At 37.6% G+C, this 129,792-nt stretch overlaps 17 protein-coding genes and 4 pseudogenes across 26 annotated transcripts in view; 8 read left to right on the forward strand and 13 right to left on the reverse strand.

The window, feature by feature from the left end:
• Positions 1–1,645, reverse strand: part of LOC121796062 (phytochrome B-like) — a 5,640-nt gene extending 3,995 nt beyond the window's left edge. Inside the window, exon 1 of the mRNA XM_042194776.1 lies at positions 1–1,645. This exon is cut by the window's left edge and continues 858 nt beyond it. Coding sequence (XP_042050710.1) covers positions 1–1,237 — 1,237 coding nt within the window. The 5' untranslated portion in view covers positions 1,238–1,645.
• Positions 1,646–2,621: 976 nt separating this feature from the next.
• LOC121796063 (ATP-citrate synthase beta chain protein 2-like) lies at positions 2,622–8,588 on the reverse strand. The gene is made up of 17 exons (XM_042194777.1): positions 8,434–8,588; positions 7,357–7,475; positions 7,158–7,260; positions 6,406–6,471; positions 6,199–6,322; positions 5,959–6,093; positions 5,656–5,716; positions 5,488–5,564; positions 5,116–5,271; positions 4,889–5,017; positions 4,665–4,797; positions 4,455–4,582; positions 4,225–4,330; positions 4,026–4,102; positions 3,829–3,899; positions 3,436–3,720; positions 2,622–2,992 (listed from the first exon to the last, which is right to left on the reverse strand). The coding sequence occupies exons 2-17, from the start codon at positions 7,454–7,456 to the stop codon at positions 2,917–2,919; spliced, it is 1,827 nt and encodes a 608-aa protein (XP_042050711.1). The 5' UTR covers positions 7,457–7,475; positions 8,434–8,588; the 3' UTR covers positions 2,622–2,916.
• Positions 8,589–21,409: 12,821 nt separating this feature from the next.
• Positions 21,410–22,951, reverse strand: LOC121796065 (F-box/kelch-repeat protein At3g23880-like). The gene has a single exon (XM_042194781.1). It carries the CDS (start codon positions 22,758–22,760, stop codon positions 21,678–21,680), a length of 1,083 nt encoding a protein of 360 aa, XP_042050715.1. The 5' UTR covers positions 22,761–22,951; the 3' UTR covers positions 21,410–21,677.
• A 521-nt stretch (positions 22,952–23,472) lies between these two features.
• Positions 23,473–24,723, forward strand: LOC121796069. Its single transcript, XM_042194783.1, has 4 exons — positions 23,473–23,526; positions 23,767–23,827; positions 23,913–24,265; positions 24,512–24,723. Exons 2-4 carry the CDS (start codon positions 23,779–23,781, stop codon positions 24,689–24,691), a joined length of 582 nt encoding a protein of 193 aa, XP_042050717.1. The 5' UTR covers positions 23,473–23,526; positions 23,767–23,778; the 3' UTR covers positions 24,692–24,723.
• Positions 24,724–25,286: 563 nt separating this feature from the next.
• Positions 25,287–26,264, forward strand: LOC121796067 (B3 domain-containing protein REM20-like). Its single transcript, XM_042194782.1, has 3 exons — positions 25,287–25,428; positions 25,516–25,780; positions 25,865–26,264. Exons 1-3 carry the CDS (start codon positions 25,363–25,365, stop codon positions 26,185–26,187), a joined length of 654 nt encoding a protein of 217 aa, XP_042050716.1. The 5' UTR covers positions 25,287–25,362; the 3' UTR covers positions 26,188–26,264.
• A 384-nt stretch (positions 26,265–26,648) lies between these two features.
• Positions 26,649–28,839, reverse strand: LOC121796064 (protein ALP1-like). Of its 3 annotated transcripts, none has more exons than XM_042194780.1 (5): positions 28,597–28,839; positions 28,441–28,499; positions 27,634–27,684; positions 27,335–27,559; positions 26,649–27,253 (listed from the first exon to the last, which is right to left on the reverse strand). In XM_042194780.1, the coding sequence occupies exons 3-5, from the start codon at positions 27,641–27,643 to the stop codon at positions 26,790–26,792; spliced, it is 699 nt and encodes a 232-aa protein (XP_042050714.1). In that variant the 5' UTR covers positions 27,644–27,684; positions 28,441–28,499; positions 28,597–28,839; the 3' UTR covers positions 26,649–26,789. The 3 variants fall into 3 exon arrangements, with proteins under 3 accessions (XP_042050714.1, XP_042050712.1, XP_042050713.1); XM_042194778.1 differs by having other exon boundaries at positions 27,335–27,560; positions 27,634–28,164; XM_042194779.1 differs by having other exon boundaries at positions 27,335–27,560; positions 27,634–28,164; positions 28,441–28,839.
• A 142-nt stretch (positions 28,840–28,981) lies between these two features.
• Positions 28,982–31,508, reverse strand: LOC121796066 (annotated as a pseudogene).
• A 7,682-nt stretch (positions 31,509–39,190) lies between these two features.
• LOC121796070 (aldehyde dehydrogenase 22A1-like) lies at positions 39,191–44,933 on the forward strand. Its single transcript, XM_042194784.1, has 14 exons — positions 39,191–39,537; positions 40,013–40,056; positions 40,493–40,585; positions 40,955–41,082; positions 41,545–41,667; positions 41,947–42,100; positions 42,627–42,730; positions 42,807–42,885; positions 43,039–43,134; positions 43,246–43,383; positions 43,510–43,725; positions 43,813–44,004; positions 44,313–44,456; positions 44,543–44,933. The coding sequence occupies exons 1-14, from the start codon at positions 39,426–39,428 to the stop codon at positions 44,693–44,695; spliced, it is 1,776 nt and encodes a 591-aa protein (XP_042050718.1). The 5' UTR covers positions 39,191–39,425; the 3' UTR covers positions 44,696–44,933.
• A 543-nt stretch (positions 44,934–45,476) lies between these two features.
• Positions 45,477–51,798, reverse strand: LOC121796071. Of its 2 annotated transcripts, none has more exons than XM_042194787.1 (14): positions 51,646–51,798; positions 50,699–50,988; positions 49,933–50,119; positions 49,675–49,747; positions 49,038–49,185; positions 48,621–48,730; positions 48,193–48,333; positions 47,949–48,078; positions 47,722–47,865; positions 47,182–47,330; positions 46,836–46,910; positions 46,609–46,747; positions 45,939–46,211; positions 45,477–45,736 (listed from the first exon to the last, which is right to left on the reverse strand). In XM_042194787.1, exons 2-14 carry the CDS (start codon positions 50,981–50,983, stop codon positions 45,617–45,619), a joined length of 1,974 nt encoding a protein of 657 aa, XP_042050721.1. In that variant the 5' UTR covers positions 50,984–50,988; positions 51,646–51,798; the 3' UTR covers positions 45,477–45,616. The 2 variants fall into 2 exon arrangements, with proteins under 2 accessions (XP_042050721.1, XP_042050719.1); XM_042194785.1 differs by having other exon boundaries at positions 45,477–45,772; positions 51,646–51,794.
• Positions 51,799–51,915: 117 nt separating this feature from the next.
• On the reverse strand, positions 51,916–55,494 carry LOC121796072 (protein high chlorophyll fluorescent 107-like). Its single transcript, XM_042194788.1, has 8 exons — positions 54,681–55,494; positions 54,318–54,461; positions 53,531–53,836; positions 53,394–53,453; positions 53,055–53,300; positions 52,857–52,967; positions 52,529–52,705; positions 51,916–52,444 (listed from the first exon to the last, which is right to left on the reverse strand). The coding sequence occupies exons 1-8, from the start codon at positions 55,230–55,232 to the stop codon at positions 52,094–52,096; spliced, it is 1,947 nt and encodes a 648-aa protein (XP_042050722.1). The 5' UTR covers positions 55,233–55,494; the 3' UTR covers positions 51,916–52,093.
• A 535-nt stretch (positions 55,495–56,029) lies between these two features.
• Positions 56,030–61,244, reverse strand: LOC121796073. Its single transcript, XM_042194789.1, has 4 exons — positions 60,645–61,244; positions 60,135–60,292; positions 57,894–59,700; positions 56,030–56,762 (listed from the first exon to the last, which is right to left on the reverse strand). Exons 1-4 carry the CDS (start codon positions 61,065–61,067, stop codon positions 56,271–56,273), a joined length of 2,880 nt encoding a protein of 959 aa, XP_042050723.1. The 5' UTR covers positions 61,068–61,244; the 3' UTR covers positions 56,030–56,270.
• Positions 61,245–69,326: 8,082 nt separating this feature from the next.
• Positions 69,327–79,120, forward strand: LOC121797033 (annotated as a pseudogene).
• LOC121797545 lies at positions 78,351–78,534 on the reverse strand (annotated as a pseudogene).
• Positions 79,121–80,673: 1,553 nt separating the features above from the next.
• Positions 80,674–81,777, forward strand: LOC121794486 (TPD1 protein homolog 1-like). Its single transcript, XM_042192665.1, has 3 exons — positions 80,674–80,851; positions 81,017–81,118; positions 81,190–81,777. Exons 1-3 carry the CDS (start codon positions 80,773–80,775, stop codon positions 81,489–81,491), a joined length of 483 nt encoding a protein of 160 aa, XP_042048599.1. The 5' UTR covers positions 80,674–80,772; the 3' UTR covers positions 81,492–81,777.
• Positions 81,778–86,102: 4,325 nt separating this feature from the next.
• On the forward strand, positions 86,103–90,260 carry LOC121796074. Of its 7 annotated transcripts, none has more exons than XM_042194792.1 (14): positions 86,103–86,257; positions 86,336–86,487; positions 86,619–86,667; positions 87,349–87,495; positions 87,607–87,710; positions 87,782–87,860; positions 87,991–88,081; positions 88,431–88,500; positions 88,599–88,692; positions 88,871–88,970; positions 89,117–89,203; positions 89,276–89,367; positions 89,469–89,606; positions 90,082–90,260. In XM_042194792.1, exons 1-12 carry the CDS (start codon positions 86,215–86,217, stop codon positions 89,277–89,279), a joined length of 1,020 nt encoding a protein of 339 aa, XP_042050726.1. In that variant the 5' UTR covers positions 86,103–86,214; the 3' UTR covers positions 89,280–89,367; positions 89,469–89,606; positions 90,082–90,260. The 7 variants fall into 7 exon arrangements, with proteins under 7 accessions (XP_042050726.1, XP_042050727.1, XP_042050731.1 ...); XM_042194793.1 differs by having other exon boundaries at positions 89,473–89,606; XM_042194797.1 differs by having other exon boundaries at positions 88,651–88,692.
• A 154-nt stretch (positions 90,261–90,414) lies between these two features.
• Positions 90,415–92,059, reverse strand: LOC121796075 (universal stress protein PHOS34-like). Its single transcript, XM_042194798.1, has 4 exons — positions 91,880–92,059; positions 91,207–91,316; positions 90,997–91,115; positions 90,415–90,820 (listed from the first exon to the last, which is right to left on the reverse strand). Exons 1-4 carry the CDS (start codon positions 92,055–92,057, stop codon positions 90,742–90,744), a joined length of 486 nt encoding a protein of 161 aa, XP_042050732.1. The 5' UTR covers positions 92,058–92,059; the 3' UTR covers positions 90,415–90,741.
• Positions 92,060–98,053: 5,994 nt separating this feature from the next.
• Positions 98,054–99,543, reverse strand: LOC121794063 (annotated as a pseudogene).
• A 1,815-nt stretch (positions 99,544–101,358) lies between these two features.
• LOC121797034 (DELLA protein RGL2-like) lies at positions 101,359–102,873 on the forward strand. The gene has a single exon (XM_042195770.1). It carries the CDS (start codon positions 101,359–101,361, stop codon positions 102,871–102,873), a length of 1,515 nt encoding a protein of 504 aa, XP_042051704.1.
• An 8,386-nt stretch (positions 102,874–111,259) lies between these two features.
• On the reverse strand, positions 111,260–112,693 carry LOC121797035 (DELLA protein 1-like). Its single transcript, XM_042195771.1, has one exon. The coding sequence runs from the start codon at positions 112,691–112,693 to the stop codon at positions 111,260–111,262; it is 1,434 nt and encodes a 477-aa protein (XP_042051705.1).
• A 680-nt stretch (positions 112,694–113,373) lies between these two features.
• Positions 113,374–116,138, reverse strand: LOC121797468 (probable sodium/metabolite cotransporter BASS5, chloroplastic). Its single transcript, XM_042196231.1, has 9 exons — positions 115,954–116,138; positions 115,837–115,875; positions 115,521–115,603; positions 115,256–115,380; positions 114,801–114,994; positions 114,476–114,728; positions 114,151–114,404; positions 113,981–114,063; positions 113,374–113,847 (listed from the first exon to the last, which is right to left on the reverse strand). Exons 1-9 carry the CDS (start codon positions 116,081–116,083, stop codon positions 113,776–113,778), a joined length of 1,233 nt encoding a protein of 410 aa, XP_042052165.1. The 5' UTR covers positions 116,084–116,138; the 3' UTR covers positions 113,374–113,775.
• Positions 116,139–122,003: 5,865 nt separating this feature from the next.
• On the forward strand, positions 122,004–124,966 carry LOC121796076 (transmembrane protein 64-like). Its single transcript, XM_042194799.1, has 5 exons — positions 122,004–122,155; positions 122,230–122,518; positions 123,298–123,534; positions 123,628–123,845; positions 124,641–124,966. Exons 2-5 carry the CDS (start codon positions 122,249–122,251, stop codon positions 124,918–124,920), a joined length of 1,005 nt encoding a protein of 334 aa, XP_042050733.1. The 5' UTR covers positions 122,004–122,155; positions 122,230–122,248; the 3' UTR covers positions 124,921–124,966.
• Positions 124,967–129,792: the final 4,826 nt, after the last annotated feature.

A 129,792-nucleotide genomic window follows, 5' to 3' on the forward strand; every position in this document is an offset into this window, starting at 1 on the left:
CCATATTCAGTTGAAGTCCGAAAGCCTGAATCAGGAACTCACAAGCGTAACGAAGAGGGAATGGGATATAGCGAGCAGAAGAGTGATGACCAACAACCAATCCCCATAGTCTCATTGTGTTTCTCCCTCCAACACCATCTTTTCCGTTTCCATTGATAACAACGGCCAAAGTTAAAGAAGCAACCGACCCCATATTCGCCATGTACTGAGCATGGCAACCATGAGGTGCCCTCAGTGTTGAACCTACCAAACACAAAGGCTGCAGCAATGCTTCGTCCTGAATAACTGTGACCGGCTTAGCTGAACAATCTACAATTAACCTAACTCTATTCTGCTTAAAAAGAAACCTTGAAGCCTGAGGAATGTCCGTTGAGGGATAATGCAATCCAAGATAAGGATCCAAATCAGCTCTCTTACACTCCGCCACAACCTCACCATGCTCATCCTCATGAAACTTATAAACCATAACCCGATCAAACCCGGTTAGCTCCCTCAAACACTCAACTACTGTGTCACACAAAAGCTTAATGTCCCCACCAGGGAGAGACTGCAAATGTGAAATGGCTCTCACAGCAAGCTTCTGAGACTGTACAGCTCCAGCTATGGAAAGAGCAGGGTCCTCCTTCCTAGCAGGCTCTAAATCTATCACTATCCCTACATCTATCCTATGCAAAATCGCATAAAAGGGCTTCCCGGAGTTCTTGGAATGAATCCAGACTGGATTCAATAAAGTGATCTCCCGCGCCCCAAACGCCCTCTCGAGCAGAACCGAGCTCGAAGGGGTGAAGAGGCTCCTGACATCAGTGCCAATTGTCAGAGTTTCGAGCTTTTCAAGACTTGGAACTGACTGAGGCGTCAAGGCCAGCATTTCGCAGGCATTTGCCGAGTAAGCAATGACACGAAAACTCCGTTCATCGACGGCTATCATACAGCCAAACGGCTGAATGTGACCTCCGCGCTGAATTTTCGAGAAATAAGCTGTGATCTGCTGTTCGGAGACGGATTGATTGCCGGTTCTAAAGCTTTGAGAGTAATCAAATGATTTCCCAGACTCACCGGATAGCTCGAAAACCGAGTGCAGCCTCGCGTCCACAGTGTACTGCGCCATAGCCTTGCTGACTGAATCGCCGCCCTTACCCTTATTCGTGGTGGAATTGCGGCGCTGCTCTCCTGCAGCTGAGGATTGAGCTGCGGGGCTCTGATTTTGGTTAATCTCCTTGCTTTCTGAGGTAGACATTTCATCAAACACCTTGTGTTCAGATATGGTCGAAGTCAGGAGAAATTGAGCTGAATTGGGCGATCAGTCCAGATCATATACACGTGACTGTGCTTGCTAGCCATTCATTTTGTCGAAATCTTTGGGATCAGCTCTTTTTCGCAGTCGAGAAATTTTGGATTGAGGATTGAAGAATAAAGGGGAAAGGAATCATGGGAGAGATCATTTTCAAGGAATTTTCTTCTGGAGTGGGTTTTGTTTGATGCAGCTTCTTGATTTTCCGTGCCGTTAACAGTCGCAGTTAGAGCATTTAAAGTTTGGGGCTTATTTTCTCTCTTTATTGTAAAGGTGTCTTCGAAAACTGAGTTTCCAACATAGATAAAATTTCATCACAGAAACTAGAAAGGCAACCAACACACAAGTTTAGCATGTTGGTGTAAGATCAATCAATTCATACCGTTGTATTAAACGGGTCGACGACAGTTGCATGCAAGTTTGGTATACATTATTTTAATTTTAAAGGACATTTATACATTTTCAAGTCAAGTGGTTAGCTAATTTTTACTCTTAACTATATTAAAAAATGCTAGTATAATTTGACACATGTTTTATAAAATTGTTGAGAGTGTGTAATGAGGGAGAGTGACATTGAAGTATTGGTTGCCCCCATGCACCCTTTTCATTAAATCCAAAATCATATAAAAACCAGGTCGAATAACTTTCTTCTTGAGAGGTATTATAAATGACAAATAGTATAGCTAACAAAAAAATATATTGTGACTAAGTATATATTGAAATAAAATATTAAATACAACAAGAAGTCTCACTCTAGCTAAAGGTAAATATTTACTTTTGTGATCTTATCCCATTCCTAGTCCTAGGTGAGGTCCAACATTTATGAAATTAAATTCTCATGGACCTACCATTTTGTCTACAAACTTTTTTGAAAAAATTATTTTGATAATTATTCGTCCAATCTTGATTCTGAAAGCTCGTGAATATAACAGTTCAAAATTGATTTCGACACTACTTTGTTTGTTAACTCGTGCATATGCTTATTAATAACCTAATGAGCTAGATTGATAAATATAAAAGTAATTAATGTGTTACTACTAGTTTAGTATAGTACAGTACTTTGTAACTAGAGTACAATGGACTCCAATGTATACACTTCATTCATTCGAGAATAACATCAATTTATTTGAAATAAATTATGAATATCTGAATTTATAAGATAAATTTATTCGAAAGAAATTATGAATGTCTGAATTTATATACTCCTATGTATCTGGAAAAGTTGGTTGAAAGACATGATTCTGAAAGTTATTTATGTCTACATGATCAGAACCCCCTAGAATTTGTAAAAATCATTACAAGACAAGATTGAATATATAGGAGAATATCATACCAACAAAGATGTTATTGTATTATTAAAAGTGACAACATAGCAAATGTGGAGAGAGAAGCATAAACTGCAGACACTCCCAAGTTAAGATACATCAAAACTAGTAGCACAACTGAGATTATGATTTCCTATTAGATTTTCTTAATGACTACAGCACAAGAACATTCTGATGTGAGGGAGTTTCTCCATGGCGAATTTTGCCCAGCACGAAAACCGAAAAAACGACACAATGAATTGACAACAGGAAAACTTTGAACAGTAATGCCCATTGCTAGGCAGGCATTGAAATGTATGATTACTTGGTGTAGAGCACATCTTCCCATGGGTGACGGTAGAGAGGCTGTTTCAGACGCTTCTGGTCAAAAGTGTGCCTGAGATTCAGAGAAAAACAGAATGATCAGATGAATATTGTTGTGTTGCAGCTTGAAGAAGATGAAATGCAGTCAAATAACTAAAGCTAAGCTCATAATCAATGGGATTTTTGTAATTTTATGGTGTTTTGTTATATTTGATCTGGATCATGACCTGAAAACAGTCTCATATCAGACTGGTCTGGCACGAAAGACCGACCTGATCTTGAGACGGACTAGGCCACATTTTTTGGTATGGCTTGGAATAGGGAAACCCCAAAACATATCATTTGGACCGAAAAAGCCCGATTTTTAGGTCGGGCTAGGCCATGCTTTTGTTAGATCCAGTGGATTTTTATCAGCCCGGTCCAGATTCTACCTTTGGCCCCACGGGCTCAGGCTGGACTGGGCTGGGTTTGATAGCTCTAGACAAGAGTTCCTAAAAATGGAGAAGTAAAACTCACCCAATGAGACCTATGGAACGAGCCAGCACGAAGAGGCCATTGAGGTAGCCAATGCCAACAATCTCATCAATTTCTTGCTTCGTGAACATGCCACTACCAGCAAGAAGGTCCAAGAATAGGGAACCAATGGCACCATCGACGTTGAGGACAAGGTTGTTCGCCTTTGAAAGGGTGTAGGTTTCAACTTCAACTGCATATTCCATGTATTTCACAGATGGAAAGTTGGTGCGTGCAAATAGTTGAAGTAACTCGACTCTCTTATCTCTGTTGTCACCCCTCTTGATTCTGTTGAAACCATGGAAACGTAATTTATATTCCAGTTCAAGATTTGGAGAAAAGTAAAACTTAGACACGAAAACAAAACTGAGAAATCGAGGATCTTGTTAATGTTACCTGTGCCCAATGCCAGGAACGCGAATGCCCTTCTTTTTCATGCTTTCGACAAACTCATAAGGAGTAAGACCCTGAGAGGAGAAACCATGTCAACATGCTTCATATCCAAGAAAGGTCGGGGAAGAGAAGGTAACAAGCTCACTTAAAACACAACACAGGAGAAGCTTATTGTTTTTGTCACTTGTGTGGAAACTCACCTTGTCATAAGCATCCTTGAAGTAACGAGCAGCATCATCAATAGCACCACCAAATCGTGGTCCAATTGTCAATAAACCTGTTTTGCAACGAAAGATTACTCATTGACCATGAGATAAAACCTCAAAAGCCTAGCTGTTTTGACAGGACTATTTTTCTTTTGTTATGTGAGCACTGAGCAAAGATAGATCTGCAACCTACCTGAGACAAGACTGGAAACGAGGTCTTTTCCAGCTCTGGCTGTAACAATGGTGTTATGAGCACCAGAGACGCAGGGACCATGGTCAGCACACAGCATGACACAAATCTGGCATGAAACCGTATATTAGTCGAGGTGTAAAGTTCAAACAACAAATGAAAAGAAAACAAAACCCCCTCTTGGGATTGATTGCAATGATTGTCAGGTCAATACAAAAGATAGTAAAGAATACCTCAATAAAGCGTGTGCAGTAACGTGGGAGGCTTCGTTTGAACCACAACAAAGAGATGACGTCACCAACACCTAATCCTTGTTCAACAATGGATGACATAGGGACACCAGCATACATTGGCTCTTCACCTGCCATTTGAAAGAGTCGAGTTTAGTCACTCAAATAGATATCAGTAATATAGCATGTACACACTAGAGAACACCCTCGTACCTCTATCATCAGAGATTGTCGAAATAATATGTGTTGGAGCTCGAACTTTTCCACTCTTAATGGCACTGCTAAGATCCTCCGGTATTTGAGGGGGTTTTACCTCCTTTACTTGGGAAATCTTTCCTGCCTCAGCCTAATATAAAGAACCAAGGATTTAAGCCATATGCCGAATAGAAAGGAGAGTAATTTCTAGCTCCAGCATTATGAAATTACCAAGTACATACCAATTTCTCGAATGCTTCCTTGATTGCACCTTCAAATGCCTCAAAAGAAGTGGGAACAACAGCTCCAGCTTCTCTGAGTGCTTCATTCTTGGCCTGTGCAGATTCCATCTCTCCACCGCTCTTTGCCCCCTGATTACAAATAATAACAGAATCTGAGATATATAGCCCACGTCGTAGAATGCTCTAAAGCATGGCTCTACAAGCAAGAACTTAAGGTTAATGCTTACCGCATGACCGAATTGTACTTCTGACTTGAAGAGTGTAGCACAAGTTCCACTGACCCATGCAACGACTGGTTTACTGATTTTCCCCTGTTTAAGGGCCTCAACAAGGGAATATTCATCACGTCCACCAAGCTCCCCGAGAACGACTATCATTTTAACCTAGTTTTATTCAATAAACCAAAATTAAACCTTAGTATAAAGATGAGACCACTTCAAATAAAGTGACTGCCATGTAAAACACATATTCTGCATCTTTCAGACCATACCAATTCCCAAAAGGAACTTAGCAAAACTGAGTTTGTTTATTAATTTTACTTCAAGAGTAACTACAAGATGATAAGAAAACAACTGCAGCAGGGTGTGGGTGTTAAATACCTGAGGAATGTTGTTGAATCGCAAGACATGATCAGAAAGTGTTGAGCCAGGAAACACATCTCCTCCAATTGCAATACCTATCGAGTCATTATCCACATGGATTTAGACTATTTTACTCAACAAACGCAACTAAATGGGATTAGAATACGGTAGAGAAAAATGTCCAACCTTCATATATCCCGTCTGTGACACGAGCAACTGTGTTGTATAATTCATTAGACATACCACCCTGTAGTTCAGATATAAAAGTTAGATGCTGCAGTGAATATCATGAAACATGCTTTCATCGTAGATACTTAAATTCAGATGAAACAGGAGAGTATGCCTAAGAGATTAAACATTCAATCAAGTAATTAGTTGATAATATTTTAGAAATTAAACTAGTTGGCTATATACACAAGATATATCTCTGTACTTGAGATGGAAAGTGTATGAATGATAGCAAAAGGAGGCTAAGCAATGGTCACCCACAGATTTTGATACGAAGCCAACAGACCCTGGCCTGTACAGTTTGCACTGTATAATATTATCAATTGTCCCAGCAGTATCACCGATCTTAAATGCACCAGCTTGAATACCTCCGACTGTTGCTGGACCAATGACAACCTAACCAAGTTCATGTTTGCAATTAATATATATTTCATACTGCTCAAATAAAGAAATGAAATAGAATTCAAATGATATGCTCCGGAAGACATCAAAATAGTTTACCTTGTTGTTTGCTTTGGCATAGGCAATCAACTGCTTGGCGTCAGACTCAGGGACACCTTCAGCTATAATGGCCACAACTTTGATTGTTGGCTGCTTGAGAGCAGCCATAGATGAAGCTGCAGCACTGCAAGATGAAAAGTACAGTTATCAGAAAGATAATATAAGCAGAAAATCTGCACTTTTTTTTTTGACATAGGCAAGACAAACCTTCTGAATGATGCAAAGTTAATGAAAACATCAGCTTTCGGATGCGCAGCACAAGCGGCTTCGATACTGCAACAGAGGAGAAAATTCAATCTCATGTCTTGCGATTTGTTGAGAGGGGGGATAACAAAAGGGAGAGCAATAATGCAGATGATCATAAATATTTTTAAATTATTCATATAATAGGAGCTCTCCTAATTTTCATTATTAAGGGAAGGCAGTTTCTGCAGATACATGTAAAAACCTTAAATAGAGCCAAGAGGGCCTTCTCTACAGCATGGATAATCTCCAATTTTATTTTGTTTTCCTTGGGTTGGGGGATTGAGGGAGCTCAATCTTACAGCAGAACAGAGTTGGAACTGTCACGAGTAAATATTTGGTACTTTTTTATATATCGATATCCAGTTAGTCATTTTCATGTATAAAAATTCCATTTACATCTAAAATGTAATCATGTGGAAGTAGGTAGAAAGAAGGTATTGCTTTGGTTTTATCTATCTAACTATCCCATCAAGAGAATGGTGCCATACTAAAATATATACATGCATTTATTTATATAAAGATGTTTAAAATGGCAATCATTAATAAATCAAAAGTAAAGCTCTATGGCTATATTCATACAAACTGAAAACATGAGCATTATATCTCTATGCCTGTTATATTGCATCAGATACAAATTCTAGGTAGGCCGCTTTAACATCTAAAACCAAGGCGGTGATGAATGCAAAAACTGCATAAAATAATGTAAAACTTACGCAGAATGGACTGGAATCGCAATTTCCTCTTGACCAAAAAATAGTTTCTGGAATCCCTCAGAACCAGGATTTATAATTCCAGCAACAGATGGTGTTTCCCTGCCTGAACTCGCGAAAAATGAGAAATTATTTGTTAATTTAAGAACCCAATCTTATCTCAAAAGCAGTTTGACATAGAATGGTTCAGTTAATTTTTTACCACAAAGGAAATCAAAATCAAGCATCCGCTGAATCGGCAGTTGCTTGTAATTATAAAACAATGCTTGAGTGGTTTTCGAGAAAAGCTGTCCGGTCGCCATGGTGTTGACAAAACACCTCCTGCATGCAACCACAACATCAGAATACAAGCTACAATTTCCAAATCAATCGCTACCAATGATGCACAGCAATTCCTCCCAAGTGACGAGAAGCAAAAATATACAACTATTCCCTAACCTTTTCTTATATAACCCCTTCTAGCGAATCTTATAAAAGAAGAAACAGCTTCGAGGTTTCAGTTTCTTTTATCTTATCATATGGTTAAACATGCCAAATTTGCAGCATGAACATGCACTTTTCATACCAGTCCTACTACTAAACAGATCAAGGTATAATAATCTACACACTACTTTCATGATCACAATCATGTATAAAACATGGGACAAAATTCCTATAAACAATTACAAATCCCCAAGCAAGCAAATCTAGAACACTATTTTGAATACCAACACTACTTTTAATACAATGATCATCACTTCCAAAAAGAGAAACATCAATTTTTACTCAGATCACTCCCTAACTACATAAGTCTTACGATCCTTATACTCTAGCACATTCTTGAACAAATTCAATGCATTCCTGATTCTCTCCACCCAAACTTTCTCAGACACAACTCAGATCATTACTCAATTCACACATTCTCGACCTTCAACGGCATAAACACTATTATGAAATCAATCAACCAATACAATTACACATACGATCCACTGGATTCACCACAAACAGCTTGAGTAAAAGCATCAGCTCAAATCACACTATAAAATATAAATACAATTCAACACAGATTTCCTCGAAAACATCAACAAAGAATACTTAAAAATCAAACAGAGATCCGATTATTCAAACTCCTCTATCCACAAAGGACACTAACAGGAATCACAAATCAGCATAGAAAATAACGCAATATAATAAAAACAGATCTGTAAGATCCGAAAATCAAACACAAACGGCATAAATCACAAAACTCCACCAAATCCAAATCCAAAACCAAAAAATGAAATCGAGAAAATGCAGCTACCTTTTCAGTCAAATCAAACTCCAACGCCTACGACGAAGATTCAGTAGTAAAATCTAATCTGTTACTGTGTAGGAGAGGAGTAGGAGGTGGCTGGATTGTAGTGACTATGCATACATATTTATATACAGGGAATGAAGAGTGGGTTGTTAGTTTGTTAATAGAAGGTGTGCTATCAACAGTTGAATAAAATAATTTTATTTAATTTGGATCTAAAATTAATACTATCCATTAACTGGCCGCCATGTGAATTTGGGAGTTAGCAAATAGCAAGCCAATTTCTTATTCACACATGGATTTATGAATCGAGTTGGTATATTTGTATTCCAAAAATTATTGAATTGTTAATTTGAGCTTAAATGTTCAATCGATGATTTAACGTTTCTTTATTTTATTAATTTTAATTACTATTAGTTTGAAATTTAAATTATTGCAAACCTCAAATTGACTTGTATCGTGTAATAAACTTCAATGCACACATGTGTTGGTGGGTAGTTGCTCAAGTGCTTAGTTGTTTAATCTTTTACTGTTATTTATTTATGGTGTTCTAATTTTCTAAAATTGAAGAATGCTTGCAAGAGTGGGAAAGTTGGAAAAGTTTGGTGGATAGTGGGCTTGACTTGCATGGGGGTTGGAAATTGAATTATAAATTCACGAGTTAAATAAGGAATCCAAATTTTAGGTAACTACTAAAATACCCTCGAGCTCATATTTCTTTTAATAAATTGGATTTATTATTTTCTATATTTTTATTATAAATTTAATCACACTAATTAAATATAATGATGCAATGTGATGGGCTGATGGCAAAGTCACTTAGTTGATAAAATATCTCTATTCTAAATTTCTAACTAATTAGTTGGGGATATGAATCATATCGGATGATGAATCGATGAGAATATGAAAATTTTAACTAAAAATTATGATGTGATTAAACTTTTTTTAAAATATTCACCGACTCACTCAATTGGATACCCTAAGGCTAATTGCAAGCACGTATATTTGCCAATTTTTTATGTCACATTTGATTTGTTTATTATACGTTGTGGACTCTTCTACACTCGGTCCTCAAAAAAATATAATGTCTTAGATAATTCCAAATGATGTTTTACTATATTTTGCTTTTTATTTGTTGAGGGTACAAAAGTCATTTTATCTTCTTGATTGGTGCACTCATGTAAGTGGTTGTACACCAAAGTTGAAGGGCATATTTGTCTTATTCAATCACTTTGGTTGGAAGGTAAGTTACAAAACCACAATGCATAAAGTAAGCCACTTAAAATTAATAATCTCACCACTATAATAATTTAATGCTAAATGTTTTAAGTTTTCCAATTTTATCCCAATATATAAGTTGATAAATTAACGAGATCGTAAATTTTCAGAAATCTATTGTGAAAATTAATTATCTCATCAACACCACAAAGTAATAATCTCCTAAACTTAAATACTATAACTAAGTAGAATATGAATAAAAAATTGCAATTCTATTTTTTCTGACGGCGCTAAAAAAGCCTAGATACATAATGTCTTGCGTATTTGCTTTGTTAGAGCATCACCAATAGAAATAGCCTTGTTATAGTCTAGCCACAAACTCCTTCTGCCACATCATCAGGACAAACAATAGCTCAGTCATAGCCTAGCCACAATAAAAAAAATTATAAAACAAATAATTAACAATCACACAAAATACGGAATTAAATTTACGACACAGATACGAGAAAATTCAATAATAATATTTAAATTAAAAAAAGTACATTAATTAAAAAAAATTACATTAATTAAAAAAAATCTAACGACGTGCAGTACTCCGCGCCCACAACTCTTCAATTAAATCCTTTTGGAGTCGAATATGAGCATCCACTTGGCGCATGTCGGCATGTGCCTTGAGGCAGTCGACTTCATCGTGAGGTACCCCCCTTCGTACGTTGGGGGCAGCCACGTCGTGGCTTGGGCCGGCTTCATTAGCATCGTCATTGACCCAACTAGTCAGTTGTACACCTTCATCTTCGACAATCATGTTGCGCAGGATAATACAGACGTACATTAAAACAAGTGGTGCGAATGAAAATGACGTGCAAATTGTTGGATATTTTAGTGTAATTGGATTAACTTGATTGATCAATATGATCATAATGAGACATCAAATAAGTTGGAAGTGCGGCGTGTACATTTATTTGAATTCGTTATGATTAGACGGAGGTTCGGGAGCAGCGCCCCCGAGTAGCGGGGTCCAAGGGGCAACGCCCCTGGCTGGGGTCGAGCTGTACAGAAAATTAATCCGGAAACGTAATTTCCGAAAGTTGAAGGACTAATTTGCAATAATTTGAAAACGAAGAGACGCGACTCTTCGTCTTCAGCCTCTTCTTATGATCGATTTCTGGTTCAAAGTTGAGATCGAAATATAGACATACAGATCGAGTATATATAGTGTTTCGAAAAATAAAAAATAAAATTTGAGATGGCCGATCGCTCGCCGATCGGGAGCCTGCAATGGCGGCCAGCCGATCGGCGAGCGCATCAGCCAACGCCCGAAAATCGGCTTGTGCTCGCCGATTTGCCGCTCGCCGCCTGCAATGGTTTGGCTAGCGGCCCGGCCAGCGCCGGGAATCGGCTAGCCGGTCCGCTAGCCGCCATTGTGGATGCTCTTACAATTGTTTTTTCGACAAATTTTAAACGGGAAGCCATTTATTTTTTGGTATGTTTTTTAAAAAATTAGTATTTCTGTTTATATAAAGCTTCATCATACTATATAAAATCACATGTAAAACCATTGACATAGTAATGTACACCCACCAATCACTATCATTAAATGTGATGTTTATAAATATGACATAAAACTAAAATCCAAAAAATAGGTGCGGACTTATAATTAGGCTGACATAATTGACCTTCAAACATATAGATTTGACATGGCCTCGTAAGGAATTGAATGCAATTGTCAATAGAAAAATATAGAGTAGTATAAAATGAACAAGAAAAACCCGAACTTAATGTAAAATTTAAGATATAATTAACTTTATTAATTAAAGGATCGATAAAAACAAACTATCCCATGATCTCATATTAATGTTTTGTAAGAGTGGCAAATTTCTAAATAATTATCGAGTACTGAAAAAATAAAGAAAATTTTTAATGGAGTTTTTTATTAAGAAATTAATGCAATTGTATGCAAATGGACTATATAGATCTCCGTATTTGACTCAAAGATAGAAAATTATTGTTATCTTCCACTTTTTCAGTATCAATATTTATAAATTTGGTCAAGAATTGTAGTTTGAAACCATACGAGAATCATAGGAAAAAAGTTGCAAGTCGGAAAAGATAACACACTTAATTCATAATTAAATACTCCATATACTATTACTAATAATACTTATAAATTTGACCAAACCATTTTATTTCATAGTGTACACATTTTACTTCTTGGTCAACTATGTACCTACTTTAATTTGGCCTATAAAGTCTACTCAGCTTTTACATTTTTCTTTTACATGACCGAGATAGGAACTAATTACTACTGTATAAATTTCAGCATTTATCAACAATGCCAGCCAAAAAAATTCAATCAAATCTCTATTATTTATGGTTACATCATTTATCTTTTTTATGCTACATTTTTCATTTATCTAGAATTTTAAATATTTATTTATATGCTAGTAATATTTATAAAGTTAAAATTAATTGTTGAAAATTTAAAAATTATATAATTAAAATTCAAAATATTATATAATAAAAACAAAAATAGTGCATAGTTAAAATTATACATACAAATAGTAGGAGTGTATAAGATCACAACAAAAAGTTTAATCCACTAATAACATAAGAAAAACCAAATATAAATTAAAAAAAGAAAAAGGAAAAAGGAAAATGATAGGGAAGGAAAAAAGTAAGCCACGCCTCAGCCTCAAACACAAAGAAGCCACATTTTAAACTGGACCAAATTAGATGGTTCAACCAACTACGGGATAACGATGAAACAACTCATAAAATTGGACAATTAGCTGAGGAACCTCGCACCATCTCGTGCACAATAGCATGTGTGATTTATTCTTCACTGACGACTCAATACAAAGTACTATATCTTTTAAAGGAAATGGGCTAAAATTAGATTAATATGGATTAAGTAATTATAGTTGGGCTATAATTATACTCCCTCCGTCCCACATAATTTGGGACACTTTGACCGGGCACGGGTTTTAATAAATGTAATGAAAAAGTGAGTTGAAAAAGTTAGTGGAATGTGGGTCCTACTTTTATATATTAGTTTTATAATTAAATGTGAGTATGAATGAGTTAGTGGAATGTGGGGTCCACTACCAAAAATGGTAAAAGTGAAATGAGTCAAATTATGTGGGATGGCCCAAAATGGAAAACTGGGTCAACTTATGTGGGACGGAAGGAGTATTAATTCATGAGCCCAACAATCATAGAACCTAAGTGACTTTTCAATTGTCTGACTCTTCATCTACTTAATAATGATTATTTATTCTTCATTGTGGAGAATAAGAAACAAGGTTAAAAGCGTGACAGTAGAGAGAACAGACGAGTGACAATACAGATAATACGCAAAGCTTTGTAGAGAGAGTTCATAGCTTTCTTCTACAGAGCAATTGTATCGGGATAGTTCCTGCGTCGGATTGGATTGCACGTGGACCTCGATAGTAGTGGATTCAACCTGCAGGATTCAATCAATCGAAGAAAACAACACAACAAATAAGATTTAGTTCTGATGTGTTTTACATGCTTAACTTACAATATGATTATGAATCTAGATCTGTTATTCTTGTATGTTATTTCTGCTGCGCTCATTAGATGATTATAAGAATTCCTAATAGTTGTGATAGTAATGGAGTACATATGTATTCCGCCAAACAAATTCAGAGACCTGTCATCTTGTGACAATGGAGTATACATGTATTCGGATTTGGATCCTCAGCTGTGCTATCAGTAATAGCAGGGGATGCTGTTAGACACACCAAATAAAATAATCAAATAAGAAAATATAAAATAAATTGAATATTTACATATTATTTTATTACTGTATTAGACCCTGCAGGAGCTGCAGTGCTATTTAGCACAGCAGAGGATCCCAGCCCATAAGTATTCTGATACGATCATATCTATCATATCTCTTAGGATCTTCTAATTATTTAGTTTTCCCTTATTTACCATATCTTTCCCATATTTGTTTAGATATTTGTTTCTTGTTCATTAAGTTAGAGTAGTAGTATTCTAGTATTATAAATAGGAGAGCTTGTTATCATTCTAATCATTCAAGGAATATATTATTTTCCACAAACATGTCTTGAGTAACAAGAATATCATATTTCGTTTCCAAATTGTTGTTCATCGGAGAACGTCCGAAAATCAGCAATTCGTGAGCTTTCCTTCGAGCACGTCGAAGGTTCGATCACCTTATCACTCCGAGAAGTTAGTTAACTGGCCTCGTTACGGAGAACGTCCGTAACAACTGGTGCTTTCATCCCGTACTCATGACGTCAACATACCATGGCCCATCTACGTCGGAACGGCCGACGAGGGAAGCGACGCCGGCACTGCATATAGGCCCGCCGTGTCGTTCCGACCAAATGGGGAAGGCTTCGGTCGACCCAATCACATTAGGGTTTGATAAATTAAATGCACGCCTCGACAGTATGGATCGACGGGTGGACAAATTGGAGTCGCGTATGAACGCGAACAACCGACGACTGGGGAAGCTTCGACCTCCACAACGGCCTGATCCGGAACCACCTTACGGTCTTCCTGATCATGGCGGCGCTGATTGGGACAAGCAGCATCGATGTTACACCCAGCCTACGTACCGGCGGCTACAACACCACCAGTCGGATAGGTACCCACCACCACCTCCGTATCAGCAGGCTAGACGCCGGCCGTACCACCTCCACCAAACTCGTTATCAAGTGTCCGAACACTATCAACCCTTCGACTATGGACCGCCACCCAAGTACAGGGGGTTCCCGCTTCATCAATTTCTACAGCTGCAGAACCAACCTTCTCGCCACCCACCCTGTTGGGACCCGCCGAGCGCTCGGGTGCCGATAGGTAACCTGGATTATGAAGAGAGCGCATCCGTATATTACCCTGATTATGATTGTGACTCTGATGGATATGATGAGGACGCTGATGTCCACCGAGACCCATCTAGAAACTCACAACTAACTGTCAGTGTTGTCCCGCCACCACCACCACAACGCTCGTCATCTTGCTTGAGCATGACAAGCCACTGCCGTTCAGCAACGTCACTGCCCGTGCCCGCTGTAGCTGTTGTCCCATCTTCGAATCTGCCCCCAACAGTCCCGTCTTGCAGCCCCGACGACGACAGCGGAGAGGAGAGCGGATTGATAGATGTACTACCTCCACCAGCTATGATCTCTCCGCCGTGCAGCCCCTATATCAGTGGAGAGGAAGAAACATTGTTAGATGGCGACGAGGAGTTTGATTCCATGGAGGAAGTGAAGAAGGTCGTCGCATCTCTCGACGCTGCTCGAATGACATCTCTCGACGCTGCTCGAATGACATCTCCCGATGTTGTTGAGAATTGTTTTAGTGAAAATGGTGGTGTTTATCTATGTGCATTAGTTGGAAATAAAGTTGCACCGTCCTTTCCAATACATTTGAAGGAGATTGCCTTTATCTATGGGGATTTGCATGTTATGGATGCTACACGTCTGAATCCTCGATCAACATCGCTCGACACCGATGCGAGGTTGATCCCTCCGCGCAATGACACGTCATGTTTGGGCATTCTTGGAAGCGTGGACAAGCTTTTCGTTTTGGCATGGAATTTTGCCGACAACATTGAGTCTCCTTTGTTGATTTTTGACAAAGGTGAAGAAGGGGGACGTTCAGCTGTTCGATATGGGTTTGATCCAGGAGGAGACGCCTCGCCAAAGTGTTTGCTTTCAACTCTCGTCGTTGCTTTATGGTTTCCACCTTGAGGACAAGGTGGATTTCAACCGTGTGGGAGTTGATACGATCATATCTATCATATCTCTTAGGATCTTCTAATTATTTAGTTTTCCCTTATTTACCATATCTTTCCCATATTTGTTTAGATATTTGTTTCTTGTTCATTAAGTTAGAGTAGTAGTATTCTAGTATTATAAATAGGAGAGCTTGTTATCATTCTAATCATTCAAGGAATATATTATTTTCCACAAACTTGTCTTGAGTAACAAGAATATCATATTTCGTTTACAAATTGTTGTTCATCGGAGAACGTCCGAAAATCAGCAATTCGTGAGCTTTCCTTCGAGCACGTCGAAGGTTCGATCACCTTATCACTCCGAGAAGTTAGTTAACTGGCCTCGTTACGGAGAACGTCCGTAACATATTCCTCCAAACGAATTCAAAGTGTCAAATCGTACTTGGTATTTCAAAGAGGAACACTTTATGGCGAATGAATTCATAGATACGTTACATATGTAATGTGTGTCATTTTCTAGTATTCTTCTTTTGTGTGTACTTTGATGTGATTCATCCGTTGATGCCTAAAATCAGCCCTTTGAGCCACTTTTTATTTATATGCCACGTACTTTTATCAATACTATAATGCCATCTTTTTAAAATTTATCTGATCAAAATTCAGTTTTAGTTTTTCTGAGAAGGCATTTTGCTTAAAGCTTCATTAGACATATTTAGCCAATTTATTGAGTTACTTTTAAAAAATAGGTCAAATTTGACCCATAGCGACTTCTGACCCGAATTTATGATAAATATACTTATCTTATTTATTTAATTTAACTTAGTAGTACAAATTTCTGTCAAACTCATGACGCTGATGTGTACCAGATTGGTAATTTAAAAATATGAATTAAAATATATTTATTCCATTTTAAGTATTAATCATATCTAAAATTAATCGATATTCAAATAATATTAAATTGTTTTACGGAATATCTAAATTTATTAATCTCAAATTAAATATAATTGGTTATTAAATTAAATTATATTAAACTAGACGGATAAATAATAGGCCCGGACAACAAGTTGCATCGCCTATTATAATTGGGCGATATTTATTTAATTTCTACATTTAGCATGTATGATTTGCTCGGTAATAAAATATGGTGTTGTACCTACAATAAGGTAGTTACATTTATTTATTTAACATCCTTAGGAAAATAATTGCACCTGCAAAGTGTGATCATTAATTGTTTTGCTAATTATATTGCTATGCTGAAATTAGGAAAGTACACTTGGAAATTATAGTACGTACCTCCCTAATAGTCATGAACTCAAGTCATATTAATTGCATCAAAATTTATCAAATAGACATTGTTTACTTCTCCATTACATTAATTGTAATTTAATCGAGTGTGTGAAGGATCCATTGATTTATGTATATTTGTAAGAAAAGTTTATTTGTATAGGGAAAGGTCCAAATGAAAACATATATTTAATATAAAAATGAATAATATAATTTTGGGCACAAATTAAAAATCATGTTTCTAAATGACCAAAAAAAGTCAAATCCTTGGGCAGTTATCCCATCCTTCGAAGTGTCTACAAATCAGCACAAGGAACAGTGACTAGATTCCCCGGTGAATACACTAAAGTCAATTTCCAAATACACTTTATTTTATCTATTTTTTCACTCACAGACATTTTCAGCAGGGATTTAAACTGAAGTGAAGGTTACAATAATATCTACATGGCTTAAAACTCCATTACACTAAAGTCGATTATCAAACCTGTAAAGTTAAAGTCGATTATCAAACCTATCACAAATTGAGAATAAGAACCTATATTGTCCACTCAAACCACTAAAAAAATAAGAATACTACTCCCCCGTCCCAAATAGATGGCACACTTGGGAATTGACACAGGATTTTAGGTGAAGTTGTTTTGTGTATTAGGTGAAAAGAGAAGATAGTATATTTATATTAGAGGGAACATCATTTTTGGTCCACGAACTTTGCCAAAGTATCATTTTAGGTCCGTGAACTTTGAGTTAGTATCATTTGAGGTACTTTTTACTATTTTCAAGTTTTTTTGGACGAAAATACCCTCAATACCTTAAAGTGTATATATTTTTAATAAATTTATCATATATTCATATTTTTTTATAAATATCTTTACAATATATTTTTGACAAATTTTCTAAATATAATTTGACCTTAAATATTATCACTTAATTTTGTGACATGCAAGTAAAATTGTATCTTCAATTTTTTATATTAATTTTTTTAAAATTGAATAAAGAACTTTCTTTAATAATAAAAAATTGAATAAAGATCTTTTTATAAATATCTTTACAATATATTTTTGACAAATTTTCTAAATATAATTTGACCTTCAATATTATCAATTAATTTTGAGACATGTAAGAAAAGATTTTTATTCAATTTTTTATTATTAAAGAAATGTTCTTTATTCAATTTAAAAAAATAATATAAAAAATTGAAGAAGCAATTTTACTTGCATGTCACAAAATTAAGTGATAATATTTAAGGTCAAATTATATTTAGAAAATTTGTCAAAAATATACTTTAAAGATATTTATAAAAAATTATGAGTATATGATAAATTTGTTAAAAATATATACACTTTAAGGTATTAAAGGTATTTTAGTCCAAAAAAACTTGGTAATAGTAAAAAGTACCTCAAATGATACTAACTCAAAGTTTACGGACTTAAAATGATATTTTCAAAGTTCACGGACCTCAAATGATACTTTGGCAAAGTTCGTGGACCAAAAATGATGTTCCCTCTTTATATTAATGTGAAATGAAGTTTTTTTCCAAAAAAGGAAATGTGACATCTTTTGTGGGATAAATTAAAAATAAAAGTGTGACATCTATTATGGGACGGAAGGAGTATATTTTTTTGAACAAGCTCTATTTAACACCCTAAAACGATTAAACTCCAAAAAAATATACTACAAATCTAAGTTGCGGTCAAATTAGTGCATCTGTAGCTTTATTATTAACTAATAGCAAGATGCATAGGATTTTCCGATTGCGTAATTAATGTACCTAAGTCAATGTGCCTCCTTTATAGAACCCAACTTATAATAAAATCAGCTCACCTACTTGGATAGGCTATAATACTTTTTTTATTAATAGTCGATTTATTTATTTAGAAATGTGTCGAAGATAGCTCGATTCTGAAGACGTCTCAAATTTATGATTTTTCAGTTACAACTCACAAGACGTCCACTACAGAAGGAGTAATTATCTACTGGTCCATATATATGGATTATGGTTTATATAATTAATTAGTAGCTCTTAATTGATTTTAATTACGAGAAAGTCAAATTGTGGTCACAAATTAAATTACAAACAAAACGTATTGGAAATTGATCATAATGTGTGTGCTAAAATAATATAATCATAATTATAATATCATTATTCATGTTAAACGTTAGTCAAAATATAGATGAGGCATTGTGTGCTTTATTTTTATTTTAATCAATATTAGATGCTGGTATCTTATGTTTATGCATTATTTTATTTTCTAATATATTTCAGGATTTATCAACGGCGTCAAACAATGTTAAAATTTATACATCGACTTAGTGAAGATCATATTTCATCTATATAAGTGTGGATAACTATTTTCTCTATGAGGCCTTTTAAGGGATTATGTGACTCATTTCTAATACTCGCGATAATAGAGCGGATCCAAGTTGATAATGGATCTCTTTGTTTATTTCACGAGTGGAGTCCGATGTTCATTCCAGCTCACATCGATGATAAATCTCTTATCTCTTGTCTTGTCTGCCTAACGTGTGGAAGTTCAATGTTATTTCGGCCCATACATGACACATGCAAGGGCGTGTTAAAATCTCTTAACTTTGTTACGCATCAATTTGATGATGATTCTGACTCATCTATATAAGTATGAACAACTGAAGCTTTTAAGGAAATGAGTGACTCATTTCTAATAAACCAAACTGAGATTATGTACTCTTGAAATTTCATGTGGCATATGTCATGGTTTTAAACTTTTAAATAATCGAAGTCGAGAATAGGGGAGTGTTAGATTTCGGAATTAGTTGTTGATTGATGTGTGAGCTTAATTTCTCTCCTTTCACAATTTTAACACTACTTTTAAAACAGTGGCGGATCCAGGTGGGGGCAGGTGGGGGCGGTCGCCCCTACCCGACCGTCCGGAGAGCCTAAATTTTTCATTGAATCAAGCCGAAAATAGCATATCCGCCCCCTCCGTAGAGTGTAGAAATATTTTTATTTTCAATAAATGTCATTTAAAATGTAGTAGTCCAATGGTTTGGTTGTTGGATTTTTAACTAAGATGTCTAGGGTTCAATCCTCAACAAAAACATATTTTTTTTTTCATTTTTTATTTTATCCATTCATATTTCTTCTTATTATCAAAATAATATCTTTAAATACTTTATGTAATCTAAACTTTTACTAAGTTGCATATATTATGTTGTTATATTTATTCTTTAGTTAAAATCATTTTTAATCTTGTGTTAAAGTCTTTTTTATCCTATAGTACTTATAATTTGATCCATGCATCTTAATTATTCTCTATGTAACAAAATAAACATTTTAAATATTTTTGAAATATAAATATTTAGTGCTCTACTTATATCACTTTTGTATATAATATTTACAGTGATTTAAAATGTACATATATTTACAATAATTTTATATTTTAAAATGAATAATACATATTTGCAAGCTAAAGCATGTTTATATTTATATATTTTTTTATTTTAAAATGAATAATACATATTTGCAAGCTGAAGCATGTTTATATTTTATTAATGAAGCTAGTGCTACTTAAATATTAATATAATATTTATTTATTTTATTATTAAAAATAATATTAAATTAAATATTTAATATTTAAATATAAGTTCCGCCCCCGCCATTTTCGGGTCCTGGATCCGCCACTGTTTTAAAATATTGCAATAAATAGACCATATTTTAGTTGGTTGTAAATTAACACCTTCAAAATGTGTCATTTAAGAGTTTTTGTATTTAAACGGGATCATAAATGGTTGATACCTAGCCAATTTGTTGCTACATAGTCCGAGTATTTACGATCAATAAAGGTAGATGTAAGATGCTTCATATGATTGAGCTATGTATATATTAATGTGAAGGCCAAATAAAATCCACTATTTTCCACTAAATAATCCCATAAGTTAAATGATCCTTTTAAGTAATAACCTACTGAGAGGTTGAAAATTTCAGATAACCTAATGACTAGCTTGAAATATTAGCTACATTTATTAAAGTGGAAGATTTTCTAATTTTCTTTTAAACTAGTAATTTGTAATCTTTAGTTTAAAAACAATGCATAACTTTGATCTTTGGTAAAGATCTCAAACCTTAGTTAGCTAAGCAAGAATAGCATGAAACATTCTTAGAATTCTTCTTCGTGTAGAAATCAGTAAATCACCCTTGTTAAGTTCTTGAACTTTAACAAGCAGCAAAATGTGTGTGATATAATATACTAGCAACAATATATTCACCACAATTGGGCAGACCAGAGAAATAGGAATCTGAATACACAAAATCAAGAAAGAAGCACATGAATGTGTAAATAACATATGGATATATATGTATAACAACATACTATTTCATAACAGAAATTAGAGCAAACCACTATATTCTACATCATACTACATATTAATAACATGCTAATCCGACATACTAAAGAAGAATGATCAGCTTCATACCAAGATTACTGGTTTGAGAGAAGGCCATTTGCTATAGCTTCCTTACAAGCCAACAAAATGAATGTGTAAATCACCCTTGTTAAGTTTGAACTTGAATGTGTAAAACGGATTTATACAGCAGCCCGCCATGATTTGGCGAGGCATTTGAATCTCGTGAGAGATTACGCGGAGAGAAAAATGAGAAGTTTGATGATGCAGAGATACGGAAGTGGAACGGTGGCATAGTCTCCATGGAAGGAGGAGAATCGTCACTCTCCATTGCAAATATCTAACTTCACTTGGGAATTCTCCTCTCAGTTGTCAGTAAATCACCATTATTGACCCTTTATTTATGCAGCAAAATGTGTAGAATATGCTAGCAAACAATATCTCCATCAATTATTGTGCATACATTACAATAATATACTCCTACACATACAGAACCAAAAGATATAAAAAAGACTTCACAGAATACTGATGAGAGAATGCCACTTTGCTACATACAGTAGTAGATTACAATCACAACAAGACGGAAATATAACGTTCCAGCAATGCAATCGCGAACCACAAACAACATCTACCACTATCATCCCACCGGTGAGACTAAACTTTCAAGATAAGCACCGACTCGAACGAGTTCACCCGAGTCCCCAACCTCCGGATACCTAAACGAGCAATCCTTTGCATCAAATATCACAAAACTCGAACCACAAAGCAACAGGACCCGACCATCCTTAAGCACATACAATGCACTCTTATAAGTATTCTTCAAGAAATCATCAGTGTAGGGAATTGTAGCCACCTTCGTCCAATCCCCTCCTCCCACGTCCATGATCCACACATCCGCGCTCTCCATATGGCTGCACAGCACGTGCAACGACCCCTCCCACGCTCCTCCCAACCCCGAGTAATAGCCACTCTTCACATAGCTCGGCATTTGCAGTATCTCATACTCCTCCGTCTCCAAATCAACGGACAAAATACCCGAACCGGATTCCAACTCATAACCTTGATTAGCAATCCAATAGAGCTTCCCATTAGCAAACGTGGCTGTACCATCCATCGACCAACGCCCCTTGAAATTCTCGATCCTCTTCCACTTATCATTCTTCAAACTATAAACTTGCACTATCACCTCAGACAAATCCCTATTGCTATTGAAAAACCCCACCACTTTATAATCATCACTCGATTTATCATAACCTAAGCCATAAGTATAATAGTTGTGACCAACGTTTATTTCCACGCCGAAATCAGGCAGTTTTTTGGAAATTCCCGTGGATGGGTTCCACAAAATCATTTTATTTTTATCTATCAACAGGCAAACTAAACCATTGCAAGAACCCACCACCCAAACTCGATATCTCTCAGATAGAAGTGAGCAACTCAAATCGAATGCTTCGGGAACAGATTGGTGTAGTATGGAATTAACTGAACATTGCTTCATAGTATTACCTCGATACTTCAAAATGAGTCTGTGGGTAGTGAGATTTGGAGCTGATTTTGTGAATTCGAGGTGGGCTGCGACGAATTGTGTGCTGGAAATTAGGGCTCGCCATGATTTGCAGACGCATTTGAATTTCAAGAGGGGTTTTACTGGTAGCCTGGTGAGAATTTCGATGATCACGTCGTTTGGGAGCTTGGGAATCACAATGGAGGGATCTTCCATGGCAAGGTTTCAATGTTTGATGAGATTGATTCTGCTCTGGATTCAATATCAGAAAATTGAGTGGTAAGTAAATAAAGTGAAAGGATCATCCAGTTTTAGTTGATTGGAGAAGACCTTGAATTCTAAGTCGACATTTCAGTAACAGACGTGCGTAGACTTGGAACCTTTTTCCATATACTTTTCTCTCATTTTGGAAAAAGATTAAAGTCTAGAGTTTCATTTGATTTTTGTTATAGATAATCACATTAGTTTAATTTACATTTTATTATATATAATCATAGTATTATTTATTTTATTTACATTTTATTTCAAGCAAATCACAAGTACTTTTCTAAGTTGTCTTCAAATAGTCATAATTAATCAAAACACGTTTACTTATTATTGTAAGGCCTCGTCTGATTGGCCACATAGAGTTGGGTGAGATAGGTTTTTTTATGTGGTTTTGCATGATATGTGTGATAGGCCTTATCTGAGTATGATGTTTGATAGCCCTGATATTGTTTTTAGGGTTTCTTTTATTGTCTTTGATTAGGCAATAGAAAATGTATGATAAGATGTTAAATAGTCTGTTTTGTCCTCATAATTTTACTCAATACCCCATTTTGTCCTTGCAGCCCTAAATAGAGTGTATTCAAGTTTCCGCCCAAATCATTCCCGCGCCTCGCCGAGAACCACGTTGGTGACGAACGACCTCGCAGATATCAGGAAAAAGGCATTCGAACTACTTAATTCCCATCGCCATTCGCCCTAATTTTCATATCGACAGGTATGCATTCCTTCGAACCACTTAATTTACAATGATTAACCAAGTTGATTGCTGTGAATGTATGAAATCTGGGTTCATTTGGCCTTCGTTGGAATTTATTGCTGTAAAACTGTATGAAATCTGGGTTCATTTGAGCGGTGTTTATACTTTCTCCAATGTTGGTGTTTGATTTTTTGGTATGTTGGTGTTTGAGCGATTGTATAGGATTTATAGTGCATTGTTGCTTCTGCCGCTTGGTAGATTTTGGGTGTTATGGCCTCTCAACACCATGAAGTTAGCGAGAACGAAGGAAGTCCAGAGGGTAATGTTGTTCTTGATTCATGTAATCGTTTACTATGGTATGTATACTCAAAAATTCGAGATTCATCAGTTGTTTCGCGCAATAGGTAGCAACGACTTCTATCCGAATAGGAACTCAAAAGCTGACAGGTCTAGACGCATATGGTCGGTCCGTGAAGAAGAGATCCTAATGGCAACTCTAAAGGAGTTGGCAGCTAATGGATGGAAATCCGACAATGGGTTTCGCTCTGGTTACCTGGTACGCGCGAGGGAGGCGATTAAGCGTGAATTTCCAAATACCAATATCCTCCCACACCCGCACATCTACTCCAAAATAACTACTTGGAAGAGGAGTTATGGATCACTAAAGATGATGCTAAACCACAGTGGCATTGGCTTCAATTCGGATGGTACATACCGAATTGAAGCCGATGATGAACAGTGGGCACTTTTTTGCAAGGTATGTATAGTTGTATTTGATATTTGGTTTGCAAAATGGTTTTTTTCCCTGCGTGCCTACTGCTTAGGATTCATAACATTGAATTGATCATTGCTTATATAAATCTTCATTTTATAGCAAGGTCCGTAATGTGCTATTTGCTTTGGAGTTTGGAAAATGTTTTTTTTTTCTCTATGCGTGCCTACTGCTGGAGTGATCAGTGCGTTTATAAATCTTGATATGTTTGCTTTGGATGTTTGTACCCAGAAAGACAGACATGCGAAGTACATGAGGAACAAATCGTGGCCTCAATACGAAGACTGGAAGGAGGTGTTTGGTCAGGACCGTGCGGATGGTGAACGTGGTATAGACGTGTCTGCTGCTGCGGGTACAATATACGGCCAACAAAATGAAGTTCCAGTCGATGAGCCATTTCCCCCCACATGACGTTTGCAGAGCTATTTCCTGGCAAGCCAATCCCCGACGGGATCCTTCCAGACATGATAGCCGACAGCCAATCTGTAACAGAGGGTGGAGTGCCTGGATCTGGTGCTGGTGTTGATGTCGGGACAGTTTCGGGGGCGGGGGTGCGTCAACCACATGCCGTGGGGGCTGCATCTGGGTCGGGGTCCGGTCCAGAACAAAAACTAACTAAGAAGGTGATGAAGAAGCGAAAGGTCGAAGACAAGATGGACGGCGTGCTAACGCTCATGGGACAGCTTCACAGCGATACTAATGATCGTTTGACCGAGATTTCGAAGAGAATAGGATACGAGTTCGATCTAAGCAACAAGCGGGCTGAGGTCTTTGACCAACTGAAAGGTCTACCCGGCTTATCTCTTAAGCTACAATTCTATGTGAGTAAGAAGCTGGTCAAAGAACCCGAGCTACTTGACCTGTTTCGGGGGTTGCCGGTCAAAGAACTCTCATATAATTCCAAATACTATGCACCATTTGTTGTATAGACACCTGACAGCATGCGTTTATGCATTGAGGCAGTGATGTGGCTTATCAAATCCATGTGTTGCAACAGTGACAATTGTGGTTGAGGGTGGTTAAATAAGCTAGTACAATATCGAGAGCACCCATCCACATTTCACCAAACATTCCCTGCGTCTATGGATTACCCTCGGTTCCCTTCGTTCATGAAGAAAATCTCGATAGAGCACTGCCTGACTGAGTTGGTTAGTTCTTCATCCTTTTTCGTATGTACTTGGTTGTTTTATATCGTATGTTGGTTGTATTGAAGTAGGTGGGTCGTTTATTTGCAGCGCATACCACCAGAATTTGTATCTCTGCATGGATCACGGCTAATGTTTGACTGTCGTCTAGTCATGTCGTGTGGAAGGAGTTGGCCCGTGAGACTCCTGAACATTGCGAGTGGTTGCCATTTCCACACTGGTTGGGCTGAATTTCGTCTCGCGAACAACATTATTCACGATGACGTCCTTACATTCACTATGGTTGATGCGGGCATATTCCATGTGAAGCGCTATAACCCGAGGACGGGATGTCCTCGACTCAGTGATTTACAAGGTCAATTCCCGTAGACCAACTTTAATCTTGTTAGATATATGGTTGCCTATGTATTTAATTCTTTGCTATGCATTAACGTCGCAGAGGAAGGTGTATACGGAGACTCGGAACACAGTTGTGCTCCGGACGTGGAAACGTCAGATGACTATGTGCCATCGGACACGGATGGGGGAGACTCATCCGATGAGGAAGAGTATGTGCCGGACCCCGGGGTTTTAGCTGATGATGGTTGCCCGACTTTCACTGTAACTTTGGACAGCTCAAACATTTCCCGTTCTCTAGAGATTCCGATGGCGTTTTGGCGTCGCCACATTCGGATGATATCACTGCAAGATCCGGTTTACTTCAACGTCAACGGAGACTCATGGTTCATTGTTCTTGACCACAGTGCCACCAAGATTTGGTGAAACGTGGATGGCGACGTTTCAAAATTGCCAACAACATTGTTGTTGGTACGCGCTGCCATTTCAAGCTCATTGATCAGATTGACGTCCAGTTTTATGTGTGGTTTGATCGGCCTTAATAAGTATTAGGAATGATGTGAAACTATTTTACGTATGGAGTATGTAATAGTGGGTGCAATATGTGTTTCGGCTTTGTCGAGGTGATTAAATTACACCAAATTTTCAGTTAGTGTTGTTATTACAGTCGATGTTAAGTTAATATGTTGCCGCCTGTGTATGTGATGTGATTAACTCGAATATCAAACTAGTTGATGTCTCCCATCTATCAAATTGTATGCATCAAATTCTAATATTGCAATATCGCAAGTACGAAACTTGAAGTAACAAATACTAATACAAAATAATGTCTCCCTTAAAACAATTAAGCACCAAGTCTTAAAAATTTGATGTCTCTCTTCTGTGGAAAAATGTCACGTTACAACAGAGTAGAAAATTGTTTAGAATTCATACAAGCAAACGAGTAATACATAGAACAATCTATCCAAACTACAAACCGATTTAAGGAAAGCATAACTCAAGAATCAATTTCAGAACAATCGGACTACCTATCCATTATTTCTTTCGGCCCACATTGCCCTTGCCAGATCATCCCTTTTTGTATTCCATATTGCTGAGGGTTCCACACTGCTGATATTATCACAAACCAACGGAGGCTCATTATCACTTTCGTCATCACAATCCTCGTTTACCAACTCAGCCTCCACAGGATCAACCACCATCTGACTTCGTATGTAATTGTGAAGTAGAAAACATGCGATTATTAGGCCGGTTTGAACGTCTATCGGGTAAAAGCTTGCTGATCGGAGGATACCCCATCTCATTTTCAGCACGGCAAACGATCGTTCGATGACGTTCCTCGCCTTAGAATGTCTGAGGTTAAAAAGCTCTGCCGCATTCTGGGGAGCTTGCCGTCCGACGCCCCATTCCTTAAGATGGTATCGAACTGCTTTATAAGGAGTCAAGAAACCTTCAGCGTTGGGGTATCCATTGTCACATAGGTAGTAGCAACCTGTAATTGGATACCATGTGTTATCAGAAAACTTGCTACGAATTCAAGTGATATTAACTGAACCAACTATATGAAACTTAACTTTGGGAACTTTGAGGCCTAATGGTCTGCTGACAGCATCTCTTAAAATCCGCGAGTCACCCGCAGAGCCCTCCCATCCGGGTAATAGATAAATGAATCTGAGCTTAGGGTCACACACGGCCAATGTGTTGGTAGTGATGTGGCCTTTACGATTACGGTACCGAGGAACATCAGCAATGAGAACACGCACATTGATATAAGTACCATCCAAAGCACCAAGACAACCTTGTATATAGATAACAAAAACAATCAAGCATTATAACGAAGATTTAAGGAAGCATTACAATCTGTATATGTACCTTGAACCATTTCCACCTACGCTCAGGGCAATCTTCATCTATGGGGGTGGGCTTCACCAAAAAAATACTATGTAGTGTGAGAATACCACGGAGTATAATGTGTATGTACTTTGACACAGTCTGAGACGACCGCATGAAATTATGCCCAACGATGCGAAATTTCTTGTGATGTGCTAGCACACAAAGGAACATGGCTACTTGTTCTTCCACACTGACTAGTCTTTGATCAATTAATCCTACCCGGTCCCGGAGAATGCGACATAGACGCCCAAAGGTGTTCCTATCCATCCGTAAATTATCTACGCATGCCCTATCTGTTACACGCACTAGTCTATCCAGCTGAAGTACATGAGCCGGAATAGAATCTAAAACCAATGACTGATTTAGACGATCCCAACGTTTACGCTTGCGGTTTTTAGGGCAAATCAATGATATCATCAAAGAGATCAGCAGCAGGTTAATTTGATAGTTGCGTATAACCTCTTCAAGCAAAATCAACACGGTCGTCATGTCATTTTGTGTATATGAAACATGATCAAGCCGTCCATAATAGACAATGCAAACTTCAATTCGAGTTTTCAGATTCCTAGTATAAACTTACACAGCGAAGGCAATCGTTTGAAACCTTATACCTACCACTTATTTCTATCACAACAACCTATACTACAAGCATCAACTAGAAGGTGCATATACCAAAAAAATTACCAATTCGTATTACGTTCAATCCATATCACAGAAAAGATGGAAACATACACATTCAGATCTATTCAAATGCGTAAACAATGGTGCGTTATGGAATTCACATACCTCACCGAAATCCCCTCCATTATCCATTGACCGCCGGTTACACTATCGAAAAAAGTTTGCTGCGCGATTCCGATGAAAATAACAAACACACCAATTCAATGTTTGCAATAAAGGGTCAATTATGCAATTAATGAACAACTGAATCGAAATTCTTACCAATTAGCCGTCTGAATTCGAGCCTCACCACAAATCAAGAGCACGCTGAACTTCAATTCGAACAACCCTTATTTTATAGCCTATAATCCCACAACACCACATACAATCGGCAATATGCGGGGTCTTTTAGACAATCCGACAATCGGGAATGACGGCATAAGGCGTATCGGAGCCGATAAGCCTGATACGCATACCCCTAAAAACTGTGTTCGTATCTTAATGCGGCCCGGGTTGGTGGTTGTATCCCGGGTCGTTGTGCAACACTGTCAGGGCAATCAAACTCTAGACAAGCCCAAGATAAGAGTGCTTATCTCACCCTATCAGGCCAATCAAGCGAGCCCTAAGGTGAAGAACTGTGTTAAGCAATCAGTACAAGACGCAACACTAGGCATCTGGAGAAAACTCATTTTAAATCAAATGAAATTGTTCAACTTCTACATATAGTTTATAGCTTTCATGTATAAATCGCTTAAACTATACAAAACACACTAAATTAAGATTGAAGCATATGTAGGTGTATATAATATATACACTCGTAGTTGAATCAGAGCTACAATTGTTCTCATTTATAAAACTAAGAACTTACGATCCCTTCCCTCCTCTTTCAGTTTATGCACCAACTATGTGCACCACGAAGAATGTCCATCATCTATTTACCTGAAATTTACGACTCATCCATGAAGACGGCCCCATGTCCATTAGCTTTCAAGAACATCTTCAACAGGAGAGATATTATAGCTATAGTAAGCCCGAAAGCAGCCAGTGTGAACAGACGGTCGTCTGCTGGTTTATGAACCCTATTTTCTGGCTTATGCAACACTTGCTCACTAGTTGTGGGCGCGGTAGGAACTGGCCTCGACGACTGAGCAACATTTGCCTCAGAAGGAGTTTCATTGGGTTCTTCAACGATTCCATTCTCTTCAGATGGGTGGGAAGGGGCTTCTGTAGTTTCCTCAACAATGTCTTGGGGAATCTGCTGAATTTCTCCGCTGTCTATTTGTTGTGCTTCAGAATTCACGTTGCTCTGAGGCAGCGACTGTGCTTTGCTCAGCATGTATTCATGAATCTGAGGTACGTAGCATTGAGTTAGAGAAGTATGATGGAACAAATATAAAAACATGGGTTAGGGCAAGCATACCTCATCAATCAGCTTTTGTCGTTGTGGAGACCCAAATCTAGGAGCTGATTCACGAGATTTAGTTGCAAGAGCTCGCCTCTCTTCCTTTGGGTAATCTAAGGATCCCAGAGCCCCATTTGGGCTGGTAGGCATAAACGCGATAAGTGCTACCAATGCAGTACGAACTGCAAGAGATTCAAACAGAAGTTCCACATATATAATCAATAGTCAATATAGACGGTGAATATCTGCAAATTGATAAATTTACCATCATGAAAGATAGTACTATCTCTTTATGCGTCAAATATATGAAGTTGTAACTCACAACAAACGTCCCAAAAAAATATCACATATTTCACAAATAGATAAATGCTCCATGAACTAAATAATTTGAATTTGACTAGTTTACACAATTGTGCATCCAAATATCCTGGTTCAAATCTGATAGCACAACATAAACTTGCTAAGCTACAATCAGAAGATGCTTTCAATAACCGGGCTTTCACTACCTAGTTACATAAATTCATGCACGAGCTGAAGTTCTGGACTACCATAAATATCTTAATCATGAACATACCACTCCAGGACGGTTGCCAGTGCTCAGGGTGATGATTGAAATGCTCAAGCATATCTTGGTCTGAGTTTCGAATCGACCATTTGGCTGGAAAAGAAATTAAAAGATGTCAGACAATATACATAAAGAAGTTGTTCCCGGAAGCAGAAGATTATTTGCTTCAAGTGGTGCTGCTTGAGAATATGATTGATCCTATACCGTCAACAACAAAAACGAAGGCGGCTTAAAAGGGTACTCGGAAGGCAACTGAATTCTTCCGTGATATATTCCTCCCTCAAACTCCGAGTCTCTTGGCCCCCTAATAGCAAATTGCCATTCAAATATATTCTCCTGGCAAAAAAAAAACATGGGGGATTACTTCAAAAGTTGGGACAATGAAATAGCCAAGCAACCAACTGAACACAGCATCATGAACTATTGATAAGAAGAAGTATTCATAATGCCATCAAAAGAGACTTATAATTTACCAAATCACGTGTTCCTGACCTAAAAGGCTAAAACAATGTATAGTTCATTTATCAAATTAAGTTATATTCGCATCGAGGAATCATCAATAGGTAAAAGGAAATTGATGAATGAATTCATATCGAAGTAATAAATATCCCTAAGCCGTAAAAACGTATTGGAAATTTCACCGATAAATTTTACTCCATAAATTATTCATTGGATAATTCTTATAGAGAATTCATCAATGCGACACATTCAGAGATCGCAATACATTGTAATTCTCAGAGAAAATTGAGCTGGAGATGACATCGGAAATTCACGAGGGAGATCATTGAATCGAATAATATTATTTTTTCGATGGATATTTTCCTAACAAAAATTAAAAGCGAACTAAATAAAACAAAATAGTCATCTCCACGAAAAGAATCTAGCTGGATACATAATGTAAATTTCAACGAATCAAATATGAAATGAACACAATAAATCCTCAATAGGGGGAATTCAATACCTCGAGTGGAAGGCTGACGAAATCTTCAGAAGGATTTGATTGCATTTCCTTCACCTCCTGCAAAATCCTCTTCACCGCGGGATTCTTCCGGTTATACTTATCTTCCGCCATCTGTCTTCAACGGCAGATCGCACCTATCACGAATGAAGAGACGAAGAATTTCTGCAAATATGTACGGGATTTGGATACTTACAACAGATGACGCATGACGTCGTTTCAGCATTTCGTACGTGTTGGATATTTATCGGCTGTTTACTGCATTTTCTACGGTGCGGTTCATTGCGGTTTGAACTGAAGTCGCTCATCATTTATATCCATATTGACTTCAACGACTCCATGGATATTGTAGAGGAGTAACGATCCGCCTTTTTACGGGTTCGGGTTCGGTATATCCGTGGTTGAACACATAAAAAAATTTAATTAAAAAATGTTATAAAAATAATTACTTATTTATCTTTTTTTTTAATAAAGGGTAAACTACTTATTTTTGTTGAAAAAAGTAAAATACTTTTTCAAATTCCTTTTCATTCCTTTTATTGCGTAGTGCATGACCTTAGATTATTGGTAATGCTAGACAAATATTGGGGTCAGAGTGCTCTAGAGGTAGGCATGCACAAGGGTCGGGAACCGCCGGTTCCGGGCCCGAACCGGCGGGTCAAGGGTCGAGAAATCCATGAACCTGAACTGGCCCGCCTAGCTCCCGGCGGTTCCGGTTCCGGTTCAAAAAACCGGCGGTTTACGCGGCGGTTCAAAACCGCCGGTTTTCGACTTGAACCGCCGGTTCCGGGCCGGTTCGACGATTTTTTTTTTTTTGCATTTTTCAACTTTTCAATTTTAATCAAATTACATTACACTTTTCAACTTTATTTTTGTATGAAATGTGAGTAAATAAAATTGAAAAAAATGCTAAAGTTGCAATTTTATTGAAATTGCATGTTTACAAATTACACGTTACAAGTTACAACAATTACAAATTGAAAACATATGGCGGTCTTGAAGTCTTAAACAAAATTTAAATACAAATGAGACTACTAGTGAAGAACTAATTACAAATGACAAGAAACGACGTTGAAGTTCTTAAACGTATAAGTGTATTATATATATACTCTTAACCGGCGAATAAGATCTTTCTACATAACTAAATTAAGGACACCTTTAGCAATTCAACTTTAAATGTTGAGTTTCGTCTAACAATCAACAATTATAGTAGAATTGTCAAAAGTTTCCCTCATTTAGCCGTATAGAGAAATATACTTCATCGACTAGAGTATATACAAATACAATTATGTAATTGTATTTGCATATTTTTAAAGTAGGAATTAATGGGGAAAAAAAAGAAATAAAAGAAAAAGGACTTGAGCTCAACTTAAATTAAAAATTTAAGTTGAGGTGCCTACGTATCCCAATTGCTCATTTGCATTAGGGAATCAAAGTCCACGTAGTTCTCTTACCTTACTTACCTATTTGGCTTGGCCGGCGGCGGTTGACGGTTGGCCTAATCTTCATCCCCGGTGAATTCATCTTGTGATCCCTCTTGACGATCATTCCAATCATTTTCTTGTTCTCGGACGTCAGCTTTGGCCCAATCATCAAGTAACATCACGGCTTCCATATTTTTTGCCGAGAGCTTACTTCTTGATTCATCCAAAACGCGCGAGCCAATACTAAAAGCGGACTCGACGGCGACGGTGGAAGCCGGAACAGAAAAAATCTCCTTGGCCATTGAAGCAAGGATGGGAAAATCTTTCTTGTGGGTTCCCCACCAATCGAGGACGTCGATTTGGGCGGGTTCGCCACGGTTTGCGTCAGAAAACCGCCGGTTTCTGACCGAAAACCGGCGGTTTATGACCGGTTTTGCAGGCCTAAACACTGACCCTACGACCTAGTCTCTGAAAAGTTGCCAGAACCGTCGGAAACCGGCTCCCGAACCGCCGGTTTACCCCTCAACCCAGCGGTTTACCCCACAAACCGCCGGTTCCAACGGCTATCCTAAACCCCTACGCGAACCCTACGAACCCCTAACCTACGAAACACTGTTCGACCCTTTGAACCGGCGGTTCGAACCGCCAAACCCCCGGTTTTGAACCGCCGATTCACGGTTCAATATATTGCCGAACCTGAACCGGCCCTTCCGACCCTTCAACCCGCCTGCTGGTTCAAACCCCCGAACCGGCGGCCAACCGCCGGGCCGGTTTGTGCATGCCTAGCTCTAGAGGCATATGGGATGTCTGATCCAGTCCCCTCGCGCTATTGAGAGAAGGAAGGGGTCTGGCAACTCTGGCCGCACCGCCCACTTCGAGAGAAGTATAGGCGCATGCAGTGGCGGATGCAGGATTTTTATAGTGAGGGGTCCAAATTGCTTTTAATAATTGTTGCATACAGTAATATTGGCAGCGCCAAAATAATTGAGAAATATATTTATTTTAAAGTAAAAAATATCACTTCAAATTATATTTGCTAGTAATATTATAATAAATATATTAATATGTATTCCCTCCGTCCCATAATAATTGTCACTCTTTTCCATTTCGATCCATCCCACAATAATTGTCATACTTTATTTTTATCATAAATAGTAAGTAGGTCTCACATTCCAGGAAATCACTCCACTCACATTTTATTATAAAACTAATATAAAAAAATGAGTCATACATCCCACTAACTTTTCCAATCAACTTTTCTTTACCTTTCTTAAAACTCGTGCCCACAATAAGAGTGACACTTATTGAGCCACGGAGGGAGTATATTGATTGAGCTAAACATTTATTTTTTTTAATTTAAATTATAAAGATTGTTACTGATCTTGTAATAATAGTACTAATATTTATACAAATGAAGAATTAAATAAAAATTATTAAATTAAAGAAATATAATAATTCTGTTAACCAAAGTTAAAATCAACTTTTCTTTACCTTTCTTAAAACCCGTGCCCACAATAAGAGTGACACTTATTGAGCCACGGAGGGAGTATATTAATTGAGCTAAACATTTATTTTTTTTAATTCAAATTGGAGGGAGTATATTAATTGAGCTAAACATTTATTTTGTTTTAATTTAAATTGTAAAGATTGTTACTGATCTTGTAATAATAGTACTAATATTTATACAAATAAAGAAGTAAATAAAAATTATTAATTTAAAGAAATATAATAATTCTGTTAACCAACGGTAAAATCACACAAAAAGCGCTGCCGAAAGAATTTGGGCTCTTGACCACCATCTTGCAAGACCAGCTGGCCAACCACCACATTTTATTTTTCCTTCTATTAGTATAGTGTATATATAGTAAAATCGTAAATTGTGCATTAAACGTTACGAACCAGCAGGGTTATTTGTGTTCGGGCCGTGGCCCGGCCTGGTGACCGTCCTGTGGCCCGGCCTGGGCGCGCGTTAAACGGCGCGGGACGTGACGCGTTGCGGCCCGGCCCAGGGTTATTTGTGTTCGGGCCGGGCCGCAACCTTTTTTTAATTCGAAATTTTGTGTCAATAAATACGAACCTTTTGTGCATCACTCTTACGTGCATTCCATTTCAATCCTCTATTATACCATTTGTTTCGGCGTCAATTGATTGGTTCAACAGCGATGAACGTTAGATGGACGAGTTCGTTAACTCACAGAATTGGTACATACCGGGGTCGCCACCATCGCAGCCGACGCCTAGTCCGGGAGTCGGTAGCAACGTCGACGTAACATCGCCGGTCAACATTGAAGAGTTCGAGCTCAGTGAGATGGAGGCCGCCCAGGAGCGGGGCAAGGGCAAGGTTGGCGAGGAGGATGGGCCGAAGAAGTACAGTCCGGAAGATACAATGTGGCTTGCGAGGAACTACGTCGACGTCGCCGAGGATCCTATCATCGGCAACCAGCAGACCGGCAAGGCTTTCTGGGAGCGGATTGCGCAAGCATTGGGGCCGGGTCCAGGCGGATATGAGCAAGTGGAATGGAATGTGGGCCAACGTAGTCCGGATGTGGCTGAGTGGGCACAGCGAGGCGGACCTCGTCGAGAAGGCGAAGGATGCGTTCTTCACTGACGGGAAGAAGGCCTTCAAGTACTTCGAGGTTTGGAAGCTCGTCGAGAAGAGCCCGAAGTACACCAGCGGTGCCGAGCCGACGACAACTGAGGCGGTGAAGAGAACCAAAGTTTCCGCCTCCGGAAACTACTCTTCGAGCGAAGGAGGTCCGGCGATCGACCTCAACGTGACGGACGACGACGGCTTCGGCTCCTCTCCTAGCATTCAGAGCCGTCCGATGGGAACAAAGGCGGCCAAGAGGAAAGCAAAGGGGAAGGCAACTGCGAGCAACTCCGCTATGGTGCCACCGCCGATCAATCCGTCTCTGGATAAGATGTCCGAATCTTTGTCGGAGATGAGTGTTACATGGCGGATGAACCAGCTGACGGAGTTGACATCGAGGGATTCTTCGACGATGTCGGAGTTCGATCTCGAGTTGCACCGTGAGATGATCGCCTACTTTCGCGCCCAAATGAAGAAGTAGTAGTCGTGGCCGCCCGGGTTTCTAGTATTTTAAATTTGCTTCGTCTAGTAATGTAATGTTAATTTCTAATGAACAATGCATTTTCCCGGTTTCAATTTTTCAACGAATTGCGTTTACGAGTTACATATGTTGAAGTTGTGAATAGTGTCATTTATTAGTTGCGGCCTGCAGGGTTAGAGCAGTTGGGGCCTGGGCCGCAACTGTAGAGGAATGATGACGTGGAGGGGAATTGGGGCCGGAACTGGGGACGTGGTTATTCATGCTCTAAGGACCCCATGTCTCCGCATAGATCCGCCCCTGGTCGCATGAGACTTAGGTTTGATATATATGCGTTCAGTCTGCGCGTTACAATGCACTCGACCGCACCAAAAATAGGATGGGATGGATTGAGTGGATGAGTGGGGTTGATTTCTTTTGTTTTTTAATTCCAAAATTATTTATACCATTCAAGATATATTAAGTCTTTAGTAAAATATTTGACATATGAAATCTTCATACTTTGATCATTCAAGATCTTTTTGTGCTTTAGAGCATCCACAACCGTGCTCTTACCAGCGGCACGGTTGTGGGCCCGGGCGGGTACTATTCATGCCTGCTCTCTGGCAAGAGCACAACACCCACAACTGTGCTCTTCCGCAAGGACGAGCACAATTAATATAAAATTCAATTACACAAAAACATTTTCATAATACTAAAATTCATTAAAAAAAACACAATAAAAATAACAAATTACAAATAAAATAAAAAGACATAATTAAAATCCTAAAAATTAAAAATTACATAATTAAAATACTAAAAATTAAAAATTACATAATTAAACTCCTAAAAATTAAAAATTACATAATTATTGGCTAATATAACCCGAGGAAGACTACGCATCCGGCGGCACCAACCCCAATTGTTTTTGGAGACCCAATATCATGGACTCGTGCGTTTGAAGTTGCGTGGGGGTCATAGTTGACCTATCGGCCATATTGAGTTGGGCCAAAAGGGCCCACAACGAGTTGTTCGGGGGTGGAGGTGGAACATAGGGTGCGGGTTCGGGAGCAGGGGCAGATGGAGTCGCGGCGCGACGTCGTTCGGCCGCCGCCTTCTTCCTACCTTGCGGTCGGCGTCGGGAACCGCTTGGTTGGGCATCGGGGCTACCCAAGTTAGCTTCGGCGAGTTGGCTAGCCACTTCTTTGCCGGCGTCGGATAGGGATGCCGACCGTGAGCGTTTGGAGGAGCCGCTAGAGGAGGATGTTATGCCTCCCTTATACTTCGGGTGCGTCCGCGTCTCCTGCCAAACGTTAAGATATTTGAACGACTTACCGTTCATGGATTGGTAGGTGCTCAGCGAGGCGGTGATGATGTCGACCTCGCTTTGGCCGCTCCCGGCATTCCGGGACTCCTGGATGAAATAGCCGTTGAACTTGCCAATTTCTTCGTTGGCTCGGCCGATGCAGTTGCGCACCATACTCTCGTTGCGCTCGATCGTTCCCGGCGGCCGGTGTGCATTGTACCGGCTAGAGACGCGCCACCAAAAGTGATCGCCGGATTGGTTCGTTCCAACCACCGCATCTTCGGAGATTTCCAAGTACGCCTTGAACAATCTTTCCATCTCCGCCGGTGAGTACGGTGTGCGGACACCGGCGCGAGATGGAGGATTCGGCATTTGGGAAGGGGCGCGAGGCCTAGGCTCCGGTGTCCACCCGTAGCGCCCATCGGAGGCACCTTGATCGTCGATTGGGTATGGCCGGTAGCCACTCGGAACGCCCGAATCTTGGGTGAGAGGAGGGGCCGAATATTCCGTTTCCGGACTATGAAACAGTTGCGAACCGAACCATTCGGGGTTCCAACCGTGAGAGCCGCTTGGGTTGTCGTCGTTACCGGACATAGTGGTGTTGTAGGGTGTGAGAGGAAGATGAAAATGGATATGAGAGATTGATGATGAGAATTGTGTAGTGAAAGTGTGAATTTTTTGGAGTGAAATTGGGGGTATTTATAGATGAAAGTGTGTATTTTTGGGGTAAAAAAATAAAAAAAAAAATTAAAAAGTGGGGAAAAACGGTTATAAATGGATATAATTTTTTGGGGAAGTGAAATTTTTTTTTTTATTTTTTATCGATTTTTTTAATAAAAATCCGATTTTTAAAAAAAAAAATAAAAAAATGTTTGAAACCAACGGCTATGCCGTTGGCGAATCAGAGACCGCCACGTGTGCGTCCGCTGGCACGGACGTGCTCGATACATCGAGCAGCGCCGTGCCAGCGGCGCGGTTGCAGCGGTGGCGGTCCTTCGCCTTGCCGCTGGCACGGACGGCGGTGGCGCCAACCGCCACCGCTGCGGATGCTCTTAGAGCCTTTTTGAAATGAGATGCAGTTGCTTTTCTACCTCTCTTTTCTATTTCACACAGCCCACAGGACCTTTTTTATGGCATTTCTATCATATACATAAATGTTTGATGTTATTTTTACAATATTAAATAACTAAAAATAGTTACAATTGTTAAAAAAGGTATAATCCAATTTAATTAGACTTTAATGGTTTTATCAACTACTATATGATTATATTTCATTAGTTTTAATTCATCAATTTTATTCTCATATTCCTCCTAATTTCTATCAATATTATCAATATATTTTACATGATTATAAATTTAAGTGTAACATTGCGTAATGGTATACTACTAGGGGTGAGCAAAAAAACCGGAAACCGAATATCCGAACCGAACCAAACCGAAATTTTGAAATTCGGTTCAGTTATTTCGGTTTTTCGGTTCGGTTCGGTTTTGAAAATACAAAAATTTCAGTTTTTCGGTTCGGTTCGGTTCGGGCGAAGAAAAAAACCGAAAAACCGAATAACCGAATTATATATATATATTCTATTAATTTAATATATTATATTATATATAATATATAGTATATTATTTTAATAAATTCTACTATATTATATATATTATATGTATTATTAATTTTATATTATATACAAATATTCTATTAGTATATATAAAATAAAATAAATTACACATATATATATATATTAATATTATATTTATTTTTTCGGGTTTTTCGGTTTTGTTCGGGTTTTTCGGTTTTTTAAGTTCGGTTTTCGGTTTTTCGGTTTCGGTTTTTCGGTTTCGGTTTTTCGGTTTTTCGGGTTCGGTTCGGTTTGGATTTTGAACTAAATTCGGTTTTTCGGTTTTGGTTCGGTTTTAACAAAAAACCGAACCGAAACCCGAATGCACACCCCTATATACTATAACTTATTTTCCAAAAAAAAATTGTACTAATACTCCATTTCATCCTTGAACAAATTAATGGCACAATCGTTTTAGTGGAGTTCTGAACATAAATTGATGTAAGTTGAAATACTTATAATTTTGTACAAATGCTAGAGTGACAAATTTTAAATGTTTGTGTATAATAGAATTGCTAAGATAGATTAGGTACAAAATGCTCATGGATAGAGAGGGTAGTGTAGTACTGCGCTCACTATAAATATGATTACTGTGCAACCTGAAGATTGAAGAGTGAGCACTAGCACATTGAGCTCAAGCAATTGTTTTGTCTCCTTTTCTCCTCTCTGCTCGATAAATGCGCTCCTTTTGAATCGAATTCCAGTTCCATCGCCGGAATTCGCATATCTCCTTTTTATCTAGGGTTTAATCCGACGCTTCTTCGATTCCGAATCAATCGGCCGAGCTGAAACGATGGCGTTTTGGTGGCCGCTGGTAGTTATCGCATTTGCCGTCGCGATCTGCAAGTTCCTGCTCATGCTCATTCCGCCAAATGTGCCTTCGATCGACGTCGATGCCTCCGACAGTGAGTGTCTCCGTTCGCTTTCGTCCTTGATTTGACCTTTGATTCGTAGCGTGTGTGTGTGGCGTGGCATAAATTTGCTTGAATCCTTTCTCATTTGTTAAATATTTAAAGATTGAGATGATGAGCTTAGATGCGGAGTACACTCAGCTCTGTTAGAGCTCATTTTGAGCTACTTATCATAAACAATTGGTGTGATCGTTATTTTCGAGTTGAGCGAGAGTTAGTGTTAATCCTTTAGGCATGGAGACGTTAGTGTGGTGTGGTGTGGTGTGGAGTTGTTCTCTACACAGAGTCACACGTGCACTGTATTGTGAAACTCAAGTCTGCAGATCCGCAGGTCTTTTAGTTCTAATGCTGCGGAAAATCTATTTTCAAACATTTGATAGGAGATGGGAAATAGTAAATGATGATGTGATTTTTGTGTTGTTGGTGGAGATAATTCATATACTCATTACGCATGATTTTGTGATGGCAGTGCTGGACGATGGGAGTCAGACCAAGGAAAACAGCTTCATATATGTAAGATTTACATGTCTCTCTCTGTGCGCACAGACTTATTTGTATTTTCCATTAATATGTCACTATGCACTTCTTCTAGTGATTAATTTTACTGTCAAGAGATTCAATGATTCTAAGGTCTTTTGTGCTAATGAAAATCAGATTATTTTCTGAGTTTCAAACCAGCAAATAATTGCAGTGAGATTATTGTTTATCGTTTCTGAAATTTCTTCTTAATCACGAATGAACAACTTATATACCCAAAGTGGACCTGTATTTACTGAATTTCCACTACGCACGATATATTGTTTTGATTCTACACTACATAAGGTTGTTCCACCAGGCATTCGTACTTTACGAAATATTCATAGCGTGTTGTTGAATTTGAGCGATTCTGACTGCTATCATGATATGCACTCAAACATCAATTCTCATCTGATCTGTCCACCTGTTGCAGATACCCTCAAGGAGACAGACAGACAAAGTCCAATGCTATGAGCCTGCAACAATGAAATATCTTGGCTATTACCCTGCATTGAAGGCTGATGAGGTTTTTTCTGGCCGGATAGTGTTGAATTCACAGCCTTTTTATTATAGACACCTCTCCTTTTTCTAGTCTCTTGCATGCTGATTAAAAAATTTGTTGAGTTTTTGGCCTTTGAACTGCTAAAAGAATTTCTGTTGATTTTATTTTGACTCGTGTCATTAACAAGCTCATGCATACACAGTTAAATTTGAATGAAGATTCGCCCTCCAACCTAGTAATTATTTCTGGGAAACTGTTGAGCTTTTGTAATATGAATATTTTCCTTTTTGGATATAATGTTTGAGATCTTTATTGGATGTATAAAAACTTGTGAGCACATTGCAACATAGTATATGGTACCCTAAAATTAACCTAGTGAAGTAATGTGCTTAGGTGAAAGAGCGTGTAGCACAAGCTAGGAAGGCTCAAAAGGCATGGGCCAAAAGTAGCTTCAAGCAGAGGCGCCAGTTTCTGAGGATACTTCTGAAATACATTATTGAACATCAGGCACTTATATGCGAGTAAGGGTGTCCCTGTTTTTTAAAACTGATAATGATGGAAGTAAGAGCTTTGCAAATTTAATAGAAACTGTTAGGACGGCTGCATATGAAATGTTGACTGGACAGTTGGAATTGTAAGGTTTTAATGTAACACGTAAGTTGAAGTTAGCAATATACTTTTAAAAAAATAAATCAGTAGTTTTAAGTGAGAATGCAAAAATTGTTTCTAATTAATGAAACTTAAACATTATTTGATTCGTCTAGGATATGATTTGGGCTGTGAATTTGTTGGTGAAGTGCATTCAATAAACTTCACTATGAAGATTAAATAGCTCTGACTGCTTAGAATATATAGTTGTTATTCCTAATTTCAGCATTATATCAGGCAAACCACAGTTATATTTTTATGATTACTCCTATTCATATTTTCCTGTTTCACTATTCTATGGACTTTGTTGCTTACTTGTGTGACACTTCAAATAGAGTTTCTTCACGTGATACTGGAAAGACCATGATCGATGCTTCTCTAGGAGAAATTATGACGACCTGTGAGAAAATCACTTGGCTTCTAGCAGAGGGTGAAAAGTGGCTAAAACCTGAATATAGGTACATTACTTTTCCTGTTTTTTCTTTCTTTCTTTAGCGAAGTTAGTGCTTGAGGTTGATCACTTGATCTTGCTTGACACTTTACTTCTATAACATTATGCTTGTATGGCTAGCATTTGTTGTTCTGACGGTCCAACTATATTTACATGTTCTCACCGTCCAACTCAGATTGAATGTTTTTCTAAAATATTCCTATTCCAGTTAAAGTTGTCATTATCTTACTGGCACTTGGGAGCTTAAGACCATGCATTTACATTCACTTTTACCTAATAAATGCAGGTCATGCGGGAGATCAATGCTTCACAAGACCGCCAAGGTGGAATTTCATCCCCTCGGTGTTATTGGGGCCATTGTTTCGTGGAACTATCCATTTCACAACATATTTAATCCAATGCTTGCTGCAGTATTCTCAGGAAACAGCATTGTGATTAAGGTATTTTCTCTTTTCATTTGCTTTTCAGAGGATGTATATTTCTTCAAATGCTCGTGCATATATTACTTCCTTGTTCATGGTTTAGAAACTTCCTTTGAAAGCACCAACTGATTTCATCTAGGATTCTACTTCTGTTTGCTAGTCGAAGTTTTTCCGTTACTTGTAGAATATATTTTCAAATAATTGGAAGACACTCCAACTTCCCAGATGTAGAAAAACTTTATCTCATAAAAGAGTTTCGCTATTAATTGTGGATTTTAGTTATCATTCCTCTGCATCATGTGTTTCTTTCTCCGTACTTTTTTGTTCATATAATTGAACTGAGTTTAATAGTATCACATAACCAATCCACCTAGGGCCTGAATGACTGATGTCAAAACTTGGATCAAGGGCTAAGGGCTTTGATACATGCCTGCACAATATTATACTCTCTCCTATAATGGGACACAACTGATTACAATACGAATACTATGAAACTTTTTTACCAAATACTTTCTCATGAGGATGAGGCTTTTTTATGCTTTAGGTTTCAGAACATGCAAGCTGGTCAGGATGTTTTTATTTGCGTATAATTCAAGCTGCCCTCGCTGCTGTTGGAGCTCCAGAAAATTTAGTTGAAGTTATCACAGGGTATGCTTCTGTAATTTCGTATCCTAGTACAAGCTTGTTCTTGGTTAATCTAATGAGGAGTCCACTTTCCTGCCAGGTTTGCAGAGACAGGAGAAGCTTTAGTTTCTTCGGTTGACAAAATGATATTTGTTGGATCGCCGGGGGTTGGTAAAATGGTCAGTATCTCGTACGAGAAAAATCCTTAGATTTGTGACAAAATTAGATCTATTGTCTTAACTAGATCTGCATAAAATTATTTATGATATTTTCCCCATCACCATCACCATCACCATCACCATCACCATCATCATCTGTGTGTGATACTGCAGATAATGAGAAGTGCTGCAGACACACTGATACCAGTTACCCTTGAGCTTGGTGGGAAAGATGCATTTATTGTATGCGAGGATGTTGACGTGCCTCATGTATGAACAAACAACTATTTTGCACTAGATTTAAGCATTTAGCTTCCACAATTATTCATCTTAAACCTGAACCTACAGTATGCAAGAATTTAATGAGCTACAACTTTTTAGGTGGTTCAAATTGCCGTAAGGGGCGCTCTGCAATCAAGTGGCCAAAACTGTGCTGGGGCTGAGAGGTTTTATGTTCACAAAGACATCTATGCAACATTTGTTGCTGAAGTTGTCAAAATTGTGAAAGCTATTACTGCTGTAAGTCCTACATCCCTGCAGTCATGATTATGTGTGATAGTAAAATATTGATGTTATCCACAAAGATAAGCGTGTTTGAATTCGTTTAATGGTTCGATGTATATCTGATTGAGAATACTTCTTTAGGGTCCTCCTCTTGTTGGAAAATATGACATGGGAGCAATATGCATGCAAGAGCATTCTGAAAAGCTTCAGAGCCTGGTGAACGATGCCCTCGACAAAGGAGCTGAGATTGTTGGTCGAGGAAGTGTTGGGAATATCGGTGAAGGGGCTGTTGATCAATACTTCCCTCCTACTGTGATTGTAAATGTCAATCACACAATGAAACTGATGCAAGAAGAGGTGCTGTAATTTCGTAATAGTTACTGATTGGACTTTTCTCAAGTAAAGGTGTGTCAATGCATTTTAAACATTATATTTTACATGCAGGCTTTTGGACCTATCATGCCGATCATGAAATTCAGTAGTGATGACGAGGTAGTCAAACTTGCTAATGACTCAAAGTACGGACTTGGTTGTGCTGTATTTTCGGGCAGCCAGCGACGAGCAAAAGCAATAGCTTCTCAAATACACTGTGGAGTTGCAGCTATTAATGATTTTGCTTCATCATACATGTGCCAGGTAATGCTACACTATCATATATAGGTGACTTGATATAGAGAGGACTATACTAATCTGAACTCTCATCATCATTTTGTGTTCTCGGATGATTATTATGGACAATGTCTTATATATACTAGTACTAACATTATAATATAGGCTAGTCCACAGATGGATTAATTTTTTTTGAGCTTCTTTAATTGTGTAATCATGATATATACTCGATCATATGTGTTGTCAATCTAACCTATACATCAAAGCAGACACCCCCTTAGATTATAAATGGGTTAATCCACCGTTGGCTTAACTCGATTTTGTTTGTGTCTCAGTCCCTTCCATTTGGTGGTGTAAAAGACAGTGGGTTCGGAAGATTTGCTGGTATAGAAGGGCTGCGTGCCTGTTGTCTTGTTAAGTCTGTAGTGGAGGACAGATGGTGGCCGCTCGTCAAAACCAAGATACCAAAGCCTATACAGGTTAAGATTCAGAAGCAGATATTTGTCAAGAAAAAATGATTTTCTGGGCTCATCTTGACTTCTTTTGTCTACCTATCTATGCACAGTACCCCCTCTCAGAGAACAGCTTTGAGTTTCAAGAATCGCTTGTGGAAGCACTGTACGGTTTGAATGTCTGGGATCGTCTACGGGCATTGGTGGACGTGCTGAAAACCCTTTCTGAACCCAACGGTCCAAAGAGCAATAAAAGAGTGGACTGAAAATGTGTGGAGCAACTCAATATTTCCAAGGTTTGTCTTAAATCTTCGCACTGAGGCAAAATTGGTCTTTCTTAAATGGACTCAGTTCTGGTGGATTTGAATGAGAGCTTTAGTCTGTATATTCTGTTCTGCCACTGATATAAAACGCTTGGCTCTTTTAATAACTTTCCTGTAGTAGAACGCATCTCATATTTCCTCTATTGCGTTTTTTAGTCATTAGTTTTTACCCTTTCTTTAACTTCTTATATTTTAGTTTAATTTTACAACTAGTACTAAATTACAGCCATCCATTCATCATTGATTAAATCTACTTTATTACACTCAGCAATTTCACCTAAAATTTCATGTCAGTCATCTTGAATAGGAGTAATATTTTAAAATTACCTTTCAGCATTTAATTTTTAGTTAATAGGCTCTAGGCTCTTATTAGGATTTTGATTATTCACCAATTGTAATATACTACTTCATTCATCCATCAAGAATATGCAACAATTGCTTTACTATATGTCCACAAAAAGAGTATGCAACAATGACTTTATTAGGTGTTTAGAAGGAATTGTGCAAATTTCCTTTTTAACATAAACTACACAATATATGATCTTAACCCATTATTTGCTCTTAATGTCACACTTTTCTCTAGTACAAAATGTCTACTTCAACATTTTGTTAAAACTCACGTCAATCCTTACTATTTGCCTACTCTTAATTTATGAAAGAGTATGATTTTATGGTTCATTTTTAGTGAAAAGGGGAATGATTATTTATTTAGTATGAAAACATATTTTGATAATAAATATTATTAAGATAATAAAATTAATAACGGAGCACAAAAATATTACAAATAATCCGAACTGTTCATAATCTAAGCGTAATATGAATGTACTATATAACATATAGAGTTTACATGAAACATTGATCGATTCACTCACAGCACTTGATTGCGCGAGTGACTTCCCAATCTGCTGTGCTTTGATCTTGCTCCATAAATCCTTCAGAGCTTCCCTTCCTTCTGCGGTTGGCGATTGCTACAACGAACTTTTCCTGCCCGAGGAACGATGGATAAATCATTTGTTCCTCCTGTATCAATTTTTCCATCCAAAAAAATTATCAGCAATGCAGATGTAATTACTATGACTGAGTATTTAGATGGCGTTTATTTTTTATTTGGTATCGAAATATTTTAAAATTCCAATCCATCAAAATAAACAAGGATGGGTCTATGTATGAAATGTAATGATGTTACCTCGTGCAAGAAAGCGAACTCATCGGGTGAAATCTGCAGCAACTCAGCAGCAGTTTGGCCTATGCAAGAAGCGAAGACCTTTCCCGTCTCATCTGCGATAGTAATTTCGAGAAGGAACGTGGACTCCACTTCGCCCTCGCAAACTCTGCCACAGAATTTGCATTCAGCCTCTACATTTGGTGATGCTTTCTCAACAAGATGACCGCAAATTGAGTGCATGAATCTCATGTCCATGTGGCAACGTTCGACCTTATCCACCCACACTCGACATACCTGAAACATTATGCAAATTCAGGCCAATGCTATTATTGTGGTGTTAACACACACAAATCAAATTTAAAATAGGTTAAATTTGAGTTCATCAAAATGAGTATTCGAATTTATAGTTTTCTAAACCGGACATATAAGAGCTCATTTCGGTTTTGATCTACGTTTAACAAGAATATGTAGCTGGCACTGATTTCGATAAGAGTATAATACAATTAACAACTATAGTACAATGAAAGACGAACTGAACTAAAATCATTGGTCAGTATATCAAAGCTTACCACACCACTACTTGCATTTAAATAGCGGCACAAAGAAGCTTACAAGTAAAATGAAGTGCTACTTAAAAAAATTGGTAGGAAGCTGTTTGATGAAGAGATGCAAAATGAAAAAGGAAACGTACTTGCGCACCCCTTGTATGGATGGATAGATCAGAAATGCACGATAATCTGTGAAGAGTGGGCGTGTTGAGGAAAGCTAGCAAGCAGCTCAAGTTGAAGAATGATGATCCACCTCTATTTTCATACCATGATACTTCAAGACTGCAATCATCAATCATATCATAAATGTTTACACAAATTGAAATTGAATAAGGTATTATTATAAAAGGTTATATGGGAGAGTGGTCACCTTTTTCGTGGATTAAGAAAAGAGCTTAAACCAGATATGTAGACGGTGTGGCCTTTCCCCAGTCTCCCGACTGACCTAAAGACAATTGATACATAATCACCATCATACCGGTTATTACTTGAAAACAATTAAGGTCAATAATCACTAAATTCACAAAATTTACTCCAGTTTTCAAACTAGACTAGTAACTTTTCTCAATTGCAGTAAGAATTTTACTTTCGATCCAAAAATTTCTGAAACTAATGGTGAATTTTAAAATGGTTGTCAATGCAGTTGGATCATGTTTCATTTCTCAACATTATCCTGGTAGGAAATGATGCAGAACTTTATATATAGCTTTGCTTACCAAGATTTTTCAAAGTGTAGGTTTGCCCATATAGCTCCAGTAGCATCTTCAATCCTCAGAGAGAAAATGCCTTTAGATGCTCTTATGTCTGTAACAATACCATATATGCTAATCCCCATCATTTTATCTCGTAGATCAACAACATATGACTGCAAAACTTCAACAATTGACAGATTAACAAATCTTTAAAATAGTAATGGAACATAGTTTATACTTATGCAGAAAAAACAATGCCTATCATATGAAAGGGTTGCAAACTAAAAGAATCTTTCGAGTACAAACTATGTTAGAACATCAATTATGCGCTAACCAATTTAATTAGTCACCCAACAAGCATTTATTTTCAAAGAACTCGGAGTTTATTGTCTTGTGCCGACAGCAATTTTTTTACGAGATGGAAACAAAATCCAAATACGATTGGTTCCAAATCAAAGACTTCAGTAAGACCTAATGAATTTTCATGAATGATGCAGTTTTCAAGGATCAGAGGGATCTAATGATTGTCAACTGATCTTCATATCAGATGGAGAGAAGCCTTACTCGAAAGGGGTAGTTGCTGAAGTCAATGGACCCCTGAGAATCGCATGGTAATGTCACTTGAGAAACTAATGGTCCCTCGCTCAGATTTGAGGCGTTCAGCAGCCTTGATCCTTGAAAATGGTTTTGTGTCAGTGCTACAGAGACCTGATAAAGCGAAAAATCCAGCCAAATATCAGTAGAAGAAAGCATTTAAAGAGAAAGTGATATGGAGATTTTTCATCTGTTACTTGTTCTTTGTGCGGAACAGTAGGCACCAAATACAGCTGAGTTGCACTGCCATATTCCAGGCAAAGTTCATGGCTTGCTTCAAGGGAACTATCAATGAATGGCTTACCCAACGCAAGCATACTTCCTATGCTGCATGAAGTAAGACAAACTAGCTTGTATTCAAATGAAGAAAAGAGCAATAAAATATCAAAGAGAGAAGAATTAGTTTTGAAGTGACTAGCAAGGGATCAATTTATGATATACCTAAACAGATTGGCAATGAGTACCTGCTCTCCCCAGAGTGAAAAATTTAATCTCACTCCATCATTATCAACAAGAGTAATCTGTTTCCTCTGTAATTTGCCGTGTTTACCCTGGACTTCCACTGGTCCTATATATTCAATTCTGTCCAAAATTTACAGAAGAGACTTATATATCAAATCAAATTAACATAATACTTTAACTTTTGCAATTTCATCAAAAACTAGGAAATGCTCGTTTAATTATGAAAAATCCAGTGTCAGTCTATCAGAACTAAGGTCCATCATTGACCATAAAACTTTATGCCGATAAATATTCAAATAATTTATTACTGCACTTTAGAAAACTTGAGACAGAAACTAATTTAGAAGTTACAAAGGATCTACAGAATACACAAAAAAACCAATTGAACTAGTTAGCTACTATATTACCTTGCATAAAATGAATGAGAGACACCTTCTTTTACTTTATCAAGAGAAATTGTAGAAAAGGAATCTTCACAAAATTGTGCTGCAAGAAGCATTGCATCATAATCTTCATCCTGCATCATGAAACTAGGTCAGACAACTGCACTACAGCCGAGCTGATTGCAATTCTTATAGAGAAGTACATGAGACTGTATGTTTTGACTACTAAATAATTGTAGGCTTGTACCAGAAGTTTTAGATTTTTCATAGCCATGGATATATAATTCCAGCATTTTTATTTGTTTCCTATATACAGTGAACTTCTTCAAGCATGAAAAACTAGAATTAAATTTGTTTTCATAACTTCAGCATACCGAACAAACATAGTAGGATTATTCGAGTTTGATTTGGAGATAGAGGAAAAGTCGAGTCAAAACCTACCTCATCTAATACCACAACAAAGTATTCAGTTGGCAAAAGCCGTGGGCATCCTGAACTCCCTGTGGAAACCCGAAGATAGCAGCCAGTCAAGAGAACTTCCCTGCCTTTCTTCAAAAGGCCATTACTGGGATCAACAATATTATAAAACCTGCCTTTGAATACAAAGTAAGATCATCCACACAGACAATATTATACGCATTAAAATAGCATGCGATTGCTTAGTTTCCGGCAGCATTCTTTCACTTTTTTTTTAAAATTCTTTTCTTAATAAAAAATCTCTGCATCGAATACTTCAAAGGGGAATCAATAAGTAAGACAACTAACCAAGAAGCCTAAGAAACAAACCAACAGAAGGAACTGAAAAATAGCTTCTTCTTTCAACATTTACATTTTATATTACAACATAATTACAGATCACAATTAAGTGTTTAGAGGATACATTATTACAAAGACACAATAAATATATATCCTACCGTAAAAAATAAATCAGACACGTCACATGCCAAAGGAATAACCAGGGCTTGTTCACTAACTAGAGCAAAGTATTTTACAGAGAACTGTTGTATAACAGTTCATTTTCTATTAAAATTGCTAGCATAATTGGGGAAAATACAGCTTAAGTCTCTTATCATTTTACCTCCTATGAAGATATAGATCTATAGTGTTGGAGCTCCATATATCACCCAAAGTCAGCATGCAAATATCCGTTCCTGCAAATTTTATCGTGGAAATGGATTATGGCAAACCAGTTTGACTCCACGCAATAGTCTACTATAACCCAGTTCATGATTCAATATATTTCGCAGGGGAATCAAGCAATGAAATCAGGCTGGATATAGGCACAAATATGTTGCTTTAGCATGCTATGTTGAACAAAACAAGACATGCAGCATACCTGGGAGAACAAAAACATCAACTATAACTGCTTCAATCACACTGCTCAATGGTAAGAATCTTTTCTCATATATCGAATCAATTGTAACGGTATTCAATAGCTTCACTCTCTTGTGCTTCTTCTTCAACTTGGCAATAAAATCAGACTGTCTTTTTGGGGCTCCACTTCTATTTTGCTCATTCCAGGCCTAGACACACTCAGCCAAATACAGGACAGATCATGTGAACAGGTATTCTGATTAATACATGAGATCCTACTCAACTCAATGAGTCATGACACATATCCAAGGATTCATAGCAGATGAATTGCCGCAGCATAATTTACTCGAGCTAGTAAAACTCCTTTAAATGAATAGCCACTTAGCCAGATTATAAACTTCAAAGAGATATGCTCAATCATTCGGCCACTCTATATAACTATGAAAGCAAAGCATCTATGCATGATTACCCTTATTGTGTTCATGATTCATGAGATGACTACATTTAACATAGCAGCATTACCATTTTCGATGAAAAATGCATAAAAGCAGAGGCAAAATCAGCATAAAAGTAAGAATAGCACAGAAATCAAATTAACATACCAATCTACAGCTCCGCGATAACTCAAATGATAGTAAAAAAGATATTCCAGCACTCAAATACAACAATAAATTCAGATTCTCTCCACTTCCTCACAAGTGAAACCTACGTTTCTAACCGAAACCTAATCAAATAATCGCGATCAAAATGCAAAGCAATTTTCACCAGAATTTCTAAAACACCTTTACCAGAGAAAGCTCGGAGAGGAGAATAGCAGGCGTCACACCGCTCGAATACGCGACACAGGTTCTGAGAATCCGATTCGCAATCCAGCTCCAGCTCGGGCACCGCGTGGGGTCATCCTCCTCTGAATAACCAGAGATCTCGTACAGAATTGATTTTGCGCTGTCGATGAATTTGAGAAACGGATCGTCTTCTTCGACAGCATCCGATCGCTCGGTATCCATCATAGTGGACTCGTCCTCCATCATGAAGTCGCCCAGCACCTCGTCATTTGGAGAGTCCATTCTCATCAGACCTAGAGAGAGAAAGAGAAAGAAGCTCGATGACCTAGTTGAAATTGAATGGCGGGTTTCTGAAATTTATAGCTTCTGTTTTGGCGCGGGAGATCTTCAATTATTTATACTATACTTCATTTCAAATCACACAAGACACCATACTTTCCCTAATAAAAATAAAAAAATTAAAAATACTATCCACATCATTTTATATTATTATACTCCATGTAATTAAATCTTCACTGCTTGATGATTTCTTTCTTTTTTTTGTTGTTTGATTTCAATTTTATAGTATGCTTTAATTTAAATTTATAGTCATCAAGTTGGGTTTTCACCTAATCAGGGTTATACAGTAAATAATTCATTATTAAGATTCAGGGTTATATAGTAAATAATTCATTATTAAGATTCATAACTCCACAATTGTAGTATATAAATTGTTTGAACTTCTATTTCTTGAAATAAAAGTTGAATATAATTCATAGTAGTATGGAGTATTATATTTTATTTTTATAAAAAATGATACTATTAGAATAAAAGATAGTAGTATGATAGTTGTGCACAGTGGTAAACAGAAAATTATAGTAGGACATTGGATCCCAAATTCCTAATTTATCACTTAATAAAGTACACATTTAGCACAGTTGTAAAATAAAATGGCATCATAAAATACTTACTAAAATATAAACTGCAGAGATGCTGACAGATTTTGATTTGGAGTACTCCCTCCTTCCCGGGCTACTCGCTCATTTCCTTTTCGGCTCGGAGATTAAGGAATGAGTGTATAGGAAAGTCAAAAATGACGGCTGTATGTGAAATTTTTTACTAAAAATGGAAAGAGTGCAAGTAACTTGGGACGCCCAAAAAGGAAATAAGTGCGAGTAGTGCGGGACGGAGGGAGTACTACTTTTCAATGAATTTTTTATGAAGATTTTGTGACTGCTACATTTCATTTTTCCCTTGGAGAGAATGATCATTTTCCAAGAAAAGCACTTCAAGAAAAAAAATATTCTGAAAATTGTGTAGTGCAAAATGCCAAAATCACACAAGTATACAACAAAATTTACAACTTATCTACGCTTTTCCCCCTCAAATTTCACCATAAGCAGAGAAGCCTGCAAGCATTCACTCCTTTGCCACTGCTGTGGCATTATTGCTCTCTGATCTTCTCACTTTCGTGGCAGACGCACTGCTCTTCGACCAAGATGATGGTGCAAATCGAACCTCGAGATTCGAAGGATCCAACGACAGTTTCTGTCGTACAAACTCATCCAGATCAAAACCACTTCCACTCTCAGATGCATTACCCTCACCGTTATCAGCAGAAACTCCTCCAAATTGCTCCTTTGCAACGCGTTCCTCAGCAGTGGCGTCGCCTTTCTCTAAGTTGAAAAGCCTCTTTATGCTGTCTACTGCCGGATCAATGATGTCCAGGAATCCCATGATCCATGAGGCGTCGTCCACAATCTCAGTACGCTGATGCAAGAATCGAACATGACTGTTTGTGTCAAGGTTGGTGAAGAGAGACAAAAAAAAGTGGTTGTAGTAAAAATGGCTTGCCTGCTGGAAGTAGAGGTTGCGGATTTCCTCTGCGCGTATGGAGTTGCCTTGATCTTCTTCTAGAGATGCCCACGTCATCCATGTGACGTAGCTTTGGGAGTTTATGTTGAGGGAAGATCTGAATAGTCTCCTTGCTGCTGATAGATTGCCAACTCTTTGTTCCAAGACACCCCAAGCCTGTGATGGAGCAAGTGTATCTTAAGAGTAGTGAAGAGTGTCTTGCTAGACATGATCTTGTTTGTGATCAAACATAGAGAGAAGTTGGGATGGAACCACGATAAAGACTTGGAAATCAAATAAAACTGTGCAGGTGAAGAGCATCGCTTACCTGTAGGCAGCGAGCAGCGCTTTCAGTGGTTGAATCTATTGATAGAGCCTTTAGGTAAAGCTCTCTAGCCTTTGCTAAGTTTCCTTCTTTCCATTCCATCCAACCCCAAGCCTACGAACACGCACACGAGAGAGAGAGAGTGTCATGGACTAGTTGATGTCTCTAATGTGTAGTTACAGAGAGAGAGGAAATACTCACAAACCACACAGGCTGATGTCTCGAATCCAGTTCTGATGCTCTCTTGAAAAGGACACGTGCTAAATTTGCAGTCGAGTATCTGTATTCTAGCAGCGCAAGCGACTGCAGAAGCACCGGATCTCTCGGATTCACAGCATGCCCTATCATCATAAGCTTCCGTGCTAAGTCTATATTTCCTAAATTACCTTCGAAGACTCCCCAAACATGCCAAGCGAACCTATTCTTGGGACTCGACTGAACAGCTTTCTACATTAATGAAAAACATCAAACAGCGTTCTCTCAGACCAAAAACAGAGTTTTTGAACAAGCAGAAAAATCAAGTGATTTTCAAGAGCAGACCTCAAAAAGGCTTCTAGCAGCGCTTATATTCTCCTGCTTTGCCTCAAGCTGAGCCCACGCCTTCACAACAAATACACAACTTTGAGTGATTAAATAGTCGACAAAACCATCAGAATCAGAGATTCCTGAAAACTTACTAGCCAACTAGCACAGCTTCTAGGATTGCACTTTGTTGCCTGCTTGAAGAGATAACGAGCTTGTTCATACCGTTTTGATCTAACTTCAAGAAGAGCCAGTGTTTGGTAAATGTACTCGTTTCCACCACAGAACTTGAGGGCTTTGCCTAGAAGATGCCTTGCTTTCTTGATATTTCCCTCCTTCATCTCCATGACTGCCCATCCGTGCCAGGCCGCGATGTGCTTCTTGTCAGCAACTGTAGCAGCATCAAAAAGTTCTCTTGCCCTCCTTATGTTTCCCATCCTACTCTCAAGAACAGCCCAACACTAGTACAGAAAGAAAAAAAACTCAAGTTTTACTTTGGATGACTGTCTATCTCTCTTTCTCTCTCCTCATCCTATGTTGGCTTCCAACACATCAACTCACTTATCTCTCTCCTCTCTCTATATGTATGATGTGAAATTAAAAGATTATAATTTCTTCCAACATGCTAGTTTATCTCCCTCCCTCTCTTCATGTATGGTTTGCAATTGAAACATTATAATTTCTTTCAATATACTTGTTTATCCATATTAACTCTTGTCATGGACTAAACAAAATCATTGGATCTCTCTCCCTTCCTCTCTATATCATGTTTCATTCATGTATGATATGCAATTAAAACATTACAATCATATCCCAGCTTGCAACTAACCTTTCATCTCTTTCTCAATGATCAAACATCCATAAACAGAACCGCACTAAAACCAATACCAAACACTGTGTTTTCTTGTAATCTAAATATCGTATGAAGAAAGCATTACCAACCTGCCAAATGTATGAATTTTCTCCTTGTGTAGCTTGGCACCCCTTTTCATATACAGCTCTGGCTTCATTCATCATTGACTGTTTGCACAAAGTCTTCCCCAATGCCACATAGGGCCTCCCATCTTCTGGCCAATAGTTTATGCACTTCAAAAAATCACACATCAATTAAGCTCTCGAAAATGTATCAAGAACTCAAATCAAAGCAAGATGCAAACTCAATGCTACGATGCAAGCTCTAATGCACTTATACTTTAACTATAATTAACTCAAAAATGATGTACCTCAACTGCAAATGAACTTCAAATATCACAAAGTTCACACACACATGCATATAAAAAGGGGTGTACTTAAACCAATACCTACCTTCCTAAGTATCTCCTCTGCCTCTTGAAACCGATAATTCCGCGCCAAAAGCTTAGCTTTGTACAAAGCCAAATCCAAATTCACCAAAAGGATCTTCTCCTCGGAGCTAGGCTCCACCAACTTAGGCTCAAAAATCGGCATCTTCTTCGCGAACCGTGATAGCCCTTGGTTGATTTTCGAAGAGGCTGCGCTCTCCTTCAGCTTAATCCCATTCCCACCATCAGCTTCACCTCTCGGTTCCTCCATAACCGGCCTCCGAACAACGAGCAATTCCTCTAGGGATTTCTTGGCCTCGATGATCTCCTCATCAAATCCATCTCCATATTCCTCCATTTCAGCTTTGGATGCAGAGTTTTGAGGGTTCTCCTGAAGAGCTGGAGGTGATGACGAGTCATGAGAGTGTATGTGGAGCAGAACTCGGTGTGGTGGGGAAGAATTGGGGGCTTTCAAGGGTGTGATGAGATGGAATTTTGAGTAGTTGGGGTTTTGGGAAGGTGAGAAGAGAGTGAATTTTGAACTTGATGAAGTAGTAGAAGAAGAGAAGATGCTCATTTCCCTTTTTGTTTCTTTTCTCTTCTTCTTCTTTGATTTAACAGATAAAACTGTAAGCTTTCTTCATGAAAATGTGTTTGGCTGTTGAATGACCTAAATGCCCTTATACTTTAGTCGAAAAATTTCAGTGGTTGAGGAACCACAGAAAAATGAAGTTTTTCACAATGAAGAAGATGATCCAATGTCCAAGAAAATGCTCAACAGCCAACAGGTTAACTTGCTTTTTCCTCTATGTAGCTTTTGGTGTGTGTGTGTGTGTGACATAGAGGAAGAGGAGAGAGTAGTATGATTATGGACAGATGGGGCATATGGGAATTTCAACAAAATAGAAGCCACTGGTTAGAAATTGGCCAGGTAGCCCAGACAATGGATGGCTCAGACAATTATCTGAGAAGTAGATTTTCTTTGCCACGTGGCAGTCTTTTGTTGGAAGATGTAAAATATCAAAAAGTGATCTTTCATCAAGTAGAAGCTTTTTTCTATAAATAATAAAGCATGGTGGTCTTTTGAAAAGCAAAAAAGTCGTACATTTCTCGTATTCTTATTTTGATTTATTTATACTGTATTTAAATTACGAAAAGTTATGCAATTATATTTTCACGAAATTTTTAAACATCTGAAAACAGAGAAGGGTCGTCATAAATGAGTTTATGTTATATGTACTAGTAGACATAAAAATATTCACAAATTAACGAACTCGTTGAAATTTCAAGTAGCGAAAAGTTTATGGGATGACAGAAACAAAACACTGCTACTTTATCATGCTAGCTAAAAACAAAACATTTACACACAGTTTATATCACAAAATTAAGACATGTGCCACTGAAGCAGAAAACTCACACCCCCAATTAATTTCCATGACAATGGAATGTGAGGTCCATTAAAAAAAAAATAATTTCCATGACAATAAAGCAAAAGCAGCAGTAACATGTGATGAGGTGTAAAGAGCCACAGATTATTACATATGAGAAGTACAATCAAATTGCAGCCAAGTTACTACATCAAAAAATTGTACTAGTACTTAGAAGTGACCCTGATCTAAGTCCCAAGCCATCTCCTTTTTCTAGCTGGTCTTTCTAGCCTAGCCTCAGCAGTTTCAACGTTCAATTCCGGCAGCGAGGAGAAAATCTTCTCACCATCCCTGCTCGTCATTATGGGCTCCTTAAAGCGCTCCCTTCGCCTCTCCATTTTCATTATAATTTCCTTAATCTTCTCATCATCCAATTTCTCAACCACTCTCTTATCATTTGAAGCATTGATATGTGATTCAACTTCATTCTGCATTTCTTCAGCAATGATCTGGCCTTCCTCGATGTCCAGAGCCTCGTTCTGATGATTTTTTGAGAACTTACTCTGTAGATTTCTGTGGCTAAGACCAGCATCTACCTCTCCTCCATCTGGTTTGAATTTGTCCATGTCTACAGAATTATTTGGTTTCTTGTTGTCAGTCAAACCCACGAGGTCACACTTACCATAGTATGTATCTTCTCCAGCTTCGGTGGTTCTTCTTATAGAGGATTGCAAGGTGCACTGCCACAAGGGGACATAACTATCAAATGTTCTACAATATATAGTCATTCAGAACAAATAATACAGATCATGCAAATTTGACTTGTAAAGTAACTATATTAAAAACAAGGCATTATGGAGGTACTAATTGGTCTTTCGAGACCATAAGGAAGAATTCTATTCATATAAACAAAACCACATTCATAATAAACGGACCAGTTTCAGAGACCGTGTGTTTAACATCAACAGTGCGAAAAACTTTATCAAGATAAGAATGAAAAAGAATCAATTGTCACCATCTAGATAAACTATGCAGGTGAAGATTATGCACATAACTAAGGTATTTACCATTTGATGAAAAATCTAGACCAAAAATCTGGTTTTCAATTATGCAAAGTAGAACACATAAAGTTATGCCTCAAAAGGAAAGTTAACATACTAGTATGGGGTTTCTAACTGTTTGCAACATAAATAACACAACAAATGTATAATAAAAACATAATCGTTTATCAATACTATTAGCAGATGAAAACATAGATTAGACACTCAATAGATCCAAATGAATAATTTAAGAAGATGCTGATTCTATTTCAAGAGTAAACTGTTAGCATGGAGAAAATTTCAAAATATATAGCATACCCTGTGTAAAGCTTATCACAGCAAGTACTAAGCCACCTAACCACATCCAACATTCTGCCAGAGAATTAACAATTTGGAACAAGTGTATATGAAAGAAGGTTCAAGAGTTTCAAAAAGAATATGGCATCAACAAGGCAACTATGTTGGGCCCAAAAGGGGTGCCACAACCTTAAGGGATTTACATGCTACAAGATCAACTAGATCCACAAATTATAGGCGCTCCCATCTAGATACTATTGATGATAGAATATTAAGGTCATTAAAGATGAAGTCAAAGAAGTACTTACATCAACACCATGTGCCTGCATTTTAGATTCCTCGACATAAATTACTGATAGTTAGAAAATTTTGCAGCACAAATATAATTGTGAGAACAAACATATGCAATGATAGAGGGGAATGCAGTAGGATTGACAACACTCAATTAAAATATGCTTTCCCTACAAATATAGGGCACTTGCTTATATTTAACAAAATGGTACATATAATTGACCTCAATTTCCTCAATTCTACCTTTCTTCCCATAACCAAATAGCGATCAACCGAATCTTGGTTACTCGGATGCATCCGAGCATGACCATTAAGTTTTGTGGATTCATGACACCCATCTAAATGATTACCACTATCTTCTTCTCCCAATATATTGGAGTTCCGCCTACCCATTTCTCTTTCACGAAGTTCCATTCTATCATCAACCTCGTCATTCTTTGAATATCGTTTAGAATTATTATGGGATGGCTCCTCAGAGGCGACGAAAATATTGCCCTGCTTCCTGGACTTACATACATTTTCCTTCGGAAGGAAGACCTCAGAGTGTTGATTGCCTCTTCTCCCAACAAAATGATCCTGATACCGATCATCTTTGATGCTTTCTCTTGTGTAATTAGTGTTTGAAGATGGTTGGTAGTCTCTTCTTTTGACATGAAAATCCTCAGGGGAACGATATCTGAGGCTTTCTCTGGGAACAAGAGTGGTGACATCAGTACCATACTGATCATATTCTATGTGCATTTCTTTCCATGAGTACCTCATGTTTCTTTGAACAACCCCAGTTTTTGGTCCAGAAGCTCCTAGAAAGTCCCCCCTACCAGAAGCATAAGGTTCCTCAGAAGAATAAAAAGGAAAAGGCAGATGTTTGATGTTCCTCCTATCATTAACCTTATTCTCAACATAGCAGAGATTTTCTGAACTATTCAGAGGACTATGACGCCTTCTATTGCCCCTTGAAGAGCTCACCGCTTCTCTTCTATCATGAGCTACATTCCAATCATTAATATGATCATGGTCTCCTCCACTACCTGGGTGAATTCTTCTATGCTTTCCTTCCACAAATCTGTCATGTAGTGGTGACAGAGAGTCTTGTCTGGTTCTTCTCCTGAGATGTCCGCCTTCTCCTTTATACATGAACTGAGTGCCTCTTTGGTCAGCTGCAGAGGAGTACTTTAGTGATAGGTTCCCTAACCCCTCGCTATATCCCTGAAAATGATGTTTCCTCTGATTATGATACCTATTATAATCCAGAAGTTCATAATCAATCTGACTACTCTTGTAAAGAAAATTTCGTCTTTCACTAGTATTGTGACCATCAGGGGGGCCTGCTTTGTATCTATTATTTGGATTGTCCCAGCAGTATTGGTCTTTCAAAAATGGCTGGCTCATATGATGATCAGGCAAACGCCCACCTGAGTAAGTCAGCGTTCTTTCTGAGTGGCTGCGGTAAGGAATGGCACTCTCAATATATTTGAGATCTATTATTGCTCTCTGTTTTCCACGGTTAACATGTCTGTTATAGAGATGCTTGGCATCAGTTGCATAAGAAGCATCCTCATCAGGCTGGTTCTTGAAATAGGGCAGATAATTAGTTTTCTTGGGTTGATCAGAATACTCCCGCATGCTGTCTTTCCATCTCTCGTGATATCCGCCATCTCTGGTACCTCGTCTGACACCACGTCTTTCAGAGTGTTTGGGAGGACGATATTTCTGATCGGTTAATTCACAGTCTAAGCTAGGCGAAGAGTACCTTGAACGCTTAGGGCTCTTCCCAATATATCTGCTACCAAGTGCAGCACACCTAGGAGAAGATGAGTAACCTTGACCATGCTCTCTCCAACTGCTTTTAACTGGTTCTGGTTCTCGTGCTGATGACACTGTATTCGATATGCACCTTGATTTTCTTCTATTTGTATCATCTGAAGCTTCAGAAATGCCATCTGAATCACATTCAGAGGCTTCTAATGGGCTATCCTCTACTGGATCGGATATCTGTACACTTCCCCACTTATCCAAATCCAAGGGCACAGGATAGCTTGCTGCTGTATGCCTGGAGATGTAATCATTATCATAGTTTAGAACATATAATCATGGCGAATGAAACACAATATGTAAGATAGATCAATAAAACAAATAAAATATTCTTCTCCTTCTGTACTAAAACATATCTGTATAAGCTACAATTTGAATATTAATATTTTAGATTCTTCCTTCCTTCGTATTCATCTCTGCATCTCACCCAACATAATCTCTGGCTAAGTGGTGACCACAAAACCAGATAAAGGATGCCTTGAGTGTATATGGTGTACAAATACTAACAAAATATAAAAACATCATATAACAACAATTGAGCAAATCTCTAATGGCAATACATATGATGCTTCTCAACATTATCCGGATGAGCATATTTAGAGCGAGTGACTGCTGATTAAAACATCAAAGTAATGCAACAACACCACTAGTGAGATTGGTTGTAGGGAAGACCTATCTGAGGCAATCTTCTGTCCTCCATAGTTATCCTCGCTACATCTACTAATGAAGCGATTTCTGTCATCATCGTCCCCTTTCCTGGATGTTCTCCGCACTTGTGCCATTTCGTGAATTCTCTTCATCTTAGAATTTGAGGAATCATACTGTAATTTCTGCAGTCGAAATCCAAGCAAATATACTGTAAGTATGACATAGAAAAAGGTGGAACTAATTTGATAACAACCAACAACTGAAGAGGAATAAAACAACACAATTGATGAATTGATGAATTGATGACTATCTAACAATCTCCAGCTCCAGTTTCAACTCTAGCCAACAAGGAGAAACAAATTAAAGATCATACACCATGTAACAACATTCGAATACAAAGCAATCAAAGACAATGGATCTTATTCTTTCTCAACCTTATTTAACGATCCTAATCCTTAATCAGTAACTAAAACCCAAATAAACAACCACAACATAACCAGACATTTAAATAGTCAACATAAATATAATCAGAACCTTTCTATGAGACTGAGAGCTGTAATCCTCAACATTCACACTCTTCTCCTTTCCAGATATTTCTTCACATCTCTTACCTTCACAGCTCTCACCAACTTTTCTCTCAACTCCACGACTAGCCAATCCGTCCTCACTCTCGCTCACACTCTCACCCTCACTCCAACTCGCGCTCCTGCTTTCACCTCTATCAACATTCTCTACAGGCAAAGTTCTCAAATCACCACCGCCGCTCTTCACCTCCGCCTCACATGAAGCATCACGATCGACAGCTGCCTTCTGTTCCCCTCGCAGAGCATAAGCAGAAGTACGGTCGCTCCGCGGGGGCAATTCTGTCGATCGATGCAAAGCGCTGATTGCCGAGCTTGCCTGCACCTCGACGTCAGCATAAAGGTCGCTGAAGTCATCGTCGTCGAATTCCACCATCGCGAAAATGGAGGCGAAGAGAATTGGGGAATGAGATGTTTTGATAAACCCTTTAACTCCAAAAAATTTGGATTCCTAAAACCCTAGCAGCACCTGACATTTTGGCATAGAGAAAAAGGGTCTGTTTTTTCTTCTTCTTTATCTTGGTTGTTTTGTGTAAAAGTGAACACTTGTTTGGTCCATGAACTTAGCCAATATATCATTTTTTATCCTGTGACATTTAAAAATATCATCTGATATTCATAAACATCAATTTTATAGTCATTAGAGCTATTTTTTCACTGTTCCAGAATGTTGGAAATGTGATTATGTTGGAAATGTTGTAAATTATACGAAAAATTGGAATTAAATTTGACGAGGACGGTTCTGACGACGAGTGTGATCATGATCACTATTATGATTGTGGACAGGATATCGATTTTAAGGGCGACGACAATCGTAATAAGGGTTTGCGAGTCGGTGATTGATCGATCGAGCGGTTGATCAATCGTAAAGGAGAAGCCTTTTGACAAGGATGGTTCCGACGACGAGTGCGATCATGATTGTGGGCGGGATATAGATGTTAAGGGCAACGACAATCGTAATGAGGCTTTGTGAGTCGGTGATTGATCTCGGTTGATTATTCTGTAAGCGGTTAGTTTGTTTTGCGAAATTGTGATTATGTTGGAAATTTTGTAAAATTTATGAAAAATTAGAATTAAATTTGAAACTTTTATCTTTTGTTTTGAAGATCTGATTGATATTGCATTAAAAAAACTTTGGCTGAAATGGAGAAGAAGAGAGAGAACGAAATGGATAAAAAGGAGAGAGAAAGATAAGGGAAAGAGAGGAAGAAAACAGAAAGATATAGAAATTAAATATTTTAATGAAGCAGAGAATAAATTGTGAATTGCCTTTCATGGCCTTGATGAGTTTTTTTGCAAAAAAAATTGAAACAGTAAAAGTGTTGTTCAAATATTATTAAATTGAAATTTGTAGAGCTCAAATAATATTTTCAAATTTTAATGACCAAAATTAATATTTTGACAAAGTTAGGATTTAAAAAAAAAAGATATTGCCTCTTTTTGAAAATGGCTGCGGATGAAAAAGGTTTAAGCATTTTCACTATTCTTTAACCACATACATATAACACATTACCGCAATACCTTACACCAAAATAGTTTAATTTCTTCAATTTTGTTCGATAAATCAAAATTAGTCACATTTTCATTTATAAAATCTTTTTTTTATTAAATATCTTTTTTCTTTTTGTATCCCATACCGATTACTACAAATTAAAATTAAATATATTCACTAATCGGGATCTCAACTAAGATGATGCATGTCATTTCAATTTTCTAAAAGTCGATTTAACTTAAGAGCTTGATATAAATTAAAGACATGAGATTGAAATAAACTTTTTCCTCGTAGTATATTGAGCGCGTCCAAGTATTTATATTGCGACTGCTCGTATTAGTAAATTCAAGTTCAATTTTATTTTAGATGAAAGATAATAGTACTACTATTATCTGAAGAAGTGAGTAGAGGAAAATGGTAGATTTTGGGCGAATAATTAGGTGGACATTTATTGATAAGTATACTAAATCTAATTAATTATCTGATTCTTCTCCCACAGTAAATTTGACCAATAGTTTACTTGAAGCATTTTTAATCTCTTTTCCTCAACTCTTTAATCTTTACTACTCCCTCTGTCACATGTTACTTGCACTGTTGTTTTTCGGCTCGTCACAAACTCCTTACACTATTTATAGTTTAAGTTAGAATTAATATATTTAATTAATATGTTAGATTAAGTTAATAGCTCTTTTATTAAGTGATATCTAATTACACTTAAAATTCTAATTTAATTACACTAAAAAATCAATCCCAAATTTACGGCCTAAAATGAAAAGTGCGAGTAACATGGGACGGAAGGAGTATTATGTTGCGGGGAATTAATTTCTGTTCGATGACAATAATATGTTACTTTTGTAGGAGTATTCCGTACATTAGTTTTATGGAGTATTAAATATTAAGTTCTTGTCTCAAAAAATTACGAAACGTAATTAATCAACAAATTTCTATAGATAAACGAGATGTGAACGTACTTACAATTTTTTCACCCTTTTTTAAATGTGAACATCATAATAAATAGCCCTATTAAATCCATATTTTGGCACATCATTTTCCATCTTGATCAAAAATACAACAGTAAGTGTCAACATCACACCTCCATAAATATCTGGACCTGCCAGAAAATTAATAGCCATAATTAATTACTCGATTTTGGTCACATTTGCACTAGCTATAGCTACTGTACTGATAAGCTAAGACCATCCACAACGGGTCTCGCCGGCGTCTCGCGTCTCGTCTCAGCGAGACGAGACCCCGGCGAGACGCGTTGCAGCCTCCATCTCGTCCCGTCTCGTCGCGCGTCTCGTCGCGCGTCTCGACTCGGCGAGCCACGAGACGAGCTGTCTCGCCACGCGCCTAGGCGACGTGGCGCAGCCCGGCGTCGTGCGTGACGCCCACTCGCCGGCCCGCGAGTGGGCGCCGTCACGTGCTGACGCAATAAATATTTTTTAAAAAAAAAATTCGAATTTAAATAAAAAAAAAATTTGTAACGGTATTATTACCGTTTTTTTGTTTTTTTTTTATATTTTTTTTGTTTTTTATTAAATTTTTTACTCTATAAATACTCCTAAACTCATCCTCATTTACACACAACTACACATCTATTCTTCCTATCATCTAAATTTTCTCTCAAATTTTCGCTGAAATTTTCATAACCCAACTCAAGATGTCCGGCGACGGCGAGGGCAACTATGGCGGCTCCGGCTCCGGCGGGTGGGATCTCAACTCATTCGACGATTGGGAGAACATGATCAACACATTGGGCGGTGGAGGTTCGTCAACGCCGGGGACCCAGGGTTCGGCGACGCCGGGGGGTACCAACCACCCAATTTTGACCTTGATGCATATGTTCGTCCCAACGTCCCGCGGTTTTCGCAGGGATTATCCCAGATCCGGGAGGATTTTCCAGTTGATCCCACGCCGGGAGTAGGCCGAGGCGGTGGAGGTGGGCGAGGCGGTGGAGGTGGCCGAGGCAGTGTACAACCCCAGACGGGCGAGGACGAGGAGGAAGAAGAGGAAGAGGATCTTGGCCGACATCCGTACAACAACCTCGAAACGATGGCGGTGTACAACGCCTGGATCACGGTCTCGTACGATCCCATCGTCGGGAATCAACAAACCCGGAAGTGTTTCTGGGAAAAGGTTGTCGAGGTCTACCACCAAATAAAGCCGAACCGCAAAATAAAGCCGCAAGGGACGAAGGCGGCGAAAGCGGCTAGAGCAAGGAAGGGCCGAGGCGAATCAAGCCAGCCGGCCTCAGGATCGGGCTCGCGAGGAGGCTCGGACACACTTATGGTGGCGTACATGACCGCCACAATGGCGGACACTTCCCGCTTCTCGCACTCCCAATACGCGGCCTGGTGGAACGGAATTGTGCATATGGCAGCACAACTTGGCCTTCCGACTCCCCCTCAACCTCGACCGCCTCCGGAGGATGATTAGCCCTTCCGATTAATTTTTTTTTATTTTGTGTGTTTTTTTATTTTGTGTGTTTTTTTTTATTTTGTGTGTTTTTTTATTTTGTTTTAATTTTAATAAAGTGTGTTTGTTTAAATTGAATTGGGTTTTAAAAAAAATTATAAATTAAATTGAATGAATAGTAATTAATAGACGGTATAGAGACGGTTAAGAGACGGAGCGTTGCAGGTTCCGTCTCTTAGTTAAGAGATGGAGGCAAAAAGGACAGTGGGGCCCTCAAATAGTGCTCAAATAGTAGTTAAGAGACGGTTTAAGAGACGGTATAGAGACAGCGTTGTGGATGGCCTAACACTCAGAGCATCCACTACACCATCCCCCTTCCCCCACCATCCCTTAAACTACTATTTGAGGGCCCCATGTACTTTATTCCTCCATCCCTTAATTAAGGGACTGAACCTGCAACCCTCTGTCCCTTAACCGTCCCTTATTCCATCCCTTAAATTACTATTCATTTAATTTAATTTTTTTTTCCAACCCAATTCAATTAAAACGAACACACTTTATTAAAAAAACACACAACATAAAAAACACACAACATAATTTAAAATACAAATTTAAAGAAAATAAAAAAACTACTCTGCCGGCTAATCATCCTCCGGAGGCGGTCGAGGTTGAGGGGGAGTCGGAAGGCCAAGTTGTGCTACCATATGAACAATTCCGTTCCACCAGGCCGCGAATTGGGCGTGCGAGAAACGGGAAGTGTCCGCCATTGTGGCGGTCATGTACGCCACCATAAGTGTGTCGGAGCCTCCCTCGAACCCGATCCCGAGGCCGCCTGGCTTGATTCGCCTCGGCCCTTCCTCGCTCTAGCCGCTTTCGCCGCCTTCGTTCCTTGAGGCCGACGGGGCCCACGGCTGGATCCTCCAGCATCGCCGACCGTACCCGCAAACTCCTGCGGTTCAGCCTCATGTGGGCTGATGCCCTCAGCGTTGTCACCACCAGACGAGTATTGGCCACTCGTCGTATGCTTCGTGCGCTTCGAGTTTGAGCCCGAGCTGGAGCGGAAACCGCCGGCCCACCGTTCCTCGTCCTTCACGGCCTGCCAAACATCAACAAACCTGAATTGTTGACGGGTGTCCTGGTAGTAGGCGCGCAAAGCGGACGTCAAAATGTCGGTTGCCGTGGCGCCGCTTCGGCCGAGTAGAGGCCGCAGAATTTTTGACCTGTCGGTCGACTCGGTCAAAGTGAGAGCGGAGCATTTTATATTTGCGCTTGCGGGAGCCTTTCGGCTTTATCTGGTGGTAGACCTCGCAGACCTTTTCCCATAAACACTTCCGGGGTTGTTGATTCCCGACGAAGGGATCGTACGAGACGGTGATCCAGGCGTTGTACACCGCCAGCGTTTCGTGGTTGCTGTACGGATGCCGGCCTAGATCCTCTTCCTCTTCCTCTTCTTCCTCCTCGTCCTCGTCCTCGCCCTACTGGGGTTGTACACTGCCTCGCCCACCTCCACCACCTCGGCCTACTCCCGGCGTTGGATCAACGGGAAAATCCTCCCGGATCTGGGATAATCCCTGCGAATACCGCGGGGCGGAGGGACGGGCATATGCATCAACGTCAAAGTTGGGTGGTTGGTACCCCCCAGCGTCGCCGAACCCTGGGTCCCCGGCGTCGACGCACTGGAACCGCCCAGTGTGTTGATCATGGTCTCCCAATCGCCGAAGGTGTTGAGATCCCACCCGCCGGAGCCGGAGCCGCCGTAGTTGCCTTCACCGGACATCTTGTGATGAGAGGAAATTTGAGAGGAAATTGAGATGATAGCAGAATAGATGTGTAGTTGTGTGTGAAATGAGGATGAATGTAGGAGTATTTATAGAGTAAAAAAATTAATTTAAAAATTAAAAAAATTAAAAAACAAAACAAAAAACGGTATTATTACCGTTAGAAAATTTTTTAAATTTTATTTTTTATTTTTTTAAAAAAATTTGAATTTTTTTATAAAATATATTTATTGCGTCAGCACGTGACGACGCCCACTCGCGGGCCGGCGAGTGGGCGTCACGCATGACGCCGGGTCGCGCTACGTCGCATAGGCGCGTGGCGAGACGGCCCGCCGCTTGTCTCGTCGACACGGGACGCGGGACAGGACGAGACGGGACGGATGCTGCAATGCGGCGCGCGACAGACCAGTCTCTCCGGGACGGGTCGCGGGACGCCGGCGCGCCGCGTAGTGGATGCTCTTAGTACCTTAATGGGAATTCAAGAACTCTCTCCGTTTCATAATAAATTTCACACTTTCCTTCATAATAGATTTCACACTTTCTTTTTTAGTTTATCTCACAAAAGATGTCATATTTTCTTTTTATGAATAAGTTCTCCCTCACATTAATATAAATATACTATTTCCTCTCTCCACCTAACACACAAAACAATATCTCATAAAATCCCGTGTCATTCCCCAAGTATGCTATCTACTTTGCGACGGAGGGAGTAATGTTTACTACTCCACTACTTATTTAGCAATAATTATACCATTGCATATGTAATATCGTTTCTAATCTATAACAGTTATAATTAATAATGTCTCATAATTTTATTTTTAATGGGTTATGTCTCGTAATTTTGGAACAAATAGTCTCAGCCTCGTGACTTACTGTACTGCATTTACAGAAGGATTTATACTACTCCCTCCGTCCCATGAAATATGATATATTTCCTTTTTCATCCGTCCAATACAAATATTTCATATCCATTTGTGGTAACAATTTTTTCCTTTCCTTTTACTTTATCATTTATGGACCCAACTATCTTTTACATAATTTTAACTACTTTTTTTTCTCTTTTACTTTACCAATTATGCATTAAAACTTGTATCGATACCAAATGATCTATTTCCGTGGAACGGAGGGAGTATTACTTACCAATTGCCACATAATTAGGTTGGGATATCTTCGGCTTCGACACTTCACCTGCAAATTTTCAATAATAAGTAGTAACTATAAATATAATGGAAGTGTTGATACTTATTCGTAACATTGCATACTTATTAGCCATGCATTTGATTTTACCATATTAATTTAAATTTTAATTAATTATAGAATAATTGGAAAAAGTATAATTTTATATTCAAATTGCGAAAAATACAGTACTTTTAAAGAATAAAAATGATGAGAGAATTTAGCAGACACGTGGCACGTGAGCGAACTATTTCGTCCATCACTGCAAAAGCAAAGTAAAATCCGATCATCACCACCGTTAGAACTTTACCCACAAAATCCCCCACTCTCCTCGCACACTTTGCACGATCCATCAACCAATTCCCACGCCAATTTAAGTTATAACAGTCCAAATCTATAGTACTCTATGCTTTAATTTTACTACTATTGCAATAGTCACATCTAAATAAGTCAACGAAGTAAGTAGAGACGAGTGATATCACGATGATAATTGATGGAAACATTTCCATGCTCAATGTAAGACTTATGCAAGGTTTGGTGACCCAAACCTAATTATTTTCAAACATTTAAATAGTAGCATGACATTCGCCCCAATAATTTTCGTCACTACTTAAAGCATCACGAGTGGGCGGACGATGGCGTCGGAACATGCATCGTCCGTGGTATCGTCCGCCCCACTGCGGGTCACGCAGACGATGCAACGCGGTTTCCTTTTTTTTAATTTTTTTTGAAATTTTTATCTATTTAAACCTCTATTTCTCTTCCATTTTCCACACCAATAATTCTCTCTCATCCCTCACTTTCCCCACACACCAATATTTCACTATCAATCTTTCTCACTAAAAAAATGAGACCCGGCGACGACTGGAGTACCTCGGAGGGCATTACTCGGGCCTTATTCGATTGTGTTCATGAGGCTGCGGCGGAATGCTTGGCCGAAATAGAGCGCGAAGCGGCGGAGCATGCCCAGGCGGTGCAGATCCCACGTCCGATTCGACGTCGGACGTTTGTCCGCCGCGAGCACGATATAGCTCACCAACGTCTGTTCGCAAACTATTTTGACAAGCAACCACGGTGGGGCCGACGGTTTTTCACCGCCGTTTTAGAATGTGGCGAGATCTTTTTCTCAGCATTGTCCAAACGTTGGATGCACGTGATGAATACTTCCAGTATCAGGAAGATGACATCGGTAGACCCGGACTTACGCCGTTGCAGAAGTGCACGGTTGCGCTCCGGCAGTTGGCCTACTACACCACGGCGGACATGTTCGATGAGTACCTTCACGTCGGGGAGACAACTGGCCACGAGTGCCTGAAGAATTTTTGTAGAGGAGTTGTGGAGGCTTATAGCAACACCTATTTGCAAAAGCCGACTGCTGAGGATTGCCAGGCTCTGACGAAGATGCACGAGACGGCGCACGGCTTTCCTGGAATGCTAGGGAGCATCGATTGGATGCACTGGGAGTGGAAGAATTGTCCGACGGTGTGGAGAGGCCAATTTACCAGTAGATACAAGGGCAGCCACCCGACGATGATCCTCGAAGCCGTCGCTGACCATCGGCTCTGGATCTGGCATGCTTACTTCGGTGTAGCGGGGTCGAACAACGACATCAACGTCCTCAACTCATCCAACCTCTTCACCGAGCAATGCAATGGCAACGGCCCGGCCATCGACTTCACTGCCAACGAACGCCAATATCATATTGGGTACAACTTGGCTGATGGCATATACCCGAGGTGACCTGTTTTTTTTTAAGACGATCAGCTGCCCAATGGGTGAGAAGAGAGTTTTATTCGCGCAAAAGCAGAAGGCTGCGCGGAAGGATGTGGAGCGGGTATTTGATGTGCTCCAAGCGCGGTGGGCAATAGTGAAGGGTCCGGCGCGGTTTTAGTACAAGGACGTCATCGCCGATGTCATGTATGCGTGCATCATTTTGCATAACATGATAGTCGAACACGAAGGTGGAAGAGTCATCGATTGGAGCGATGATGAAGGTGGATCAAGCTCCAGCACGGCGGCCCCTCCCCACGTTCGAGGATTATCGATGGGCTTCAATAAGGTTCTATCTAGACAGGCCTCAATGCGCAACCAACAAGACCATGCTCAGCTCATGAACGACATGATTGAAGAAGTTTGAGACTGTAACCGCTGTTGAGAATTTGTAGTTTTTTTTTATTTCGTAGTGTAATGTTTGAATTTTAATGAAATGAAGTTTTTTTCCAATTTTTATAGTGTTTTAAATATTCAAATAAATAAAATGCTTAGGGCGGACTATATGGTGGCCTATAGGGCATCCCACTGCAGGTGGAAGGGTATGAGGATGAAATGTTGATGTGGGGTGCCCTATTGTGGATGCACTTAGTTTATCTATATTACAATTAAACTTATTTCAAAATCCCATTATCATTCTAAATTTTAGAAATTTAATAAATATAAGCAAGAATTGAAAGAAAATGTCAAATAATAACTTCGGTTTCCAGTACAGTACCATTTGATAAAAGCAAGTGGGGAAAGATATACAGTACAGATCGCTAAATTTGACACGTATTCTTAAAAAGAGTGACAAATTCGATTTCATTAGTACAGAAGTCCTCATTTATGATCTTCAATAAATATAAAAATTGAAATAAAATATTTTCCAGATCATGAATATCCATTTAATCTCTGTCAAAGCATTAATAATCGTTGAAAGTTCTGCCTGTGTTACGAGGCAATTAAGTTGGGGGCATTTACACACTTTTCAATTGATGGATTTATGAAGAAATTGTGAAAGCATGGGCAAGAGCAATTACTTTTCGAATATGCATGCAATTTATATCCTAGCTAACAATCACCAAAAACTGTCCCTAAATAAATCATAATCTTTCGCTGAAAAATCTTTCATATTATGGTCATTCCAAAAGATACGGTACTTTTTAAAAGCAAATTTCGTAAATAATTTGGAAATATTGAAACAATGTGATTTTGAATTGTTGATATGTATATTTAGGACTTGTAATTGTAGTTTGTTGGTTATACTTATATATATTGGACATGATTCTTTTGTATCAGTATATCGATCGGTTTATTTTCGTTATGAAGTTATGAACACATTTTTTTTATTTTTTGAAATATTGAATTAGGAACCCAGAAATGTTTGATATTGATTGTCGTTCTCTGATACAAATCTACACGTTGTGAAAGAGAAATTGCATCGATTGGGACATGATACTATGGGCTATAATGTTAAACGTGCTTCTTTTCATTCTATATATATGAACTTGCTACTTGCTAGTACTCATTTTATTTATATTTTTTTACACCTCATTTTATTTTTAATTACTATAGGCTTTGCTTTGTTACTACTGTTGTGGAAATGAGATATGCAAATCTTGGCGGCGAAATTACAATGGAAAATAAAACAAGGAAATTATACGGAAAATAACTGAACAAAATTACACGGAAAACTTGTGGAAAGTGGTAAGCCGAGTCGAGGAGTCCTCTTTCCGCAAGACGAGATACGCCCCGGTAGTGCTCTCGGTTTGACGTGTCGTCCCCAAAGATAAAACGGCTTCGTCTCTGAAGTAGCAGCACCGCTCGCAGCAGAGCTCCGACGAACAGGAGTAAGGCGGGGGCAAAGCTTCGACGGGGAAGATTATGCAGAGAGGGAGAGAGCGTGAATGCAAGATGCTTGTGTATGTTCTGTGTAGAATGCAATGGATGCATGCCTATTTATATGCCAAGTCCACCTGCAGGGCATTGATGAAGTCAACAGCCATTATGTGTGCCATGATGGCTTGACTGTAACCGCCAGAGGTTATTGACTGGTGCACTAGCCAGTGGGAGCTGAAGAGACACGACGCACCTGGACATGCTACACGACGGGATACACCATGGACCGTCGGGGGTCCATCGGGGACCTTTTGTCTCCTGTTGTGTGTCGGGGTCCAGCGGGAACCTTTTGTCTCCCGTCATGCGTCGGGGTCCAGCGGGACCATGACGTCGACCAGGACCCGTCGGGGATAGCGTGGAGTTTGGGGTAGTCTAAAAAGAACAAGCGAGGCTCGAACCACGCTCAACGAACAGCTCCAAAGAATAACCCAAAGACCAATTGCCAAGATCCAAGGCACCCGGCACCCAGGTGTACGGGTCGCGGGCGGCGGCGGCGCGCGCATGCGCGCTTGTGGGCTCTGTCACCCGTCTTATTCCAAGATAATTATTACACATGATAATTCATCTGATTAAATACTTCATCAAAGAAGTTTATCATCCCCGATGTGGGATAATTAACACCTATTTAATTAATCCCTTATTCTTTTCACATAGGTCATTTCTAGCTTTATTGTGACCAACTTTAATATATTATTTTTCACTCACCGGGAATCGGATTTGAGAAAATGAATATACTATGGTCATCTACTCGGAACGTAGATCGATATTATTGTATTTAATTTCATAAAATTAAATATCTTGTAACATTTATTATTAGTCAAAAATCATATGACCAAGCACGATTCCAACAACTACTACTATTTTAACACAAAACTTTAATTTAACTAGCTAGTAATTGGTTGATAAGATTGGCAAGTCTATAATCAACGTATGTTTTTAAAGGGTAAATTTTTGAAAAGAATGAAATTTGATCAAATTTTTTTCTATCTACAATTTTGAAAATCGGCTAGAAAAAATTGTGAAATTTGTTCATTTTTTCTTTTAATTATCCGATGATTAAATTGAGTACTATAGTAACAATAGAAAACTCACATGTAGAGGTCACCACTATGAATTAAAGGACATCATTTGGTTGAAATGTATTAACAATATGTTGTTACATATTGCCGACTATAATTTTTTCACCATCAGATAACTCAGAATAAATTTAAATTTTACTATGATTTTTCTCACTGATTTTTAAAGTTGTGAGGTAGACTAAAAATTGATCGAATTTCATAAAATTGCAGACTAAGCAAGATGTTTCATTTTCACACTTGTATTGAATAAATAATACTAAAATATAAATAGTTAAAACGGAAAAAAAAGTAAAGTAAGAGAGGGAAAAATGTAGAAGGGGGTCTACTTTCTCTATATTATTCTCTCTTTTACTTTACTTTCTCTCAACTCTAATAATTTTTTACTTCTAATTTTTTAAAACATACATTTTCAATTAGACTGGAATGGACGGATCGAGTATTATTATTGAAATAATAGAATACAAGTGAGACATAAAAAATAGACTAAAGTCCCAAAATGGTCTTTAACATATTGCGTTTTTTTTTATTTTGGTCAAAAACATTATCTTTTGAATTATTCGGTCCCTCACATTTGAAATCGGATCACATTTGGTCCATTTTGGAAGGTTCCGTCAAATTTTTGACAGTTTTAATTACCGAGTCACTAATCCGTCACTAACTGGGAGAAACTGATCCGTCACTAATCCGTCGGTCGTTGCGAAGCTCTACACCATTATGGAAGCAGTTGCAGATAGAATTGAAATGCACAAAAACATTGGAGATCAGATAAACGAATGGAACTCTCTCCTTCTCAATTCGATCAACGCTCTCACTCTAGCCGCCGCCACCATGGCCGGCATCGCCTCCATGAGCGAGGGAGACGCCACCGCAGTGGCGTTGTCATCGACAGCGATGTACGTGGCAGCGACCGGGATGCTTTCCATCGTCAACAAAATCCTACCGTCTCAGCTAGCCGAAGAGCAGCGCAACGAGACTGTTCAAACAGCTTCACAATCAAATCCAAACCATTCTCTCAATTGGAAATCCAAATCTAATTCATGTGAAGGAATTCATGGACAAAGTGTTGGCGCTCGACAGGGCCTTTCCGCTGCTTCTCCTTGGCGCCATGCTCGATAAATTCCCGGCAACCGTGGAGCCCGCGGTGTGGTGGCCTCACAACGGAAGAAAGCAGCCTAAAACGAGCAAAGGCTACAACGGTTGGAATGGGAAATTGGAAGAGGAAATGAGAGAAATAGTAAATGTGATAAAGAGAAAAGACGGAGAAGAGTACTTGAATTTGGGTGAAAAGGCACTCAAATTCAATAAGGTATTGGCGATGAGCGGTCCTGTTTTGACGGGTGTGGTTCGCCGTTGGTTAGCCACGAAACCTTACTGTGGAATTCCCTCAACCACAACGGCCGCACCGTGTTCTCGCGCGTATTAGTGACAGATTAGTGACGGATTTTGTGACGGATTAGTGACGGATCAGTTTCTCCCAATTAGTGCCGGATTAGTGACCCGGTAATTAAAACCGTCAAAAATTTGACGGAACAGTCCAAAATGGATCAAATGTGATCCGATTTCAAATGTGAGGGACCGAATAATTCAAAAGATAATGTTTTGGACCAAAAACAAAAAACGCAATATGTTAAGGATCATTTTAGGACTTTAGTTTAAAAAATATCGGGCACAAAGATCTTTAAACATTTATCAGGTAGTTTTGGCATTCTAGCCACGTTATTTCTTGTTGTCGTATGCAATATGATCATTTTGGGCTGAGGTGTGAACATAGTATTTTTTGGAGTGGCAAATTGAACAGTAATTTATTAGACTGAAGACGCGATGTAGTGGCATTACTTAAATTGAAAAAAAATGCAACATCCGAAAACCCAAAATGGAAAATCCGATCTTTTCATATCATTACAAAACTAGGAGAACTATTTCATATCGGTGTATAAAGAGAACTGAAATCGCTATATAAGTCTCATGTGCGCCTCCTCCTATCATCAATTGTTTTTAGAATGGAACCCATGGATTTCTATCAAGGAATCAGAGCGGGTTGTAAGTCAAATTTAACTGACCCAACAGTATATCTGGACTTAAAATTTGAGCCAAGTGGTCCAACCGATTGAAAAAAATTGGGCTAGTTGTCCAATCGATAAAAAAAAAGTGCAACATGCCTTGAAGGATTTGAGGGACGGTGTTGGCAATTTAAACTAAAAAAAATACTCTATATTACAACTATCCCACATCGGTGTACAAAGAGAACTGAAATCAGTATATAAGTCTCATTGGCCCCGGTGGCGGACACACAGCCAAGGGAGGAAGGGCTTAAGCCCTCCCCAAATTATATATTTTTTAAAATATTTTGTACTTCAAAAAATTTCAAAATGTCTGAAAAAATATCTTTAGCCCTCACCAAACTACTGTATCTAAAGTCTAAAATGTAAAAGATTGAATAAGAAGGAGGGGCTGAAACTTGAATTGTAGAAGAAAGTTTTAAAAAAATGGCTGTCGTTGCCGCTTGAAGAAGAAGATGAGATAACCAAGGGTAATTAAATTAATAATAATAGTAAAATTTGCAAATGTCAAGTCCCCTGCCTATAGGCTACACCCATATCACATGTTCTACATTTATTAGTACGTTTTAGTGTTTTACAAATGTTTAATTGTCGCAGTGTAATTTAAAAATATTAGTCCATCCGTCCTAATTAAGTTGAGATGAAACTTTTGGATACGAAGATTAAGAATTTTGTTGAAAAGTAGGAGATAAAGAATAAAGTAGGAAATATAAATGAAGAGTAAAATAGATGATAAAATAAAGTAAGACTGATTGAATATTTTATTTTTTGTTAAAAATGAAATGATACAACTTAGTTAGAACATTTGAGGAATACAACTCAACTTAGTTGGTACTAAAGGAGTACATATTTTCACTACTCTTATTAAATATAGTTAAATACAGTAAGTGCAAATATTTATCTTTTGATTTATTAGTCGTTTTAGAATTTTGATAACCTTTTTATCATATATTATATTATTAATGACGTGGATTCCATCCACTACAACTAATACTATTTCAACTAGTTTATCAATTTATGTTTCATACTATATCAATTTCACTATAAAACTCGTGTCGCTGCAGAAATTTCTATTTTAAAATGACGAAAGAAGTATATACTCCCTTCGTCCCTAAATAATATGCAATTTGGATTCGACACGGGTTTTAATGCAAAATTAGTAAAGTAAGAGAGATATAGAAAGAAAAAATATTAAAGTATTATTAGTGGAGAATCGGTCCTACCTCATTAGAGAGAAAAATGTTTTCAAAATTAGAAAGTATATATTCTTGTGGGACGGGTTAAAAAGGAAAGAGTACATATTCTTGTGGGACGAAAGAAAAGAGTACATATTCTTATGGGACGAAAGGAGTATTAACTAAAAACATTTACTGTACAGCCCCTCCCAGAAAATATTTATGCGTCCGCCACTGATTGGCCCTCCTCCTATCACCAATTGATTTTAGGATAGAACCCATGAATTTTTATCATGGAATCATAGCGGGTCGTGAGTCAAATTTAACTGACCCAGCAGTATATCTGGACTTAAAATTTGGGCCAAGTGGTCCAACTGATTGAAAAAAAATTGGACCAGTTGTCCAACCGATCAAAAAAAAGTCCAACCCATCTTAAGGGGTTTGAGGGAGGGTGTTGACAATTGAAACTAAAAAACCAGTTTTCCAATCGATAAAAAAAGTCCAACCCACCTTAAAGGATTGGCAATTGAAACTAAAAAAAATAGGTGTTGGTAATTGAAACTAAAAAAAATAGTATATTATGGGTGTTGGCAATTGAAACAAAAAAAAATACTCCCCCCATTTCTTCATAGTTGAGGCAAAACTTTTCGGTACGAAATTTAAGAAAGAGATGTTGAATGTGTTAAATAAATAGATAAAAAGTAAGAGAGGGAAAAAAGTAAAGAGAATAAAGCAGAATGTGAATAAAGTAGAGAGAATAAATTAAGAAATGGAGTAGTAAAGTAGGAAAGAGAAAAAAGTTACTCCCTCCGTCCCATGCTACTCGCACTTTTCATTTTAGGCCGTAAATTTGGGATTGATTTTTTTGTGTAATTAAAAAAGAATTTTAGGTGTAATGAGACATCACTTAATAAAATAGCTCTTAACTTAAACTAACATATTAATTAAATGCATTAATTCTAACTTAAATTATAAATAGTGTAAGGACTTTGTGACGAGCCGAAAAACAAACGTGCGAGTAGCACGGGACGGAGGGAGTACTATATAAGGAAATGACTCAACTATGATGAAACTTTTTAAAATGGAAAAATGACTTAACTATAGAGAAACGGATGAAGTGGTATATTACAACTATCCCACATTCGGTGTACAAAGAGAACTAAAATCACTATATAAGTCCCATGAGCCCCTCCTCCCGTGTCCAATTGATATTTGGATGGAACCTGTGAATTTCTATTAACTACAACTCAACCCAAACGTGGGCCGTTAGATTAGCTTCCTTCCGCAAATCATTGATAACTCAGCCAAAACGTGGGCCGTTAGATTAGCTTCCTTACTCAAATCATTGCTTTGATTTCCAATGAAAAGTGCCTTTCTACTATAAAAAAAAATGAAAAATTAGAAAATAAAAATGTGTGATGCGTGCAGCAGCACGTTGGTATCTAAGATCTTAAATCCACCAGTATTGGTTTTAAGTAAAACAGTGAATAAAGTACAAACTATTTGAGAACGAACATTAGGACATAAAGATTAACACATATATTAATTATTGCAGCAAGATGTAGCTGCGGATCATTAAATGCATTTGAAATTATATTCAATGACTTACAGAAGGATATGAATCATTTCACATTGCTGGTTTACATCTCATAAATTTAAACCTTTTATAATAATGTCATCCTTAAAAAAAAAACTTTCAAATTACACACGCTATTTTGTTTTAATGTTAAAAAAACTTTCAAATTATCATGAGCTCAGTCATTGAAAATTTGATGAAACCTTATCAATCTTTTTGATCAAAAAATGGAACGCGCGTTGTATAATCTGAAAAATGTTAAAAACGTCTTGGTAATTTTTGATATACTCCCTCCGTCCATGAAAATTTGTCACATTTTTCCAATTCCATCTGTTCCACAAATTTTATCACATTTTACTTTTTACCATTTTTTATAATGAACCACATATTCCACTAACTCATTCACACTCACATTTTATTATAAAACTAATACTTTAAAAGTAGGATCCACTACCTACTAACTTTTCCAACCATCTTTCCATTATACTTCTTAAAACCTAGGGGTGTCATATCGTGCGGATTGAGTCGTTATCGGGTCAACCTGATAACGACCCAACCCACTAAGGCCTAACCCGAATCCGACCTGTTAAGAAAACTCTAAACCCGAACACGAACCCAACCTGCTACCTTCAAACCCGAACAAGACCCGCATCCGACACGAACCCGTTAACGGCACGATATAATTTGGGTTGACACAACACGATAACGATCCAAACCTGATATTACACGATTATAACCTAATATTACACGATTAAATCTAATATTACACAATCAAACCTTATTTTTCAACCTAATTTACATGATTAAAATCTGTTTTATATGATTTAAACCTGATTTACAATAAATTTTAAAACTAAAGTAAAATATTATTTTTAATAATAATAAAAATAATAATGTTATTTCTTAATGGGTTATCCGTATCCAACCCGAACCCAACCCGAAATTATCGGGTTCTTAACGGGTCAACTTGATAAGGACACGAACCCAATAAGGCTTTATCCAAACCCAATAATTTCGTGCGAATTCGTGTCGGATTATCGTATCGTGTCGAAAATTGCCAGGCCTAAAACCCGTGCCCGATCAAACTATGACAAAATTTAAAGAACGGAGGGAGTACATGCTAAATCAATCGTGAAACCGAAGCTTCAAAGATAGAAAAATGAATTAAATTAGTTACTTTCTCTCCAAGATTTGGAACGCAGTCCTATAAAAAAAATCGAAGACCGTAACGCCTTTTTTTTTCTTTGAAAATAAGTGGGGTGTGCCTGGCCCAAGCAGTAACGCAATGGGCGACACTTGAAGGCCCAAGTAGCAAGCTACTTTGACGAGCCTTCCCCCTCAAAAAATAAATTTAATATCGTGTGGGCCAATGGCCCACATATCAGATATTAAACTGATAAGAACAGATACTACACTTGATCGAAGACCGTAACGCTTCATTAGTCAATTATTGCTGGGTTTTAGTATAGGCTTTAGTCTTTACTATATAGACTAAAGGCTCATTTTGGTCCATAACATATTGCGATTTTTTGATTTTGGTCCAAAACATTATCTTTTGAATTATTCGGTCCCTCACAAATAAAAACGGGTCACATTTGGTCCATTTTGGACGGTTCCGTCAAATTTGACCGAATTTCCCCCCTCCGGCATCTCCACCGCCAAGCTCCGCCATACCATCACCTTCGGTCCTCCTCCTCCTCCCTCTTTCTATCTCTGTCATGTCCTTCTCTCGCTCTTTTCTTCTCAATTAGAAGTTCCAAATTAAAACACGACCTTCTCGGTGTCATCCCCCTCTGCCTCAGAATCGATTTCGCGGCACCCTCATTTCTCCTCGGACATGCCGGCTTCCGACTCCCGGTGTTCTGCTGCTGCTCACCGTCACGTCGTCGTCTCGCCTCCTCTCCCTCAACCCCTCCATCGACCACCTCGCCCTCGCCCTTGCCCTCGCCCTCGCCGACGTCCAGGCACCCTTCGCTACGGCTGCCTCCCCCGCCGCAGTTCCACCTCCTCCTCTCAAATTGTAGCTGCGGCAACACCGGAAGGCGTTGTCGTCACTAATTTCGCCGGAGATGAAATCGATCGGATACACCCCCGATTGCGGCACCTGCAATTACCTATTTCTGACTCTTTTGAAAATCGGTCAATTTGGGGAAGCGGTGGAGGTGTTGAAAGGGGTGGGGAGGGCGGGATGCGTCCCCGATTGCGACAGCTACGGGGGATTGATTGCTGAGTTGAGCGAGGCGAGGAAGGTGGACGCCGTGGAGGAGGTGGAGAGGGAGATGATGTAAGGAGGGGGTGAGGCTGAGAGATGAGACGGTGGCGACGGTGGGTGAGGCTGAGGGATGATGGAAGGTGGACTCCGTGGCGAAGGTGGTGAGGGAGGTTTGAGTTTAGGGTTTCCAAAATTTAAAAATCGTAATATGTTAAGGACCAAAATGTGCCTTTAATCTATTATATATTGGCAGCCTATACTAATAAAATATTAGAAACTCAGCTGCATTATACCTCACTTTGAACCCTCGATTAAAGTAAATATTGTGCAACAAAAACACGGTTCACATTACACACAGCAGAAGAGTCTCTATATATTTTCTATCTTTTCCCATTGTGCATTAAATATTTGTGTGTTTCTCTATCATCTTTTTATGCTCAACTAAGAGTGTCCACAATGGTATAGGCGCGCTGGTCGCCCCCGCGGGGTGAAGGCGGGGCGGTCTATAGTGGGCGGGATGTCCGCCCCTAAGCGGACAAAAAAACGGGCGGAAGGCCTTCCGCCGAGAAATGTGCGAGGACACGCCGGCCTATAGTGGGGGCGGTTTGCGGCGGGGCGGGGCGGACGATTTTTTTAATTTTTTTAAATTCTATTTAATTTACCTATAAATACACCCTATTTCACTCATTATTTTTACACTATTTCAATTCTTCACTCATATTTTCTCTCACTAAAATTTGTGGATTCTATTGGTATTTAAAATGGACGATTTGTGGAACGAGGCGTGGAATTCTCTGATTCAAGAGGTGCAGAACGACGCCGACGCGGAGGATGCGGCGCGCGCGGCGGAGATCGCGGAGGCCGCGATCCCTCGTGCGATTACTCGTCGTCGGACCATCCAACGAGACCATAGCGGAGCGCACCAGCGTCTAATGGCGGACTACTTTGTGGATAACCCCCGTTATCCACCCGAGATTTTCCGTCGGCGATTTGATTCAGAATGTTGCAACGGCTTTTCAACCATATAGCGACGAAAATGTAGTGTTTAATATTTCGTTGTATAATTTTTCCAGTAATTTAATACGACGAAAATGTAGTGTTTAATTTTAATTTCTTCACTTATAGCCGTTTTTTTCTAATTTTAATTATAATTGAATTAAAATAAATGAAAAAAATTGGGGCTATTGGAAGTGTCCGCCTATAGTGACGGAAACCTTTTTTTTTGCACGGACAAAAAAACTGAGGCTGCGGACAAAAAAAGGGCGGGGCTATTGGAGTTGTCCGCCTTATAGCGGACACTATAATGGTACTGGACCTTTTTTGTCTCCCTTTCCACTCGCTTATTCATAAACGCTTCGAAAAAGATATCAAATCCAATCTAACTCCCAATTTCCTCCCTCTCTTGTGTGTTTCTAGTTTCTACTTATGACAGATTGGAAATTCAAGAATCATTGAATCATCATCATGAATACTACTCTCCACATTTTCCTCTACTTCATGATGTTCACCATTTTGTTCCTCAATCTTGGCCTCCTCCAATCAGGTAATTATTAATGTATCATTGATATCATTTTCTTGTTTGAGGGACAAACCATCAATTTTGGAAGAATTGCTCATTCTCAACCTCTTTCAGACATGAACCTATCTCTCATTTCAGACATAGGTTGGTTTGATGATCTCACATGATTCTTGCTCAAAATTGTGTCAGGAAATTTCTTGCACTTGAATGGTGATGCAAACACAACAACAACTCTTTCCAATCCCAAACCTGAACAAGCTCACTTCAAACATAGGAAGCTCATGCTACATGGTACACACACACAATTTCCTCTTTCTATTTCATGATCTTGATGTTAATTTTGTTCAATTTTGTGGTAAAAGGTCAGTGCTCAAAATGGGACATAAGCATCTCACAAAGCAGGTATCCAACATCAGGAATCCCAGAATTCATAGTGCAGATTGTGAACACATGTGTGACTGGGTGTGCACCTTCCAACATTCATGTGAGGTGTGGGTGGTTTGCTTCGACAAGAATGGTGAATCCTAGGACTTTCAAAAGGCTGTCTTATGATGATTGTCTTGTTAATGGAGGCCTCCCATTGAAGAGCAGCCAGAGCATTCGGTTCACTTATGCAAATTCTTTCATGTATCCTCTCGAGTTCAAGTCTGCCAGCTTCTGCTGAAAACCAGAGAGAGAAAGAGGGTTTTGGGAATTAATTGGATGGAAATTTAAGAAGGGTTTATGTTACAGAAATGAACCATGATTTGTTCAAGAATCTGATGAAGATATCATAGATTCTTGTATAAATCTTGTGAATTTGCATGTGCGGGATGTGTAATTAGATTGAATTAATTAGATTTTTTGTGATAGATTTTTACTATATACATATATATATACTCTCGTTCTTACTACTTCTTAGTAGAATTTTAGGTCCATGAGTTAGTTCACTGTTATTGACACTTCCAAATCTCTAGCTAATTACAAGTGTAATTAATAGTAGTATATATGGAGTATTATTTAATTAATCTTGGAAGTGTTCATCCTCTTTATATTTGTCTAATTATTATTCTTGTAACTTTGTTGGGTCCCCCGGTGGTGCACACCCGAACTCCACATTAGTATGATATTGTCCGCTTTGGGCAAAGCCCTCACGGTTTTGCTCTTGGGGTACTCCCCAAAAGGCCTCATACTAATGGAGTTAGGGTAGCCCATTTATATGCTTGCAACTCTTGTCTATTCTCCGATGTGGGATATGGTTTGCTTCACCACAATCCTCCCCTCAAACCAAGACCACCAGACCAAGACCACATGCCTACCCCATGTTACAGGTCCACAGGTCACCACAGGTCTTAGTCGAGCTCACGCAGAGACATCAGAGAACTTGCAAGCGCAACCACCGAACCCCGAGCCACACAGGCCCAGCCCTGAACCAGGGCTCTGATACCACTGTTGGGTCCCGGTGGTGCACACCCGAACTCAACATTAGTATGATATTGTCCGCTTTGGGCAAAGCCCTCACGGTTTTGCTCTTGGGGTACTCCCCAAAAGGCCTCATACTAATGGAGTTAGGGTAGCCCATTTATATGCTTGCAACTCTTGTCTATTCTCCGATGTGGGATATGGTTTGCTTCACCACAAACTTAAAATTAATTACTCATTTAATATTTATAGCATTAAAGCCTCGTGATAATATTAATGTAACCAATGTACATGAAATTGAATCGAAAATAAAGAGCTGTGACACTTAATTGTGTGATAGCCGCTCCAGTGAGTCATGCTCCGCATTCAATTTTTCGATGATCATAAAAAAAAATTGAGGGTATTAATTTTCATCAAATTAACAAACGATGATAATCTTTATAATTCATAACCAAATCCAACACGTGCACTAATTAACGATTGATTCTTCCATCATTGTCCAATTATAACGGAGCCTCGTGATTCCTTTCTATATTGGTCCAGTGAATTAAATTACACGATATTTTAGGCAATTTGGATTCTAGTAACTTCTAATCAGTGAAATTGTGAAGTCAGCGAATTTGTGACAGAATACTACATATCTACAAAGAGAAAATTTAAAAACAAATAAAACAATTAATTCGGGGTGCAAATGTAGTACTACAATATACGACGGAATGCGTTAGAGCTTCATTCTCATTAGAGCAGGGCACCCTAAAGCCCGCCTTATGCATCGCCACATCAGAATTTTATCCTCTTGCCATTCCACCTGCTGTGGGGCGCCCTAAGCATTTTCTTCTATTTGAATACTTAAATAACTACAAAAATTGGGAAAAACCTTCATTTCATTTATAAAATTAATACATTACAATACGGATTACAAAAAAAAAACTCAAACTCGAGTCAAGGTCGGACTACCGTCCTCAGAGGAACTCCAGTCGTCGTCATGGTTAATTTTGGTTTGTGAGAGATGGAGAAACGTGAGAGATGAGAGAAATATTCGTATGAAAAACAGAATGACAATCGAGGTTTAAATAGACAAATTTCGAATTTTAAAAACAAAAAATAAAAATAAAAACGCGTTGCATCGTCCGCAGCGCCCACAGTGGGCGGACGATGCCCTATCGCCCGCGCTTCGTCCGCGGACTAAGCGTAGGGTGCGGACGGCGCATCGTCCGTCGTCTGCGGAGCCACAGTAGCAGATGATAGCGCGCCCGATGGGCATCGTCCGCACCACTGTGGATGGCCTTACATAACTCCAACTGCAGAAAAAGCCAATTGCCATCTCCCTCCTCTTTGAAAGTTTATTATTATAGGACTAGTAATTATTTTCATTTTAAGAGGTGCAATGTGGATTATGATTTATGCTCAATTTCTTGAGAGTTCTTCCAAAAAATAAGTTTAGTCAATTTAACTTATTTTCATAATCTTATCGATACTAATCAATTTTTCGGTTTGCAATATTGTATTCCGAGATTAAATATGTAGTGTGTTTGGTTCATAAGATTCAATACCAAAACTCAATCCTAGATGAATAATAATTAGTCATAGCTAACCCTCTATGACTAAAATAATCTCACAACTCTATCATAAATTGTATCTAAGTATTATTTTATCTAGGAAACCGAACACCACCTCTACGTACTACATTATTTTCAACATATACATTTTACTTTCATTATCGTTTCTATCATCTCTCTCTAACTTACAATTCTTTCTCAAACATATAAGTTTAATCATCTAAACATTTGAATTTTTATAAACTCTTAATTTATTATTTAAAAGTTTTTGAAATTTTCTAGAAATTTTACTAGTACAAAAATAAGTTTTTCCAAATACAGTTCATTTTATGTGAAGTTCTGTCAAACATTAGATGCACCAAAGAAATCTATCTTTTTCTTGGGTAGTGAGATTGATGTGAACAACACAATCTATAAAAGGCTAAGAGTAGTAGATTGGGGACCTAGGAAATTCTACATTTAAAGATGGCCCACGGCCATAAAATTTGCTCATGACTTCATTCATATAAAACCATTTTTGCTAATACTTAAAAATTAACAATATTTAAATTTGTTCGATACAACCAATGTTTTAAAAATCGGACCGGCAAGCGAACCGACGACGTTACTGGTTCACGGTTCAACTGGTCCAACCGGTCGAACCACCGGTCTAACCGTTTTACTGTTGCAAATATATATAAAAATATATTAAATTTAGTAAATGATTTACAATTAATAATATATCACAAAACATTCAACCTTATAGATAATTAGTGATGTATAAATATAAATAATATTAAAATTTAGTAAATATATTCAGATATATATTTAGTATTAGTTAGTCTAGATAAAAAATTTAATATTTCATGTATTAAAATAGATAATGTTTATATTAATTTAAGAAAATTTATTTCGTAAAATAATATATAATTAAATACAAATTAAGTACTTATTAATTAGTTTAGATAAGATTATTCATTAATGTCAATAGCTAGGGTATATAAATTACTTATGTAATATAAAAAAATTATTTATACTAAATAATGAATCTTATATGATACTAATAATAATATAGGTGGTAAGTAGAGCATCATTTAAATATAAAGGATGATAATTATATATTATAATTAACAATTATATTAAAGAATAATAAAATTAAAATGAATTATTAGTTTTTGTAGATAAAATTAATGGTTAATGTATAAAATATTTAATGTTCAAATTGTTCAATGAGCCCATGTGGTGGAGTGGTAGAGGTCTTCTTAACTAGAAGAGAGGTAATGAGTTCAACCTCTACCAACAACAAATTTTAAAAAAATTTGAAAAAAAATAGAAAACCGGTTTTCGGTTCACGGTCCAACCGGCCGGTTCCACCGGTTCACGGTGGTTCAATGCAGTGGTGGTTTAAAGGGGTGAACCGGACCGGATTGGATACAACTATATTTATCAAGTGGTCCGGAGAAGATGGCAGAATTGTTGGCGGAAGTTTTTGTGGGCCAGATCGACGAGAGAGAATAAAATAGAGACCCCTTTTACTTATATTATTCTCTGGCATTTTTCTTTCTATCCGCTTCAACTATTTATTATAATTTTTTTTAAAACAAAAGATAAAAATTGAATAGCCCTATTTTTTGTGGACGAGGGAGTATGATATACTACATACTATAAATTAAAAAAATGCATTATTTAATTATGTACATAACAAATTGATAACATGAGTTATTTAATCGTGGACCGATAGAGAATCATATTATCGCGGTACAAGTTAAGTTATTCCTCATTTTGAGTGAAAAAAATAGTTACAAGGGAAATGACTATTTTTTTGTCCTTTAAAAAAATTATTTTCAATCTTCTTCTTTGCAAATACTGTAGAAGTTTTACTGAAAATATGAAAAAGGAAAATCTGCAGTCAATTTCGTATAAAAGAAATTGTTGATGTCTTTAAACATTTCAACAAACTTCATTAGATGTCCAGATCAAAATATAATTTTCTTGAATATTTGTAAAAATATCATAAATTTTCTTCAAAATTACAACAAACAAATGGAACATATTAGTAACTAGAACATACAACAAACAAAAAAAACAACATACGAAATTACTTAAAAATATAATTTTCTTGATAGAGGTATGCCAAATCATTACAACATTGCGAAATTTAATTTTTGTTGATCTATTCTTAATCTGAAGATGACATAGGCATTGACAAGGGTGAAGGAGTGACATCTACTTATCAGGGCTGGGGGAGATGCCAAATAAAACAATGTTGTATACTCATTATAGATTACTATATTCATAAAAACTAGTGATAAAATAATTTTATCAGAAATCTACCCATTTTAGATATTGTAAAGGCGGAAATTACAAAAGTACCCTTCTGCGTGATCCTTTCCGGTGCTCCCGACTCTTCTTTCTCAGCAGCAAAGAAATCCTTTCCTTTTCATCGCCATGTCTCTCAACTGCTGGGCTTCTCTCTCCCCCCACCTTTCATGTCTCTTTCTCCCTCTCTCTCTAGGTTAGCAATAAAAATAGCTATCTGTTCTTTTTTAATATGCTTGTTTATTCGCAGGTGAGCTGCATGTAAGAAGCAAGAATGTTGGGGGCATTGCAAAGGTGCAAGAATTGATCACAAAAACTGGAGTTTCATCGACTATCACTTCTCCTCTTGCATCTCTCCAAACGGGCAACTGGGTTAAGCTCATTTGTGGAGCTAGCTTTGAGGTATTTTTTACATCACGCCATTTATCTGAATTTTACAGTCATAATCTTACATAGTATCTAAAATATAATTAGATAAAATTATTATAGATGGTTTCATGCTCTTTGTATTTATTTATTTATATGTGTTTTAGGATGTAGCTGATATCAGGAATCTGTCTCTGGTTTACACTCTTGCTGGAGGTACAACAATTCAAATTTCCCCTAAGGTTTTCTTAATTGCCATCATTTAAATGTTTGCATTTTTTCGTTTTAGAAACTTTGTAGACGAGGACTGACAATTATAGGATAAATAATTTGGAGTATTTAGGTGCAACTACCCCAAGATTAATTTTTGGAACTACAAGTGATAGTAAATTAGTTCCTTATTCAGTTTTCATTCATCTTAAATAGTTTTAGTCCATTTTCTTCATCTATGGTGCATCAAATTTTCATTTGCCTTAATATAGTGGTGCTCAATGCTATTTTATTACTATAATGTAAATAACAGTATAGTAGGAAAATCGTGTCTCAAAATTGTGCATAAAGGGGAAGAGGGTTATATTTGTGTGTGTTGGAGGATAAAGTACGAAAGCTTCTACATCCCACATTTCCCTCACTGAAATAGTTTGAGCTTTGAGTAAATGAAATCACTATCTATTTATGCCAATGCTCAGTAGCTAGTCTTCTTATTAGAGAGAGTTCTAGGTTCTGTAACTCGTTTAATAGTGTCAACTTTCTGAAATATCATAACATTTTATCTCAATCGTTTGGTAGCCTAAGTTCATGTAATGTAATGCTGGAGCAGTTTTCGAAGATTTTTGGGTTGGGTTATGTAATTTGGAGTGTCTTCTAAAAGTATGCATTGCTTGTGTGGTGTCGCAGTTGACTGCATTGATTGTGCTGCTGAGGCATCTGTTGTCAATGCTGTAAACGATGGAATTGAAGCAGCACAAGCTATTCTCCCCATACGAAGGCCATGGGTGATGATCAGTGTGAATGATGGTGAAGATCTGCACTTTCGTAAAGCTGGTATCTCTGCTCCCTAAGCTGTGAAACTTGTAGATTTATATGTGCTTTTAAGTAGACTTCATTGTTGAAGCTTGTGCGTACTGCATAAAAGCTGATGTTTTTTTTTGCCAGAATTCGATCCAGATGATTGTCCACCAGATTGCCCAAGGCCATGTGAGAATGTTTGCCCTGCCGATGCAATCTTCTCAAATTTGGGCAAAGCTGGTCCATCCAAGGTTTGTTTACATTTTTTCTCAATTTATTTTATGTAACTATGTCAATGCTTTGTATTTACCGTTTCAACTAGGGCGTGTTAGCTGAACGATGTTATGGACGATGTTATGGCTGTGGCCGGTGCTTGCCTATTTGCCCGTATGATAATATAAGTAAGCCCCTTTGTTCTCGCATATGCTTTCAAATGTCTTTCTCTTCTAAATCTCTACCCGTGTCACTATCATTTCTACCAAACTTGTTGCTATATTTTCTTTGAGATACCTATTTAGTCTACCGTGGCAGGAGCAATTACATATGTACGAGATGTTGCTGCTACAGCTAAACTTATTCAACGGGATGAAGTCGATGCAATTGAAATTCACACTAGTGGAAGGTACTTCAGTGCACGTCAAACTAGTTATACTCTACAATGTTCAAGTAATATATTTTACTTTTCACAAGGTTGAAGTGGAGTATGATTTAGGCTTAGAAATTGTTGAAATTCTTGAGTTACAAAGAAAGGAGTGACTGCAGGAGCAGACTTTTGTATTAGTAGTCGACTATTGCCTACCTGCATTCTGAAACTCAATACGAACTTTTTCCTCACATGTCTGATCTTCTGTTTCTACTATATTAAGAAGGAAAAAAATAACCCATATGTTTTGTCTCTATGAATTGAGAAGTATTTATATGTTGATATTGGTGTGTTAAATTTTGTTAAATAATGTAATTATCGTTCGTAGGCAGCCGGAGTCATTCCAAGAACTCTGGAGTGGTCTCGGAGATTCCATTCACAAGCTGAAGCTTGTTGCTGTGGGTGAATCCTTCTTTTTACCACATTATGATTATCAGAATATAACAACACAAAAGTTTTGAGTTGTGGTTTTTTTGGTGTGCGTGTGTGTAATTAGGTTAGCTTGCCTGACTTGGGGGATCTGACTATACCCAATGGATTCTATGTAGGCAACAATGAAGACGAGCCTCCATTGCCTCAATTTATGGCAGGTTCCATTGTCGTAAAGCCTATCCCCCTCCATCCCCCGCATACAAACGGGTTGATCCTTATTCGTGCCTAGATATTTTGATGTAAATAGAAATTTATCTTGTTGAAATGGGGCATGGATTGGGAAACTAAAGAAAACAATAAAAGAATGTTTCACATTCGTGCTTGTGCTAACTGTAGTTGGATGGCCGCCCTATGAGCGGAGATATTGGCAGAGGTGCAACGAGGGAAGCAATCAAATTTGCTTTACATTTAGCATCTCTCGAAGACAAGCCATAAGGTTTGGTGAACTTTCTATTCTCTTCTTAGTGCACTTGTTGATTCTTTAGGAATATCTCCTTTTTCGTGAAGGAATACATTTTTCAAGAAGATACGTGAACAATTTTAATATTTTCGTCGAACATTATCATGAAAATTATACCACAGGTTTTCTTCAACTAGCTGGCGGTACAAATGCTCACACGGTAGAGGGGCTCAAAAAGGAGAGGCTATTTCGAACCACCAGCATATCCAGTACTAAATTACTAACAACTCGGTTTAATTTGGTACAAATAGCCCTCTTATGTTTAACGGGGTCTATTGCAGATGATTCGAAGGGTGAGAAGGCCCCTCTCAACTCTCCTGAAACATCGCATGCTTTGATAAGTGGAGTAGCTTTTGGTGGCTATGCACGAAACGTAACCTTTTCACTAAAGCTTCTTACTTTTCGAATTTGTTCTAGCTGGCCTAGGAACAGTGAATCAAGTTCATTGCTGAAACCTTTTCCATCCTCATGTAGATAGTCGGGAGGGTTCTTAGCTCGTTACAGTCGGACTATGGCTATGCACGTCTTGAAGATCACCCGGACCATCTTCTCAAAGCAATCAAGGAGTCTCTTGCTTTGGTTGGGACTGTGAAATGCTACAATGCAAATTAGGTCCGTACTCGACCCTTTTGGTTCGGATCCTTTTATTTAGGCATGGGTATTGGTTATTAACTGAACTGATCTACAACCCGATAACGGTATGTGTATAACATTTTTAGAAAATAACTGTAGTAACGAGTCCATAGTTTTTCCGAAGGCTCTTTTATTAACTTCTGGTTGGATAGTGTTTTAATGCACAATTAGTAAAAATAATAGAGAGGAAGAGAAAGGAAGTGGAAGTAATGTTAGTGGAGAGTGAAGTCCATATTATTAGTAATGTAGTTGGATTTCCAAAATTTAAAATTTCATACTTTTAAGGAATTGACTAAAAAGGAAATAGTAGTTCATAGTATTTTTTAGGGCAGAGGGAGTAGATATAATATATGTATGCAATTTTCCTAAAATAAAAGCAAAAACTCTAAATAAATATGCAATTGAATTATTTTTCATTCATTGTTTTGTATGAACAATTGTTTTGTATGAACAGACGTTTGCAGATACCTTGAGTAGCTTGGAGATCCAAACTATCTTGACTGAATTCCACCCCGACGACCCAACTGATGTTCGTTTACAGTCCGCCATATATATCGCTGTAAATCTAGAACCGGACAGTACTCTAATAATCAACCATCTAAAAGGGAATACGAGTCGCTTATACAATACACATATCTTGTGTACACACTTGGTCTCGATACAATAGAGACCCATAGTCATTAAGTTCTTAAATTATACTCCATCCGTCCCATAGTAGATGTCACACTTGGGAGATGACATGAGATTTTAGGAGATCTTATTTTGTGTGTTAAATGGTGAGAGAAAATATAATTTTATAATTGATGTGAGAAAAGAACTTTTTCCAAAAAAGGAAATGAGACATCTTTTGGGGACAAACTAAAAAGGAAAGTGTGACCTCTACTATGGGACGGGGAGAGTATTTCATATATACATTAGTGAAATGACTGACAAAATCAAATCTAATCTAAATACACGGCAATCATATTTCATATGAAAGAATGAAGTTTCTGGGTTTCTAAGACAGTAAAATCTGGTAAGTTTATTTGATAATAATTTCGATACTCATAACGAAATTTGGCTACTTGAGCTCACGCGAACGAGCTCATTATTGGTCACACGGAAAACCGTGAGTTTAATCGTTACTTTTCACAACGGTAACTGGACAGGGAGCATTGTTCACAACATAGTTGCTAACACTGCCCATAAGCACCCTGCAAAGTTTACAGAAACCAATCAATCAGTCAATTGAAATTTGTTCAAAATTCATTTCTTCTTATCATAGAAATTTGAAAAGAACTTAAAAACTATATTGGCTAGTGACCGCGCATAGAATTATGAACATCTTTGTATCGTTCTTGTGTAAAGTAAGAGTTGAGTTGAATCGAACCTTTGGATCTTTCCAAGGCCTCTATTGCCAATGGCAAGTGAGTCGAGAGGAATGTTGTCGACCGATTGACATAACTTTTCACGAGCATCGCCCCAGTAGATTTTCAAGAGCACAACTATCTGAAACATTTAGGCACAATGAGTAACATCACATTTTTCATTATGGAAAATTTAACTTAATATTTAGATGGAAGTAGGAAAGAAAAAGTACTTCTTTCTGCTTTGATGCAGTGGTGACGATGTCAAGTGATTCAGGGTCAGGGGTAATACCGTACTTCTTCATGATAGTTGAGTTTGTGAAATCACTCAATGGAATAAGAGCTAACAAAGATAAGCAAATAAATTAAACATTTGTTCACACTTGATGATCAAATTCATTTTTATAAGTAGTGAAATTAGTAATAATCGTTATGATTGGTAATCTTTCAGCTACACCACTCCTACTTGTAGACAACTCCTTTTTTCAATAATGTCACGTTTTAATTTTATCAAACTGCCAATACAATATTTCAATATTTGACTCATGACATCTTATAAAAAAAATTTGAAAAAATCATGAAGGTGGCATCATTAAATTTTTTTTGACATTATTGGAAACGCAAATAGCTAAGCACTGCTTAGGATAAGGCTTTGAAAAAAATAAAAAATAGGAATCATTTTGAGTTGTTATAATGTGAAAATTTATCAATGATTCATCAACTTTATTGAATGAACACGCAGATCAAATTCCTTATATATACTTGATTCCAACTTTTAAAATAACTGTTTTGAAATGTATTTAGCCTCTAACATATTGGCCATGGCTATAAGATGTTATAGAGGCAGAACGAAACGAACAATATCATATTAATGTTGAAAAAAGAGGGGTCGGGTTGGAGGCATACGTGAACCGGTGGTTTCCCAGAGCTGCATCTCGCCAGATTCATAATGGCCGTCCGGGCGCACGACCACCATAATGAGGTGGTCGCCCTTCCTCGCCAGATTATCGACGGCCCATCTCAGAGCTTTATTGCTGCACGGCGAGAAATCTACGGCCACGCCTACTCTCCTTGTGTCTCCCATCTCTTCTCTCTCTTTCTCACGTTTCTCTCTTGTCTGCATGTTTTATTCACGAAAATGCATGTTTATAGGGGGAAACATAGAGAGATTGTGTTTGAATTAGTCATCCATCATAATTTATTTTCGCCTTTATTTTGCACCATTGCATTTCCAACCTTAATTCAAGATGCTTACTAACAATATAAATTGATAAAAAAAAGCAATCAACTGTGTAATAATGGAGTGCTCATTTCAGTTGGAAGAAGCTCGGCTAGAAAGGAGTTCGGTAAGCTCGGCTTACCGAGCTGGAACTAGCCTGGTACTAGCCGAGAAGAAGAAGAAGAAGAAGAAGGCGGAAGCTCGGTATGGAAGCTCGGTATGGAAGCTCGGTATGGAAGCTCGGCGTTGAGCTGGAATGAGCCGAGAAGGAAGAGCTCGGTTGTAAGCCGAGAAGGAAGAGCTCGGTTGTAAGCCGAGAATGAGTTCGGTCTTGAACCGAGGAAGGAGTTCGGACTTGAACCGAGAAGGTAGAAGCAACCTAGCCGAACTAGCCGTTGGAGCAGCAGTTAGTTAGCTGAGATATAGCGGTTATTCTTCTTGCTTTCTTGATTCTTCTTGTAGTTGGTTAGTAGCAGTTGCTACGTGATTATAGAGCTTTAAATAGCTCACCATGTATGTAGTTTAGGATAGAGTTTAATCAATAAAGAGTTTTCCAGTTTTCTCTCCAAGATTATCATCTTCAATACTCAAAGTGTGAGTGTGTGTGTTTCCTGCATTGTGTGATCTCATACAACAGTGAGTGTGTGTGTGATCTTATTGAGTGTGTGAAAGCCTTGTGTGCGTAAATCCCAACAAGTGGCGCCGTCTGTGGAAAAGGGATTTTGAAGCTGATTTGCAGAGGATCAAACGGTTTCAGAGATGGCAGCAAGGCTTGATGCAGAGAAGTTCACATGCAAGAATGATTATGGCCTGTGGAAGATGAAGATGAAGGCGATCTTAATTCAACAAGGCTTGGCGGCAGTTCTTGCAAAACCAGATGAGAAAGGAAAGGCTCCAGTGCTTGATGAAAAAGCTCAGGCAAAGATGGAGGAGATGCAGCTCAAGGCACATTCTGCAGTGATTCTGTGCCTTGGAGATAAGGTCTTGAGGGAAGTTCAAGAAGCCAAGACTGCGGTGGAGATCTTGGACAAGTTAGATGAAGTCTACTTGGCCAAATCCTTGGCTAACCGGCTGTATCTCAAGAAGAGGCTGTATGCCTATAGTTTTTCTGGAGATAGGTCCATCATTGAGCAGCTAGAGGAGTTCAACAAGATCATTGATGACCTGGGATCTGTTGATGTCAAGATCTCAGATGAGGATAAGGCCATTCTCACATTGAATGCCTTACCTAGCTCGTATGACCAGCTAAGTGATGCAATTATCTATGGAAGAGATAAACCTATCACCTATGCAGAAGTCTATTCAGCCTTGATGGCCAAAGAACTCCAGAAAACAGCCAACAGAGGCTCTGCAAGCTCCAATGTTCAAGCTGCAGAGGCCTTGAATGTGAAGAAGTTCAAGAAGCAGAACTTCAAGAAGAAGTTTGAGGGCCCTAAACCCTCAAGTTCAGATGCTCAGAAGGAAACCAGAGCTTGCTATTGGTGCAAGAAACCTGGACATTTGAAGAAAGATTGTCATGCATGGAAGAGAAAGATGGCCTCAGAGGGACACAATCAATCTGATTGTGTGGAGAGTGCTGATCCCCCTGCTCAACTCATGAATATCAGTGACAGTGGGGTCAGTCATAGGTGGATAATGGACTCGGGGTGCAGCTTCCATATGTGCCCCAATAGAAGCTGGTTTCATGATCTTCAAGAAGCATCGGGTACGGTTGTTCTTGGTAATAACCACATTTGTCAGATCAAAGGAATAGGGAAGGTAAAGCTAAGCCTACAAGATGGCTCTATAAAGATCCTAACTGGGGTGAGGTATATTCCAGAAGTAAAGAGGAACCTCATCTCATTGGGAATGCTGGAACAGAAAGGGTTCACCATATTGATGAGTCAAGGAAAATTGTTTGTGAAATCTGGAGAGGCAGTGATGATGGAGGCTGACAGAGAGCATATTCTCTATTATCTGAAGGCTAAGGCTGTTGATGGAGAAAGCAATGCAGTGTCAGATGATTCCATAATGCTATGGCACAAGAGATTGGGCCACCCAGCCGAAGGAAGCTTGAAAGAACTCATCAAGAAGGGTCTGATCTCTGGAGATTTCAACAAGATGGACCCCTGTGAGCAATGTATACTTGGAAAGGCTAAGAAGGCACCCTATCCTACAGGTATTCACTCTTCTACAGCCCCTTTAGACTACATACATAGTGATCTTTGGGGGCCTTCACCGGTGTGTTCAATTGGTGGAGGAAAGTACTATCTAGCTATCATTGATGACTATACAAGAAAGTTGTGGGTATATATTCTTAAAGAAAAATCTGAAACACTCACAAAGTTCAAGATATGGTGTAAGGAGGTTGAGCTAGAGAAGGGTAGAAGTGTTAAATGCTTAAGGACAGACAATGGCCTAGAGTTCTTGTCTGCTGAGTTTGATCTGTTCTGTAAAGAGAAGGGTATGAAGAGGCACCGGACTGTTCCTGGTAATCCTCAGCAAAATGGTGTTGTGGAGAGGATGAATAGGACAATCCTAGAGAGGGTGAGGTGCCTACTTCTTGGGTCTGGTTTGAGCAGCAGATTCTGGGGTGAGGCTGTGTATACAGCAGCCTATCTCATCAATAAATGCCCATCTACTGCCCTGAAATCTGAAACTCCTGATTACATGTGGTATGGAGCTCACAGTGACTACTCAAAATACAAGGTGTTTGGGTGTGCAGCCTATGCTCATGCTAGGCAAAGTAAGCTTGAAGCTAGGGCTCTGAAATGTATCTTGCTGGGGTATCAGAGAGGTGTTAAGGGGTATAGGCTCTGGTGCATTGAGCCCGGTAAGCAGAAGGTCTTGGTGAGTAGGGATGTGGTGTTCTTGGAGGATCAGATGCCATTCCTGAAAGATAAGCCGGACTCAAATGAAGATGAGGGTGATTTCTTCAAGGTGGAGCCTGTGGGGGTTGGCCTAGGAGCAGGTGGAGTCATTGACTCAGGGAGTGAGTCTGATTCAGATAAAGAAGTGGCTCCAACTCAGGGCAACCAGGCTGGTGAGTCTATATCAGACTCCATCAGAAACTATCAGCTTGCAAGGGACAGAGTTAGAAGAGAAACAAGGCCACCAACAAAGTTCTCTGATGTTGTGTATTATGCTCTGTGTGCAGCTGAAGGTATTGATGGTGCAGATCCACTCACATATAAAGAAGCTATGCAGAGTAAAGATAGAGAAAGATGGGTTGAAGCCATGAATGAGGAAATAGAGTCTTTACTCAAGAACAAAACATGGATTTTGGTGGACAAATCCAAGCTGAATACAGATGGAAAGGAGAGGAAGCTGATCAGTTGCAAGTGGTTGTTTAAAAAGAAGGTAGAAACCACTGATAAAGACAGAATCAGGTTCAAGGCAAGGCTGGTGGCTAGAGGCTTTACACAGCAGGAGGGAATCGATTTCAATGAAGTGTTTGCACCTGTTGTGAAGCACACTTCGATTAGGATTCTATTGGCTGTGGTGAATCAGCTTGACTGGGAGCTACAACAGCTTGATGTGAAGACAGCCTTCCTCAATGGAGATCTAGAGGAAACTATCTTCATGGAACAGCCAGAGGGCTATGTGAAGATTGGAGAAGAAGGCAAGGTGTGCCTGTTACAGAAAAGTCTTTATGGACTTAAGCAAAGTCCTAGACAGTGGAATAAGAAGTTTGATGCACAGATGAAGAAGATTGGCTTCTCCAAGTCAGAATATGATGATTGCATCTACATCAAGAAGGCAGGCAAGACTCCCATTGCCTACCTATTACTCTATGTGGATGATATGCTACTTGCAGGGCCTTCTATGACAGAAATTCAGAAAGTTAAACAAGATCTGAAGTCAAGCTTTGAAATGAAGGATCTAGGAGAGTCAAGGAAGATCCTAGGCATACATATTCAGAGAGATAGAGGCTGCAAGAAGCTGTGGATGCTGCAAACTGACTATATTGAGAAAGTTTTGCAGAGATTCAAAATGGAAAATGCAAAAGCTGCATCAACTCCTCTGTCCCAGAGTTTTAAGCTATCAAAGGAACAAGCCCCTAAAACTAAGCAAGAGGCTGATGAGATGGAGGCTATCCCTTATGCTAGTGTGGTTGGAAGTGTTATGTACACTATGATTTGTACAAGACCAGATTTGGCTCATGCTATCTCAGTGACTAGCAGATACATGGCAGACCCAGGAAAGGAGCATTGGAATGCCCTTAAGTGGATATTGAGGTACATGAAGTCAACTAAGGACTGGGGGATTGTGTTCAATGGCTGGGAAGGTGAATCTGAGGAGGTTGTGCAGGGCTATTGTGATGCAGACTATGCTGCAAACCTGGACAACAGAAAGTCCCAAACAGGTTATCTTTTCACCATGTTTGGTACTGTAATCAGCTGGAAGTCAGGGTTGCAAAGTGTTGTTGCTCTCTCAACAACAGAATCAGAGTATATAGCTCTCACTGCAGCTGTACAGGAGAGTTTTTGGATTCAGGGAGTGATTTCTGACTTTGGTTTTGGCCAAAAGACAATGGTGATTCATTGTGACAGCAACTCAGCTATGTGCTTGGCTAAACATCCGGGTTTTCATGAAAGGAGCAAGCACATAGACATAAAGTTGCATTTCATTAGAGATGAGATTGAAAAGGGGAGAGTGAAGGTGATTAAGATTAACACCTTGCACAATCCGGCTGACATGCTAACAAAGTCTCTAGGTAGAGACAAGTTTGATCATTGCAAGAAATGGATCAATGTTTGTGCAAGAACTGAGATGAGCCCTCAGGTGGAGAATTGTAATAATGGAGTGCTCATTTCAGTTGGAAGAAGCTCGGCTAGAAAGGAGTTCGGTAAGCTCGGCTTACCGAGCTGGAACTAGCCTGGTACTAGCCGAGAAGAAGAAGAAGAAGGCGGAAGCTCGGTATGGAAGCTCGGTATGGAAGCTCGGCGTTGAGCTGGAATGAGCCGAGAAGGAAGAGCTCGGTTGTAAGCCGAGAAGGAAGAGCTCGGTTGTAAGCCGAGAATGAGTTCGGTCTTGAACCGAGGAAGGAGTTCGGACTTGAACCGAGAAGGTAGAAGCAACCTAGCCGAACTAGCCGTTGGAGCAGCAGTTAGTTAGCTGAGATATAGCGGTTATTCTTCTTGCTTTCTTGATTCTTCTTGTAGTTGGTTAGTAGCAGTTGCTACGTGATTATAGAGCTTTAAATAGCTCACCATGTATGTAGTTTAGGATAGAGTTTAATCAATAAAGAGTTTTTCAGTTTTCTCTCCAAGATTATCATCTTCAATACTCAAAGTGTGAGTGTGTGTGTTTCCTGCATTGTGTGATCTCATACAACAGTGAGTGTGTGTGTGATCTTATTGAGTGTGTGAAAGCCTTGTGTGCGTAAATCCCAACAAACTGTGTAGCTTTAATTTCCTCTAAAACTAGTTTTAACTTTTTTTTTAGTTACAAAGCTTTTTAACCATTTATTTCTTGAGAAATAAGAGACGAAACAATGGTCTAATATCCAATAATAAATTAAGAAGAATCAAATCAAGAAGATAATTATTAGAGTTAGAATATATTTTTTATATAGCAAGAATTGGATTATCTATACAAATACAATGTAATCTTTAAAATACTCAATGCTCCTTTTCACATTTCAATTCTATTTTCTAACATTAATAAATTATTGATTAAAAGCTTCCTTCCAAGATATATTCTTCTGTAAGTTTATTATGCAACTTTCTGGGTCATAGTTTATCCCATTTACGTTGATTGGGAGGAGAATTGATAAAATTAAGCCCAAATTCTTGATTAGAATCAAAGTCATCAATTATATATAGATATCTAAACTAGGAAATCAAAGAAACCCAAACATCTAAACCACACCACTAAATCCTCTATTACACAATCATGTTAAAAGCGACGACTACTGGAAATGGTGCAAGAGAAAATAAACCGTGGAGAAAAAAGCCCCTGTGAAGATGAAAACCAGCAACACCACAGCCAAGCTAAAACCAGCAATCCCAAACTGACTCCTATGATAAAACTCACTCATCCTCACCCAACAAACATCCCTTCTCCTCCTTTGATGCTTACTTATCTCCTCACACAAACCCCTGTAATAAAACTCATCTCTCGTCACATCCACATGCAGCCTCTGCAGCAGGAACACAATCTCCCTCTCCCTCTCATGCCCATTGATCAGAATCTCCCTCTCCTGCACCACCCTCACGTCCCTCTCCGACCGGATCAGCCCCTCCAGCAGCACGACGTAGGATGTCACATGCTTGCTGCATCCATTGCTGCAATGCTCCATTGCTATCAAGTTCCTGAACAAGACTTCAGTGTAGCTGTGGATTTCAAGAGGTGGGATGCTGAGTCTCCCATTGAAGAAGCTTATGTTGTCTGTCGCGGCCCTCTCCACGCGTATCCCTAGAGAGACGAGGCGCGAGGCCTGTGGGATGTAGGTGTGGCCTATGTTTGGGAGTGTGACAGCATGTGTTGAGTGTGTTGGGAGATAATGCTGCCTGATTAGGTCTAGCAAGTGATGTGTTTGGGGTGTGAGGATTTTTTTTCGTTGTTTTCGGGGATGAGTTTCTTGAAAAAGAACAATGCAAGATCAATGAGTGAGAGATGGCAGTGTTTTGGGATAGGGACTAAGTGGAAGATTTGATCAAGGATGAAGAATGGGATTTAATTCTCATACAAAATGAGGTCACACCTCAGGTGGGAGAGGCTGTCGGTCGAGGTGAAGCAGGGGTCGTCTCTTCGTCTGAGGCTCTTGTAGGCGTAGTTAAGGAAGAGCTGGATGATGAAGCAGGAGTCGAGGAGGAGGAGCTCAACGAGGCAGTCGCCCCCCATTGGGATTGGCTGGCCGTAGAATTTTCTTGCCTTTTGCTCCACTTGCCTTAGGGACTTGATGCAGGTGTCTAGGGTGGCCTCGGAGTTGGGGGCTCGGGCGATGAGCGCGTTGAGGTAGCGCCATTTTTGATCCTCCATGGGCATGAGGGTGTGGTTGGTGGTGGTGTGGTGGAGAGGGCCTATTGAGAGTGTGGTTGGGAAGTATTTCTCTTCATTGCCTTTGTAGAGCTCTTCTGGAACTTTGCATACACAGTTTGAGAGAGAAATGTGTTCCATTTTTTGTTTGATTGAGGATAGGAGAGCATCCTCATGCATGATGTCAAGTGTCACATGTTTTGGGCTTTCTCCCTCTATCTCCATTTTGAGAGAGAGGGATGAGGTTCTTGATATTGACAAAGAAGGTAAAGTGGCTCTTATAGAAAAGTGAAAACAGAGTAGATTAGTGAGATCAAGAAAAGAAATCAATGCAAGTTCTCATAGAGTGAAAATGTGATAATGTAGAAGTGGAGATAGGTGTGTTTCAATGAAGGAGTAGTTGTTGCATTAGTTTTTGTGTTGTTTTGGAAATTTTATAAAGGGAGAAGTTGTGGTTGAGTATCAAAGGTTGCTTGAGGAAGAGGAGAAGAACAAAGTTAATAAAGGATTTGCGGTGATGGAAATCAAGGAATTAATGAGATTAGTGTTAGGAATTCTTGTATTCATATTGCTCCGTAGAAGAAAGCTAGGAATTCTCTCTACAGAATTTTACGTATTTTCTCTCTAATGTTAAGCTATTTTGCTTCTGCCACAATGGAGAATAAATAACCATTATATATATAGACAAAGAGTCATTAGAGTTTCATAATTGTTGGGCTTATGGACTAATTATAATTGTAGCCCAACTATAATTATTTAATCCATATTAATCTAATCTAGACCATATCCTTTCAATTAGTTCTATTTAGCATGAAAGCTTTAATGCAAACTAGTAATTTAAGAGATGGGTATATATTCATTTAGCAAAGTTAGCTCCACTAAAGGAAAATAATAATAATATTTAAAATAAGCCTCTAAGCTTAGTGTATAAGGAATCAATAAATTGCTTTAGACGTTGGAATTGGTTTGAGAGTCTACTTTAACGAAATCTCTACAACAAAACAAGATCTAACTTTTTTTTCCCAACATTGCTATGTAGTTGAAAGTGTTGAATCGATTTATAAGTTATTTATTTATTTATTTCCTTTTGAAAATATTAACGAAAAATATGTTTAAGTTTCAATTGGCATAACTTCTTGGTAAATTCACTACCAAATTGTTGATTTGTCATCGTATATTTGGAAAACAGCCTTAATTTTGTATTGATTCATTTGTCATTACTACTTTTTTGTTTACTAAGTACGTGTTTAATTGATGAGCTTTATATTTTTTAATTGCTTTCTGTTGAACGTAACCTTGATTGGATCCAAATGAAACAGTATGTGACATCTAAAGGCTGCAAATTTTCTAATTTCATGACTTAAAAGTGAGAAAATAGCACGCAAAAGTTCTGCATTTTTTCCGAAATAGTTTCCCACATCTATTTGAAGACATATTTGCTAAATTTTCAGTTTCGTCTAATTTTGCTAACGAGTTGAATTATGATAGTATATTTTAATGCAACTTTGACCTAATTAACTTAATTCTGTCATTCATAACCATACGAAAATCCAAATTTGCCAAATCAACTGCCTTTATTTGCTAGAATATTCTTACTTATAGAAATACTGTAGATTTGAATATGATAACTAAATTTTACGGAAATATAGTCTTGGTAGCAAAATTAGATTAAATAAAAAATTTAGTAATTTTCATATAAATTTTTATGTCGTGCAAAACTAAATTTATTCAAAATGCACTAATTTACATACTACTATTATCCATTAAAGAGTATAAACAGTAGTACAAAATAAAAAAATCTGAATGATTGACGCAATTAACTTAATTCTTAATTATTTGTTTTGTCTTAGCCTACTAAGAAACTTATCGTTACAATTTCATGTCTTTTGTCGTGATTCCTTCGGATTTTTCCCATGACACAACGTTTAATGTTTAATTAATGATGTCATGAAAAATAATTGGCGGAGTTAAATACACAACCAAATTTGCTTGCAGGCTGAAAACATAGTACTATAATACCTCTGAATTATAAAAAGATTCGAGAAAATTCACTCTCAACAAAGAAAATTTCGAGATACATGCTTAAACTGGTATCACAAGATCACTAATATTATTGAAATTTCGAAGAATTCATTTCAATTCAAAAAAATTCATCATGTTGAGTAGTATTTCCCAAAACGAGAGATTGTGTAGCTCTGGCGCTATGGATATCGATTCTTTTAGCTGCGATGAAGATTTCTTTGACGATTTCACCAATTCAGCTCATTTGTTTCATGATGATGTGTTGAAAAGAGTTGTTTCAATCAACTCTCCAAAAAAGCAATTCAACATTCTGAATAAGTATGCAAGCAGGTGCAGAAGATTGAATGGTGACAATTTGAATTTCTCAATTTATGAGAGAGAAGGTCAGGTGATTTCCAGCCCATCTGTTGAGACTTTGATCCATTTAGGTGCTGAGAAGTTCATCAAATCCTCCTCTAAAGTGAGTGATGAGCTCTCTGTTCTTAGCCACCCTTATCCGAGCTCGGTTTTGTGCCAATCCGAGGAGGATTGTGTTGGAGTTCGTCTCGTGCAGTGCTTGCTGTCATGCGCGGAGAAGGTTGACAAGAAGGAGTACGAGGAGGCGTATAAGCTCTTGCTCGAGTGTGATAGAATGAGCTCGAGTAGAGGCAGTGTGGTGGAGAGGCTAGTTTTCTATTTCTCGGAAGGTTTGTATGAGAGGATTGATAGGGAAATGGGGCGAGTCACGCCTAAAGGGCTGGGGAAGAAGTTCGAGGATCCTCTGGTGGCCGTGAGGAGCTCGGATGAGACCATGATCGCCTTCCACAACGAGCTCCCTGTCTCTCAGATCACCAAGTTTGCGGGGATGCAAGCTGTGGTGGATAATGTAGGAGAGGCGAGGAAGGTGCATTTCATCGATTTCGAGATAAGGAATGGTATACAATGCATAATCTTGATGCAAGCTCTTGTGGATAGGCGTGGGGATCCTTTAGATGGTCTGAGGATTAGTGCTGTGTGTGTTGGTGGGGAGACGAGGGCGGGTGTTGAGGCGACTGGGAGGCGTCTGGCGAGCTTTGCAGGCTCGTTGGGGTTGTCGTTTTCGTTTGAGGTAGTTGTGGTGGAGGATTTGTTGGAGCTTGATGAGAAGAGTTTTTCTAGGGTGGATGTTGACGAGGTTGTTGTTGTGTATGCGGAATACACGTTGAGTTACATGATTGGAGGGCCGGACCAGCTTCATCACGTGATGAAGGTGGCGAGAGGGCTTAGGTTTCGCGTGATGGTGGTGGCGGAGGTGGAGGCGAATTGCAACTCTCCGGTTTTTGTGGAGAGATTTGTGGAAGCTATGTTGTTTTATGGTGCTTACTTCGAGTCCATGGCGGGGTGCGTGAGGAGTGAGGAGCATAGATGCATTGCTGAAGCCACGTGCTTTGGGTCGTCGATAAGGAATGTGGTGGCAGCCGAGGGGAGGGAGAGGAAGATCCGGCATGTGGGGATAGGTGTTTGGAGGGCCTTTTTCGCGCGTTTTGGGTTTGAGGAGACGGAGTTGAGTATGTCGTCAGTGTACCAGGCGAACCTCGTGGTGAAGAACTTCGCTTCTGGAAGCTTCTTCACCTTCGGTATAGATGGGAAGAGCTTGATTATTGGGTGGAAAGGGACACCAATGAGTTCTATCTCTGCTTGGAGGTTTGATGTGCCTAGTGATTCTAATGCTTTGTAGTACTTTTTACTTTTTGTTGTTAGCTAGTTTACTGGAAGAATTTGGTAGTAGCTTAGTATATACCAATTCTTCTTTTCCTCTTTTTTACTTTACATTTATTTTTTTTGAATGGTTTCCTGTAGTCAAATGCTTAGTACATCTATATATCATGCCCAAGATTATCTTCATTTTATGCAAATAATTTTGTCCAAGATAAATGCTTGTATTCGAGCAATTTAAGAGAGATTTTCATTGGTATTCTGCATTAGAAAAACTACTTTAGGTTGTTTGTTGGCATTTCATTTGTTTTCATAATTATTTCTTGAAAACACATAGTTTAAGTTACACTTATATATATATATATATATATATATATATATATATATATATATATATATATATATTCATTTCATTTTTGTATCTTTTGTTCTTTGTTCTTTTTAATCTCAACCCCACAATTTTGTCATCTGACGGTTAGATTGGTGCCACATGTCATTTAATAATGCAGAATTTCAGTTGAATAATGCACACCGACTAATAATGCACCATTATAGTGTAATAATGCAGATAATCTGGACCGTTGATGAATGAGATCTAACGGCCCATATTAAGAAGAATAAATGATCTAAGGGATGAATATGAGAATAACGCTATATATATATATATATATATATATATATATATATATATATATATATATATATATATATATATATATATAGGAAAATGATCAATACAAAACTTGATCTCAATACAAAATCCAGACCAAATCCTGACCATGAGATTTGACAATCCAATGGTCAATAATTAAACAAAAACACGGAGGGTCATTGTAAAGCAGTTTTAGGTCATATTATAAACTTTGGATTTGATGTCATGTTAAGATCATTTCATGTCATCCTTACTATAATGACGTAAAAATAAGCTTACAATGACCTAAAAATGACTTTTGTATGCTTGATTCTGCATTTTTGTATTAAGAATGATTTTGCATGGATCAAAACCCTATATATATATATATATATATATAGAGTCCCATTATTCACAAATCCACTCTTAAAGACCGAACCACCGAACCATACCAAATTAGGGTTTTTAGATCTAGTTTTTTATGGATGAGAGGCACAAATTTATCAATTATTTTCGCCTTCATCACGAGCCTATTTTAATTCATCCGAAGGTAAATAAGTCATACTAACATGTTACGAAGATTTAACTTCATTCCAGTAGGTTTTTACTTCATTCCAGTCAGTTTTTACTTCATTCCAGTAGGATTATTACTTCATTCTAGTACGTAAATGCGGTTTCACCGTCGCATGCCATTCTTTCCCTCTACAATATCTATCACCACCGCCACAACGCTGATATGGTGTAATAAACACATGGAATGATGTAATAAATTATTGGAATGAAGTATGTGTAGAAGCATTTGAAGTCCTACTGGAATGAAGTAAAAACCTTATCCAATGAAGTAATAATGTTTCTGAATGAAGTAATAAACGCACTTGAATAAATTGCATTTTTTAATGTAAATAAAGTAAAAACTCAGGTCAATGAATTCAAATGAAACATATGTTGAATCATTTCAAAACCTACTGGAAGAAAGTAAAAACATATTGTAGTTTCAGGTATTACGTACGGAATGAAGTAATAAACCTATACAATGAAGTAAAATGGGCTTGTAATGAAGACCGAAAAATTTACACAGCAGCACATCTCATAAAAAAAACTAGATCTAATGGCCCAGATTTGGTCTCTAGTTCGGTCTTTAAAATTGGTTCGACATTGATCACAACTCAATATATATATATATATATATATATATAGACCTAGAGTCAATGTTTTAAAAACCGGACCGGACCGGACCGGCCGGTTCGACGGGTCGGACCGCGAACCGGTAGGTAGTCCGGTCCGGTTCACCCCTTTAAACCACCACTGCATTGAACCGCCGTGAACCGGTGGAACCGGCCGGTCGGACCGCGAACCGGTAGGTAGTCCGGTCTGGTTCACCTCTTTAAACCACCACTGCATTGAACCGCCGTGAACCGGTGGAACCGGTCGGTCGGACCGGTTGGGCCGTGAATCAGAAATCGGTTTTCTATTTTTTTTCAAAAATTTTTAAAATTTGTTGTTGGTAGAGGTTGAACTCATGGCCTCTCTTCTAGTTAAGAAGACCTCTACCACTCCACCACATGGGCTCATTGAATAATTTGAACATTAAATATTTTTATACATTAACCATTAATTTTATCTACAAAAACTAATAATTCATTTTAATTTTATTATTCTTTAATATAATTGTTAATTATAATATATATATAATTATCATCCTTTATATTTTAATGATGCTCTACTTACCACCTATATTATTATTAGTACCATATAAGATTCATTATTTACTATAAATAAATTTTTTATATTACATACTTAATTTATATATCCTAGCCATTGACATTAATGAATAATCTTATCTAAACTAATTAATAAGTACTTAATTCATATTTATTATATATTATTTTACGAAATAAATTTTCTTAAATTAATATAAACATTATCTATTTTAATACATAAAATATTAAATTTTTTATCTAGACTAACTAATATTAAATATATATATCTGAATATATTTACTAAATTTTAATATTATTTATATTTATACATCACTAATTATCTATAAGGTTTAATGTTTTGTGATATATTATTAATTATAAACCATTTACTAAATTTAATATATTTTTATATATATTTGCAACAGTAACACGGTTAGACCGGTGGTTCGACCGGTTGGACCGGTTGAACCGTGAACCAGTAACGTCGCCGGTTCGCTTGCCGGTCCGGTTTTTTAAACATTGCCTAGAGTATAAGTTGGTTGAAACTTTTGACTGGGCATTTAAAATGAAGTGTATTTTTTTACGAACTTGAGAGATTGATTAGTGAATACAATTGTGAAATTCATGTTCCTATTTGTTTCATCACGCTAGGAAGTTTGAGGGCCACTTTAGTTTCATTATGTCTGTTAGGAATCGGAGTTCTGGTTCAATTTAATAACCCGACAAATATAAATAACAAAGATAAGAGAATAAAACAAATTGGACATAATAAAACAAAAAATTGCGCGGTTCAGTCAATGTGACCTACGTCCACGGCTGGAGGAAGAAAATTTCAGTATTATTGCGAAGACCATTACAAAACGTAACACCAATAGATTGAGATTAGAAAGCCAAGCTTTTAAAGATTTGTTTTGATGCAGTGGTGTGCATAAATAACTGTTCTCTAGTATCCTAGTATTGATATTATCCAAGGAAAACACATTTAGAGGTCCTAATACTAATATATTTTACTTTTATTAGGTCATTCTAAATTTTTTTGGTTCATTAGGTTCTTATTCAAATGTATTTTGGATTTGGAATTAAATTGCAATTCAAAATCTTTTAATTCCACAATTTGAATTTCATATCAAAATTAGAAAATTGGAATTCCAAATAATCATAAAATTAGATAGTTTCACTATAAATCCACAACACACACTTCACACATTACATACATTTCACACACTACATACTACACACACTACACACTTTTCACACACTTCACATACTACATACAGTTCCCACACTACACACCACTTTCACACACTACACACACTTCACATACTACACGCACTACATACATTACACACATTTCAAGCATCCAATTTTTGGATTTTTTTTTTCAGTTTTTAGATTTTTTTTTCTATCCGAACCGAATCGAATCGAAAAACAGAAATTTGCAAAATGTTTAAATTGAACCAAATTGAAAAACTGAAAAACCAAACCAAATTTGAAAATTTAGTTTGTGAATAGTGTGTATAGTGTGTGTATTTTGTGTAAAGTTTGTGTAGTGCGTGTAATATGTGCATTTTGTGTATAGTGTATGTAGTGTGTTTATTTTGTGTATAGCGTGTGTAGAGTGTGCAATGTGTGAAGTTTGTTTTTTTGTATAGTGTGTGCAGTGCGTGTACTTTGTGTATATTGTGTGCAATGTGTGTGTATATTATGTGCAGAGTGTATCTTGTTATAGTGTGTGCACTATGTGTATTTTGTGTATAATGTGTGTAATGTGTGTATTTTGTGTAATGTGAGGCATGTGTGTATTTTGTGTATAGTGTGTGTGCAGTGTGTAGTGTATGTATTTTGTGTATAGCGTGTGTAGAGTGTGTGATACGAACCTCTATTATTATTATTTAGTTTAGATATTATAGGGATTTAGCATATCTTTTTCTATATCTTTGTTTTCTTGTTCATTAAGTAAGTAGCATTATAAATAAGATAGATTGTTATCTTTTTTATTCATTCAATCCAATTAATAAAATCATTATCGTTTGCCCACTTGTGGAGTATCAAGAATCCAAAATTATCTATCGCTGCCGACAAGATTCATTCTTGCGCCCAGCTCTATCTCCGAAGATCACCGCCGACCAAAGACTTGGGCGCCGGATTAATCTACGGATTTAAACTCTCAACGTTGCCGACGGAGACTCCTCCGCACCAGCCCTATCGTTTGTCCGCCGACCCTTAAACGAGGGCGCCAGAATTGTGGTGTTACAGTTGTGAATTCGGACGGAATTCTCATGTTAGGAGCAGGAGGCTCTTAACAGTGTGCAATGTGTGAAGTATGTGTATTTGTGTATAGTATATGTATTTTGTGTAAAGTGTGTGTGAGTGTGAATTTTATGTATAGTGTGTGTACAAATTTTTCAAATTCAATTTCATATCAATTACTTCATTTTACCAAACATAGGATTTATACTTAAATTAGAATTCAATTCAATTCCAATCCAATTTCATAGAATTCCAATTCTAATTCCAATTCCAATTCCGTGTATCAAATAGAGTCTTAAGGGAATTCTCGTGGATTAGGTAAAATTTACCAACTCCTCTATCACGTCTGATCTTGATATCAAGAATCTTCTTAGTTGTTCCATTTTGTTTTCACATATCTATTCAATTTGATCTAGCTTTTTGTTGGTTAGACTCTATCATTATTTGTTAATTAATGCTTGAGCATATAAGAGCGGGCAAGCATAGTCATGAATATAAGGAGGAAGATTTACATCAAGTGGGCAAGAATAACTTGATGAACACAACAAATATGGTTACATATTGGATGATTTATGAAATAAAAAAAATCTTTTTGAAGGGTAGTTGTATAGCATTAGAGGAAAGAATCGTATGATAGATATGGAAAGATAATCTCAGACGTTTGCATCATCTGCGTTTAAATTTGTAAATAATAGATGATAATAACTTAGGACTGATATTATCTAGGCAAAACATATCTTCAGGTCCTTGTATTAATACAGTTTCTTCAAATCCTTATACAAATAACTAATGTGTTTTGTTTCAGTAGGTCATTTTAAAATAATTTGTTTCATTAGATCCTTATACTAATACATTTTGATTTAAATTGCTTTTATACTTTTATTTTTAATTTGGTTGGATCTTTATTTAACGGTTTCAAAATTTAAATAATTTTTTTTGTGTTATTTTTTTTCTTAGTTATCTTAAAATTAATTCAGTTGCAATATTGACTAAAAAATCATTGGAAAAATAAAATTTTATAAGTTTATAACATGTAATATCAATAAATTTTCCATTGTTGAGTCGATACTACAATTGAATTAATTTTAAATGAATTGGAAAAAAAGAAAATTAAATAAATTTAACTAACTCATAAAAAGTTAATTAAATTTTGAATTCCGTAAAATAAAGATCCAACTAAGTTAAAAATAAAATTATTAAAATCTCTTAAATCAAATATATTAGTATAGAGACCTAATGAAAAAAAAATGTAAAAACACTTAATAAAACAAGATACATTGATACAAGAGTCTAATAAATCAAAAATTTGTAAAAGGATCTAATGAAACAAAATGTGTTTATATTAAAGACATTTAGATCTGTTTGGCCTATTGTCTAATGTATTTAATGACATATGTAAAGTTAGACACCACTATTCATTTATGATCCAATTGATGATAATTAGTCTTATTTATGATCCAAAGATTGATCTTTTAATGTCACCATATATATCCATGAATTTATCAATATAGATTAGAAATCATGGTGCATAACTTTATTTTTACACGACAAATGTTAGCGCATTATGGAAGTTGTATGTATACATTTTATATTTACACCTTTCATACCAATAATTTAATCAACAAGTTGCAATGTGCAACACATTTAATTCATCCACTTTACCACTGATGTAGGAAATAACTAAAATGCTCAACTTTTATTAAATAAGTTCAGTTTTTTGTATTATTTCATGAGATTTTATTACAATATAGTATAAGAGTTATTGAATTATTTCATGAGATTTTATTACAATATAGTATAAGAAAAAAATAATTACGATGGTGGACAATTGTAAACGCAAACACAAGAGTATACGCCCGTTGAACCACTTCCTTCAATGCATTGTCCAAATCCATTGATTTTAAAGCATTCCTCTCTGCATTTTGGGAGGTCACAACTATTTTTTTCTAATATTTTTTGGCACCGATTTTGAGCATCCACAAATTTGACCGCAACTGCAATAAAAAGGATTAGGAATAGTAATAATGAAAAGCAATCAAATACCACTAATTTAAGACAAAATAATAGTTACAAAGTGCTTTTGAAATGCAAACAATACATCATATTGCTATGCATGCGAGTTTATTTTGTCTTAATCCGTCTGCTTCGGTTTATAAAATTGTCCAACTTTATACTAAATCCCTAATATTTGTCATGTATTAAAAATTTACAATTTTCACTACCAACTCTTTAGAATATAACAAAACTTCCAAAATTTTCTCATGTATCTTGAAATTCACACTCTTGACTACTAACAATAAGGAATACATAAATTGCTAGGTACAAGTGCATAAAACATACCACAAATGTAAGTTATAGTTTAAACCTAAACTCATGAATTTATCATTATTGCGTGGCCATTTAGCTGGAAGGGAATTCTTATATAATTCCACATGTAAAAAAAATAGTAATTGATAGGACACACTAAATAAGATTGTCACTTTAATATATCTGAAATTATTTCTTGGTATGTGTGAGTTGTAACTTAAAAAATTATAGACAAAAGTAAAATTAAGACGGACCTGACACTGATAAAATGAAGAAAATAATGCAAAACAACTTATGTGCCATTTGAGAAGTTGATTTTCTATGATCCAATTGTCTTTGTGTATATGTTGATTGTTAAATGGAGAAAAGATCGATTTGTGTTCGTATAAAACAATGGTGCTCTATATATATACTCCCACATATTATGTAAAAGAAAGATAAATTTATATAAATTGTATACTATGCGATGTCTTTAAATTTTAAACCGGTATTTTTATTTAAATCGATTTTCTTATTAATTATTAGTATTCACCCTTTTTTTGTATTTGTAAAGTTATAATACTATCAAATTACATGGATGATGTGCAAATATGAAAATAGGGAATTTGCGTGGTTCAGTAAATGTGACCTACGTCCATGGCTGGAGGAAGAAAATTTTAGTACTATTGTGAAGATCATTACAAAAGGCTAACACCAATATTTCAAGTGATTTGAGAAAAGCTTTGTTTTGATGCAGTAGTGGTGCATTAATAACTATTCTCTAGTACCCCATTTATAGACAAATTGAGGAAGAGTCCACAAAGTTTGCTCACAAATTTAATTAATGTACACTACCAAAAATTTCACATGTGAGAAGACATATTTCAGCTGAGAATAAGGAGCCAAAATCTTCTTGACTAATTTTTTTAAAGTAATTGCAATTTTTCATCCATTTTAGAAAAGAGCAGCAAATCTTATGCTGTGTGTAAATAATTGAAAACTAGTGCTATATACATCAAATTGAATTTCCATATATTAAGATATTCTCAAACTCTGCAGTGATTTTTTTGTATATATCAACTAGATAACTAATTAAAAGGAAAAAGGATTGGCATATGCTGCTATGAAGCAATAAACTAGATTATTGCTGATAAACCAAAGTTAATTTTTTATTGCATTTGTAAAAGAAATTAGCATGATTACTATTATGCCAAAATTTCATGTGCTTTTTTCATCCTATGAATATAATTTTGAGCCACTTTGGTTTCATCACTTTGTCTGTCTGTATTGTTTTCATCAACATTTGTCTTCAAATCACTGTCACAATATATCATGTCTTAGAAAACTATTGTAACTAAAGTTGTTAATGATAAACACGGCTGTTCAAACTACTTAACCAAACAAAAGTCATGCAATAGAAATCAAGATAGACTCAAATGAACAAAAAAAAAAGAATATTTCAAGTTTGATTCTTGAAGTTATAAGGAAAAAGCAATTTGTAGGAAAACATGATGAGATATTTTGGAGCATTTGTTATGAATCTATTTGTGATGAATCTGTATGATAAGTGGGAACTTCCAAGCAGACACAAATCGCAGGGGGATTCCTTTCCAGCAAAGAATCATGCTTTTCCCATTCATGCCGAGGCTGCAGCTGCTCCAACACGCCCTCTCTCCGATCATCAGGCGCGCTTGACATAGAGACGCCTCGCTCATCTCCGTCTCCAAAATCCCAAATCTCGAAAAGTATTCCCTCCAGAAATCAATCCTGCGGTGATGGCTAAAGCCAATGCCACTAGTATCCTCATTCATAACACCGTTGCAGATCGATTCTTGAAAATGAAGTCTCTCGATTACATCGATGCAACGCCTCTCCCCTTCGAGGCAGCTCTCTAGGCAGTCCACAACAGCACTAGACATAGGCAGCGCGCCTCTGAAACGCTCACCAAAGCTCGAAGTGGTGAAACTCTCCTCCACATCAATGGCCACCATCACATGAGGATTGAGCCTTTTAAGGCCTCTTAATAAGCCCTCCACATTTTTGGTGCAGGCTGCCAAGCAATGGAGGCTGTGATCCATGAAAACTGCCACTTTTTCGCCTTCCTCGGACTCAAAATGAAGGTTAGCAAGCGTGTTCTTCTCTGCTAGGAGTGTTTTGAAGACAAGAGGGATGTTCATGGACTCTGCAATGGAGGAGAGAAGCTTGCCACTCTCTGCTACATTGTATACCGATGAGCAGACTGCAGTGATCTTGAGCTGCTTCAGTTGGCAGTTTTTTCGGTTGGATAGAGCTTGCATCATCACTATCCAGTAAGAGCAGAGCTTTCTGCCTATGTCGATGAAGTGGATTTTCTCTGCCGATGATAAGCTGTCCAAGATGGTCTGAATTGCAGCATAGTTGGAGATTTGGATAAGTGGGAGTTTCTGCTCACAAGCTAAGATAGTTTCTTTGATATCTCTCATATGTTCTTCCAAATCGAAATGATTTACTTGCCTCTCCAAATCGATTCTGCATTTCTTGGCATCAATTCTTTCGCTTAAGTATTTGGCATAGCAAGTGATGACTCTCTCAATTGGGAGATGGCCTGATGTTGGAACGGAGACGAGGAGGCTTTCAGCTTGATCGTAGTCTTCGTTTGAGAACTCCTCAGCAGCATTGAGAAGCATCAAAACATGCTTCAAATGATTCTCGTTTTGACTAGAGAGATCAGGTTTGAAGCCAAGTGATTCTGCAAGATTGATGAAATCACCTGTTTTGAGAGATGTGGGGTGGAAATGAAGAGCCATTTTAACTATTGTTACTGCAGATAATGCTTGAGAAGTTAAGGCACAGCGCGCCTCGTTTTTTTGATCTGTCTGGAGTTGGTTTGGCACACCCTCTCTCAGACGCTTCGTTTGAGTCCTGTACTTGCTCAAGAGAGCAAATGAGCCCTGCAAGTTAGAGGGAGATATTTGGAGCTTGCTCTTCTCCACCATAGCTGGAAGAATGGATGAAGTGATGAGAGAGGAGCTTTCGGTTTTATAACAGTGTCACCTGCCATTTCTTGAGATAAACGAAGAGGAAGGTGTAGAGAAGGAAAGACAACTATTCTTACAACACAACTAGATAATAGAGTTGACATTCTTTCGATGTTATGTTGTCTGGTAATGAAATAAAATGGAATTTTTAGGACGTTTGTTAGTCTGTCGATCAGTTCATCAGCCGCCTTAAATGCAGAGGAGATCTCAAGACATGACAGAGGAAGTTCTTCTTTGTGACATTTTCTAAGGAATATTCACTCATGAACTGACAAAAACTCCAAGGTTTAGGTGATCTTTATGTATATATTTTTATAATAGATTTGATCTTGATAACTTTTACTTGTGTTTCACTTTTGAAAACAAAAAGTGATGAAGGAATCAGTAGCAAATGCCTGTAATAATCTTGTTGTCTCGCTTGCCAATGGCCGGTGCTCTTTCTTCTTGTTCCAACACATTGGTTTTTGCAAAAAAATAAAAAAATAGTACTCGTACACTTGCGATAATATTTTTAGTACGGATAAAAAGTGCATCAACCATGTAATAGTATATACTAGCATTACTTTATTTTCACTTTTGAGACAAAAAAAAATACTGTAAAACAATTTTGCTTGTGTAAAGGAACTGCAACGAACACCTTTGAAATATAAATAAGTGATTCTATAGTAATAATAATAACACTAGTAGTAGTTACACATCAATTGGTCCCCTAATTTGTGTTCATGTTCATATTAACAAATACAATCGACCAAAAAGGCCAAATACTTTGTTTTTATCCTTTCTACTCTGTTTTGGTACATCATCAAGCTAGCCTTAATAAACTCTCAACTTGTCAGGAGTTTCTGCAAACATACCATTAGACATATGTGTAAAAGCTTTGAATCAAGAAACCATACGACCAACAGTTTTTGTGGGTAGCTCTCTCGCGCTCGCCATCTTTTCTTTGTCTCCAATGCCTCGAGAGAGTTTATGTCAGCGTAATAGAGTTGTGAGTCACACTCCACCTCCAACAACATGAAAAACTGTATCTTGCTGTCTCATTAGGCAGCAGCCTCTTTCTTTCGAGCCCACAGCATCACAAGGGAGAATCCCATCAACGACATAATCACAGTCTGCTTAAATCACCATAAGAAGGCAATCAGATCAGTAGTAAAGTATACAGAGGGTAAAGCTGCAGTTTTTCTTAACACATATGTAGAATAGTGGTTGTCTTCTTTAGAACGAAGGATGTAATTATGGACTTACGGAGATAGCCGGGGGGATGCTGACGAGAGGGTCTTCGAAGAACTTATTGGCAAGCGCCAGGCCTAAAAGACTGCTCTGCATGCCTGTGTTAGGGTGTAGGGGTCAGTTCGACTCCAAATCATTGTTCATCCTGATTGTATAAGTAGTTGTATCTTAGAGATAAAGCCGACCTGTTTCGTATGATAGTGTTCTTTGCAGAAGTTTTACATCAGGCAGATCACGAAAAGCTAGACCGGTGAGGGAGTATCCAGCAATGAATGCTGACAGATGGAATGCAATCACCAGCAGCAGCACTGAAATTCCAGAAGGGGACATCACTGATTCAACGTTGATAGCAAGTGGCGCTCCAATGCATAGTGAAGTCACAAACACTGAGAGAGGAGGCAGAATTGGACGAATTGCAGTGCAAAGTTTAGGAAAGAATCTGCAGGTGTGAGTCAAGAAAAAGTAAGACACTATTGTACAAAAAAGAAGCAAATTTGGATTAGTCTATACCTATTCAAGAGCAACCCGGTGGCGATAGGAGTGACAACAATCTGCAGAATATTGGAAACCATTCCTTTCACATCAACGGGCAGCTTAGTCCCGATAAGTAGTAACGACAAGAAGGGTGTGACAAAGACTGCTGAAGCAGTGGACAGAGATGTCATGACGATGCTAAGAGGAGCCATTTCCGGATCGGTCAAAAATGTGGCATAATTCGAGAGCTGCGCCCCACTGACACAAGACGTTAACATGATCCCAACAGCTGAAACGCATAGTAGCCAAAGTTAGGCCTTTTTCATCACTTCTCATGAAATCACTCACCAAGAAATCTAACCTAGGGGAGTTGGGAGACCGAAGATTGTCATTGAAATCGTGCCAAAAATATATCCAAAGAGGGGCTTTATGACAAACTGTCCAATGTAGCCAGCAGAAATGGCTGCTGGTCTCCTAAACGCTTCGAGAAAATCCTTCTCGCTTGAATTAACTCCAACAGCGAACATCAGAAAGCCTAATGCTGGAGCATAATACCTAATGATTCAAATAATCATACGTTAAGCTGTTATATGAACACACATTAACTGTAATGAGCAATCAAAAACCTCGTCTACTATATATGATCACCTAAAATATCAGTTCATCACTTAATCGTGCAAGTTACATGAGAACCGTACACATATAAAGTGTCTTTAACACTAACCATCTTTTGTAGAACAATGCAGCAGAAGAGCATAGCAATTAAGTCATACAAAAAAACTCTATCATTTGACTATTTTGAGTAATCGAACACACCTGTTAGTGAACCAAGTGAATGAAGGCGGGTACACAAGAGCCAATATTGTGCTGGCTAGAACCACTTGAGGCAGAAAAGAATTCGCTCCTTTCAAAATGGTGAGTAAGGAAACTTTCTCCTGAATCTGAAGGCAGAAGTAAATTTACCTCAATTTGGTATTGAGAGAAAGCTATCAAAAGCCATGTTCTAACAAGAGCAAGATAGTTCAAGAATCATTCTTTAAGATTTTATCCTAGATTTGAAGAGATACAGGCATATAAATACCTTAGGGGAATCAGATTCGTGCTCGAATGATGATAGATTATCAGGAGCATACTTGCTGATTAATGAGAATCTACTTAATCCACCTACATTTACAACACAATTGAGTAATGAAGAATAAAGCACAAAAGAAACTACTACTAATACTGGTTTCCTAATAACTAACACCAATCTATATCAATTTATGCATTGAGAACTGCGAAGCAACACTAGATCACAATGGCAAGAAAAAATTGGTTATATATATTAATTGTGCACAATACATTGATTAAATTACATAAAAATTAATGTGAGCTAAAATAAGAAAAGAAGAAGTCACCAGAGGCTGGATGATAAAGGAAGGTTGAGGAACGAAGCCCTGAAAAAGAGAAGAGGGATTTATTAATTAAACAAAAGTCAAAACTTTTTCACTTTATCTCGGGTTTTTTTGAGCAACCTGAAAAGTGGGAGGAATTGTGGCGGGATGAAGCCGCGGCAGCGATGGGGAATTGACTGGGAGATTTGGGGAAAGATGGAAGGCAGTGGAAGGTGAGAGAGTGGTGGAGTAGGTTGCCATTGACGCTCATAATTCGAATCGAACAGTTGAGAGAGAGAGAGAGGGAGAGAGAGAGAGAGTCAAATGTCTTGTGAGTGATCACGTGATTTTATAGTCTGTAATTGTATCCCCTCTATTTAAGAATATAAAGTACTGCGAAAAAATAAAGTGATACAGAATAAAGTTAATTGTAAAAATACGACTTAATTAATTTTTGTAATGGAATGGATAGAATATATTTTTTGCTAAAATAAAATAAAATAAAATGTGATGATTAAATTGTAAATACAAAATCAATATAAGTATATACTAGTATTAAACACGCATAAATTGGTACTAATAAAAGAGAAATGATAGTACTACTATCTATGTTATGTGAGCAACACCGTCAACGTACGTTTATATATTTAATTTGATTATAATACATTAAAAAATGTTACTGGAACTTTTAATTTTATAAGATTCATAAAAATACATTGTTTATGCTGAGAGCATCCGCAGCGGTGGCGGTTGGCGCTACCGCCGTCCGTGCCAGCGGCAAGGCGAAGGACCGCCACCGCTGCAACCGCGCCGCTGGCACGGCGCTGCTCGATGTATCGAGCACGTCCGTGCCAGCGGACGCACACGTGGCGGTCTCTGATTCGCCAACGGCATAGCCGTTGGTTTCAAACATTTTTTTATTTTTTTTTTTAAAAAATCGGATTTTTATTAAAAAAATCGATAAAAAATAAAAAAAAATTTTCACTTCCCCAAAAAATTATATCCGTTTATAACCGTTTTTCCCCACTTTTTAATTTTTTTTTTATTTTTTTTACCCCAAAAATACACACTTTCATCTATAAATACCCCCAATTTCACTCCAAAAAATTCACACTTTCACTACACAATTCTCATCATCAATCTCTCATATCCATTTTCATCTTCCTCTCACACCCTACAACACCACTATGTCCGGTAACGACGACAACCCAAGCGGCTCTCACGGTTGGAACCCCGAATGGTTCGGTTCGCAACCGTTTCATAGTCCGGAAACGGAATATTCGGCCCCTCCTCTCACCCAAGATTCGGGCGTTCCGAGTGGCTACCGGCCATACCCAATCGACGATCAAGGTGCCTCCGATGGGCGCTACGGGTGGACACCGGAGCCTAGGCCTCGCGCCCCTTCCCAAATGCCGAATCCTCCATCTCGCGCCGGTGTCCGCACACCGTACTCACCGGCGGAGATGGAAAGATTGTTCAAGGCGTACTTAGAAATCTCCGAAGATGCGGTGGTTGGAACGAACCAATCCGGCGATCACTTTTGGTGGCGCGTCTCTAGCCGGTACAATGCACACCGGCCGCCGGGAACGATCGAGCGCAACGAGAGTATGGTGCGCAACTGCATCGGCCGAGCCAACGAAGAAATTGGCAAGTTCAACGGCTATTTCATCCAGGAGTCCCGGAATGCCGGGAGCGGCCGAAGCGAGGTCGACATCATCACCGCCTCGCTGAGCACCTACCAATCCATGAACGGTAAGTCGTTCAAATATCTTAACGTTTGGCAGGAGACGCGGACGCACCCGAAGTATAAGGGAGGCATAACATCCTCCTCTAGCGGCTCCTCCAAACGCTCACGGTCGGCATCCCTATCCGACGCCGGCGAAGAAGTGGCTAGCCAACTCGCCGAAGCTAACTTGGGTAGCCCCGATGCCCAACCAAGCGGTTCCCGACGCCGACCGCAAGGTAGGAAGAAGGCGGCGGCCGAACGACGTCGCGCCGCGACTCCATCTGCCCCTGCTCCCGAACCCGCACCCTATGTTCCACCTCCACCCCCGAACAACTCGTTGTGGGCCCTTTTGGCCCAACTCAATATGGCCAATAGGTCAACTATGACCCCCACGCAACTTCAAACGCACGAGTCCATGATATTGGGTCTCCAAAAACAATTGGGGTTGGTGCCGCCGGATGCGTAGTCTTCCTCGGGTTATATTAGCCAATAATTATGTAATTTTTAATTTTTAGGAGTTTAATTATGTAATTTTTAATTTTTAGTATTTTAATTATGTAATTTTTAATTTTTAGGATTTTAATTATGTCTTTTTATTTTATTTGTAATTTGTTATTTTTATTGTGGTTTTTTTAATGAATTTTAGTATTATGAAAATGTTTTTGTGTAATTGAATTTTATATTAATTGTGCTCGTCCTTGCGGAAGAGCACAGTTGTGGGTGTTGTGCTCTTGCCAGAGAGCAGGCATGAATAGTACCGCCCGGGCCCACAACCGTGCCGCTGGTAAGAGCACGGTTGTGGATGCTCTGATAATATTAATTCATTAAACATTTATATCTAAATAACAGTATAATGTAATGGATTTTAAAAAAAATCAAAATCTCCTAATATTCCTAGGCCATATTTGGTTGGCAGGAAAGTAAAGTTGGCAAGGAAAATGATTTCTGGAAAAATGAATCCCGGGAATATGATTTCTAATAACTTTACTTTCCCGTGTTTGGAAAATATCAAGATTTGAAAGTATATATTTGATTTAAACACTAAACTAAAAATATACTTATCATTTTTTATTTATAAAAAATAATAATACATATTATTTAATAAATTATTAATTACAAATGATAATAATTATATTATTTTATTTATTATTACGATGGATAGTTTAAATATGGATTATACATCATAATATATAATAATATAATAATAAATAAGATTATTATTATTATCATTATATTTACTTAATTTTTAATTGAATAAATTTTATAATTTAAAATTTCACTACAATTTTATTGTTAATTACTAATTTATAAATTCATAATTATTATAGTATTATATAATTATAATTATATTTAATTATTTAATATATTATTATTATTATTATTATGATAATAAAAATAAAAATAAATATTAATAATATAGTTATAATTATGATAATTTGAATTATAGTTATTTATTATCCTGAAATTAAGTATGGTTTATACTTTTAAATTATTTTTAAAACATTGTAATAAATAATAATAATAATGATGATGATGATAATAATGATAATAATAATAATAAGAATAATAAGAATAAACTGTACTATATTGTATTAAATATGTAAGAATCCTAAAACTGAGAAAAAGAATACCTAAGAAAAGTTAGGATTCAGAATCCTAGAAAGTTGTACCAACTTTCCTTTTTTCAGGATTTTGATTACTTTCCCAGTTTGATTAAAAACGGAAACAAACACAGGAATTTAAAATTTAAAGAATTAGATTACTTTCCCAGACAGAATCCTAGCAACCAAACATGGCTTTAGTGATTTGCGTGGCATGATATAGCTTAAGTAAGTAAGCATAATAGTACTAGCTAGTATTCAAAATCTCCTAATATTTCAATAAAAAAAAATACATTTCACATATACTCCATATACTAGTAGAAGTAATTAAGCATATACATAAGCATTGAATTTAGCATGTATTTAAAAAAAGATTCCTTGCTTGGGAACATATAGAGGTTTTTATTTCAAACTTTAATTTTTTTACTATTTCTCAAAATTGCTAGTAGAACTTTTTTTCTTCTTTTGTTTAGGAAAATAAATTAATTAACCAAGCGAAAACATGATCTCATTCTATAATCTGCAAAGGGTATTATTTATTAAGAGCATCCCCGAGGAAAAAGGTAAATGGAATGGTAAAGTCCTATAACTATCATATTTATTTTTTTTTAATGTAAAATCATACTCCAAGGGGAGAGGTATTTGAGAATGTATTATACATTTTTCTCATTTTGAAGAGATATCTTTACCTCTCCATTCTCATAACTAACATATTTGCCTTCTTTTCATGAAAAATCATTCTCCAAGGGGAAGGTATTTAAGAAGGTATCACACTTTATATTTTTAATGCATTTTGTACTATTATTTTATTGATTTACCTTTCTATAAATCTTTTTTCTTTGGAATGTGTTATTTTTTGGAAAGGTATATATTCCACTTTATGAGAAGATAACTAGATAATATACCACTTTTCTTTACCTCTCCTTGTTGAGATGCTATGATATAAATCAAACATACACTGGTGGCAAGGGAATAAATTAATAAAGTTGAACAATTTTAATTAGTTGTCTGATTGCATGCCAAATTATTCCTTTTGAGATTCCATTATCTTCCATTTTGTCGCTTTATTAATTAAATACACGTTGTCAATGTTTCTGAAAACCTTCTTTGTATGTGGCTCGCCACGTCAGCCAAAACATGTTCCTCAAAATTATTTTGCCAAACGTTTACCTAAATTTAATATTTTAAATAGTGTTTCTATTTTTAATTTTATTTTCATTATTCCCATTATCTTGTGAACGGAGGAATGTTAAATAAAATTTAATAAGTAAAAGTGTAAAAAAGAGTACAAGCAATGAATTTGTGAAAAATCTTTAACTTAAAAGCTTCGAATGAAATATGCATTAATTTAGAAGACATTGTTTAGTCATTATTTTTAATAGGAGTAACTAGTACTATTTTAATAGAATGTTAGGATTTGATTTGATTTAGTTTGATTTGTTTATTTTTTTAATATGTCTTTTTAATTTTTCTAATGTGAAACTCATGGTCAGATTGTCAATTGATTAACTAATCTGATAGATATAATTTGATGTACAAATTTTAGATATAAATTCCTCCTAATTGATAGTATGATATTTAATACCCATGTAAATTCCTCCTAATTGATAGTATGATATTTAATACACATGGGTAGATGTTGGCAATTGAAACTAAAAATATATAACATATGACAATTGAAACTAAAAATATATAACATATAACTGTCCCACATCGGTGTCAAGAGAAAACTGAAACTAGTATATAAGTCTCATGGGCCCCTCCTCCTATCACCAATTGGTTTTAGGATGGAACCCACGGATTTCTATCATGGTATCAGAGCGGGTCGCCGACTGTGGGTCATATTTAACTGACCCAGCAGTATATCTGGGCTGAAACCGAAAAAAAAATGACTGACCCAGCAGTATAACTGTGCTGAAAATTTGGGCCAAGTCGTCCCAACCGATCGAAAAAAATTGGACCGATTGTCCACTCGATTAGAAAAAAGATGGCAATTGAAACTAAAAATATATAACATATAACTGTCCCACATCTTTGTCAAGAGAAAACTGAAACTAGTATATAAGTCTCATGGGCCCCTCCTCCTATCAAGAGAAAACTGAAACTAGTATATAAGTCTCATGGGCCCCTCCTCCTATCACCAATTGGTCGAAACTAGTATATAAGTCTCATGGGCCCCTCCTCCTATCACCAATTGGTCCTCCTATCACCAATTGGTTTTAGGATGGAACCCACTGATTTCTATCAGTAGACATAATATGACGTGCGATTAGATTTTCCAGAGTTGCGAATTCTCAAATTAATTAACACCTATTTTCAGGGAAATAAAATGTGACTCATTTTTCGGAAGCTAATATCTGAATCGGCCTATTTCAAGAATTTTGTTCTATTTTTTGTTATCACAACAGTATTTTATAAATACTACTAGTATTATATATAGTACAATAATACAAATGCAATAATATTTTATATACATCACATTTTTAAATACACATTATTCGAAGGCAATCAATATCATATTCGAAGTCAAAGTAACATTCCTTGACACGTTTTATAGTTTTGCCACTCAAATAAAACAAAGTGTTGTTGTCGTACTCCTTCCCACACCATTTTATATAGTAATAGAGTCATTTTAGCATTTTAATACGTTCCATAATAATAGAGTCATTTTTAGTAAAAGTCAACACATTTCTCCACATCCAGTAAAAGTCAATGCATTTCTCCACACCCAGTAAAAGTCAATACATTTCTCCACACCTATTTTACTCTCTATTACTTTATTCCCTCTTCATCTCTCTACCTTTTTCATTTTTGCTTTATTCTCCATTTACTTAATTCACCTAACACAATTTTCTTAATCTCCGTGCAAAAAAACGGCAGCTATGGAAAAGAGGGAGTATTCAGCTGATTTTGTTCCTCGCGAAATCTCGGCTGAATTGGATTACACACAGCTAACCGAGGATCATAAAATTGCCATATGTAGGAGTTACTAAGCTCAAATCCCTGACTCACTCAGGTGTCATATTTTGGAATTGATTTGCACCATTTGTGTGTTTGATTTGGGCAGCAATTGATTGATCAATCGATTAGGTTTTTGTGTCGGCGTGACATGCCTTACAATGCTGGCGATGAGGAGTATCGCAGGCTCGTGGCGGATTACGTGAAATTGGAGGGTGGCGGCGGTGGCCAGTGGCATGCGGATACGTCGACGTCTGGTTGTTGCGGAGGCGACACAGGCGGAGGCGATGTGGCTTCCTCTGATGGTGGGTGGTGGTTGTGGTCTTTGTGGTGGTGGCTGAAACTGGTGCTGGTGGTCTTGTTTGTTGCCGTATTGGGCGCGGTTTTCTTCAAATGGATCGGACCCTTTTTCATGGATAAGGTTTATTCTGTTTCTGATTTATCCACAAAAGTGATGTTTTGCTCGTCAAATTTAGGAGTTTTCAGTGAATGCACGGTTTTCTCATTTGTGTGTTGTTCCTCTGTTAATAAACTTTTGATAAAGTGTTTTCATTCCTTTTTTTTAAAAGTCTCATGTTTGTGGTTTCTTGCTGATACTACCCTGTGGAGTTTACTCTCAATTCTTGGTTAAAATTCTAGCACTTTAGTCATCATTGACTTTGAGATATGTTGTTATTGTTGAAGCTAGATAAGTGTTTTCCTGGAGCTCTTAATGTTGAAGCTAGATATGCACTTTTCATTCAATCAGTGTTATATATGCTGAACTCTTAATAATCATAATTAAGTTCTAGTAGCTCTGATGCATTCGACAAGTTATTGTCATTCCACGATTGACATAATGGAAACTGATTTTTTGTGCTTACATGAATCCAGTTGCTGAATGTCTCTGGAGTAATATATCGAAATACTCGATAATTGTTTTGATTAGTCTGATGCTATTGTTTAAATTATCCAGAGAAAGGTGTCATAGGCTCTCAAGGTAAGATCGTTTTGGCTGTAGAATATCATGTTAATTCATAGATGCAATAGTTTATCCCAGGAACGTAAACTGATGGCTTCTCATAATTGCATCTCTTGAATCTTGGCCATTTCATGTAAGCCAAGAGCCAGTTGGACATCATTCACACATTTTCACAATATTTATCCTAACATTATTACCCTAGGTATGTTCTAATTGAATATGCTTTTTATGTTTTCCAGGAAATCATACCCATGATAAATTGGGTGCAGAGTACTTTCAGCACAACTATTTTAGGACTCATAGTGTTTGCTTCTCTGGCAATATTCCCAGTATTTCTTATACCTTCTACACCATCCCAGTGGGTTGCCGGGATGACTTTTGGTTATGGTTATGGGTTTCTGTTGATCACTGGTGGAGTTTTGATTGGCAGCTCTATTCCTTATTTCATAGGTTTATTATTCTACCATAGAATCCATGTATGGAAAGCAACTTACTTCACTTCTGTGTTTTTCTTGTGCTCTGGTTTTTATACTCCACAATAAGCAACCACCATATCTTCTCACATGCAGGCATGGTTAGAAAGGCACCCAAAGCGAGCTTCAATATTAAGACTAGCTGGCGAAGGAAACTGGTTTAGTCAGTTTCGAGCTGTTTCTTTGATTAGGATTTCCCCATTCCCTTATATCATATACAACTACTGTGCTGTGGCTACAGATGTGAGATATGTTCCTTATTTGTTGGGGACTGCGGTGGGAATGGTGCCAGATATAATTGTTGCACTTTACACGTGAGAACTCCTTGGTTCCCTCCTGTGTGTGTGTGTGAATCTCTGGATTTTCTCACTATCTGTCTATAAAAATATGCAAAATAAATAGAGTTGAAGTTTTTTATTGGTCTCTACTAAATTACATTTTTTTCTGTACTGACAAATACAGTCCACGAACTTTGAACATGTAATTGTCAATTCACGTGCAGTATCGGTCTCATTATGTAGGTTATGACAACTTTAGGGCTTTGAATAAGTTATATATTCAACACCAGGTAGTTCCCACTTAGATTATGTTTATGATTATTCTCTCTGTTTTGTCCTGTGAAGATTACGTGATTTTGAATCCATGCAGTCTGTTTGGAAATCAGGCTGTGGAGAACCTTTGTGGTTTGTACTACTTCACCACCACTTGCTATGAAATTTTGATGTCAATTTGCTTCTGATCAAAATATTGTTGGCTTTCCTTTTGCATGATTTATGCCCTCTATGATTGTACTCTATTGTGGTTCTGATTCTCGATCTGATTGTATAGCTTTGTATGAGTGTGTCTTTATAACAGGAATGACATTTTCTGTCCCTCGTGGTTTCCATTAGCATCTATTCGTTTGCTATGTGCCCAAAGTGTGCTAACATCCTACACTATGTGCCCAAAGGCTGCACTCACTTTAACTACATCATGTAATAAATAGGAATAGAGAAAATTGTTAATCTACATATTAAAATGATTTACTAGTGTTCTAGTGTGTTGCAGCTTGTTTTGTGGTGCATACAGAGTGAGTATGCTTTCTTACGGTTCGTGCTTGCTGTTTGTAGAGGGGTCCTGATTAAAACATTAGCTAATGCTTCACAAGATGGGAAATCTATGCCAGTTTCCCAGATGGTGATTAACGTGGCCGGGTTTTGCATCACTGTGAGCGCGACTGTAGCAGTGACATGGTATGCAAAGAGGCGACTGAAGGAGCTACAGATGCGAGAGACAGCGACTGAAGATGGAGGCCTAAAGATTAATCAACAACTGTTTTATCATTTATGTATGTACTCTACAAATGGAAACCACGGTTTTTTACAATGGTGTTGTTCCTTTCTTTACTAATGTGAATACATATATTTATACCAACACACTTTTTCAAATGACATTACTTTGGGGGTGTGAACAATTGCTAACTCATCATTTAATTGCTAACTACAATTTATTTAAGATCATAGGATTTTAGAAATCTTGTTGTCTACAATTTGCCATTGTAATTTCGTTTTTCCTTTTTAATATTAAAAAGATAATAACAACTATCAAATTTAGGGTTTAGAAACACAATGTAAATACAGTGTATTAAATACATCGACACAAAGACATGACAATGCCAATACAATTTCATATTGACATTGTACAAGCATTGTATTGACATATTATATGTCGTGTATTGATATAAAACTATTAACGAAATTTATGAATTTTTTTTCAAATTTTGACATCGGAACATATGCAACCGAGATTTCGTTAGAATCCTTATAAAATTATCTTTAATTTGATATATGTTGTGCGAAAAAATAATTTAAATCGAGAAAGTTATATGCGTTTTAAAGTTATGAGGTATTTTTTAAAAGTCAATAACAACTAATTTATTGTAAATTGACCTTAATACCTTTATTAATATTTTTTCTGATCGTATTGACATTTTGAGATTGATGATCTAGACCCTTGATTTGAATATCTAATGGCTATTATTTAATTATAGTTATCAGTTAGCAATATAACACTCCAATATTACTTTGACTATATAAAGTGTATATTTCTTATTCACACCCAGTAAGTGATTCTAAGCTGGTAATACTTTGACTATATAAAGTGTATATTTCTTATTCACACCCAGTAAGTGATTCTAAGCTGGTAATTTAATTTTACTTAGACATCATTATTAAAATTTTTAATGATTGAATTTTGATTTAACTAAAACAATAACAGCGGTCCTTTATTTTATTTCGTATTCCTACAATTTACATGGACGAAATAAAAATGCTAGCCAGCCTGAAAGGGTATTTGCCAACCAAATTTTAGAGTATTATGTCCCCCAACCAAATTAAGAAAATGAGAATAAATGAAATAAATTGAAAGTCAAAACCAAAATGCAATAATTATAATTGCTTATCTTCTATAGTGTTCCCTTTTAAGCGCATAAAGATAGGATCCAAATCAAGTAGCAATTTTAATATAGTTCTATTTCCGCGTAAAATTGTTTTTTTATTAGCACTAAGACGCACTCTGTTTGTTTGCCCCATGGTTGATTATAATTTTATACTCATATAATTGTTTCAATGATTGGCAACCAACAAAATATGCTGAAATTACTTAATTAAACTCTGCATTTCTATTATTCTACTATTATATTTTGAATCGGATTCATACACATCAATTTGGATAGCAATTTTAGTTCTTTATATAGTTAAATTGAGTGTTTACACTATGGTGCTATAGTAACGTGTCTATATAGTTAAATGAAAAGAATGAATTTTCAAGTATTTAAAATTTCCACGACTCAATTTCTATCAATAACTAATTAACTCACGTAAACAAATTAACGCTAAAGTTATAAAAAGGTTTATCGTTTGATTGTCAAAACATTCAACTATTCAAGTAGCATTTTGAACAAAATCTTCTACTCAACTACTACTCCTATTAAATAAAGGGGTTGGCAGGGGAAGCATGCGTTCTAACGGATCACATATACGGATCTATTTTGCAGATTATTTAGATAAATTCTATTCGCGTAATTATCACATGTATCATGCTCATAACTTGAATTTCAAACATGCTTTAGCACAAAAAATCCCTAAAACATGCTTGCTACGGAGTTAGCCAATTTACCTCGTTGATTCTCCAAAGAATCGTCGATTGCTCCCGCCTTCTCTACGATGTTCTTCAATACTAGACCACGAATCTTCTGACTGGTGTCCCGAACTCTATTCCGACATCAGGGTGGGCTGATCTTATCGAAACACTAGGACTTGAATAAAGAAGACAGAAATTTCTCACGGAGGAGGAGCTGAAAATCTCACGGAGGAGAAAATCTTTTTGAAATTTTCGTCCCCTCTAAAATTAGAGTGGGCGAAATTTTCATGACAATTAATTGTATCTGTTCTGTCTCCTTTATTCTCCTATTTATAATAGTTCATATTGGGCTCAGTCAGAGATCTATGGAAGGTTTTGGATATGGGCTCCCCAATTAGCTTTTTAATGATTAAATTGAACCCACAATTTAATACAAGCTATGGACTTAATTAATTAACATCTTATTAATTCCAAGAGTAGACTTAGCAAGAAACACTTATTTATTATTCATAGAGTGATAAAACTCCAACTGACCAGTTTCTGAATAATAAAACCTTGTTCAAGCTCCTCTTGAGGACATTATCAAACGAGACTCACCTCGCACACGATTCAACATAATAGTAATCCTAGCACCGCTAGATAATGATCACCACTACCCAATATACCTGGATCGTTGGGTGACGAAAAACCCGCACATTTGGTAAGTCAAAGTAGTAGATACTCAATATCGTATGCTCAATGCTAACATACATTGATTAAGAAATATATATTTATCAAGACCTCGTCTTTCAGTAGATAGCATAAAGACTCGTCTTGCTGTTAGATCCATTCAGTGCTATACCACACCAACGTCATCTTATTTCAATAAGGCTTAGAAATAATCGGACTAACATTGAAACCTTTCACGATAGGTAGCCAAAGCCTATCTAGGTTGTGAAATTCTTCTTTTTCTTTTGCAAAGCATTGCATAGAACCGACTGTAGTTACCTTAAAGTGGACGACGCCCACAACCAGTCTACTAAGCAAAAGACTTAGGCTTCGTTTACTTCTTGTGCATTTAAATGTTTATAAAACATCTTATAAACGCACAAGCAAACACAATGTAATAATATATTGATTCTATTCGTGCAAACTGCTCGAATGATACTGAATCGGGTCAAAAGTGGATTGTAGAGTTTTTCCGTACACAAGCAAGATTCTATTCGTGCGAAGTCGCTCGAAACATGCTTTTCAGTATAAATGCCCATTAATTAATTAAAGTCTGCTATGGACTTAATTAATTAACATCTTATTAATTCCAAGAGTAGACTTAGCAAGAAACACTTATTTATTATTCATAGAGTGATAAAACTCCAACTGACCAGTTTCCGAATAATAAAACCTTGTTCAAGCTCCTCTTGAGGACATTATCAAACGAGACTCACATCGCGCACGATTCAACATAATAGTAATCCTAGCACCGCTAGATAATGATCACCACTACCCAATATACCTGGATCGTTAGGTGACGAAAAACCCGCACATTTGGTAAGTCAAAGTAGTAGATACTCAATATCGTATGTTCAATGCTAACGTACATTGATTAAGAAATATATATTTATCAAGACCTCGTCTTTCAGTAGATAGCATAAAGACTCGTCTTGCTGTTAGATCCATTCAGTGCTATACCACACCAACGTCATCTTATTTCAATAAGGCTTAGAAATAATCGGACTAACATTGAAACCTTTCACGATAGGTAGCCAAAGCCTATCTAGGTTGTGAAATTCTTCTTTTTCTTTTGCAAAGCATTGCATAGAACCGACTGTAGTTACCTTAAAGTGGACGACGCCCACAACCAGTCTACTAAGCAAAAGTCTTAGGCTTCGTTTACTTCTTGTGCATTTAAATGTTTATAAAACATCTTATAAACGCACAAGCAAACACAATGTAATAATATATTGATTCTATTCGTGCAAACTGCTCGAATGATACTGAATCGGGTCAAAAGTGGATTGTAGAGTTTTTCCGTACACAAGCAAGATTCTATTCGTGCGAAGTCGCTCGAAACATGCTTTTCAGTATACTAACCCTAACATTAAGTACTTCAAGAATGTGGAAAGTAAATAAAAAATGTTGTTTCAGCAAAAGCTATAATAATGTACTCTAGCAAGTATTTCCCAACCACTCCTACATCCACGGACAAAGAAAAGGTTTTGTGTATTGAATTGATACAATCTAGATGGAATACAAGATCGCAACTAGCTCTAGATTACAAACAACGAAGAACATTCATCTCTCTTGTGAATTTCTGCTCTCATCTAAACCAAGATTCAAACTCCCTCATTCACTGGTGAAAATCTACTTTCTCCTCTCTGGAATCACATGCTTGTTCTCACTATTTTGTTTCACATCACACACATCCTCTAAATATCAGTGCGTGTGTGTGTGCGGTTATTCGCTGAGATCTCTACTCAGCTCACTTGGAGCTCGAACGATTGTAACCACCGAAAAACAGCTATGAAACAAACTCTTCAACTTAGCTTCCAACGGCTAGTTTTTCAAACCCTCGGCCCCTTTATTTGATCAGCCAAAAAAGCTAACAAATCCTCCACCTGGATGATCAACTGCACATACAAAAACCCAGAACTTCATCACCATACACTTCATCCTTACAGATTTCGAACCAAGCCCACCAAATCCAAGCAATAGTTTAACTTGGACTTTGGCAGAGCCTTTGTGAGCATATCAGCAGCATTATGATCAATGCTCACCTTCTCTATCCTCACATTCTTCTTTTCCACCTCATCCCGAATGAAATGCAGCCTCACATCAATATGCTTACTGCGCTCGTGGAAAGTTTGATGTTTTGCCAAGCAGATGGCACTGTTGCTATCACATCTCACAACCACAATCTCTTGCTTTACACCAAAATCACCAATGATTCCTTTCAGCCAGTAACTCTCCTTTACAGCCTCAGTCAAAGCCATGTATTCAGCCTCCGTAGTTGATAGAGCTACCACAGATTGGAGGCTAGACTTCCAACTCACCGCTGATCGAACAAATTGAATATGTATCCAGATTGAGATCTTCTGTTGTCTAAATTCGCTGCATAATCTGAGTCGCAGAAACCAACCAAAGCATCCTCAATATATCCATGCC

This window comes from Salvia splendens, chromosome 3, assembly GCF_004379255.2.
Source record: "Salvia splendens isolate huo1 chromosome 3, SspV2, whole genome shotgun sequence".
Taxonomy (NCBI): Eukaryota; Viridiplantae; Streptophyta; class Magnoliopsida; order Lamiales; family Lamiaceae; genus Salvia; species Salvia splendens.

What these genes read in the sequence shown, in the direction of transcription:
- LOC121797034 (XM_042195770.1), top strand. Translation starts at nt 101,359, where the DNA reads ATGGATATCGATTCTTTTAGCTGCGATGAAGATTTCTTTGACGATTTC.
- LOC121796063 (XM_042194777.1), bottom strand. Translation starts at nt 7,456, where the DNA reads ATGGCGACCGGACAGCTTTTCTCGAAAACCACTCAAGCATTGTTTTAT. An exon ending in TGATTTTGATTTCCTTTGTG is followed by an intron (nt 7,261 to 7,356) that starts GTAAAAAATTAA and finishes TCGCGAGTTCAG; the next exon opens with GCAGGGAAACACCATCTGTT. An exon ending in AGGAAGCATTCGAGAAATTG is followed by an intron (nt 4,798 to 4,888) that starts GTATGTACTTGG and finishes TCTTTATATTAG; the next exon opens with GCTGAGGCAGGAAAGATTTC.
- LOC121796070 (XM_042194784.1), top strand. Translation starts at nt 39,426, where the DNA reads ATGGCGTTTTGGTGGCCGCTGGTAGTTATCGCATTTGCCGTCGCGATC. An exon ending in TGGCTAAAACCTGAATATAG is followed by an intron (nt 41,668 to 41,946) that starts GTACATTACTTT and finishes TAATAAATGCAG; the next exon opens with GTCATGCGGGAGATCAATGC. An exon ending in CGCCGGGGGTTGGTAAAATG is followed by an intron (nt 42,886 to 43,038) that starts GTCAGTATCTCG and finishes GTGATACTGCAG; the next exon opens with ATAATGAGAAGTGCTGCAGA.
- LOC121794486 (XM_042192665.1), top strand. Translation starts at nt 80,773, where the DNA reads ATGAATACTACTCTCCACATTTTCCTCTACTTCATGATGTTCACCATT. An exon ending in TCTTGGCCTCCTCCAATCAG is followed by an intron (nt 80,852 to 81,016) that starts GTAATTATTAAT and finishes AAATTGTGTCAG; the next exon opens with GAAATTTCTTGCACTTGAAT. An exon ending in TAGGAAGCTCATGCTACATG is followed by an intron (nt 81,119 to 81,189) that starts GTACACACACAC and finishes TTGTGGTAAAAG; the next exon opens with GTCAGTGCTCAAAATGGGAC.
- LOC121796074 (XM_042194790.1), top strand. Translation starts at nt 86,215, where the DNA reads ATGTCTCTCAACTGCTGGGCTTCTCTCTCCCCCCACCTTTCAT. An exon ending in TCTGCACTTTCGTAAAGCTG is followed by an intron (nt 87,496 to 87,606) that starts GTATCTCTGCTC and finishes TTTTTTTGCCAG; the next exon opens with AATTCGATCCAGATGATTGT. An exon ending in ACAAGCTGAAGCTTGTTGCT is followed by an intron (nt 88,501 to 88,598) that starts GTGGGTGAATCC and finishes GTGTGTAATTAG; the next exon opens with GTTAGCTTGCCTGACTTGGG.
- LOC121796067 (XM_042194782.1), top strand. Translation starts at nt 25,363, where the DNA reads ATGGATTACCCTCGGTTCCCTTCGTTCATGAAGAAAATCTCGATAGAG. An exon ending in AGCACTGCCTGACTGAGTTG is followed by an intron (nt 25,429 to 25,515) that starts GTTAGTTCTTCA and finishes GTTTATTTGCAG; the next exon opens with CGCATACCACCAGAATTTGT. An exon ending in TCGACTCAGTGATTTACAAG is followed by an intron (nt 25,781 to 25,864) that starts GTCAATTCCCGT and finishes TTAACGTCGCAG; the next exon opens with AGGAAGGTGTATACGGAGAC.
- LOC121796075 (XM_042194798.1), bottom strand. Translation starts at nt 92,057, where the DNA reads ATGGGAGACACAAGGAGAGTAGGCGTGGCCGTAGATTTCTCGCCGTGC. An exon ending in CTGCATCAAAGCAGAAAGAA is followed by an intron (nt 91,116 to 91,206) that starts GTACTTTTTCTT and finishes TAAATGTTTCAG; the next exon opens with ATAGTTGTGCTCTTGAAAAT. An exon ending in GGCCTTGGAAAGATCCAAAG is followed by an intron (nt 90,821 to 90,996) that starts GTTCGATTCAAC and finishes TAAACTTTGCAG; the next exon opens with GGTGCTTATGGGCAGTGTTA.
- LOC121797468 (XM_042196231.1), bottom strand. Translation starts at nt 116,083, where the DNA reads ATGAGCGTCAATGGCAACCTACTCCACCACTCTCTCACCTTCCACTGC. An exon ending in CAATTCCTCCCACTTTTCAG is followed by an intron (nt 115,876 to 115,953) that starts GTTGCTCAAAAA and finishes TCTCTTTTTCAG; the next exon opens with GGCTTCGTTCCTCAACCTTC. An exon ending in ACCGGGTTGCTCTTGAATAG is followed by an intron (nt 114,405 to 114,475) that starts GTATAGACTAAT and finishes TCACACCTGCAG; the next exon opens with ATTCTTTCCTAAACTTTGCA.
- LOC121796065 (XM_042194781.1), bottom strand. Translation starts at nt 22,760, where the DNA reads ATGGAAGATCCCTCCATTGTGATTCCCAAGCTCCCAAACGACGTGATC.
- LOC121796069 (XM_042194783.1), top strand. Translation starts at nt 23,779, where the DNA reads ATGGCCTCTCAACACCATGAAGTTAGCGAGAACGAAGGAAGTCCAGAG. An exon ending in GAACGAAGGAAGTCCAGAGG is followed by an intron (nt 23,828 to 23,912) that starts GTAATGTTGTTC and finishes TTCGCGCAATAG; the next exon opens with GTAGCAACGACTTCTATCCG. An exon ending in AGTGGGCACTTTTTTGCAAG is followed by an intron (nt 24,266 to 24,511) that starts GTATGTATAGTT and finishes GTTTGTACCCAG; the next exon opens with AAAGACAGACATGCGAAGTA.
- LOC121796076 (XM_042194799.1), top strand. Translation starts at nt 122,249, where the DNA reads ATGCCTTACAATGCTGGCGATGAGGAGTATCGCAGGCTCGTGGCGGAT. An exon ending in TATTCTACCATAGAATCCAT is followed by an intron (nt 123,535 to 123,627) that starts GTATGGAAAGCA and finishes TCTCACATGCAG; the next exon opens with GCATGGTTAGAAAGGCACCC. An exon ending in ATAATTGTTGCACTTTACAC is followed by an intron (nt 123,846 to 124,640) that starts GTGAGAACTCCT and finishes TGCTGTTTGTAG; the next exon opens with AGGGGTCCTGATTAAAACAT.
- LOC121796064 (XM_042194778.1), bottom strand. Translation starts at nt 28,467, where the DNA reads ATGGATAATGGAGGGGATTTCGGTGAG. An exon ending in GTAGGTGGAAATGGTTCAAG is followed by an intron (nt 27,561 to 27,633) that starts GTACATATACAG and finishes ATCTATATACAA; the next exon opens with GGTTGTCTTGGTGCTTTGGA. An exon ending in AGGCCTCAAAGTTCCCAAAG is followed by an intron (nt 27,254 to 27,334) that starts TTAAGTTTCATA and finishes ATCCAATTACAG; the next exon opens with GTTGCTACTACCTATGTGAC.
- LOC121797035 (XM_042195771.1), bottom strand. Translation starts at nt 112,693, where the DNA reads ATGGTGGAGAAGAGCAAGCTCCAAATATCTCCCTCTAACTTGCAGGGC.
- LOC121796072 (XM_042194788.1), bottom strand. Translation starts at nt 55,232, where the DNA reads ATGAGCATCTTCTCTTCTTCTACTACTTCATCAAGTTCAAAATTCACT. An exon ending in GACATCAGCCTGTGTGGTTT is followed by an intron (nt 52,968 to 53,054) that starts GTGAGTATTTCC and finishes GCGTGTTCGTAG; the next exon opens with GCTTGGGGTTGGATGGAATG. An exon ending in GCGCTGCTCGCTGCCTACAG is followed by an intron (nt 52,706 to 52,856) that starts GTAAGCGATGCT and finishes GCTCCATCACAG; the next exon opens with GCTTGGGGTGTCTTGGAACA.
- LOC121796071 (XM_042194785.1), bottom strand. Translation starts at nt 50,983, where the DNA reads ATGAGAATGGACTCTCCAAATGACGAGGTGCTGGGCGACTTCATGATG. An exon ending in TGATGTTTTTGTTCTCCCAG is followed by an intron (nt 49,748 to 49,932) that starts GTATGCTGCATG and finishes TAAAATTTGCAG; the next exon opens with GAACGGATATTTGCATGCTG. An exon ending in GATCTATATCTTCATAGGAG is followed by an intron (nt 49,186 to 49,674) that starts GTAAAATGATAA and finishes ATTCAAAGGCAG; the next exon opens with GTTTTATAATATTGTTGATC.
- LOC121796073 (XM_042194789.1), bottom strand. Translation starts at nt 61,067, where the DNA reads ATGGTGGAATTCGACGACGATGACTTCAGCGACCTTTATGCTGACGTC. An exon ending in GCTCTCAGTCTCATAGAAAG is followed by an intron (nt 60,293 to 60,644) that starts GTTCTGATTATA and finishes TTTCGACTGCAG; the next exon opens with AAATTACAGTATGATTCCTC. An exon ending in ATTTGGTTATGGGAAGAAAG is followed by an intron (nt 56,763 to 57,893) that starts GTAGAATTGAGG and finishes CCCTTGTGGCAG; the next exon opens with TGCACCTTGCAATCCTCTAT.